At 46.5% G+C, this 139,915-nt stretch overlaps 14 protein-coding genes and 2 pseudogenes across 14 annotated transcripts; 3 read left to right on the top strand and 13 right to left on the bottom strand.

Annotated features, from left to right (window-relative positions):
• Window positions 1–363: 363 nt before the first annotated feature.
• Window positions 364–10,475, top strand: TDRD6 (tudor domain containing 6). The gene is made up of 5 exons (XM_054291805.1): window positions 364–6,976; window positions 7,421–7,539; window positions 8,439–8,528; window positions 8,947–9,004; window positions 10,414–10,475. Exons 1-5 carry the CDS (start codon window positions 364–366, stop codon window positions 10,473–10,475), a joined length of 6,942 nt encoding a protein of 2,313 aa, XP_054147780.1.
• A 1,412-nt stretch (window positions 10,476–11,887) lies between these two features.
• On the bottom strand, window positions 11,888–28,114 carry PLA2G7 (phospholipase A2 group VII). The gene is given in 13 exon segments (XM_054291722.1): window positions 11,888–12,916; window positions 13,262–13,410; window positions 14,396–14,569; window positions 14,978–15,069; window positions 15,345–15,458; window positions 16,861–17,008; window positions 17,497–17,565; window positions 18,199–18,292; window positions 18,901–19,051; window positions 21,074–21,201; window positions 27,774–27,794; window positions 27,797–28,069; window positions 28,072–28,114. Coding segments are annotated over 13 exon segments (1,560 nt in total). The 3' UTR covers window positions 11,888–12,812.
• IMP3 (IMP U3 small nucleolar ribonucleoprotein 3) lies at window positions 21,766–24,985 on the top strand. The gene has a single exon (XM_054291723.1). The coding sequence runs from the start codon at window positions 21,969–21,971 to the stop codon at window positions 22,524–22,526; it is 558 nt and encodes a 185-aa protein (XP_054147698.1). The 5' UTR covers window positions 21,766–21,968; the 3' UTR covers window positions 22,527–24,985.
• Window positions 28,115–29,340: 1,226 nt separating the features above from the next.
• ANKRD66 (ankyrin repeat domain 66) lies at window positions 29,341–36,578 on the top strand. Its single transcript, XM_054291763.1, has 4 exons — window positions 29,341–29,426; window positions 29,553–29,765; window positions 31,084–31,312; window positions 35,682–36,578. The coding sequence occupies exons 2-4, from the start codon at window positions 29,627–29,629 to the stop codon at window positions 35,860–35,862; spliced, it is 549 nt and encodes a 182-aa protein (XP_054147738.1). The 5' UTR covers window positions 29,341–29,426; window positions 29,553–29,626; the 3' UTR covers window positions 35,863–36,578.
• A 1,750-nt stretch (window positions 36,579–38,328) lies between these two features.
• On the bottom strand, window positions 38,329–39,288 carry LOC128947497 (taste receptor type 2 member 40-like). The gene has a single exon (XM_054291769.1). The coding sequence runs from the start codon at window positions 39,286–39,288 to the stop codon at window positions 38,329–38,331; it is 960 nt and encodes a 319-aa protein (XP_054147744.1).
• A 2,114-nt stretch (window positions 39,289–41,402) lies between these two features.
• On the bottom strand, window positions 41,403–42,334 carry LOC128947452 (taste receptor type 2 member 13-like). The gene is given in 2 exon segments (XM_054291712.1): window positions 41,403–41,837; window positions 41,840–42,334. Coding segments are annotated over 2 exon segments (930 nt in total).
• A 9,585-nt stretch (window positions 42,335–51,919) lies between these two features.
• On the bottom strand, window positions 51,920–52,873 carry LOC128947494 (taste receptor type 2 member 9-like). Its single transcript, XM_054291765.1, has one exon. It carries the CDS (start codon window positions 52,871–52,873, stop codon window positions 51,920–51,922), a length of 954 nt encoding a protein of 317 aa, XP_054147740.1.
• An 8,889-nt stretch (window positions 52,874–61,762) lies between these two features.
• On the bottom strand, window positions 61,763–62,716 carry LOC128947498 (taste receptor type 2 member 7-like). Its single transcript, XM_054291770.1, has one exon. The coding sequence runs from the start codon at window positions 62,714–62,716 to the stop codon at window positions 61,763–61,765; it is 954 nt and encodes a 317-aa protein (XP_054147745.1).
• Window positions 62,717–70,050: 7,334 nt separating this feature from the next.
• LOC128947473 (taste receptor type 2 member 9-like) lies at window positions 70,051–71,004 on the bottom strand. Its single transcript, XM_054291742.1, has one exon. The coding sequence runs from the start codon at window positions 71,002–71,004 to the stop codon at window positions 70,051–70,053; it is 954 nt and encodes a 317-aa protein (XP_054147717.1).
• An 8,811-nt stretch (window positions 71,005–79,815) lies between these two features.
• LOC128947472 (taste receptor type 2 member 9-like) lies at window positions 79,816–80,769 on the bottom strand. The gene has a single exon (XM_054291741.1). The coding sequence runs from the start codon at window positions 80,767–80,769 to the stop codon at window positions 79,816–79,818; it is 954 nt and encodes a 317-aa protein (XP_054147716.1).
• A 4,037-nt stretch (window positions 80,770–84,806) lies between these two features.
• On the bottom strand, window positions 84,807–85,768 carry LOC128947467 (taste receptor type 2 member 9-like; annotated as a pseudogene).
• Window positions 85,769–92,693: 6,925 nt separating this feature from the next.
• LOC128947468 (taste receptor type 2 member 9-like) lies at window positions 92,694–93,647 on the bottom strand. The gene has a single exon (XM_054291733.1). The coding sequence runs from the start codon at window positions 93,645–93,647 to the stop codon at window positions 92,694–92,696; it is 954 nt and encodes a 317-aa protein (XP_054147708.1).
• An 18,202-nt stretch (window positions 93,648–111,849) lies between these two features.
• LOC128947496 (taste receptor type 2 member 7-like) lies at window positions 111,850–112,803 on the bottom strand. Its single transcript, XM_054291768.1, has one exon. The coding sequence runs from the start codon at window positions 112,801–112,803 to the stop codon at window positions 111,850–111,852; it is 954 nt and encodes a 317-aa protein (XP_054147743.1).
• Window positions 112,804–117,667: 4,864 nt separating this feature from the next.
• Window positions 117,668–119,348, bottom strand: LOC128947453 (taste receptor type 2 member 7-like; annotated as a pseudogene).
• Window positions 119,349–127,363: 8,015 nt separating this feature from the next.
• On the bottom strand, window positions 127,364–128,317 carry LOC128947493 (taste receptor type 2 member 9-like). The gene has a single exon (XM_054291764.1). The coding sequence runs from the start codon at window positions 128,315–128,317 to the stop codon at window positions 127,364–127,366; it is 954 nt and encodes a 317-aa protein (XP_054147739.1).
• A 7,589-nt stretch (window positions 128,318–135,906) lies between these two features.
• On the bottom strand, window positions 135,907–136,860 carry LOC128947503 (taste receptor type 2 member 9-like). The gene has a single exon (XM_054291778.1). It carries the CDS (start codon window positions 136,858–136,860, stop codon window positions 135,907–135,909), a length of 954 nt encoding a protein of 317 aa, XP_054147753.1.
• Window positions 136,861–139,915: the final 3,055 nt, after the last annotated feature.

The following is a 139,915-nucleotide window of genomic DNA, read 5'->3' on the forward strand; positions in this document are numbered from 1 at the left end:
GCCACTCGTCCCTCGTGGAGCGCTCCACCGTGGGCGAGGGCAGCGCCGCCCGGCTCTGCCCTGAGTCCCGCGGCGCCCCGGACATAATTCCGTAACCCTCCTCTTAGCGGCGCCTCCGCGCACTCATAGCCTAGCAGGAGCGGCCCCACGTCTCAGCTGGCTTCACCTCTCCTTTTTCCCTTTCGCTTCGCGCCGCTCTCCACCCCACCGAGAGGATCGAAATGGACTCGGCCGCCGGGGCAGCCGCTAACGGCTCCCCGTGGGTCACGTGGGCGGCGCGTGCTCTATATGAGGCCGAGGGGCGGAGGGCGAGGCGTTCATTCGCCTCGTGGGGGGAGCAGAGGCGGGCGAGGTGGCTTCGCGATGAGCTCCGGGCCGGGGTCCCTCGGCCGCGGTGATACCGTCACTCTGCGGGTCCGCGCCGTGGGGCTGTACCCCGAGGTGCCCATCCTGCGGCTGTGGGGGCTTCTGGGGGAAAGCAACGCTGACTATGCCCTCCTGTACCGCGAGATCCAAGCGGCGGCCGGGCCGCGCCTGGCGGCCCGCCCAGAGCCCGGCGGGCCGGGGGCCAGCGAGACCAGGCTGTGCCCGGGAGACATGGCGCTGGTGGAAGTGTTGGGTGTGTGGTACCGCTGCTGTGTGGTGAGTTGTAGTGCCCAGGGGTACCGTGTTTTCCTGCTGGATGAGGGGTACGTGGTGACCACGTCTGCCTATTACCTGGCGCGGGGCTGCTCAGAGCTGTTCCAGCTGCCCCCGGAGGTGCTGGGCTGTGTCGTGGCCGAAGTCATGCCCTGCCACAGTAACGAGGGGACAGCAAGTGGGGATTCACCCGTGTCCAAGTGGACCGTGGAGGCGATGGAGTTCCTCAGCTTCCTGCAAGGCAAGGAGGTGTCTGGTGTGGTGCAGGAGGTGATAATGCCGCAGGTCATCGTGCTCGAGCTGCCCCAGCTCGTGGCTCAGATGCAGCAGCTGGGCCTGGCCAAACGAGTCTCTCCCAGCTGGTTCTGCCAGGTGCTCAGGCGCTGCCTGCCCTCTGGCCAGTTAAAGAAGCAGCTCTGTCAGCAGCCTCCAGCGTGTTCCCTCGGAGCTTTTGCAGTTCCACAGCTTGTCCATGTGTTGCTCTCATACCAGCCTCTGTCACCTTCCTTGGATTACTACTACCCTCAGCTTCAGTTGGATGTGACAGAGCCTGTTCTAGTGACCCATGTCTCGGACCCACACCACATTTACTGCCAGTTGCAGTGCCTGTCACAGGAGATCTGTTGCCTTTCTGAGACCATGTGCCATGCTTATGACCGGTGGGAGCAGGACTTACTGCCCAAAGTGGGCTCGCCCTGTGCTGCCCGTGGGATGGATGGCCAGTGGTACCGTGCCATTCTGCTGGAGCTCATTGCTGGGGAGCTGGACCAGCATGCAGCTGTCGTGATCTTTGTGGACTATGGCAAGAAGGAGACTGTGAGCAGAGCGAGCCTGCGCCATTTGCCTGCCGAGTGTTTCCGCATGCCTGTGGTCACTTACGCGTGCGCTCTTCAGGGTGTTTCGGATGGGGGCTGTGGCTGGTCCTCGCTGCAGGTTGATTTGTTGAAAGCGCTGGTGCTCGGCAGAGGAGTGAGTGCTCACATCAAAGCCTTTAACTCCTTTGAGCATCTCTATTATGTGACTCTCTATGGGGAAAATGGCGTTGATTTGAACCATCTTTTTGGGTCTCAGGCTTGCTGCCTGGCCAGCAGTCATGTGAGCCAAACTGAGGATCATGAGCAGTTGGAAGTAGAGGAATCCTTAGTTGAAGAGTTGGGATTGCCACCAGAAGCACCTCCTGTTTTAGCCCATGGAGATTTGGCTGCTGCTGCTGCTGGTGTGTATCTGAAGACCTGGACATTGTACAGTGCACAGGTCTCCCACCTCCAAGACCCATCTGAGTTCTGGCTGCAGCTCCATGAGTATTACCAGCTCTTCAGGCAGCTGAGGCAGAGCATGTGGAATTTTTATTCCCATTCCACAAAGCTGGATGGTGCTGGGTGGGACCCACAGCCTGGATCCCTTTGTTGTGCCAGTGGGAATGAGGGTGTCTTTTATCGAGCAGTGGTTACCAGGGTGCTGGACACTGGGGTGGAAATACACCTGGTGGACAGAGGCAGTACAGAAACTGTGGATCTGTGTGCTGTGAAGGAGCTGCTCCCTCGGTTCAGGGAACTGCCTGCTTTAGCTCTGAAGTGTTGTTTGGCAGGTGTCTCCCCTGCAAGAGGGAGTTGGAGTGAAGCTGCTGTGTCTGCATTCAGGGAGATGGTACTGAACAAGGAACTAAAGGTTTGGTTTTTGAATGTGCAGGGTGACAAATATATGGTTGAAATTTTTGACCAGTCCCAGTTAGGAGAGGGAAGAGTAAGTAAACTCATGGCCCAGGGGGGTTATGCTAAGTACCAGAGGTATGAAATACCCAAGACTTGCAAGAAATCAGATGAGTCTGTGACACAGGCCTCTCCCCTAGTGTGTGCTGCAGAGGAAAGCCAAGTAAACGCAGAGAAGAGGCTCAGAGAAGAATGCAATCTAAAGAGCAATGATAGAATATTTGATTCTCGCATGGGTGTGGTGGTCAGAGAGAGTCCTATTGCAGCCTTTCATAATTCTAAAAATAGTGAATCTCTTCTTTCTCGAGACTATGAGGGTAAGGAAAATCTGCACACCTCTTTGAGGCAGAACTATGTGGAAATTAAGCCAGGCTCCTCTTGTGGAGGCCACTTAGAAGTGGGAAGTACAGTTCATGTTATTTTGTCATATGTTGAGAGTCCCAGTTGTTTCTGGTGTCAATTAAGTAGAAATTGCCAGGACCTTGAGATACTAATGGATGAAATTCAAGAGCATTGCAAGAATTCATCCAAGCCACATGTTTGGCCAAATCTTGTCTGTTTAGCCCAGTACTCAGAGGACAAGAAATGGTACAGGGCTTTAATAGTTAGTGAAGGAGTTTGTGCAGAGAAAGTAGAAGTCATCTATGTTGACTATGGCAACAGAGAGCAGGTGTGTCTAACGAAGCTCCGTGCAATTAATGAACGCTTCCTTAGGTTAGAGGCTCAGGCATTCAGGTGCAGCCTTTACAACTTAATCCAACCCAATGGTCAGAATCCTTTTGCTTGGGATGAAGAAGCAATTCAGGCCTTTCGTCAGTTTGTTGTTGATTCGTCATCTGACCTTGACCTAAAGTGTACAATCTTTGCCTTGGCTTCAATAAATAGGGACCTGTTTAACATTGTAGATTTAATCACACCTTTTCAGAGTGCTTGCCAGTTTCTCACTGAGAGAGGTGTAGCCAGACCTTTGTTTCCTCAAAAGCGTCTGGAATCTTTGGTCCAGCTTCACTCTTTCTATTATTCTAGTCACGGCATCAAAATTGGGAGTGAGGAAGATGTTTATGTTACACATGTTGAGAATCCATGGACATTTTACTGCCAACTTGAAAGGTGTGGAGATACCTTGGCACAGCTGGCTGATAACATTGCTTCCCTGAGTGAGAGAGTGGCCAGCTCAGGATCCTTGGGGAAGTCTGGGACCTTGTGTCTGGCAAGGTACTCTGACAGTCAGTGGTATAGGGGAGTAATTATGGAAAGGCAGCCTAAAGCTAAAGTCTTCTTTGTGGATTTTGGGAACACAGAGACAATAGAGACAGATGATCTGCTTATTTTGCCCAATGATGCTTCTGATATCTTGCTTGTGCCAATGCAGGCCATAAAGTGTTCTGTGTCTGATGTATCATCTGTTTCCAAGGAAGCTGAAACATGGTTTAAGGGAGCTGTCCTGGAAAAGAGATTAAAAGCAATAGTGGTAGCAAAGGACTCTGATAATACACTGCTGGTTGAGTTGTTTGATAGAAATACTCAAATTAATACAAAACTGAAAGAGCTGAGCTTAAACAGTACAGGACTGCGTGGTCGTGTACACAATGAGACTTTGTGCACTGGAAATACAAATGTGCCTGAGAGGAATGAGACTGCAGGGTCCCCTTTCAGTGCAGGCAGGCCTCTTGAAAGAAGAAAATGTCGACCTGAAGCCCAGCAAGAGCAAGGGAGCAGAAGACACTTCAAAGAAGTTGTAAACCTTTTCCAGCACTCTGTGAAGGGTCATGTGGCAGCTGGATTGCTAGAACCTAATGAGGTGCTTAGCAGTAAGAACAATCCAGTTTTGTTGAATAAAGTAGGGGAGGAGTCTCTGCTCTTTTCCCAGATGGATACACTGTCAGATACTAAGTCTGATGCTGAAGGCAGGTGTATAATGCTTAAAAATGCATCTGATCTGCCTCCACAGAAGATAGTGCCAGCTCTTAAAACCTTAGTGTATGTGTCTTACGTCAGTGACCCCCAGGATTTTTATGTTCAACTGGGGAGTGATGAGGTTCAGCTTAACAACATTTTGGAAAGTTTAAACAATGGGAAATCAGTGAAAGACCCTTGTGGACAGCTTTTCCAAGCAGGAGATTTAATCAGTGCTGTTTATTCAGAAGACAGCCTGTGGTATCGAGCTGTAGTAAAAGAGAAGACTTCTGACAATTCAATAAGGGTACATTATATTGATTATGGTGACACTTCTGTGATCAGTGTTGATCAAGCACGCAGGCTCCCTAAGAACTTGTCATCTATTCCAGCAATGAGCATTCACTGCTTTCTGGGTGGACTCAAATGCAAAAAAAATGCTGGCTGGACAGAGAAAGCAGTGTTTTACTTCACCAAGAGAACAAGTGAAATCCTGCTGTCGTGTGAATTTGTAAAGAAGGTTGAGGATAAATGGGAAGTTATTCTCAGTGACCATCAAGGTATAATAACAGTGGATTTAGCTGATAAAGATCTTGCAAATAGAGAAAGACTTTTCTCAAGAAGGAAAATTGATAGAAGAGAGAATCATGACATGATCACTGGCTGTGAGTCTTTGCCTCCTCAGGTACAAAATGAGACTTCCTGTGTAAGTGATTGTAAATCGTTTATCTGGAAATTTCCAGAGGCAGGTCAGACTTTAAAAATTTACATCACAGTAGTAAATAGTCCAGGATACTTCTGGTGTCACCGTGCTGATACCAAAGACGTGAGCTACATCGAGAAAAAAATAGAGGAAGCTGAAAAGCTTGGACTAAGCTCTCTGAATGATGGCAAGTCTTGTATTAAAAGTGGAGATATTTGTCTAGCAAAGTACAGTCAGGATGGGTGGTTCTACAGAGCTCAGATCAGCAGTGTGAGTGATGGCAGTGTTGTTGTCAGACACGTGGATTACGGAAGCGAGGAAAACGTCAGGCTGGAGATGATCCGACAGATGCCATGTGAACTGCTCAGAGTACCTGGGCAAGCTTTTGCTTGCTGTCTCTCAGGTTTCAGTCCCCCAGATGGCTCATGGCTTAGTGAAGCAAATAAGAAGTTTTATGATATGACTGAAAACCTTGTATTAGAAGCTGAAGTTGTAGAAATTTGGGAAAATAAAGATTCTGAAGTCCCTCTGTGTGTTGTCAAGCTGGAAGCTTCTGGCAATAGTATTAATGAAGAGATGAAGCCATTTTGGAAGGCTAACAAAGAAACTGATGAGAGTGATTTCTCAAACCTTTGCAACCCCCTAAAGGAAAACAGAAGTTCAGACAGCAATTTGGGTCTTTGTCTCAACAAAGAAAGTACTGCTCCTTGTGGATTAGCTCAGGAAGAAAGTCAAAGTGCTTTATTTTGTTCTGATCCTTTCCTGGGTGTAACTTCTGAATGCTTAGAAACTGCAGAAGCAAATGTGTCAGTGGGAGCTGCCAGTGGGAAGGCTGATGGTGGATGTGAAATAGGAGAGCGTGAGAACAGTTTTGATAAAGAGAGACCTCTGTCTGAAGGTGACAGTGATAACACTGTGCTGCTAGAACCAATGAGAAACTGCAGCCCTCATATTGTGGGCAATGGAATGAAAGCTAAAGAGCAAGACCTGTCTGCAATACTGTTTGGAGAGGAGGCTGAGCTGAAAGCAGAAGTGGCAGGCAGTGCTCCAGCAGCCAGCCTTTTCCTAGGAGAGGAACAGGAACTGCAGAGATTGCCAGTGCTCCAGGCACAGCCATCTGCAAGCAATGGAACAGAGACATTAGGACAACTGGATCCATTAGAAATGCACTTACCATGTGCTGATCTAAATGAGCTCCTACAGGGGCTAGAGGGAGTTATGGAGAAGCCCTCCTGTGCTGAGGGAACAAAGGAAGCACTGGAAGCGAAGTCTCTGGAAATGCAGGCAGCGTCAGGCAGTGAAATAAGAGAGACAGTGTTGAAGCAGGAATTGCTGGTGCTGCCAGATGTGAGGGAGGAGACAGGGCAGTTGACAGCTCTGAACTCTCTTGAAATTTTGCCATTACTTAATGAGAAAGAAAATCTGGTGCCTCCAGTTAGTGACAGAGAGAAGTCAGTAGAGCTGATTCCATCTGATGTTCAGCCTTCTTTGGGAGAGGAGACCAAGAAACTGCAAGCAAATTTGTCTGGAATTCATGAAGCAGAAGCTATGCTAGATGATTGGATGGAAGCAGACCCTCCTTCCCTAAGGCTGTCATCGTCTGGTGGTAGACCTGAGAAAGAGCTGCCTCAGAAGATGCATGACAAGCAATTGATGCTAGGAGCCAAATTTGAGCCCTTTCTGGAACTGGTACTGCCTAATGTTCAGCCTCCTGAGGAAGACAGGGAGGAAGATTTGTTAGGGCTGGAACATGCTGTGCTACAGAGTTCTGCAAGTAGTGGAAGTCAGTTTTCATTTCTTTCAAAAGACTCAGCAAATCAAAGGCCTGTTTTCTCTGTGAAATCATGTGACTGTAAAGTTGAGAAACATAAGGGGTGGCAGAAGAAGAAAGACAACTCTGTGGAAGAATGGATGGAGCAAGACTTGACTGACTCATTTAAAGAGAGTGAAAATATGTGTGTTCAGTCTTTAGGCTGTAAGCCTGGGGAAGACAAAAAGCAAAATGAGAACTTGGCTGACTGCAGTGCAGGTAAAGTATCTGATTTTAAAGGGTTAAATAATCAAAATGTTGTGCCATTCAAAAATGAGAATAGCTTTCTTGTAAAAAACCCCAACTTTTATTCCCTAATAAGTTATTTTGTTAGTGTTCATGCTTTGATGAGTTAAGGACAGCAGACTGAGTTCAGTTTCTCATGGGTAATGTGACAGTCTCAGCAACTAGTCTTACTGGGGAAGATTAAGGATTTTGAGTGGAAATCCATTCTGAACATGAAGTGCATTTGCCAGATTTGTTTGGGATGACAAATCTTTAACTTTCAAATATCAAGTAGTTTGGAGGGAGTGGGGCAGCAGTGTTTGAGGTATCTGAGAGTTGATTTTTGAGGGGTTTTTATAGGGTTGATTTTTGTGGGGTTTTGTGAGTTTGGTTTTTTTTTTCCTTCCTCCTCCATTGCTAACTTACCATTTCTTGTAGCACACCATGACTATCCTTGTAATCTGAAGGGCTTTGCTGTTGGTTCCAAATGTGTGGTGTGGACTTCTCTCAAATGGTGTGATGCTCGCATTTTGGAGGTATCTGAAAAGGGTACCAAGGTAAGTGTGGTTTGAATACTGCTTCTGCAGTCTTAAGATCTCATCCTTCTTTAGTCCTTCTCTAAACTCTTAAGTAAATATTTTTCAAAAATTTTGTTACAGAATTTAAGTATTTCAAGGGCTGATTCTGAATTTATAGACTAGAGAGAAACACTGGTGTCTCAAATAGAGTTGGTGATAAATGTCAACACTTGATGTTTCTTTCACATCTTATTCTCTTGTATTGACTGGGAATACTGAAGGATCTCACTCCAGTTTGAGGCACACGTGTGTGATTCTGTCTGGCCTTAAGGTAGTGTTCTGCAGTGGAGCTGTGTTACCATTACATGCTCATTAAACTTGCCATTATTTTATTGGTATTTTGAGGAGTTAGTGCTAGATCAGTAGGAACTTGGGAAGAAACGCAAACTATACTGCAAGTAATAATGAATCCACAACTATTACTGCTTCAGTGAAATGTGTGTTGCAAATCCAAAAGGACATTACATAAAAGCATCCTTTTGAAAGATTAAATGTCTGAGATTGTGCAAGCCAGCTCTAGTGCTGGTAGATCCCTTGGGTGTCTAAAACTAAGCTCAGGTGCATTCAGGTGAGAGGCAGTGTCAGGGATTATCCTGTAATGATATCCCTATTCACCAGCTTCCTTCTGGTTCTGATCTAGTAGCTGTTTTGCAGCCCTTTTCTCACCATGCTTGGGTTAGGAGCCCAGAAGAGCCTTGAGCAGCCTCAGTCCCTACATTCAGTTTTATTGGAGATCAGCTTGTTCTTCTTTACAAGATCCAGACTTCTCAACACCTTCCCTGAGGCACAGACAGAGTCCTCAACTGTGTTTTCCTACTGCTGTGTCTTGCTTGTAAGTGTATTGCTGTGCTAGGTCTCCTTTGGCTCTGTCTGTACAGGTTTTGAACCTCTGCAGTGGCGATGAGGAGATTGTGCATCCTGAGAACGTCTGGAACGGGATTCCTGACGGGGCTCGCAGATCATCTGAGGTACGGCAGTGTGGTACTGGGCTGGGCAGGACAGGGCAGGTTTTTTAGAGAGGCTGCTGGCTAATTGCTAAGTCATGATAATACTTCTATTGTGGAGTAATTTGGAAGGAATAGTAAGGTTTTCACCAGTGTTCTTCATGAAGGACCTACCAGTGGATGAAAAACTTGTCCACTCATCCAGAGTTCAGGTCATGAGCCATGTTGCTGGTGATAACAGCATGAATTTCCAGTTTGTTCTTCACATGCAGCCTTTGTATCCAAGTGAAAAGTGGGCAGAAGACTAATGTAGTGAGTTATAAGGGAGGAAAACAATAGTAAATAGGAGTCCAGTAAGAAGTTAGTCTAGTATTAAAGGAAGCACCTCAATGGAAGTCATGGCAATAGTGCCAGCTTCCTAACAGGATCCCTTTTTGTGTAGGCATTAACCCCTGCAACAGAAAACTTGCAGTCCTTACCAGAGGAGTCCTTACTTCAAGGTAAGTCTGCCTTAAGGCCCCACATGGGTTGTGTACTCTGTGTTTGAATGGTTTCTAATTTTCTAGGAAATGCTTTATTTTAGAAAATACGTTTGAAACACTAATTTGAGCTTATGCAGTTGATACTGCTGGGGTTTTCTTGATGGCATTACCTTATGTATGTCAGTTAAAGGGTGGCTACAGGGAATGAAAGCTGCTACTGTGTCTGGATTACAAACCAATTTAGTATTTATTTGTTCATCTAATGAGTTGAGCCTCTTGGAACAGCTGGGGTGGTTGACCTAAGTTATAGATTGTGGCAGGGCTTTGAGTGTTGCCATCAGCATGCTGTTCTTGGTCATGTTTCTGAGGCAATGTGAGCAACTGCTAGGCAGACTCTATTAAGCATTTAGTTTACCATTTGGGTGCCCCAGTTCCACAATGTATAAATCTAAATCCATACTAATACCATTTTAGTTGTTGTAAGGATAGTTTGTAAATAGTACATCTTTATTGTTACTTAAAAATTTTGAACTGTTACTGGTAAACACCTCTTAAGTGTACCAAATAAATAGTACAGGCTCTTTTTGTTTATATGCTATTATGGAACTGTAAAGCAGTTCTGGTTGAAAGGGGCCTTTCCTGGTGGTGAAAGCAGGGCCAACTTAGATCAGGTTGTTAAAAAAAAACCTTACTGCCAGTTCTGGAATCTGTCCAAGAATGGAGACTCCAAAACCTGTCTGGGCAGTTTGTTTCTGTGGTTGCCTGATGAAGACTAAACTGAGTTGAAGTGGGGATAGCGTTTGTGCTTTCAGGTATTAATTGGTGATTGTATTTCAGTATAACTACTGCTTTATGGGTAACAGATTAGGAAGCTTGCAACAGAGATTGGGTTGCCTGTTGAGCAAGAAAAAGTTAGTTAAAGAATTTGATAAAATGTTAAAACAGTCAATCTACAAACTCTCTCCCAAAATTGCATCCCTCAAATGCAGGATTATTCTTGATTTTGTGGATTTTTTTCTGTTCTTGAACGCTTTGCATGGAGTTAGTGTGTGCACTCTCAGCACCAGCACAGGAAAGGTGAGTCAGGGTCATGCACCCACATGTCACAGAGCTGGAGCTGCTGCTCACACTGCCACTGCCTGGAAAGGCAGCTTGAGTAGGAGGAACTCAGGGTGCAAAAACTCCTGCAGTGGTTTATGCCAAGCCCACTGAGGGATGGAATAACTTGAACTCATAACTGAAATCTGAGAGCACTGCTGCTTCATCTTCTGCTGTTTCAGCTGTTTTATCTTTGTATAATAAGTGTAGTCTTTTAACATGGTCCAGTATGTCAGTAGTATTTAGTCTGAAGCCCTTTTCATCTTTATGCCCTTATACACATTTATAGAAACATCTTGATGGGTCTAATCTGTGTTTATTCCTTATAGAAAAGCAAACTGGCTGCAGTAGCAATTTAGCTGAAGATGCTCATGTCCTCCAGCAGTGCTGAAACCAAGTGGCACGTTGACCACATGAAACTGAATAAGTGCCTCTGTGTGAAATGTTCCCATGAAAATGTGTTTGTGGGAACAAAAATACCAGCAGAGCATTGAGTGGCTTATTTTTTCTACCTAGCTGACCAAATACTTGTCACTGCTGAACTTGCCTATAAAGGAATAGTGTTGGCAAACTGTTATTTTCAGCTTGTTTTCTTACAGCTCTTGTTGCTAGACTGTTATTGTTAGCTTGTTTCTTATAGCTGTAATTTCCTAAATAAGAATTTGCCTCTTGACTGGCTTTTTTTTTTTTTTTTTGACTGAGGGTGCACTGACTTCTATGGAGTTTTTGGTGGGTGGTTCTTCAATAGAAGTTTCTTGTGAGTTTCTGTATATGCTATTGTGTTGTACAGCACTGCTTTCTGATGTTTGCTTTTGGAAAAGTTGCATTGTTAAGTGTTTGTTTTTTCTCAAAAAAAAAAGTTGAGGAGGGTATTTTTGGGGGGTAGGGGTGGGGAGGTTTTTTCCTCCATAGGGGAGCATAGTTGTTTTGGGTTGAAGTCTTGCATTTGCTGCTGTTCTAAAGCAATGGAAGAAGCTGAAATAAAGCTTTGCCTGGCATATACTGGTTTGTTTGTGTGTTTTAATGACTTGTCTGTTCCTGTGCAGAAGCCCAAATGCTGTGTGAGGGCTGTTCTGCAGTCACTGGTTGTGTTTTGACCCTAACCAGCTCTCTAGAGCAGTGTGAGCTATGCTGAATGTTTTGAACTGTTAATTGTACTTAATTAATTGAACTTGTGGCAGTTGTGCTAATGAAAGATGAAGCTTTTCCTATAAATATGAAGAAGACCCAGTGAAATAGTTTTGCTGCCACATGTGTGCAACATGCTGAGCTGTTTTAAGGACCTGCTGCTGTTTTAAGGAGATCTCACCTTTTATTCTCCTTCTCAGTTGTTGAAAAGGGGGTCCTGTTTTATAATGGTATTCCATGCTGCATGTTCCATGTATAGCATAGCTGCTCCCTCCTCTTCAGAAGCTGTAGATTTTTCATGCTGAAACAAGGACTTAAAAACCCAAGGTGGCTGATAGTGAATCTCACAGTAGATCTCAAGTGTTAGTGCTGACTCAGTAAGACAAACACGTTTATTTGCTTAATAGAGACAATACAATTTAATTAAATTCTGAAAGACACATCTTAGGTGTTATTGCAATCTCATTTTAAGATCACAGATTATGTAAAATACTTAATTACACTGTTAATTTCTTAATCCGTTTGCTTCAGTGGTTTTGTTTATAACCTGATTTTGAAATGAACAGAATTTAGAAGACACCCTTCCATGGGGCAGCTTCAGGCAGTTCTGATCCAAAAAGGAGAGCCTAAAAGAAGGCCACCCAGGTGGGGGCTGACAATCTTTGTCCACTGTCTGTATATGTCAGTGGGAGCCAACTGGGTCACCTAGAGACCACTGTGAGTACGTAGAGAAAGCTGAGTGTCTGGGGAGTGATTACTACCTGGCCAGACCTCAGGAGCTGAAGCAGTGCTAACAAGGACCATGTAAAGGGAGCTGGAGAGGTGCCACATGTGTATTTCCCCTGCAGTCTGTGTGAGTGATAGTGGAAACAGACAAGGGAGGAGCTGCTGGAGCTTTGCCCACGGGCAATTACAGTTGCTACTAGTGTGACCCAGGGAAAAGCTTCTGAGATATAAACATCCTCTATGTATGGCACTAAACACCTCTTAGGTTTAAGTGGATTAAGCTCCTGTGAGGAGTCCTGTGTCTGGACTTCCTCTGCTGTCAGCTGAAATCCTTCCTGTAGCTTTTACTGTGACTTATTTTAACAAGACACAGTCTTAAAGACCCCCCTCCACAGGCATCTCTAACTCCCAGCTGTTGTCAGAGCACAGCTGAAATACTTAGAATCTAAACAGGAAAGTGGTGGTTTGGGGTTTTTTTTGTTTCTTTTCCCCTACCCTGCAGGAAAGGCTTGCTGGATGCAGACTGACATAAAGCTTGGTAAACAAACCTGTAGCTGAATTCCTTGGAGCTCAATCTGTCTTTCTGCAAACTTAATTCTAGTCAAAACCAGAAAGAGCATTTAAATGATACCAAGTGATTTCCCCAGGCTGCTTACAAAGCAGAAGTTACCCTATTACAGTATTTCAGAGCATCCTACTAACTCATTTGAACAGAAACCTCTGTTTTTATGATTATGTAACTTAGTGCCTTGCCTTTTTTTTTGTTCCGTACCCCAAAAGCTTTGTTGGTGTTGAATGCCACCACATGTCTCAGCAATGTCTGACCAATATTAGTGTCCTGATGTCCATGGCATACAATACTCCTTTGTATTCCTTACTCAGGTTCAGCTGGAGATGTGTCAATATTGGTTCCAGGAATAACATTGGGTCCTATGCCATCCACAAGTGAATCCCACTGATCGAAATCCTTCTTAAGACCTGTAGGGTGGGGGAAAGAAAACCAAGTGGTCATGAGTTAAGTGACCAGCTTTTTGTCAAACTACACTGAAAAATGAAATCAGTTCAGCAAAGTAGGGAAGGAAAAATGTTTTAAGGAGGGAAAAAATGATACTCCAGATTTTTTGTACCAGAACAAAATGTCAGTGATTTTCTCTGAGTTGCCAAGATTACAAAAGTAACTGACAAACCTCTAGAAGAAGTCTGACTTATTTTTTCCACTGACACACTTATTTTGATCTTGTTTTAAACTGAATGGTTATATAAAAAGCTTCACAGGAATGAAATATTAGTCAACTTCCTGCTTTGCTGTAAACAGATACATACTCAGATGTTTCTGTAGGAAGGCTAATGAAGCATGATTGCTGATATCAATAGCTTCATTTGGATCTATTTCTCCTTTTAATTTGAAAAATCTTGCAATGATTCCTCCGCTCACAAAGGTGAAATCAGGAAAACTCTGATGTACTGATCCCCTGCAAAGAAAAATGATCAACAGCTTTGTAAGACTACATTAAATTGCCTGATTAAAAAATGCAAGACTTCAGTCAAATGTCTTGTGCTGTCTTTAAGATAAAACAGGTTAATCTCACAAGCAAGATCAGCAGGAAATTCTGCTCTAACCACAGAAGGGAGGAAGGTTTGTACATGCTTGCTGTAAGTCACTGTAACTGCAACAGCAATAGAGAGCTGGTTTGGCAAAGCATCAAAATCAAGTTGTCTCCCTGCTCAGTGGTGCAGGGTAGAGCCATCCCTCCCCTGGCTGCAGAACTGCCCCCAGAAGGCTTTCAGCTGTTCAAATGCAGGTGATGCACAGGGCTCAGCACAAAGCTTGTGCCCCAGGGCAGGAATGCACACCTTGGAGTGTCTTAAACGTGGGGATCCTGGCTGCTTTGAGAGGTCTCTGTCCCTGCTGTGGGGGATGTATGGTTAATTTAAACATACAGTGAAAACCTGGGCCATGAGGACAGACATAATATCATTTAGGCTGGATATTAAATTCAACCATTAACCCAGCACTGCCATTCCAGCTCTAAACCATGTCCCTCAATGCCACATCTACATGTCTTTTAAACACCTTCAGGGATGGTGACTCCCCAGCTTCCCTAAACAGCCTGGTCCAATGCCTAACAACAGTTTAAATGAAGAAATATTTCCTAATATCCAATCTGAACTGCCCCTGGTATGACTTCAGGACATTTCTTCTTGTCCCCTGGGAGAAGAGCCTGACCCCCCACCTGGTTCCACCTTCCTGTTAGGGAGTTGTGAGTGAGGAGGTCCCCCTGAGCCTCCTTTTCTCCAGGCTAAACATCCCCAGCTCCCACAGCTCCTCTTCCTCCTCAGACTTGTGCTTAAGGGACTGTCTGTCTGTCTGCAGTCACCTGAAACTCCACAGAGTACCTGCACAGCTCCAACAAGAGCTTCAACCACAGATGGAAACGATGGCTCCTGAGCACTTACTTGATAGTGATCATCTTCTTGTTTGTGTCATTGGAGATGAGCTTCTTAATCTTTAAGATGTTCTCAGCCCACTGGAATTTTTCAGAGTTGATAAAAAGCAGTGGTTGCTGGACGCTGTTTTGGTAAATGTCATCACCTACAGGAAGCATCCATACATCGAGGGCAATGCCACACCTGCCAAACACATCTGGATATTGGCACAGAAGCAGAAAGCTTGGAAATTCTGAGCATGCTTTGAGTTGCAAGAGACATGGGAAAGAGAAAGTCTTTCTGATACTGAACAGGTAAATGAATCACTTTGTATCATAATTATCTCTACTCTGGGGGAAGAGAATTAGTCCATTCTTTCCATAGGTTGGTCTCCACTGACTGCAGGGTCCCACAGTATCATGATATAACAAGATGCAGCTGTTATGTTCCACCATATCCCCACACCTGGAAAAAGCATGGCTGGAGAAAGCAAGACATGCCAAACAACTCTCTTCTTCAGGAGTCAGTCAGTAGTTGGGGGGTCGTAGGTAAAGTGCCCTGCTCCAGACCTCTCAAGTGCCAAATGTCTCTGGCCTTGTTTCGCATACTTACCTAAATCTTATTTCTTTGCTGAGACTTTCAATAACTGTAGCACCACCAAAAGAGTGTCCCATCACAGCTATTCTGCTAGTATCAACAGAATCCTGTCAAAAAAATCCAGGTGCTGTAAGAGACTTTCTTTCCCAAACTTAGGTTTTTAAAGGAAATAATTTTTTTAGACATTAGACCCTACTGAAGTAGGAGGAGCATAATTTCAGCTCTCTTATTCTCTATCCAGCTTTGGATGACCTGAGAATATTTTCAGAGATCTACACATTGATCTTCAGAATACTTTACATGAACCAGTTTAGAAATGGAAGGGGGAAATCAGAAGCATTATTAGATGTTTAACAAAATGAAGGTGGCACCTTCTACTCACTTTTAGGCTGTTCCAGTCAAAGTCTGAATGTAATACATTTGTTACTTCCTCTCCTGAATTGATTTTAAGAATGAGATTGAGAGCTTTAATACACTCCTGTGCTCTTTGCTGCACCTGGGGAGAAAGAAAGGGTGGGGTAGAGCAGTGGAAGGAATCATCAGACAACTGCCAGGCCTGACAGCCTCTTGGACACAAGACTTACTCTGATAGCTTTCCCCCACTATTCTGAACTGCAGAATGGAGCCATCTGACAAACAACAAAATTGGTTTCTGGTGGTGTAAAGAGCTGAAGCTCTTGTGTAGAACCTCTGCACACAGAGGCATTTATCCCTGTAACATGCACCAAAGGCCATCAACTCCTTCATCCTGTCACTGCTTAAGAAAAGGAGTTGTTGGGATGTACAAAGGCTTAAGTTGTAAAACTCCAAGGAAGGCTGACTCACTGATGCTTCTCAGGCTGGATAAGCAAATGTCATTCTATCACTGCCCCATCACACAATAGCCTTGAAACTGTCTTTACACTGGATAAACCAAATGAAGAAAAAGTGAAGCCCATCCCATTTTTTATATATACTCATCCTTGAAAACTGTAGTGAAGCTGTTGCAAAAAAAGATTTTCATTGTTCCATAAGAACAGTTTTTAACTGGTGTGTCAGTAAAAGAAAAGCTTCAAGAAGAACCAAGGATTAATAGAACCAATGAATAGTAGTGATCTTGGGAACCAGCGTTTAGGCAGCCAACAAGATGTCTGTGCATCACTGAATTTCAAATAAATCCCAATCTCCCGACTTCTCTACTTGTGAAATTTGCAGACAACAGCTTCTGAAGGTTATTTCCAAGCTCAGACATTACACTCATAGTAGGACATTTTATTTATCCAGGAAATGACTCTTGTACTATTGTCTGTATGGCCCAGGGAGATAAAGAGAGGCACCTCCCTGGCTAAGTTTTCATTAGCTGGAAAAACCACTCACATATTTTAAAGGTCAAGTGTATGCTTGGAAGAGCTTGTCAGTATGGCCACATTTCATCCAGCTTGGATACTGCTTATAATAAATTGGAAGTCTGCACTGTTTACATTGCTAAAATACACCTTCAAGTGTGGTAAGGACTATAAAACAAACATCCCACTCAGAGCAGCCATGATCCATCATTCCATGGAACAGTAAATGAAAGCTAATGCAAGCCTAAGGCCACACAAACACTTGAGCTCAACTCTGTGTCACTTTTAGGCTGGGCTGGGCAACAAAAGTATAAAAGACAGAGAAGAAACAGAAAGTTGATTTGAACCAGAAGAGAAACGGATGACTCAGCTCAAGAGTGCAACTTCAAGAAAAAGCTTTGTCGAGGGAGCAACTTGTGCTCTGAAGAAAGCTATTGTTGGCTGTTCCACCTTCAGGGACACAGGACTGGATCAATTTTCATATCTCTGCTCCCCTGGGCAAAGGGAGACTCTGCTAGCCCTAAACACAGCCCTCCTGCCACGCTTCCCAGAGCACAGAGCCAGCCCAGGCACCTGCTTATGGCGCAAGCAACGCTCCTCCTCGCCAGTTTTCAGTTTCCTGTAGTAGATCCACTCCTTCTCCATGTTAGGTGGAGACTCTTCCTGTGACTCAGAAACAGACCTTCTTTTACAATAATATGTGGCTGAAGCAGATTCATCTCTGTAATACAAGAGGAGGTTATTTCTGAAAGTGCATTCCATTTGGATTGAGATGCAGTCAGCAAAAGTTTCCAATTTCAGTCATCTGAAGAGATTCAGCTATCAACCAGTGCTGTTGCAATTGCAACCCAAGTGTACGCAGACTTTCTAAATAATACAATAACCCCACCAAAACTCCCACATCCTCTGTATTCTTCACCTACTTTATATTCTAACAAAAAGAGTGAAAAAATAGCATATCTGAAATGCTATCTATGATAGCACAAATGATATCTACCCCAAGACTTTTCATTCTTGGGCTTATCTAAACAAAAGTCCCTTTGTTTGGAGAAGAGTTGAGCTATGGGCAGTGTGGGCAGGACTGAAAAAGAGATGTTAGTTTTTCTTTTTTAAAAAAATCCTGAAGCTCTTCTTTTAGAATAAATAACATTCTGTTCAATGTGAGAAAGTTGCTTTCCATCAGAACTCCCAAATGCACAGCACACTCACCTGTGCTCCACAGCAGCCACTATAAAGCCCTGAGAAGCCATCTCTATGCAAATAGCAGAATAGATTGTCCTGAAATAAAAACCACAGTCTGGTGAGATGTCATTCTTTCAATTCCATTGCTCTTTAAATGCTGACCACACTAGGTATGCACTAGTCTCCACTCAATATTTGTTCTCTTTGAATCTGCTACCCAGCAGAGCAAGATTTCATATGTCAGGCACTAAAGCCTGTTCACAAAACCTTGGTACTGTTTTACTGTCAGTTCAGAAAGGAAGATGCCACTGATTTTTAATAAGTAGCACACACAGCACTTTGCATCTTCAAAGAGCTGTCCAAAAACTAACCAGCTAATTTTCACAACATCCTTATGGGCTGGTAAATATCTTCTCCTCCATCATAACAAAGGTAAAACACAAATGGAGCTCTGAGCAACCTGCTCTAGGGGAAGCTGTCCCTGCCCACAGCAGTGATGATCTTTAAAGGCCCCTTCCAACCCAGGCTGTTCTATTATTCTGTGACCAACCATACACCAGCCCTGCTGTTGTTTCGGTGGGGGCATAATGACACACAGCAGCCTGTTCTTCAAATCTGTTTCAGCTCCACAAGGATCTCACCCCCTACTGAAATCTGTTCAGAACCACCCTTGGAGACTGCTGTCTCCATAGACAACAAAACCAGTTTATCAACAAACTGCAAAATTACCGAAAAGCTCCAAGTCCATGGGAAAAAACAAGAAGTGGGTATTTTTCTCCTGGCTTAAAAGCAGCATTTGACTTTGCAGGACAGGTCACTGAACCTAAATAAAAATGGAAGTGTACATCATTATAAATAAAAATGGAAGTGTACATCATTATTACTGGAATGAGAGAAAGCATTTGTTCCTATGTAAAAGATCCCAAGAATGTAGTGATCACTATTATCAGAGCAATCACCTAAAGATAAGGTGCCAAGACTCATCTTTAAAATAGAAAGCAAAAATGGATCTGCTTCTGAAAATACATTCTACTTGGCAGAAAATACTTGTCTTCTCCCATCCACAGCCTGGCACAAGGTCTACATATCTCTGAAATCTTCATAGTCAGGCATCCAGGTCTTGCTGATATTCAGACCTTAGGATCTCTCTGACTTTTGTATATTTGCACATTTGCTTGTGGGATTTAAATCGCAACACACAGGTGCAGCTGACCTAGAGCAAACTGCCCAGACACTTCACACTTCTATCCACAGCAGTCAGGGACTGCTGAGAGCTGGGGTCACATTCAGCACTCTCACTACACAAACCCATCCCACAAAACCACACTTTTTTACTAAAAACTCTTCTTCAGCCCTGCAGCAGTAACATCCTACTCATGGAGCATAGAGGCAGTGACAAGAATAAAGGAATAAAACCAGAAGGAGTCTTACCAACATAGTAATGGAAGAGCCTTTCTCCTACAACTCGGTACATATTAAGGAAGTCAGAGAGTCCCTGATAGTATTCTTTGTCTGGAATCCATCGTGCCTCTTCCATATCTGTGGCATCATATGCTGGATAGTACAGGCGCAAAAAGCTTCCCTGGGATTAGGAAAAAGTAAAATAAAAAATTTTATTGGTATTTATTTCTATATGGCAGAGAAATGGAAGACTAAAAACATTTATAGAATGCAGTTCAAGAGAATGATGAGAATCTCATGAAAAAATTATTATCATATACAGGCTTTGATGCCAATCCTATGTCAGAATCTTCCTGTGCCTACAAAGAATTTAAAGTAACATGAGATAGACATCATCACAGGTGGAGATACACATCACCTTCTCTAGGTTAGCTTAAGGCTTATTAGAAATGCTTCATTTAATTAAGCTAATTATTACAAACACTCACTACCTCTTTGCTCAATCCAGCATCTTGCTGGATCTTTTCTTCCATCTTCTTCAGAGGGAATGGTTTGATGATGTGTTTTGGTAAGTTTTATAGGGCTGACTGTTAAGGAGTGACTGAAGATGACCTGAGAGCCGGAGCACCTCTCCAAGCATGACAGGCTGAGAGAGCTGGGGCCATTCAGCCTGGAGAAAATAAGGCTCTCTAACGTGGCTGTAGTGTTCCTGCCTAAACTGAGCAGAGGCTGTCAGCAAAGCCCTTGGGCAGCTGCACAGCAAGGGAGAACAATACATTGCTCTTCCTCCTCATCAAGATGTTCAGAAGTGTCTTGTAGTCCATCCTTCTAAACACAACTTTGTTAGCCTGTGTTTCATCTGCCTCTGTTTCTTACCACTAGTTCAAATCTCTTATTGTCTGCACTCCAGGTACCCCAGGAAAGTTCCCAAGCTTTCCACACTCACAGGGACCTTCCATACCCCCTTGTCAGTCTTTTTCCTTCACAGACAGCAGCAATGTACCAATGCACAAAGCAGACTTCCCAGAAGATGAACTGTGTGCAGTTTGCATTCTTATTTCCTGGCTTGCAAGGGAATTTGCAACACCCCATTAAAATTCACTGTCTTGCTCCAGCTGTACTTTTGGTTTAGCAAGTTACAATCATGGCCAAAATAAACATGAGCTTTGAAATAAAGCCTGATTTCTTGAACATTAATTTATCAGTTTACCAAAAGTTTGTTTAATGAAGCTTGTTTTTATTCACTTATCGAACTTAAATCAACCTTTGACACAGAGACCATTGTGGAAGAACTTTCCTCCACATTGGTAGTGATATCAGCTTGATCTCAGAACAGTCCCAGTGAACCTCCCCAATGACTAACTGATTACCAGAAAGGGGAAGAGGTTCATTATTTATGCCTGAGAGAACTGCAGTTGTTCATAATGCTTATGTAAAAAAAACACATAGGCTGACTGCAAAGAGAAACTCATAACTTCTCTGTGCTGATACAGAGTAAGCTCAGTAAAGGAAAGCACATGAACCATTACAAACTGATCTCAAGTTCCACTCCATCTTGCTACTCTGTGGAGTAAAATCACAGTGTAAATGCAGGTGTATTCTCTCAAAGGCAAGAGGATTGGAAATGGAAACTCACAAGGAAGCTCACTACTTGTCTGGTTAACGCCCCTGTCTTATTATTGTGGCTTCTCACTGTGCTTACCTCTTGCAAAACTGACATCCTGTTCATCTCCAGTGAGATAAAATCTCAATAGACATCTCGTCTCTTACCCTGCAGCTGAAACACTAGATAGGCTCATCTCCCAACCCTGCCAAATACTGTTGTGATCTTGGTGATGAGAGCAGCCACAGTCACGGAGACTGCGTGTGGAGTCTCCTCAGGAGCCCAGCACAGGAGGCAACAGTGGAGTGGGTGGGAAGAACCCCGTGGGTCTCAGGAGGACACAGTTTCTTTGTAGTATCTTTTGTAGGAGAGTCAGAAAGGCAAGGACGTTAGAAGAGGGAGGAATTGGCCATGGGAAAGGCTTGCAGGTTACATCCATCTGGTAAATGCCCAGCACACATCCTACACCAGGATGGAGAGCATAGAAAGCTCAGCTGTGAGTGTCAGCATAGAGCACACAGGCAAGACCTTCTGTTTTAAAACTGCAGCCATTTGTTTCACTAACATTGTGGCTTAAATCCAAACAGTCGAGAGCTTTACCTCAACTGCATTTTCTGTCATCAGGTCTGTACATCCAACTGAGTGTGGTCCCTTTCCTTCGGGGATCCTGTAAAACTTCTCAGTGCTGTTGGTGCCCCACATTTCTATTGGTGCCTTCACCGACGAATCTGGGGGAATAAACAAAAGCAAATCAAGAGACCACCATGGCCTCTGTGACCAGACCACCCACACTGAAACAAATCCAGCACGCTGAAAATCCAGAATTAGGAAAATCAAGATTAAGCCAATACAGAAATCTGCTCGTAAGAAACAAAGAAATCCCGAATTGTCAACCTGACCTGTTCTACTGGGGATTTTCCTTGTTGTATCCTGAATCCCAAGAAGGAGACAGCACGGTGCACTTACAGAAAAGTGGGACGAAACCTTTGGCTGGCGAGGCCGCGGCGGCACTCGGGAGATGTGCGGTGCTACGAACCGCACAGAGGGAGGATTCTGCTGCTCCTCGAGGAAAACCGGCCTGTGCATCAGGGGGAGTGGGATGTCACAGAGAAACACAACGCCGCTGCCATTCTTCCAGAAGGAATGACGAATCCCAGGCTCGGCCCCAGGCGAGACAAGGTCGGGCTGCCCGTGCCGGAGCGGGTGTCGGGGCGCTGTGGCCGTACCTGGGGTGACCCCTCCGCGCCGGGCTGGCCCCGGCGATGCGCAGAGCGCGGGGGAAAGCAGCCGCATCCCGGGTTGGGCTCTATCTGCCGGTGATCCCTTGGGGAAGGAGACACGGAGCCATCCTTCTCCCGGTACCCCGCCGCCCGGGGCGGGGCTCCCAGTGCCATGTCACGGCTGCTCCTCCCCGGAAAAGCCGCGGGGCCGGCGGCCGCTCCGCCCCGGAACAGTCCCTCTGAGGCGCGGCGCGGCGGATCCCGGTCCCGCAAAGATGGTGCGGAAACTGAAGTACCACGAGCAGAAGCTGCTGCGGCGGCTGGACCTGGTGAACTGGGAGGCGTCGGGCGGGAACTTGGCGGAGGTGCGGGCGCTGCGGCGGTACCGGGTGGGCCGGCGGGAGGATTACGTGCAGTACAAGGCGCTGGCCCGCGCCGTGCGCGCCCTGGCGCGGCGACTCCGCGACCTGGGCCCGGCCAGCGCCGCCTTCCGCGCCCGCTGCGCCGCCGCGCTGCTGGAGAAGCTGTACGGGCTGGGGCTGGTGAACAGCCGGCAGTCGCTGGCCGTGTGCGAGAGCCTCTCGGCCTCCGCCTTCTGCCGCCGGCGCCTGCCGTGCCTGCTGGTGAAGCTGCGCATGGCGCAGAACCTGCGGCACGCCGTCACCTTCGTGGAGCAGGGGCACGTCCGCGTGGGGCCCGAGGTGGTGACAGACCCCGCGCTCCTCGTGCCCCGCGCCGTCGAGGACTTCATCACCTGGGTGGACGCGTCGCGCCTGCGGCAGAAGGTGCTCGACTACAACCAGGAGCGTGACGACTTCGACCTGGCCTCCTAAGCCTGCCCTGCCTCACAGGACACGCTCACCGATAACACCACCACGGGATATTCACACGCCTGCAAAGGGAGCCAGAAGGAAACTGTGCGCTTCCAGTGTCGTACTGACCTGCTCCTGGCTCCCTTTCACAGCTGATGCTTCCATTCATCCATTCAGAGGAGCAACCTTTACACATCCACTGCTTCAAGAATACATCCAGTGGCCCAGCTCCATCATCGTCCCTGGCAGCTGTCCTGGTTTAGGGCAGATTTTTCTTCTGCCTCACTTCACTCTCAGATCTAAAGGTGCAGAACTTATTTCTGGGCTCAAGAGACACATGGGGATACCAGCATCACCCCAGGACACATCTCAGCTTCATCATCGTGCCCAGCTCCCTCTTCCTTAAAAGTGCATCTCCATCATCCTTACATCCCATAAAGCAAAAGTGCTTGGAAAAGTCTCTGCCCAATTGCAGGAGAGGATTTAGGTCAGGCTTAAGTGCTTGGCAGCTTAACAGCAGCTGCTGGAAGGGGATTTAAGCCAAGCTGAGCGACTGTTTGAAGACTGAGTTCAGCTGCTTCACTGCTTTTTCCAAGAGGTTGTCCTGGTTCCTCCTTTGGCTGTTGAATGCACAGGAATCAGTTACTTCTGGAAGCGTTTTCTTTTGATATCAAGGAATAAGGAGGGGATTTCTCAGGGCCAGCAGTAAACAAGAAGGCCAAATACCCTGTTTCTGGAACTGTTAAAAGTTTTAGCCAAAAACGGAATTAAAAACAAAACAAAAAACTTTATTGTCATGTGAAGTTGTGAAGGGAAGTTTGATGCTTTGTGTTGTGTCTTTGCTGTGTGGGGTTCCTGATGACCATTATGCATCATTTATGGATGAGGATCTAAGGGGGAGGTGTTGGAGCAAAAGCTGGTGTAACCATAACTGCAGATTTGGAGGAACTTCTGCATTTAGTACATTAGCCAGGGGCTGTTGGGAACTTTGTTCATTTTTGATAAAAAAGCAGAAAAATAAAAATAAAACTGTTGGGTTTTTTAGTTGGTGAAGAAATGTGGGGACTGCTTTATGATATAGTTTCTCTGAGTTTATTCTGATTTTTAAATGGTCCAGTAAGCCCTGTTTGCCACCTTTCTGAACTTTTTTTAATTTAAGTTTTTATGTAACTTATGTAAGTCTGGTTTTATTTTAATAGCTAGAAGGCTATTACTGAGTTGTAACATGTTTATCCTAGGAATGCTCTCTTTCCCTTACCTGGGGCTATGAAAGGATTTGGCAGTAGGTTTAGGAGCAGAGCTGTGACTGTCCATCCCAAATCCAAAGAGCTGGAGTGCAGCTACTCTCAAAGCTCTGGATGTGGATGCCTTAGTGTGGCTTTTTTGAACATAAAAAGTATTTAGCTGAGGTATGTTTTGGAGGTACTGTATGACCACAGTCTGTCACCAAATATTATGTCAGCCTTTTATAAGGCAAACAGAATGTTTACATTTCTTTCCAAGCTCATAAGCCACCTGTATTAAGCAGAACAATTAATAAAGCAATAGTAGATATTAAGAAAAGGACACTAAATGGGTGGATAAACCACTTGCCTACTACTGCTGTTTGTACCTGAATTTATTTCAGTAACCATAACCTCAACAACATCTTAACCTTTTTCTTAGAGCATGCATCTTGCTCTAAGAAATGCAACCTGAAAAAAAGTTTCACACATGAATCCTGACTTAAACACGCTCCCAGCTTCCCTTTTCTCTAGAACAGTGCCATCATTTCTTGGGGAAATTTGGAAGGTGTCTTATTCAGGTGCAGGTTAAAACAGTGCTTCTGCTGTGCTTTACTCTTTTGGGAGGAATTTAAGTAACAGCACAGTTACTGTGCAGGGCATTTTACTACTGAGATGCTGAACTGCTCTGTCCCATGTGTCCAGCCCTTGGAGGAACTGTAGAAAAGGAAATGTCAAACCTCCAGCCTGTCAGCATCTGCAGTTTATATCATCAGCCCATTCCTTTTGTATGAAACCTACTTTTTATCATCAGCATCTGTAGCAGAAGAGAAATAACCCTGTAGACTGTTAAGCAGTGGGAATTGATTTCCCTAGAAATATGTGGGATAACAGCATCCATCACCCCTGCTCTCCTCCTATGGTACTGGAAATCAAATTCTTATGCTCTCTAAGAAATCAGGCTGTGTGTTTATATGTCTGTGTGCTTTAGGTCTGGAATTTCTTAACTGTGCTGGTTGTACAGTAGCTGAGACCTGAGATGAGTGTCCTGCTCCTCAGTTTGTAGCAGCTGGCATCCTCACACATCCCTGACCAGAGCTGGGTCCGCTTCAAGTACAATAAACAGATAAAATGGAAGTTCCAGCAGCACAGCCACATTCCTGCTGATGATGACAACCAGGGAAATAATGGCTTCTTTCCTTCCTTGTGTTCCACGGTGGTTTTGCCTTTAGTTCCAGGGTTTGGGTTTGTTTTCCAGAGCTGACATGCTGTGGCCACTGCTGGGTGGTTCCCACTGCAGTTCTGGAGCTGAGGATTGAAAGGGCACAGGAAGCAGCTCCTCCAGCCTTTCCCAACACTTAGATAAACATGCAGGCTTTTGTTAAATTCCAAGGCTGATCCAATGTCAGTAAATTTGGCACAGTTTCCATGGTCTTGTGAAAACTGGCATGAGGATATGATCCAACATTGCCCTTTTTTGGGCCAGGTCCTTCAAACTCCCCCCTCCAGTGCTCTGGGGACTTGCAGCAGGAGAACTTATGCATGTGAGAGTAACAGGATGGGCTCCTGGGTGTCACTGTGCTTCTTCCCTGTACCTTCTCAAGTGGGCTTGATGTTCCTCAGGTGCCTCAACATCTCCATGTGTCTTGTGGGAAGTTGTTGCTGCAGGACAGAGGATGGTGGTGCTGGTGAGGGGGCAAACTCACTCCATGCCTGACAAAACTTGGCAAATGCCACCTCCATATGTGCCTGTCCCAGGAGCTGGGGGGTGCAGGGGTACCAGCTTCTCCAGAAAGGGAGAATGGGGCTGCAGGGGGGTCTGGGAGGTGCAAAAGCCATTGGAAAATAGCGAGCAGTTTCCAGGCAGGAGCTCTCACTTGGATAGTGGGCAGCAGGAAAGGAGGTTTTACCAGGGCCTTTGGTTTTAGGTTCGAGGGGGTTATTTTTTTTCTCTGTTTTTTTTTTCCCTTTTTGTTTTTTCTCTTCTCTTTTTTTCCCTTTTTTTTTTTTTTTTTTTTTTTTTTTTTTTTAACTGACCTTGGCTTTCCCTCTATTTGAAGGCTGCCAAAGCAGAGAAGCTGAGGCTGAGGAATGTGGGGGAGCTGGAGGAAGGAGTCCTTCACACTGAGGCCTTTTGTGCTGCAGTGTGTAAAAAGCTGAGGCTGTCACTGAAATGCAAATGTGTGGCTTTTCACTGATCTAAGCTCCATTTTTTTCCCAGTAAACAAGAATGCTGCATGTTTTAAAGGCTGCTTCCATCGACATTTTGGTGTGGCTTAGTGGTGACCTCAGTCAATCACTGACAGCACATCACCATGAGCCTTGGGGCTGAGGAAGGATGGTACATCCCCCCTCTCAAGACGGGAAATGGAAACTGAGAAACAAAGGTGGAACTGGGCAATTCCCAAGTTTTTGGGTGATGGTCCTATATCCTGGACTAGGCCAGGGCCTCCCAGCCCTGCTGAAGGGCACTTCCCCATGCTTATGTCTGCAGCACTCCCCAGTAAGAAACCCCATAGCAGATGGAAGCATCATTGTCCCCTTTCTGAGCTCTGAATAAGGTTTTAAATACATCCCCTGACAGATCTGACCCTGAAGACTGCCATTTCTCATCACCAGGGCATGGGATCACCTTAGTCCCTATCCCAGAAGCCAAAACATTTCAATATTCACTGAATCTGGGGGATTATTATCTTAAGAGTTATGTCAACATTTACATGACAGCCCCAGTTCTTGTCCCTGCTTTTAAATACACCATTTTAGGCAGTGAAGCATCTTTTCTGACCCACTGTTTGCTGTTTTAGGCCTGCAGCAGGACTTTGTAGCAGGAAACTTGCCTGCTGGGAACTACCCCCTCTCACTTCTCTGCAAGCACAGCAGTCTCTTCCTCCCTCGTATCAGCTGATTTTGAAGACAAAAACTGTTTTGTTCCCAGCAGGCAGAGAAAGGGGAGGGTACTTATTAATGAGAGATGGAGATCTGAGCATGTCCCATTCCTTCTGGAGCTGCTATTAGGGGATCCCATGTGTCCCCAGCAGGGTGTCACCACGGTTTGATCCCACATGTCCCCAGCAGTAAATCACCACAGTTTCTGGGCTGCTGTGAACCCGTCAGCAGGGTTGGTGAGTGCAAGCCCAGGCAGCACCACCACCCCAATCCCTACCCAGAGGAGCCACCAGCTCCTGAGAGGTTGGAATGGCTGTGTCACAGGGTAAAGTGCAGCCAGGCTGACCCAGCAGGTCCGTGTGGCTGACATGGCAGTCCTGAACTTGTCCCTTGTACCTGAGCTTGGACTTGAAACACACGAGGGGAGCCACGTCCTAAAACCACCTTCTTTCCACACCATCTCCAAGAGCAGCTGGGGCACAGGGTCCCATGCATGTATGGGGATGCTGGGCTTGGAGAAGGTAAATGCTGTGCCCTCAAACCTCCTACACCTTGGAATGCTGTGCCCTCAAACCTCAAACCTGGAAGAGCCCTCAAACCTCCTACACCTTGGCCCTCTCAGCTTCCCCGAAGAATGTTGGTGGGGAAGGAACGCTGGAAGTCACCTAATCCAAACCCCTGCTCAAAGCAGGGCGCACATGGGGCTGCCTCAGGTCTGCATGTCTCAGTGCGGGACACCTGAAGCACACTTTAATTACCCTCGCTGTAAATTATATTTTCCTCTTCCATCTAGTCGGAGTTTCCCCTGCTGCAGCCTGGGACTGCTGCGTCCCATCCCCACGCTGGACACAGCCGTGTTTGAGGCGGGTTATATTTCCCTGAATGCTGTCCACACACGGATAGGCAAAGCGACATGTCCTCTGTCACCCCGTTACCCGGGTGTCATTCCCACCCTTCCACAGGGATTTGGGGCTGGATAAGGGGCTGGAAGGAAGCAGAGGAGCGCCATCCCTTGAGGGCTGGGCACAGGGAGTGCGAGCAATGAAGCTGCGTGAGGTGCTGCGCAGAAATTAACTCCTTAAAATTCCCCTCACGTCACCATTGCTCCTCCCGTGCTCCCCCTAGATCCTCTTTTTGGTCTTTGCGGGGCTTCACGTACCTGCTGTGCGGTGTCCCGGCCGCCCCCGCTCCCGTCCCGCCGTCCCAAGGAGCGAGATGTCCCCTCTGGCCACCCACGGCCCTCCGGAGCCGGGCGAGCAGCGGCTGCTCCCTCAGGACGCCGCCTCTGTCGCAGGCACAGCGACTGCCGGGCTCTCCCCGAAGGGGAGGGACCAAACTTTGCCTTAGTTTCCAGCTGAGACGATCTTTCTGAGAGAAATCCTCCCTGGGCCTGGAAAACAAAGTTCTGCCATGGAGGCATGCCCAGCACTGCCTGCGCGTCCCAGTGGAGCCCGGGGCGAGGTGCTGGGCCGTGCCCCGGTAGGGCAGCGACAGAGTCATGTGCGGGCTCCTTGTGTGTGAGCTCTGGATCTCCCGGCTGGGGCTGGCTCAAGCAGCAGGAACCCCGAGGGAAAATTCCCCCGGATGGGTTGCAACACCCCGTGGAGGAGCTGCAATGCCTGTGGCCGGGTGAGCAGCGGGGGACGGCGCTTTGGCTCAAGGTTGTGCTGTAAAAATACAAATCTTTTCCTGTGTCCACAGTCTAGGGAGGCAGATCCCACTTTGGGTGTGACATCTGGGATGGCTGCAGAGGAGTTTAGCACAGGTTCCTACCTATGGGGCAGATCTGTACTCACCCTGCTTTGCATAGTCCTGGCGTTTGCCCCCTCAGTAATGCTGAATGCAGGGAGTTCACCTGAAGTAATAAAAGATTAATTTAGCACCAGCAATAAAAGATTAATTTTGTGAGAGATCAGCAGCTGTGAAATGCCCCTATGAGCTGCAAGGCTAGCAAAGGGAGGCAGCAGGGGAGGAGGGAAGGTAGAATTGGACTTGGCTTAAATTGCTCGTGAAGTTGCCCCTCTAGACTGTCCCCTTGGAGAGCTGCTGAGCTCCTGCCTTGGGATCAGCAGCTTCCCTTCCCTCTGGGTGTGGGTATGAGCTGAGGCTGGAAAAGAATACAAAAGCTGTATGAAAAGGTCCAAGATTTTTTTTTCCTGTACTCTTGTCCAGACTTCAGTGATGGGCTGGATAGATTTGATGCTGTTGAAAGGTGTTGGAGAACAAGTCAGAAGATCTTTTTTTAATCTAAAGGAACAGGTTCTTCAAGGTAAGTGAGAGACAATGAGGACGAGGAAGCAGTACACAGGTAGTTAGAGTAACAGTGATCCCATGATACTTCTTTGGCCCACTAGGGGCTCCAAAATTTAATTTTCTTCTTTATATATTCAGATTTCCTAGATGTGCAGGAGTCAAACTCAGTAGAAGACAAATATGGGTCTTTCTTTTGGATCTTATCTACACAGTCCAACCACCCAGGTGTGAAACAGGCTATGAATCTTAGTTTAAGACCATTCATCTTTGCCCTATCATCTCTTTTTATATGCTTAATTATTATTATCCCTTTTTATCATTTGCACCAAACAACATCAGAGGATGCTTGCATAGATGTTTCTGTTTCTGATTTTCTCTGCAATAAAATGCTACCAGTAATGCTGCAGCACTGGCAAGGGAGGAGCCAGTTCCCATGGTTAGTGAGCACAACAAACCTGTGGCAAATGTTCAATGTGGCTTTAGCTACAAGTCCTTTATATAAAGGACTGCACTTTGCTGCAGATTTCTGTCTCTACAGACCAAAAGTCACCATCAGTCTGTGATCACTTGTTTGAAGATAATTGTTTTTTCCCCTATCATTCCTTTTTCCTTACTTTTTGACAAATGTTCGTTTCTCACGGTGCCTGTCTCATTTTTAATCCAGGTGCTGCTCAACCTACTGAAGCTGCTGAGAGGAGCTGACCATCAGTGCACACCACTGAATGAGCATCTCTCTGTCACCACGTGCCTTCCTGCAGCATGACAGAGCTCCATGAAGCCGTGGCTGTGGGTGACTATGACCTGGTGAAGAAGATTTTGAAGGCAGGGCGCTGTGACCCAAACCAGAAGGATGTTGACTGGCATGGCAGGACCCCCCTGCACTGGGCTGCTGCCAAAGGTAAGGGCACCCCCAGCTCTGCTGCCTCTGTGAATGGACACCATAAAAGGTGATGCTGATCACCTGTGATTGTATCTAGGCTGGCAAAATCTCAGCTTGTGTTTGGTAATTTTGTCCCTAATGTGCAAAAAAAAAAAGTTAAATATGCATTTAAATGGGAACTTTACCTACAAAATAGTTTATGAGACTGCTGTTAAACTGATTTTTAGCTTTTTTGCTTCCATCACACAACAATTTGCAATTTACATGATGTACACATAGGGAATGGCTGCTTTTTCCTTTTCTAAGAGATGACTCCCTGAGTTTATTTCTCATGTACACCTGTGGGAAAGAGCAGGAGGTCAAACCCACTGTATTTACACCAGGTATTTATCAAACCAATTAGGACAAAATAATAACTGCATTTTTACATTGCTCTTTATATCCCCACCTTTTGAATGAACAATGCAGGACCAGAGCTGCTTGCAGCTCCCATTTGGTCCTTCACCTTCAGAAGTATCTGGTAAACTCAAATATCCCTTTGCAGCCCAAAAAATAGATGATGCAACAATAAATAATGTCTAATTCCACACAGTGTAAAATGGGAAACTGGACCTCTACTTCTCTGTGCTACAGTATTTGTTGGGATCCCATGTCATCACATCTGTCTTTGCTCAGAAATCAAGTGTGTGATTTCCTGTTTTACATTTAAGACCATGTATCCAGCATCAAATGGATTATTAGGCATTTGAACATTAGCAAAGGGGACTGAGCTACCTAACAAAAATGATGGTGAGAAGCTGACAGAGCCTGGATGTGATTTGGAGTAGTCTAGCTCAGTCAAGGCAGTGTGAAGTGGTGTAGAAATAACTTTTTTTTTTGCTTCTTTAAGCAATTCCACTAGTTAGAAAAATGTGAAAGTGAATGAAAAAGCAGTAGTTTCTCCACCTGCTATCCAAAAATCTTTGTTTTAGTAAAGCTGTTCACAGATTTTCCCATTCTCAATGTTTAAATTTTATTTTGCAATTGAACTAAAAACAAAAATGAAGCAATGAAATAGCCAATCGGTCAATGACTAATTGAGATGTGCTGTTCAGAAATTAGAAAGCTTTTTGATTTGGTTGTTGTTTTTGTTGTAAGTTTATCCTGGAAACTGTCGAGTTTGAGAGAAAATAACCAGCATTTTCAGTTCAGTATCCCTGATATGATAAACCAGATAGTCAGGTGGGTGAAATCCGTGTCTGAGGGAATTATGACCAGCTGTGTGTGACCCCCTTGCGCATCCCGAAGGTATAAATTGTAAAGCATCTTCTCTGCTGGCTTTGCTGCGCGTTGCCAGGGCGGTCGGACCTGGTCAGGCTCCTGGTGGGTCACGGTGCCCGGCCCTGCCTGCGGAGCGATGTGGGCTGGACCGCGGCGCACTTCGCTGCCGAGGCGGGCAAGCTGCGGGTGCTCCGCGCCCTTCACTCTCTGCACGCTGCTATGGACGCCGCCGACCTCTTCGGAGACACTCCCCGGAGGCTCGCGGAGATCTACGGACACCAGGAGTGCTGCAGATTCTTGGAAAAGTGAGTAGTGGTGGCAGGTCTCGCTGCGGCTGCAGTGAAAATTAACTTCACTGCTCCACAGAGGACCAGAACACACAAAGTGTGTTACTTATCTTCCCACCCAAAGCCTGCTAAAGCCCTGACACACAAGCTGTAGTGGACGAGCAAACACGGCCCTGTCAGGGGGAAGCCGTGAGAAGACATTCTTTTATTCCCCTGCCTCCTGCGGTTTCCCTTGGTATGTTTTCAAAATCGTTACCACTTCATGACATCATTGTTTTTGTAAGGATGTTGCAGAGCCGTTATTAAGCAACTGAAATAAAAGCAACAACTGACAAGTGTTAACCCCTTACAGTGGTGAATAGCAAATACACGGGTTGAGTTCTTTAGGAACAGCCCTCAGCAGCTGTGTGTGTGTCTGTGTGTGTATATATATTTATATGTATATCATTTGGCTTTCTTATAGTAAAGATAAAAAGCCACCCTAGTTTTTACATAATGACTGTAAATTAGACCACTTAATAGGATGGTCATATAGTACTTCCAAATTTTGGGAAAATCTTTGTTGTCTTAATTGCTTACAGTTAGCACTGTGGCAGCACATGCCATAATATATATGTTTCTTAATGGTTCCCAATTACCATTCCTGTTTTTCAGCTGTTGGCTTGGCTCACAGGTATTTTCATCCTTGCAAAGGTGTTTCCCTGGATCAGGATGCTTTACTGCAGAGGTTTGAGTTGTGTCCCATCCTTCATCTCTGTAAAGGAGTGGGACAGATCACCAGAGGCCAACCAACTTGTTCAGTGCAAGCCAAGTCCCAACACTACTTTACTTCAACACATTGCCCACAAAAGATACATGTGCCAGACCCTGGAATGCTGAGAGCTCCCAGAAGTGTTTTCTCCCTGGGTTTTTCTGTGACATTACAGTCCCATCATCATCCTTCACTGGCACCACTTCCACATTCTCAAGACTGCTTTGATACCATATATATCCTGTTTGTTGTTTTTTTAATAGGCATTTGTCCAACTCAAAGTCCCCAGCTTGCCAGTGCAGCACATAAGCTGCCAAGTTTGAAATCAGGCATGGTGACAGGCAGATATCTGAGGAGGCCAGTGCCTTACAAATGCCACTTTTCATTAATCCATATAAACTTTTCTGTAGGTACTCCTGTCCTTCTGCTGTACTTCTTCAGCTTGGTTCCTGCTGAAATGCCCCATGCCCACCTTTTATCTTGACACATCAGAGTCCTTCCAGAAGAAAAGACAGCCAAACTGGGCAAAATTTCCCTGTACAGAGCCCAGAAAACTTTGTAGTGGAGGCACAAGCTCTGGTTTCCAAGCTCTGGTTTCCAAACTCTGGCTGTTGGAAGCTGCTAATAGCTTTGCATTTTACCTGCCCACCCAACACAGAATCATAGAATGGTGGGAAGGGGCCTTAAAGCTCATCTCATTCCAACCCCTTACCATGGACAGGGACCCCTTCCACTAAATCAGATTGCTCAAAGCCTTTTCCAGTGTGATAGAGCTGAACACTGCCAGAAAAGCGCATCCAGACCATCTTAGAGCTAAAGTCTTTTTGGGTTTGGAACTGACACGCCGTAATCTCCCACTATTCACCACTTTCCTTCTACACAGATGTATCAGCTCTTCTTACTTTCAGACCCCCAGTTTAAAGGCATTTAGGCAGCCAGCAGCTGATAATGAAGCTTTGCAAATTAGATTTTTTTACTACCTATCCAGTGTCTAGGTAGTAAAGCTCAGGTCTGCCAGACCTCTGAGAATGGGGCATTGTCTTCCAGTGGAGATTCTCTTTATACTCTTCTCAGCTCTTGGCATACTTAGTTTCTACACCAGAACAGGTAAATATTATCTAACCCAGAAGGTGAAAGTCTGCAGACTTCTGTCCCTTGGATGAAAAATTTATAGCAATTACTTGCCTATTCAATGCTGTCTGTTTTGCACTAATCTCACCAGTAATTCCTGCCAAGTCTGTAGAATTTCCTGTGCCCTGGATGTGCTCCAGAGCCATAGGAGCAGGGGGCAGGGGAATTGGCTGGATGATGCCAAAGGGCAATGCCTGTGGCAGGCAGAGGTGCCTGGGAGAATGATTGACAGGTTGATTGCCAGAATGATTGACATCATCATCTGAGACACCTTAGCAACAGCCCATGGTGACTCAGGTCAGCTGATGAAGGGCTTTCTGAGGTGAATGACTCAGATTTAAAGTGGAAAACTCATGATTTAAGGTGGAAAACTTGTCTTTCAGAATCACATGCTGGCCTGACTCATCCCAGAGCTGCATGGCTCAGCATGGCTGGGATATCTAATGACTGGAAGATGCTTCAAATGCCCAGTCTAGAACACACACAGAACCTGTGCAATCACCTCATGGCCATAACCCAGCCTGTGGGCAGCCACGAGTTTATCACTGAGGCTCAGGAATACTTTTTAAAACCAGCCACTATCATTTATGACCACAGTGGATGCTTTCACCCTCACACTGGCATCACATCAGCCAACTTGGAGTAAACTAGGAGGAACGGTTGTCACTTGTAGTGTAATTTCGATTACCATCTGCTCCTTCAGATGTGCAGAAGGTCCCAGAGATGATGTCCAGGGTCAGGCAGTGCCAAAGAGTACAGGGCAGCACTGTGTATGTCTGAGACAGAGAATTAAGAGTGTGATTGCACAAAATACTGTGCAGCACAGAGCATCTCTGCTTTCCACACAGTGGTGTGTGTGGGATATAAATATGAGGAACATTTTGTTACACACTATCCCTGTCATATTTGGATATTTGCCTGTCATGCAAAAAGAGAAAAAAGGAAATTTTTAAAACCATCTGAGGGTCTACACCAACTGTAGGGCTGATGTACATATCTACATAGGCCTATGAGCATCCAAATCCTTCATTAATCCAAATTCAGCCCCCTCTAGCACCATGTGACCCTTGCATGCTGTTTGTTGGTCCCCAGGTGTTGCCAGCTGCCTTCCTGGGCCGGGCCACTGAATTATGCTGAGGACTGCACCCACATGGAAATATGACATGTATCAACATGTAAATATTATTAACTTGCAAATATTAGGTATATTCCACTGCTGAGTATCAGTACCACTCACTGAGGTTTGCATGAACATGAAAAAGTTAGGAAACAGCTGCTTTCAAAACAGCTGCTTCTGAATAGCAAATGCGTATTTTACATTAGATTTGGTTTACATGAAAAAGTCTTTACTCTTGATGCTATGAGACCTGCCAAAAAGGGCACAGAGACCCTCAGCCCGTGTCTGCTGCCCAGGCTCTCTGCAAAGTGCCAGCTGTTGAAATTGTACCCAAGGGTCCTGCTGTCTAAGAGCAGGGCATATATATACTCATGTGTAAATAAATAAAGGAATCTTTATATTTAAAAGTTTTATAGAAAAAGGTTTCTTGCCCTTGGGAGCAGATACTGAATAGAAGACAATAGGGTAGTTCAGTTGGAAGGGACCTACTGCTAGTCCTATCTCCTGACCACTTCAGGACTGACCAGAATTTAAAGCATCTTAAGAAGGCCCAAATGCCTCTTAAACACCAGCAGCCATGGGGCATCAACCACCACTGTCAAACATAGGCTCTGTGGAGACCTTAGAGCACCTTTCAGTACCTGAAGGGAGCCTACAAGAGAGCTGGAGAGGAACTTTGGACAAGGGCATGGACAAGGGGGAATGGCCTGAGTAGGTAGGATTAGATATATTAGGAATCAATTCTTGATTGTGAGGGTGGTGAGGCCCTGGCACAGGTTGCCCAGAGAAGCTGCAGCTGCCCCATCCCTGGAAGTGTCCAAGGCCAAGCTGGGTGGGGCTTTGAGCAGCCTGGTCTAGGGGAAGGTGTCCCTGTCCATGGCAGAAGGTATGGAATGAGATAATGTCCCTTCGAGCTGAAACCATTCTGTGATTTTATGACATGGAAAGCCCACGTGATGAGATCCATCAATATGGAGCTGCTGACTTTGCTCTGTGCTGGCAGCTAGAGCAGCATTGCTCTCATGTGACAGAAATGCTCTCTTACAGAAAAGAAGGATTTTTCCTGATATTGGATGGTTTTTCTGACAGAGATTCCTGAATCCTGAGTGCCTACAAAATCAGAGCCCTGCAGGAGGAGGAAAGGGTTTGTCTTCTCCTTGGCAAGATTTACACTTGGAATGTCCATGTCTGGATGCAGGCTGTGCTGGGGCCCAGGGGCTCCCTGTGAGGGGAGGTTGGGGCTGCACCATGCTGGACACACTGTGGTCTTTCTCAAGTGTTGGTGGCATCAGGGTTTTGACCAGACTGAGACACAACCCCTGACCTCCCAGATGGGCACCTGTGAAGAGAGATGTGTGTGCTGTGCTCACTCTTGGTTTCTCTCCCAGAGCAGAGGTGGAGAGCAGGAACTACCGCAGGAAAGCTGCACTGAGAAAAATCCCCTTAGACCAGAGAGATGAAGACTGGGAACTCAAGAAAGAAGAGCTTAAGAAAAATCCACCATGTTTTTGGGAGAAGGGTACGGCCTCTATTCTAAAGAAAAATGGGGGGAAAAGGGGGAAGCAATAGTGTTTGGTGCCTGTTTAGTGCCTCTGAGCACTTGCAATGCAGAGCAAAGGCACTGGCAGACTTGAGGTGGATCTGTAGTGTGATATTTGTGTGAACAGAATAAGCAGAAGGCTACAAGAGTGCATCCTTAGAGACACACTGTAAATAATCTCCTTAAGAGCTAGAAGAGCTTCAGCTTCTCTGTGTGTTTCTATGTATCTGATCTCTAAAATAAAAACAATTGAAGGATATGTTTAAATATACCAATACTGTAAATCACTGCAATGTTTAGAGTTCCTGCAATGGCAGTTACACATATTGCCAGGGAAAAAATAGTCTTCATCCTACCTGATTCACAAAAGCATCTTGGATTGTGGTTCTGCTTGCTCTGCTGATGTCTGTGGCCTTTGCATCTTTACTTCTGCCACTGAGTCAACCAGGAGGCTCTACATGGACTTGCAGCCTCTGGTGATGCCTGTCTCATTTCTTGGAAGTGAGATGTACTTGCTTCTTCTGGATAAAGCTGAGATATTAATGCTAAGCTTTCACTTGACACATGGGTCCAACAGCCTGAATCTTCCATTCCTGGCCCAGCAAAAGGGAAAATATGCTCCTTCCTTGCTGCTTTCAGACAGCTGTGACTACCAAGGGTACTGGAGCACTGCCTTTTTTTAGCATTGTCCCCAGCCATATTCATGTTTCTGCAAATAGAAATGGTGTGCAAGTGTTATTGAGTTCTGCTTCTGCTCATCAATGCTTTCCATGGCAAAAGCACTTTTAACACTTTCACTTCTCAGTCATAAAGACTTGGAATGTGACTCAGAGCGGTTTTCCATACTGTGCCAGCATGGGGCAGCCCTTCCCATTGACTTCTGACACCTTTCATGTGTCAGCTTCTCCACGCTGGGCACATCCTGCATCTGTCCCCATGGGCTGTGCAGGGTGACTGTGCTGATGGACACCCTGTCCCCTGCAGTGCCAGCTGAGTGGGGCTGGTGCACAGGAGTGGGATTCTGTGCTGGCTGTCACATTTTCATGGGGATGGAAGGAGGGATCTGCAGTGTGATTCACTGGGACTGTGGTGTTTTATGTGGTGATTTTTGCAAGGTGCTGGATTTTGCCTGCTGAGCCTTGTGGGATGTGAGACTGGGAGGGATGGATGTTGCACTAGATGTAGGGAATGAGATGGATCTTCCAGGGCTTTCCTGCGAAAGTGGTTGGGATTGTCATGTTAAAGGATGAAGATCATGAAGAGCAGCAGGGAAAGAAGGGATGTGTGGCTTTTTGTCCTTTCAAGGTCTATCCCAGGGGGGATGTGTCCAGAAGAGATGCTTACAATCTGCCTTTGGACCTCAGCTGCTGGTAGAAGTGACCAGTTCAGGTTCTGCTCCATTCTGCATGTTTCACCTGCTGTGGTGGGTTGACCTCAGGAGCAGCTAGATGCCCACCCAGCTGTTCCTTCACTGTCACCCATAAATGGGGTGGAAAATAGGATGGAAAGCTGATGGATCGAGAAAAATACAGTGAAATCACTAACCAGTTACTGTCACAGATGAAACAGACTTGATGTGCACAAAATGAATTTATTTACCTACTAAAAGTACAATAGGATGATGAGAAATAAACACAAACTAGAACCCGCCGCCTCCACGCTTTCATCTGAAGCTCAACTTCCCTCCTTCATCTCCAGCTCCTCCACCTCCTCCTCCACAGCAGCACAGGGGGAAGGAAAATGAAATTGCAGTCAGTTCACAGTGAGTTGTCTCCTCCACTCCCTTTTCATGCTGTTTCCCTGATCCAGAACAAAACTTGGGTGTTTCACTGAGCCAGAGTGCAGTGGGAAAAGCCAAGCTCATCTCCAGGTGAGAGCAGGCCAGGAGAGCAGTCCCACAGAGCAGGCAATCCTGTCCTTGCAGGCAGTGGGGCACAGAGGACACGCAGGGCTGCAGTGGGCAGGGGGCTCTGCAGCCCCTGAGCTCCCCGGGGCCGTTCCTGCCTCGCTCTTTGTGGCTCAGTGACCACCTCTGGGGAGTGACAGGGCTCAGCGTGTTCACACTCAGCTATCAGCCACTGCCAGGCACTCATACAGCCCATAATATATCACACAGAAGGAAAGGTAAACCAAAATACAGAGAAACCCTGCAGTTGATTTCAGTTGTTTCCATCAGAAAATGCCAGAGCATTTGGTGGCCAGTTTGCAGTATTTTAACTACCCTTTTACGGCCAGCCCCTGTACCAGATATAAATAACTTTGTTACTGACAATAATTAAACTCAAATAATTATCTACATGAAATTATAATTGAAAAAATATGGTGTAAGTCACATTAATTTAGTTCATAGTATTTGAATTATATATTTTTAATATCAGTGATGAGAACATTTGTATCATGTACAATGCTTGGAAAGTTGCACTAGAGATTAAACTACTTGTTTTCTATAATGTAGTATTACCATTTTGCATGAGCTCCAGATTTTATTATAGTTCCTAACTCATGCGAACCTTGCGTTTTACACTTATTTCTAAGGGAAGAATCTTTAGCAGTGCCTTTTCTAATTTGGGGTTGCTGAAAACCAGAATAAGGGAGTGAAGACCCGGAAAAATGTACTGAAATACTAAAATGAGAAATGTCATATGATTTAACTTCTTTGTGACATAAACCATATTTAAGACCAAACATACAAAGTTGATGCTGTACACCACTAAGAAGGAGAAAATAGATTTCATGGCTCTGATGTGGGCATCCATGCTGAGGTCCTTCATGGAGTTGGTCTGCATCGTGCGCTTGTGTCTCCAGAGAGAAAAGAGAAGGAAAACAGCAGAAAAGATGACTGCCAGGAATGAAGCAGCATATTCAAAGCCAGCGAGAAAAAAAGAAGGGAAAAAATGTTTATCCATTTTGATATTTGCTGTCCCAAAGTTTCCTTGTCTTGTGGAATTGCTGTTGCAGTGCGGTGTATCAGCGACATCATAGGCAACAATGCCGACAGCCAAAGCTAAAATCCCTGATCCGAACAAGAGCCAGGGCACCATCCTGTCAATTTTTAATTTCAGGTAGATGAAGAACCTGTTCCTGAAAGTGGCAATTTTTATACAATAAAAACCACAAAGAGAGGCTGAAAACCACAAGTTGCAATGATTAAAAAAGGCTTGAAAAAATACAGCTAGTTGAAGTATGGTTTGAACATAAAGGTAATTGGGATAAATAAAGGAAAGAAATTTATATATCCAGGCAATGCACAAATACCAAAACCTGGAGCATCCCAGCAGCAGCAAGATCTTCTCATTAGAGTTCAAAGTTTTCTTTTTGACACAGGCAATGCAAAGCACACAAACGATGAAAGCATTTATCCACATGCCAGCAAATGCCTCCAAGGTGATGATGGACACATTCAAGACCCCATATGAAGTGACATTGGATTGCTGTCGAGGGTGACAAGATTCCATGGTGTGAGCCGGGGAGCAGAGCTGTGCTGGCCAAGGGGGCTGTGGCAGCAGAGCCTGAGGCAGGTCAGTGGCTGCTCTTGGTGGAGTGTCAGGGATGGCAACAGGAGCTTTATAGAGCTGCTGCTGCAGCTGCTGCTGGGGGGGATTTTGGTGCGGCTGCTGTGGGCACAGGGCAGGTGCAGGGATGTAAATGTGCTGGGTATCCCCTTACCCGGAGCCACTCTTGACTATTTGAATGTTGGTTTGGGGGGGCTGTGCTGGGTGGCACAAAGAGCAGAGATGTTTTTCTGCGGTGTTTTCATTTTGAGACTGATCCCTGTTTGATCAGTGTCAGGCTTGAGGATCTGAGTTCTTCTATTCCTTTGTCACCTACTATGTCCAATTTTATTTTTGATTGCATTCATTTGAAAATGTTATTTATTTTGTATTTTTTTTTACATTTATGATGGGCAGACTATATGCCTTGAGGGAATTTTTGATTTCCTGATAATGCCTGTTCTCTGCTTAAGGCTTTGATGTGAGTTTCCTCCTCTTTTTCTGAATTAATAGAAAACACTCTGTGGGGTTGTTGGGGTTTTTTTCCTTGTTTATTTGCTTGCTTGATTGCTTCTTTCTTCTCCTCTCCATGTCTTTGTAAATAGAAGTTATTTCTATTACAACTTGTATATAGTTGAACTGTCTGTGCTGGGACTGTGCAGGACCACGCATGGCTGAATTTTGGGCTCAGCTCTGCATGGGTAATCTGGCCTTTTGAAAACAAAACAATATAAAATCAGTATCTCAAATACCAGATTTTCAATGCATGGAATGTGTGGATTTGGTCTTTAAAACCCAGGGTCTGCTTTTAGTTCAAAGCCATCCCCTCCAGTGTCATTGGAGAAGGGGAGAGATTCACCAAGACTTTGTATCTGCCACCCTCTGTGGAGACTGTGAGGTCTTGGGAAAAGGAAATATTGTTGTGATTAAGATGTTACTGTGGTTTAAAATGTTGTTTCTCTCATTTCATGAACAGGAGCCAAATCTTTTTGAAGGTGATAATATGAAAAATACACACCTGGCACTGAGTATGCAGTAAATTGTCCCTCTGAGCCAGAGCTGGTGAAAGAAATTAACAGTTAGATTCTGTTCTGTTGATGTTGGAATTATTTAATTTTACATGACCTGCTGTGGATTGTTAAACTTGGACACCCACCAGACCCTCCATCTGGCCTCTTTTTCACTCTTGCTCTGCAACAGTTCAAGAGGGAAAATAGAAGATGAAAAGCTCATGGGTTGAGATAAAGATGGGGAGATCACTCACCAGTTACTGTCATGGAGAAAACAGACTCAAATTTCAAAATATTAACATAATTTATTGCTGTTTGAATATAGAGTAGGATGGTGAGGAGTAAGCACAAAACTAGAGAACTGTCCTTCCACCCTTCTTCATCACAGCTCAAAATTCACTCTTTCATTCCCAGCTTCTCCACCTCCTCCCCGACATGGTGCAGGGTGACATTGAATAGGCGTTGCAGTCAGTCCATAAAAAGGTTTCTCTTCCACCCCTTCCTCTTCACTCTGTCTTCCCTGCTAGAGTGGGGACCCCATCTGAGGTCTGCAGTCCTTCAGGATCAGATGTCTCCAATATGGGCGCTCCTCAGACTGCAAGTTCTTCAAGATACAGCCACCCCACCCAGTGTTACAAGTCATAATATTGCAAAAAACAGAGACACAGCAGAAAGAAATATAAACCCAAACACAAATAAACCTGATGCTGAGTACAGACATTTTTCAATCAGCAATTGCCAAAGTGGTTGAGGAAGATTTGCAATACAATTATTGCCCCTTTGTAACCAGCCCACATACCAGATCTAAATGAATTTGTTATTGACAAGAATTGAACTCAAAGAATTACCAAAATGAAGTACTAGCAATAATCTAATTCATACTTATTTGACTCAAAGAATTTGAAATATTTATTCTTAACTTCAGTGCTAAAGAAAGAACATCTGTATCACCTCCACTGCCCAGAGAGCTGCCCTAGAGATAAATTGACTTCTGTCTTATAATGAAATATCAAGATTTTGTGTGGGCTCAAGCTTTTATTACACTTCCTACTTCATGCAATCCTGGCACTAGACACAGGATATAATCCTTATCAGTGTCTTTTCCAGTTTGGGATTGCTGAAAATCACAATAAGGGAATGAACACCTGGAAAAGCGTACAGAAATATTAAACTAAGAAGTGCTACATATTTTTCTTCCTTTGTTGAAGGAATTAGTGACAGAATCAAAAATATAAAGTTAATACTATACATTATAAAAAAGGAGAGAATAGATTTCATGGCTTTGATGTGGGCATCCATGCTGAGGCTGTTCATGGAGTTTTTCTGCATCTTGCATTTGTGTCTCCAGAGAGAAAAGAGAAGGAGAAGGGCAGAAGAGATGACTACAGTGAAAGATGTGACAAATCCCAAGCCATAGATAAAATATATCTGGAAAAAATTTTCACCCATTTTGTCACTAACTTTTGAAAAATTTCCTTGCCCAGAGGAATTGTGGTTGATACTGAGTCTGTAACAGCGATGTCATAGGCAATTATGCCGATAGCCAAGGCTGAAAGCAAAGATGCCAACAAAAGCCAAGGCACAATCCTGTCTGTTTTTACTTTCAGGTAGATGAAGAAGCTGTTCCTGAAAGTGGAAATTTTTATACAATAAAAAACACAAAGACAGGCAGAAACCCACAAGTTGGAACAATTAGAAAAGCTTTGAAAAAGTACAATTAGTTGAAATGTGGGTTGAACAAAAATGTAATTGGGATAAGTTATTGAAAGGGAGCCATATACCCATGAGAAGCACAAATACCAAAACCTGGAGCATCCCAGCAGCAGCAAGATCTTCTCATTAGAGTTCAGGGTTTTCTTTTTGACCCAGGCAATACAAAGCACACAAACGAGGAAGGCATTTATCCACATGCCAGGAAATGCCTCCAGGGTGGTGATGGCCAAAGCCATGGCCCCATATGAAGTAACCTTGGGTTGCCGTGAAGGGTGACAAGCTTCCATGGTGTGAGCCGGGGAGCAGAGCTGTGCTGGCCAAGGGGGCTGTGGCAGCAGAGCCTGAGGCAGGTCAGTGGCTGCTCTTGGTGGAGTGTCAGGGATGGCAACAGGAGCTTTATGGAGCTGCTGCTGCAGCTGCTGCTGGGGGGGATTTTGGTGTGGCTGCTGTGGGCACAGGGCAGGTGCAGGGATGTAAATGTGCTGGGTATCCTCTTACCTGGGGCCAGTGTCACTCTTGACTATTTGAATGTTGGTTTGTGGGGGCTGTGCTGTGTGTCACAAAGAGCAGAGATGTTTTTCTGTGGTGGAGATGTTTTTCTGTGGTGGAGATGTTTTTCTGTGGTGTTTTGATTTTGATACTGATCCCTGTTTGATCAGTGTCAGGCTTCAGGATCTGGGTTTTTCTGTCTCTTGGTAACCTCCAATAAAGAATTCTGTTTTGGATGTATTCATTCAAAACTATTCTTTATTTTGTTATTTTTTTTTTATATTGATGGAGGGCAAAGCATTGGCTTGAGGGAATTTTAATTTCCTGATATTCCTATTGTCTGAGTTATGCTTTGGTGTGGGTTTCCTCTACGGTTTTGATGATAGAAGAAAAACATGGTATAGGAGAGGAAATTTCCTTCCTTCCTTCCTTCCTTCCTTCCTTCCTTCCTTCCTTCCTTCCTTCCTTCCTTCCTTCCTCCCTCCCTCCCTTCCCTCCCTCCCTTCCCTCCCTTCCCTTCCCTCCCCCTTCCCTCCCCTCCTCTCCCCTTCCCTCCCCTTCCCTCCCCTTCCCTCCCCTCCCCTTCCCTTCCCTTCCCTTCCCTTTTCCCATATGTTCGGGAGGTGTATGGAAGTTATTTCTATGAAAACAGTAATGTGAATATGAACTGTCTGTGCTGGGAATGATCTTGTACAGGGATATTAAATGAACATTTTAATTAAGGAAATTAAATTGCAACACAATATCATGGCTGGGACCTGGCCTCAACTCTGTGTGGGGAATATTTCACCTTAGAAAAATAATGCCATAAAATCAGTGTCTCCAATGCTGAATTTTCAAGCATGAAGATACGGATCAGGTGCTTGACATGCAGGTGTTTCCTGCTGGTTCAAATCCACTCCCTCCAGTATATTTTGAGAAGAGGAAGGGTTATCCAACACTTTGTATCTCCCACCCATGAGCATATTTTGGATGTCCTTGTGCATCTCAAATGGCACAAGACTCCTGTTTTTGTGCGTCTGGATAGACACACAGCTGTATTGGCATCTGAGTCACGTCATACAAATAATGAATTGGTACCATCTGTGCTTGTTCAGGCAGAGCTGCTTTCCTCTCCAGAATCTGTTTCTTTCTCCCTTTATGACATGGGGAATCCCAGATGATTAGCTTTAGTTAGCTAGCTAGTTAGGTGAATGGTTGCCTAAATTCTGGCGCATTCCATTACTGCTGTGTATCAACTCTAATGCACAATGTTATGTTTATGTCCTTACCAACTGGAGAAGAATGCTCTGAGAAACAGTTGCCACAGAGGAAAATTTCCCATTGCCCCTGTCCCAGGTGACAGCCTGGGAAATAAGATTTTTTTTGTTGTAGAATCCCTGTATGACTTGCCTTAGATAAAGCCTGCTTTTTCCAGATCTCCAGGCTGCTTATGTACCATTTTCAATTGAGTTATGGCTGTGTTACTGCTGACCAGCCCGAACAGTGCAGCTCTGCCCCAGCTGATGTTCCCAATGTGCCCTGGTGATAACCCAGATGCTGAGGAGTGGCAGACTGAACTGATATCAGTGAATCTGGCTGAGATCTCCATCCAGATAATGAGGTCAGGAAATCCTAATCTCAAGAACCTGCATGCTGATCTCCTGCACCCTTCCTGCCTTAGCTCTTCTTAACAGTCCCAGCTCACTACAAGCTGGGAGGAAATGCAGAAATTTTGCAAGTAAAATAATTCAGAGCATCCTCCCTTCTTGTTTTCACCTAATTTTGGCACTGTTTTAAATTCTCCAAAAAAAAATTATATAAACCTGACATGGTGCACCAGTGCATCTGTGTCAAACCTGTGACTTTGCTCCATGCTCTCCACCAGCACAGCATTGCACTGATGGGACAGAGCTGCTGTATTAAAGAAAAAGGATTTTTCCTGATATTCGATGGTCTTGTGGAGAGAGCTCCATAAACCCTGAGTGCCTACAAAATCAGAGCCCTGCAGGAGGAGGAAAGGGTTGGTCTTCTCTTGTGCAAGATTTACACTTGGAATGTCCATGTCTGGATGCAGGCAGTGCTGGGGCCCGGCAGCTCCCTTTGAGAGGAGGTTGGGGCTGCACCATGCTGGACACACTGTGGTCTTCCTCAAGTGTTGGTGGCATCAGGGTTTTGGCCAGACTGAGACACAACCCCTGACCCCCCAGATGGGCCCCTGTGTGTGCAGCTGTGTCTGTGCTGTACAGGTGGAAGGCAGGAACTGCTACAGAGGAATCCCCCTTACACCAGAGAGATGAAGACTGGGAATTCCAAAAAGAAGAGCGTGAGAGAAACCTGCCATGTTTTCTGGAGAACTGCACAACCTCTGCTCCAAAGAATAATGGAACTAAAAGAGGGAAGCAGTAGTGTGTTGTGTCTCTTTGGTAGCCTCTGGTGGTGCCTCTCTCTTTGTTTGGTAGTGGGGTTGAGGTGGTGCTTCCCCCTCCCTTTTCCAGGCTGTGAGCTGAGAAATGCTCCTTAGGCCTCGGCCTTGATGAGCAGCACCTGGGCCCAGCTCCTCTTGAGCTTATCAGAGCTACTGTCTGCTCTCAGGAACTGCTGCTGCCTAATGAGATCCTGGGCTTTTTGTATGAACAGCCTAAGAAATCACTTCTTTTGCCTGAATGGCAGAACATCCTGGTTCTCACACTTTCAAAGGAGGAGTGTGGAACTGAAGTGCAGCCAGGGTGAAACATTGTTATGACTAAAGCCCACATTCTTGCAGCCCTATAAACAAAAACGAAGGTCCAAAATGAGACCCTTTGAGCTCTCCTAGTGTGCCGTGACCAGTGAGGCCTCACATAGCTGGGAACTCTCAAGTTTGCTGTGCTCAGAGAATCCCTGACCAAAAACTCGATCCTGGGCAGATCCCCCACTCCTCGAGGCTAAACTCTTGGCCTGGTGATGAGATGAAAGACATCCAAAGCAAATATTTCACTGTCTTTGAGGGGAATTTTTCAGAGGTACCTTGCAATGACTCTGTCTGCGTGTATACACATGTTGATATGCTTTGACAAATATGGGAGAAATTCTCCTCTTAGATGTTGAAGTATCTTAGATATTTATGTAAGTTAGGCCTGTAAGTAACTTTAATATAAGCTAAAAGCTAAGTTAAATGCTGTTAAGTGTTATTCCTTTGCTAAATTGTTAAATTTAAGAAGAAAGTTAAGTACCTTTGAGTGTTGTTAACCTTTAGGCCTCTCTTATCCTTTTTTATCCTTGCCCTTTCTACCATTTTGTCGCACACACCTAAACACACACACACGCACTCACACACACTCACACACACACAAACACACAGAGATAGTCCTTGGTTCATTTCTGTTTTGATTGATGGCGGTTTTTTTCCTGTTTTTCTCCCTTGGTGTGCTTTAACTATCTAGTAAAGTAGTAGAGTGAATCTTGCCAGCAAACTTCATCATGCTCTTGCTTATTATTAAATCTGTTTTTTACTGATGCCCCTGCCAGTGATTTTTGAAGTGATCTCAAGCACTCATTTTGTAACAGGGCTGTAGTTGCTCCTTCAGGCGGAAGGGGAGATGTTGATGTTCGGCTTTCTTTGGACACATGGGTTGAACAGGCTGTAACTCCCATTCCTGGCCCAGCAAAAGGGAACAGGTGCTCATCACTTCTTTCATTTCTCTTCATTCTCACTCTTTCCAAGAGTGTTGGAGCACTGCTTTGTTTTTAGCAGTGCCCCCAGCTCCTTTTATGACTCTGCTCAGGGGAATGCTGTGTCCAAAACATCTTGGGCTTTAGCTCCTCCCTTGTCTGAGGGAGGTCCCAGATATTTGGTCTCCACCTCTGGCAGATACTTTCCTCTTGGGAGAACAGGAGGCCAAACAGACCCTGACAAGAATGGGTGGAAAATGCACCACTAGCACCAGGCACAGGAAAAACTGTCCCTCTGTGCCCAAGCTAGTGACAGAAATGAACAAAGCAGATTCAGCTCTGTTCATGCAGGAATTATTTTGTGTTCAGAGAATGTGCTGGGGTTTGTTGAGCTTGGGTGGGTGCCATGCCCCCACCTAGCTGCTCCTTTATTCTTGTTCTCCAATAGGCCAAGGGGAGAATAGAAGGTGCTACTGTCATGGAGAAAACAGACTTGAGTTGAGAAAAATGAATTTATTTTATTGCCTACTGATAATAGAATAGCATACTGAGCAACAAACATAAAACTAGAACCCTTTCCCTTCTCCTCTTCATCTTCACAAATCAAAATTCTCTCTTCCTTTCCTGGCTTCTCCACCTCCTCTGCCACAATATTGTGCGGGGACAGGGAATGAGGGCTGCAGTCAGTCCATAAAAAGTTTTCCATTCCTTCCTCCTCACTTTCCTCCATGCTCAAGTGGGACTCCCATCCGTGGGCTGCAGTCCTTCAGGATCAGGCAGCTCTGACATGGAGTCACTATAGGCTGCAGTCTTTCAAGTTGCACCCATCCTACCCAGTGTTACAAGTGATAATATTGCAAAAAAACAGAGACACAGCAGAAAGAAATATAAACCCAAACACAAATAAACCTGATGCTGAGTTAAGTCCTTTTTTAATCACTAAATACCAAAGGGTTTGAGAAAAGTTTGCAGTGCCCTTACTGCCCCTTTGCATCCAGGCCATGTACCAGATCTAAATAAATTTGTTATTGACAAGAATTGAACTCAGAGATGCTCCAACCAGGGGGAGGAGCCAAGCATTCCTACCTGGATATAATCTGACATTTGGGACACCAGAGGCAGCCTTTTCCCACTGGATTCCCAGTGGAAGACAAGGCCCATCTACATCATCACTGCACCTTCAGAAGAAAACTACACCCTTCTACAGCACCACTGCTTCAACAGAACCACACCTGTCACTGCAGGAGGGCTGCAGCCACTATTCCACCAGTCTGCTACCAACACCCTGCCCCACAAGATGTCAGGTCATGTTCTGACTCTGTGAGTAGGTTTTTTTGTACCTTCCATTTGTATTTTTAATTTTCCTAGTAAAGAACTGGTATTCCTATTCCCCTATCTTTTCCTGAGAGCCTCTTAATTTCAAAATGATAATAAGTGTGAGAGAGAGGGTTTACATTTTCCATTTCAAGAGAGGCTCCTGACTTCCTTAGCTGATACCTGTCTTTTCAAACCAAGATAGTGATGATGGCCACAGTTGTGGCTCCATATGCAGTGACATTAAATTGCTGTGGAGGGTGAGAAGCTTCCATGGTGTGAGCCGGGGAGCAGAGCTGTGCTGGCCAAGGGGGCTGTGGCAGCAGAGCCTGAGGCAGGTCAGTGGCTGCTCTTGGTGGAGTGTCAGGGATGGCAAGAGGAGCTTTATAGAGCTGCTGCTGCTGCTGCTGCTGGGAGAACTTGGTGTGGCTGCTGTGGGCACAGGGCAGGTGCAGGGATGTAAATGTGCTGGGTATCCCCTTACCCGGGGCCAGTGTCACTCTTGACTGTTTGAATGTTGGTTTGTGGGGGCTGTGCTGGGTGTCACAAAGAGTGGAGATGTTTTCTGCGGTGGAGAGTGTTTTGATTTTGAGACTGATCCCTGTTTGATCTGAAAGACAGAGCTTTTCTCTTGCCCCCTGTCATTGAGGTGGCATAGAATAACCCCTGAGTCCTGGCCCTGCCGTGACCTGACTGCTGTATCATCTGAACTGAACCCTCTCCTGAAAATCTGTATCATCTACCTGGAGATGATAAAAAAATTAACAAAAAAAATTACCCTGGCAAGAATTAACCCTGTCCTGGTCAGAACCAGGATAAAATATTACAATAGGATCACACTGTGACTGTGGCATGGAATGAGCTCAGTGTGAGGAATATGGTGCCTTAAAAAACATAGAGGTGTATAAAAATCAGAATCTCCAGTGCTGGCTTTTCAGATCAAGAAACTTTGGATCAGGTGCTTGAAAGACAGGAGTCTGCTTTTTGTTCAAATCCATGCCCTCTGGCACCACTGAAGAATGGGAAGGATTCTGCAGGGCATTGTATCTACCAGCTTATGTGCATTTTTTGGACGTCCTTGTGCACATCAAAATGCATCAGACTGCTGATTTTATGCATATGGAGGGACACACAGCTGTACTAAGATCTGAGAGACATGACACACAGACCAAATTGCTTCCATTTGAGTTTGGTGTAGGCTGAAAATCTTCCCCCTCCAGAATATTCTTTATTACAGGAAATGCAAGAGGATTAGCCTTGGTTAGCTAACTGGTTAGGCTATTAGTTTTTCAGTTTCTTCTGAGAAAATCTATTCCATCTATAACTGGCCTTCAATGTGCAGAAGGCCATAATTGTTTCAGAATCCTGAAAGGAAAGTGAAATCTCCTCAGGGCAGGTGTCATGAACTTGTTATGGAAATATAAATTCAAATCCAAATGATTCCTAGCCCCAGAAGATGGATTGGCATGTTATCAAGTACCTTTAATTATTTGTTTGCTTGTTTCTGGGCAGTTGCTGTCTAAGGAGAGTTGGGTAGTTTGGTGAGGCAGCCTGCTAGTATGTATGGCCTTTGGAAAAAGTCATACTGCAGTGCTTGAGAGGTTGCTCTGGCCTAAATGGTTGCATCTCTCAGTTCAGACACAGGGAGGAAGCTTTTTGCAGGTGAGATGAGAAATGCACACCTGGCTCTGGGTGTCAGGTAAAATGACCCTCTGAGCGTGAGCTGGTAAAAGAAATGACCAGTTCAGGTTCTGCTCTATTCATGCTGGTGTCAAGGAAAGTTTCCTGTCTCACCACCCAGGAGGCCTCTGACAGTCACGCCCCAGCACCAGAGACTGTCACTGCAGGCACCAAAGCCCCTTCACCGTGGGCAGCTGCCCCACTCCACTCCCTACACACACTATGCTCACAGCCAGACCAGGTTTCCTCTCCAGCTTGGCACTGGCTTTCCCATAGCGGAGGCTCAGGCCTCTGGATCTTTCAAGCACTTTAGTCATGGCACAGTAGCACAGAGGCAGCTCAAGCTGGGTGCCTCTGAGGAGGTAAGCCAAACTATTGGATCCCTGGGATTTTGTGTCCTTCCTGTCTGTGCACATGATGACTGGGGTGTCTTGAGTGTCCAGTCAGCTGGCTGGTGCCACAGGTCCCTGTGCCCTTTGCAGTGCAAGGCCTGGCACCATGCTTGGGACTCCCAGCACTTCCCCACAGCCTGCAGCTCCCTCCCATTGCAGCTGCTCCCTGAGCGGTCTGTACTGATTGTGTTCCTCCCCACTGGAACTATTTCACATTTCACTCTCATGGGGAGCTGTCCTTGGGCAGCTCTCAGAGCCCCACTCAGTCCTTCCATGACTCTCAGTCTGGAATAGGACAGGGGTGGCAAATAAGGTGGAACTGTTCATGAGTCAAGACAAAGACAGGGGAATAACTCCGCAGTTATTCTCACAGACAAAACAGACTTGAGACAGGGAAAATCAGTTTAATTTATTGCCTATTGGAAACAGAGTAGGATGATGTAGAACATGCACAAAACTAGAATATTTGATCTTCACCACCCAATAATCTCAGACTCGATTTAATTCATTCAGACATTCTCTAGCACCTCCTCTCCTCAGGAGCATAGGAGGACAGGGAATGTAGTTGGCAGTTCATAAAACGTCTCCTTCATTTTTCTCCTGCTCCAGCATGGCTCCCTCTCATGGCCTGCAGTCCTTCAGGACTTCTCTTTTACCAGAGGAGCCACAGTGGTTGCTGATGAGATGGGCGATGTCTGGTTTTGGGACCATTGGAGTGCCTGGAATTGGCTTTTCCCAGCATGGGACAGCCTTGACCTCACCTGGTTGAGACCCCACAGGCCCCCAGCTGCAGCTCCTGGCCCAGGCACCCTGTACATCTGCCTGTGGGTCACTGTGAGATGAAGCTGTGGCTTCATTCCACACTGCACCTTGCACAAAACCCACCTTCCTGGGGCTGTAAGTGAGCCAGAGTGCAGTGGGAAAAGCCAAGCTCATCTCCAGGTGAGAGCAGGCCAGGAGAGCAGTCCCACAGAGCAGGCAATCCTGTCCTTGCAGGCAGTGGGGCACAGAGGACACGCAGGGCTGCAGTGGGCAGGGGGCTCTGCAGCCCCTGAGCTCCCCGGGGCCGTTCCTGCCTCGCTCTTTGTGGCTCAGTGACCACCTCTGGGGAGTGACAGGGCTCAGCGTGTTCACACTCAGCTATCAGCCACTGCCAGGCACTCATACAGCCCATAATATGTGCCACAGCACAGGGCCATGCAGAAGGAAAGCTAAACCAAAATAGAGAGAAACCTCTTCATTGCAGCCATTTCATTCTGTGAATACCAAAACATTTGTGGCTGCTTGGCAGCATTGTTATTGCATTTTTTACATCCAGTTTTTTTTCCAGTCTTGCACATTTTTCTGTTCCATATAGAGTGTAGAAATTTGGCACAAAATAAAGCCCTTGCTGGTCCTCAGTGATCAAACGGCATAGGTGCATCTGAGTTGCATTTCTGATTCTGGCAAATTCAACATGTAAGTCCTGTCATGTTCAATAAGAACTTTCAGAGTCATAGAATCACAACTCATGCATTTTATTGTAGAAATACAAATTGGGAATTGCCACTAGAAATGTACTCACTGGACTAGCTCTAAATATATTTAGGAAAAAAGAAGCAAATGAGGAAGAATAGTTCGTAATTCATTATGCTCAACTTCACCATCAGGTGAGCCTATGAACAGAATTTCACCAGGATTCAATCTGACACAGTCAAAAGAGCAAATCTTAACCAAGGGGTGTTCCCTGCTTTGGGGAGGATAGCAAAGCAGTCCTGCTGTCCTGTCTGCAGAGTGGGGTCATATTCCCATCCTCTGCCAGGCAGGATTTGAAATGCCAAATGGATCCTTTTGGGAGAAATGCAGGTGAGGCTGCAGTCAAAATACCTCCTTGCTGCCATGGTGAATGTGGGGGGGCAGCCAGCTGCTGTGGAGATGAGGGATAGCCAGGGTTGGGATTGCAAAGGCTGTGAGTCTTGGGCAGGGGCTGAACACTCAATTAGCATCACTCCCTCTCCCACTGGGCCCAGGCAGAGGGAAAGGGGCTCTGCCTGATGATCCATCACCCCACCAGCAGACTCTCATGTCCACATTAATCCCTTGACCACACAATGGCATAGGCATTATTGCTACCATCAGGGCTAAATTACTTTGTTAAAAAATACATGTCTCAAACATTTAGCTAAATCTACATACGAGAATAATGTATTTAACTCACAATATTTTAGCTCAAAAGATACAAATTAAGTTTTCTTAACTTGGGTGTTGAAGCATGAACATCTGTATCATCTACACTGCCTGTAGTGTTGCATCAGAAATTAAATTACTTCTTTTCTACAGTAAAAGATGAACATTTTGCATGGGCTCTAGCTATTATCACAGTTCCTACTTGATGAAAAACTCACACTTCACACAGGAGAGAGTCTTCAGCATTGTTTTTTCCAGCTTGGGATTGCTGAAAATTAGAAGAAGGGAATGAACACCTGGAAAAGCACACAGATATATGGATATAAGAAGTGTCATGGTAGTTTCATCCTTCATGGTATAAATTATTGTCAAGATCAAACATACAAAATTGATGCTGTACATTACTAAGAAGGAGAGGACAGATTTCATGGCTCTGATGTGGGCAACCATGCTGAGGTCCTTCATGGAGCTTGTCTGCATGGTGCGCTTGTGTCTCCAGAGAGAAAAGAGAAGGAAAACAGCAGAAAAGATGACTGCCAGGAATGAGGCAGCATATCCAAAGCCAGTGAGAAAAAAAGAGGAGAAAAAATGTTTATCCATTTTGATTCTTGCTTCCCAAAAGTTTTCTTGGCAGGTGAAAGTGAGGTTGCTACTCTGCGCAGTTTCCATGTGATCATAGACAACAATGCCCATAGCCAAGGCTACAGTCTCTGAGCCCAACAAGAGCCAGGGCACCATCCTGTCAACTTTTACTTTCAGGTGGATGAAAAAGCTGTTCCTGAAATTGGCAATTTTTATGCAGTAGAAACCACAAAGACAGGCTGAGACCCACAAGTTGGAATAACTAGAAAAGGTTTGAAAAATTGCAAGTAGTTGAACTATAGTGTGAGCATAAAGATAGTTGGGATAAATTTTTGAAAGGAAGTGGGATACCCATGAGAAGCACAAGTAGGAAATCCTGGAGCATCCCAGCAGCAGCAAGATCTTCTCATTAGAGTTCAGGGTTTTCTTTTTGACCCAGGCAATGCAAAGCACACAAACGATGAAAGCATTTATCCACATGCCAGCAAATGCCTCCAGGGTGATGATGGCCACAGCTGTGGCTCCATATGCAGTGACATTGGATTGCTCTGGAGGTTGAGAAGCTTCCATGGTGCGAACTGGGGAGCTGAACTGTGCTGGCCAAGGGGGCTGTGGCAGCAGAGCCTGAGGCAGGTCAGTGGCTGCTCTTGGTGGAGTGTCAGGGATGGCAAGAGGAGCTTTATGGAGCTGCTGCTGCTGCTGCTGCTGGGGGGGATTTTGGTGCGGCTGCTGTGGGCACAGGGCAGGTGCAGGGATGTAAATGTGCTGGGTATCCCCTTACCCGGGGCCACTCTTGACTATTTGAATGTTGCATTGTGGGGGCTGTGCCGGGTGTCACAAAGAGCGGAGATGTTTTTCTGCGATGGGGAGTGTTGTGATGTTTTTGCTTTTTCCTGTTTGATCAGTGTCAGGCTTCAGGATCTGGGTTCTTCTGTCCCTTTTTCACCAATGTTGATCTCTCAGAGTGGGGTTTGCACTGAGCAAAGCACATCCAGGGCAGTGAGATGAGTAATTAACTCATGGAATCATATTCTGAAAAACATTCATGTTGTTCTACTCTACCCTTTGTGTCTTTTCTCTTCCTACTAGTCTGACCTCAGTACAGGCCAAGGGAATCTGTAGATATTTTCTACGTAAAGTAGTTCAGGGCATAATCTTTGCTGCCATCTGATTTTAGACACTATTTTAAGTTTTGAATTATACAGGACTAAAAATAAATAGTAAATTCCTTTTTAAATCAAATGTATCTGTCCTGTTTTACTGGCCCTGAGCTCCAAGTTGACAACATTTCAGATTACATTATAACACACAATAAAATTTTCCAGTGGTACCTGAACAATGCCCTGAATGTCCAAAAGCCTGCTTCTTTGTCTCAGCATTATCAGTTTATCTAATGAAATATTATCTTTATGTGACCTTTGCCAAAATTACTCCAGTCAGGGAATTTCGCTAACCATCTTCTGCTCTTTCGTTCACAAAGATATGTTTATATATGCTTCTATTTTTAATGTACACTTATTATTTTTTTCTATCTAGAGTTACAAGTATTTATAATACTTTTAAAGCAGAGCAACTGCTTTCGTTTTTCTCTGCTGTGTATTTCAGATCTGAAAGCTGGATTTGTGAACCTGTAGGTATTTGACAAGTTGAGTCTTGTGTTGATTTCAAGCCCTGCAAAAGTAAATAGACACCTAAAATTTAGGAAGCTTCATGGGTATTTTTTGTATAAATATGTGCTTGGTGCCAGTTTGATATGACAGTTTTTCCAGCTCAAGAGACATTTGTTTTTGTAGGACATACATTGCAGTACATTTCTTTGTCTGAGTTTCTCTGTGTTACAGTGGAGTTAAAACCAATGGAAGCAGATTAAGAAAAGGTATTATCTGCATTTAGTGACACCAGGTAGTGCCTGTGTCTAGGAATCCAGGGTGGATCTGCCCTTGGGTGTGGGAATACTGATGCACAGCAATTTTGGGCACTTCATACAATGTGGAGTAAGAGACCAAAAGGCACCTGCCGTACTTCCCAGAGTGGAAGAGCAGCAGCTTTTCCCATCACCAAGTTTTTCCCAGAACTGCAGCCAATGGAATAATGTGCCTCCACTGCCCTCCAGAGAGGACAAAATGCAACTGGTGCTGGAGTCCCTCTGCTGTGGAGACAGGCTGAGAGCTGGGGCTGTTCAGCCTGGAGAAGAGAGAGCTCCAGGGAGACCTTAGAGCCTAGAACAGTGCCTAAAAGGCATCCTAGAGACCCCCTATATATATATCTAGGAAAGCAAACATATGTTCTCAGAATAACTTATCTTTAGACACCTGCTTTAGGTTCTTGAGTTATTTGAAAGTTAAGGGTACTAAAAACCAAGTGTTTCTCAGACAGCTCTGCATTTGCTTCACTTTTTTTGCTTCCTTTCTCACATCCACTGCCTAACATGTAGAAATATTGTCTTTGTCCTGTGTTTTGACTCTCTTTGCTTGCCCGTGAAAACAGCCTTGACATGCTGTATCTTGAGACATGCTTATTTTGCTAGCAGTATGTCCTGTTCAGCTTAGGTGTCAGAAACAATCCTTCCTAAAGGAAAGTGTTAAAGAACATTCATTTATGTTAGGTGAAGGATTAGTGCTCTGGGGCCCTTCTTCTCTAAACAGGAAAAGATCTCTGTACTTTTTCCTCTGCAATGTTGTCTCTTATGAATAGATTCCTACTTTGATTTGTTTAGAGAAAAGTATGTTGCTGAGCTTAAAGGGCTGACTACTTTCTAGGACAGGCCCATTTCCTACTCAAAACCAACTTACTCAAGCTCTCTGCCTTGTGCTGTGGGTAGGGGTGTCATGGCACAAGCCCTTTTCTACCTGAATGCTGAACATAGCAGTGAACATCCTCACATCCATGACTTGTAATTTCAGATGTGAAATGGAGGAGCAGGATTCCATGCCTAAGCTAAAGGCACTCCAGGGATTTTGGTGCCGCTGCTGTGGGCACAGGGCAGGTGCAGGGATGTAAATGTGCTGGGTATCCCCTTACCCGGGGCCAGTGTCATTCTTGACTATTTGAATGTTGGTTTGGGGGGGCTGTGCTGGGTGACACAAACAGCAGAGATGTTTTTCTGCAGTGGAAAGGGTTGTGATTTTGATACTGATCCCTGTTTGATCAGTGTCAGGCTTCAGGATATGGGTTCTTCTGTCCCTATTTTGACTATGATCATCATGCAGAGCCCTGGCTGTGCTCAGCAGGTCAGGGCACTCAGTGTCCTTTTCAGTCTGAGAGTCTGGGTGCTGCAACGTTCACCCCAGATTCTGGAGAAGTGGAGTTTGTTTTGATGCTTCACAGGCATTGAAATCCATGTTGGTTTTTCCAATGGCATTGCCTTAAGTGTAAACTGATGAGCCCCAGAGTGGGCCAGGTGATGGGAGCAAGAAATCAAAGCTGGATTTCTTTACAAGTTTAATTTGGGGCATATGATGTAAAAGGGTAAAAATCGAGACAAGTCCCTTTGCCATCATTCCCATCTCATCTGCTTGGGAAAGTGAAGGCTTTCAAAGATGGCTCCATGCTGAGTTTCCCCCACACTGCAGTGCCCTAAAGCTTCCAAATTAATTTAGACCCTGGAAGCTGTGAGGTTTTTCCCAGGCAAGTTGTGTTAAGCTCTGCAGGGCATGGACTGACCGTGCACTTTTGGTTAGCACAGGACCTGTCCCATTTGGCCTTGCACATTTCCTTTGGAAATAACATTTCCTTTTGGGAAGGGAAACGGAATCTTGCCAACCCGAAAAGAAAAGCTTACAAACACTCCAGAAAGGAGATATGATCAAATGAAATGCAACTGAAAAAAACCCCAAAAACCCTGAAAATTGGGAGATTTAGTGTCTTCAAAAAATGGTCTGTGAGGAAGTCAACTGCAGTGCAAAGGACCAAAACATGCCAAAACTAAGCTCATGGATGTTGCAAAAGCTGGGGAAAAAGTCAAGGAGGAAGACACAACTTGGAGGGGAAGATATGAGGGACATGGCATGGATACTGAAAACCAAAAAAACTATCAAAAATCAATCTTTGCAACAGTGAAAGCCATCAAAAGGCCTGGCTTGCCCTTCAGTGCAGGGACATGGACCAAAGCTTTCTAAAATTGATTCATAAAGCTCCCAGGAAGAGAAAAGGACTTACAAATACTCTGAAATGGATGCATGATGCAAAAAAATGCAATTGATGGAAAATCAAAAAGAAAATTAGGAGTTTTAGTGACTACAAGAAAGTGGTCTGGGAGAAAATGAGGTGCAGTGCAAAGGACCAAAACATGTCAAAACTAACCTCTCAGATGTTGCAAAAGCAGGTGAAAAAATCAATGAGGTAGGGATTTTTTTTATCATATTTCAGAAGTTTCAGAATTTCTTGGTGCATTCTCATGGGCAACTCCTCACAGCACTGACTCCTTCCTCACAGCACAGCCAACAAAAAACAGATCTCTTATCAACCACCTAACCCACTCTTCTATAGCACTCATCCTTACTAGTCACAGCTGCTGCCTATCGAGGGCAGGCCTGTTCCTAAGCTTTGGTAGTTAGTACAGCTGCAACTCCTCAGGGGCAAGATTACCTTCTGCAGCACTATCTTCATTTTCTTACATTCTATCCCCCCCACAATTCCCCCTTTCCTTTTAATTACAAAGTTGTAGCATCTCTAGAAAGATATGTTTGAGTAAATTTTTATTATAAAGTATTCATATATCTCACTTAGGACTAACAGTGTACAGATGTTCAGGCAACATGCCACAGTAAGATCATACCTTTCTAAGTTCTGATTTAGTTTTGCTTTTCACAGCCCAAACATCACCCTAAGGCTTTTCATAGATTAATGTTGTGCTTACTGTGTTTTGCAGGGCCCTTTGCAAAAGATAGTAAACCCAGTACAATCATCTTCTGTGCAATTTCCATTTATCTTTGGAATGTGTCTGTGCGCTGATCTCAATTCATTACCCAAACTTACATTACGTACCATCAGAAACCCGTACACATACACTTCTAGAATATAGACAATATCAATAGCTGTACAACCTTATAAGACAACCCACAAGAATAAGTTAAAGGCTATATATTAGGGTAGTAACAAATCAACAGTTACCTCATTTCAGCAATAGCTATACAACTGGAACAACATCAATCCAATACCTGTCGTGTACTTATGCTTACAGAATATAAACTTTTACACTTATGCCTAATCAAAGATCAAGAGTTGTAATTCACACACTAAATGCATGTGTTTTACCAGCAAAAACATACACCATATTGAATGGTAGAGCTACTCTGTCCCCAGCTTCCACTGCTGCTTTAATAATTTGCTTCTTCCTTTTAGTTTTTTGTTGTATAAGTTGGTTACTGTAAGCCTCTCAGTTTTCCATGTAGATAAAACAATCTGTTCTTCACTTGATATATTATTTCCCATTGTGTCCCCAGCGGCTCACTGTACCCCAGATGTCAGAATCTGCCAGGTCAGGACCAGGCAGCATCCCCTGCTGCTCTCAGTGCTACGCAGGGCTCCATCTCTGGCTGCGCCTCTCCCTACAGCCCAATCCCGAATCACATTGAGTTACTGCGGAAATGGCCACTATACAGTTTTAGAGAGCTTCTCTTACATGTTGTCTGTGCAGCTCTGACTCTGCCTCTCAGAGCTCCATTTTGCTTTTGTTCCAGTGCTCATGTAGCAGTGACTTAGCAAACCTCCCCCTGTACTCCTCAGGGGCCATGCCATTGCTGAGGCACTGGCTGCTGCTGTGGCCATGCCATTTGCCACTCCTGTGTCCTGCTGCACACACTCTGCCATTCAGAGGGAACCCAGCACCGCCCTGGGTCCCCTCTGGACTGCAGCCATACCTTGGAAGGGGGTGTGGGTCTCACTCCAACACACAAAATAAGTAAAGTGTGTAGTGTCCGCTCCTCATATCCAGCACTCTTCTTCTTAGGGGTGGTATTTCATACATTGTCCAGACTTCTAGGCTCCCAGGTCTGCTTGGCTATGACTCATCTAGGTTTTTAGGCTCTTTGTCTGCTTAGCTCCAAGGCTCCTGGTCTGCCTAGCTCCACCATCTTAGTGCTCTTAGGTCTGCAGTCATTTTCCTAAAACCCCTCAAGATGATGTCACTTAATATTTAATTCCTTTTTTCACAACCACCATGGGATAATGTCGTTACAGTTCTCTCTGCAGTCCTCTACCCGAATCACCACAGGATCACCAACTATTTTTATATTACTGCAGAAGTTCCATACTTTCTAGGCTAATTCTCATGGGCAGCTCCCCACAGCATAGATTCTTTCTCCCTCACAGAACAGCCAACAAAAAACAGATCCCCTCACAATCAGCTAAGCCACTCTGTTATAGCACTCATCCTTGCTAGTCGCAGCTGCAGCCTGAGCAGGCCTGTTAAGGGCAGGCCTGTTCCTAATCTTTGGTAGTTAGTGCAGCTGCAAATCCTCTGGGGTGAGATTACCTTCTGCACTATCTTTATTTTCTAACATTCTATCCCCCCACATGACACAACTTTGAGGGGAAGATATGAGGGACATGGCATGGATACTTGAAAAAAAAAAAATCTTCATCAAACTGACAGCCATCAAAAGGCATCAGATGCCATTGGATGCAGGGTTGTGGAGCAAAGCTTGCCCAATTGATCCCCCTTGAAATAGCAAGATTTCGTTTCCCTTCTTAAAATGAAATAACATTTCAGGACCACAGTAACCCAGGAGATTTCATCTGATGCTATGGTGGAAGCAAGAAAAATGAAACCCCAAGCAAGAGCTCTATGGCTACAGGAAATGAGCCCCCAGCATTTTCTCTCTTCCAAATGATGACAGCCATGTTTTCTGTGGGATAGAACAGCCAGCAGGATGTTACATGAATATTCATATCACATGCTCCTAATTGCATTCATTGGCCACCATACAGACTTGAAATGTGACCCAGAGCAGTTTTCCATACTGCTCCAGCACTGGGCTGCCATTCCAATTGAGTTCAGACACCTCTCATGTGTCAGCTTCTCCAGGCTGGGCACATCCTGCATCTGTGCCCATGGGCTGTGCAGGGTGGCTGTGCTGATGGACACCCTGTCCCCTGCACTGCCAGCTGAGTGGGGCTGGTGCACAGGAGCGGGATTCTGTGCTGGCTGTCACATTCTCAGGGGTTTCATGGGGAGGGAAGAATGGATCTGCAGTGTTGTTTTCTGGGACTGTGTGTGGTGTTTTTTGTGGTAACATGTGCAATGTGCTGGGTTTTGCCTGCTGAGTCTTGTGGGATGTGAGGTTGGGAGGGATGGATGTTGCACTGGATGTAGGGAATTAGATCGACCCTCCAGGGTTTTCCTGTGAAACTAGACAGGATTATCAGATAAAATGATGAAGTGCGTGAGCAGCAGCCACAGGGGAAGAGGGGTTTTGTGGCTGTTTCTGTCCTTTCAAGGCCTTTTCCCGGTGAGATGTGTCCAGCAGAGATGCTTACAATCTGCCTCTGGACCTGAGCTGCTGATAGAAGTGACCAATTCAGGTTCTGTTTTGTATTTCCTGGCACTATTTCATGTTTCACCTGCTGTGATGGGTCGCTCTCAGGGAGCAGCCAGAACTCCACTGAGCTCTTCCTTCTCTCTCACCCACAGGAAGGGCAGGGATGAAAAACACGGTGGGAACACTCAGGGTTCGTAATAACAGCAGGGAGATCACTCACCAGTTACTGTCAGGGACACAATGCATTTGATATCAGGAAAATGAATTTCATTCATTTAAATATAAAAAATAGAGCAAGATAATGAGGAAGAAATGGAAAACTTGATCACACTCCCTCCATACCCCTATCATCTGAGGCTCAGCCTCCCTCCTTCATCCCCAGCTCCTCCCTAACAGCAGCACAGGGGCAAGTCAAATAGGGGCTGCAGTCAGCTCTTCACAAGTTGTCTTCTCCACTCCTGACTCCTCAAGGTGTTTCCCCAATTGAGAGCAAAGCCTGTTGTCTGGATGTTTCACTGAGCCAGAGTGCAGTGGGAAAAGCCAAGCTCATCTCCAGGTGAGAGCAGGCCAGGAGAGCAGTCCCACAGAGCAGGCAATCCTGTCCTTGCAGGCAGTGGAGCACAGAGGACACGCAGGGCTGCAGTGGGCAGGGGGCTCTGCAGCCCCTGAGCTCCCCGGGGCCGTTCCTGCCTCGCTCTTTGTGGCTCAGTGACCACCTCTGGGGAGTGACAGGGCTCAGCGTGTTCACACTCAGCTATCAGCCACTGCCAGGCACTCATACAGCCCATAATATGTGCCACAGCACAGGGCCACAGCAGAAGGAAAGCTAAACCAAAATAGAGAGAAATCTCTTCATTGCAGCCATTTCATTCTGTGAATACCAAAACATTTGTGGCAGGTTTGCAGTGTTGTTATTCCATTTTTTGCATCCAATTAGTGTTCCAGTCTTGCACATTTTTCTCTTCCATTTAGAGTGTAGACATTTAGCAGAAAATAAAGCCCTTGCTGGTCCTCAGTGATCAAAAGGCATGAGTGCATCTTAGTTGAATTTCTGATTCTGGCATATTTAACATGTAAGTCCTGTCATGTTCAATAAGAACTTTCAGAGTCACAGAATCACAACTCATGCATTTTATTGTAGAAATACAAATTGGGAATTGCCACTAGGAAATACACTCTAAACTAGCTCTAAATATATTAAGGAAAAGAGAAGCAAATAAGAAAGAGCAATGGGTAATTCTTAAGCTCAACTTAACCACCACGTAGGCCTATGAACAGAATTTCACCAGGGTACAATCTGACACAATCAAAAGAGCAAATCTTAACCAAGGGGTGTTCCCTGCTTTGGGGAGGATAGCAAAGCAATCCTGTTGTCCTGTCTGCAGAGTGGGGTCATATTCCCATCCTCTGCCAGGGAGGATTTGAAATGCCAAATGGATCCTTTTGGGAGAAATGCAGGTGAGGCTGCAGTCAAAATACCTCCTTGCTGCCATGGTGAATGGGGGTGGGCAGCCAGCTGCTGTGGAGATGAGGGATAGCCAGGGTTGGGATTGCAAAGGCTGTGAGTCTTGGGCAGGGGCTGAACACTCAATTAGCATCACTCCCTCTTCCACTGGGCCCAGGCAGAGGGAAAGGGGCTCTGCCTGATGATCCATCACCTCACCAGCAGACTCTCATGCCCACATTAATCCCTTGACCACACAATGGCATAGGCAACATTCCTACCATCAGGGATAAATGACTATGTTGATATAAAAATATTTTTCAAAGATTTAGCTAAATCTACATATGATAATAACATATTTAGCTCACAATAATTTAGCTCAAAAGATACAAATAAGTTTTAATAATTTGCATGTTGAAGAGTGAACACCTGTATCATCTACACTGCCTGAAGACCTGCATCAGAAATTAAATTACTTGTTTTCTCCTATAACAGATCAACGATTTGAATGGACTCCAGCTAATATTAAAAATGCTATTTGATAAAACCCTCACACTTCACACAGGAGAGAGTCTTCAGCAGTGCCTTTTCATGCTTGGGATTGCTGAAAATCAGAATAAGTGAATGAACACCTGGAAAAGAAAACAGATGCATGTGTATAAGGAGTTTCATTATACATTCTTTCTTTGTGGCATAAATTATTGTCAAGAGCAAACATACAAAGTTGATGCTGTGCATCACTAAGAAGGAGAGGACAGATTTCATGGCTCTGATGTGGGCAACCATGCTGAGGTCCTTCATGGAGCTTGTCTGCATCGTGCGCTTGTGTCTCCAGAGAGAAAAGAGAAGGAAAACAGCAGAAGAGATGGCCACCAGGAATGAGGCAGCAAACAGAAGGCCAGCAAGAAAATGAGAAGAGAAAAGATGTTTATTCTTTCTGATAGTTACTTCCCAAAAATTTCCTTTACTGGTGGAAGTGATGCTGTTCATCTGCAGAGATTCACTGAGGACATATGTAAAGATACTAATAGCCAAGGCTAAAATCTCTGAGCCCAACAAGAGCCAGGGCACCATCCTGTCCACTTTTACTTTCAGGTGGATGAAAAAGCTGTTCCTGAAATTGGCAATTTTTATGCAGTAGAAACCACAAAGACAGGCTGAGACCCACAAGTTGGAATAATTAAAAAAGGTTGCCAAAGATCTAATTAGTTGACGTGTGATTGGAACATGAAGGATATGGGGATAAATCATTGAAAGGAAGCGATATATCCATGTGAAGCACAAATACCAAATCCTGGAGCATCCCAGCAGCAGCAAGATCTTCTCATTAGGGTTCAGGGTTTTCTTTTGGACCCAGGCAGTGCAAAGCACACAAATGATGAACGCATTGATGCACATGCCCACAAACACCTCCAGGGTGATGATGGCCACAGTTGTGGCCCCGTATGAAGTGACATTGGATTGCTGTGGAAAGGGAGAAGCTTCCATGGTGTGAGCCGGGGAGCAGAGCTGTGCTGGCCAAGGGGGCTGTGGCAGCAGAGCCTGAGGCAGGTCAGTGGCTGCTCTTGGTGGAGTGTCAGGGATGGCAACAGGAGCTTTATAGAGCTGCTGCTGCTGCTGCTGGGGGGGCATTTTGGTGCCACTGCTGTGGGCACAGGGCAGGTGCAAGGATGTAAATGTGCTGGGTATCCCCTTACCCGGGGCCACTCTTGACTATTTGAATGTTGGTTTGGGGGGGGCTGTGCTTGGTGTCAAAAAGAGCGGAGATGTTTTTCTGCGGTGGAGAGTGTTTTGATTTTGATACTGATCCCTGTTTGATCAGTGTCAGGCTTCAGGATCTGGGTTCTTCTGCCCCTATTTTGCCTATAAAGATCATGCAGAGCCCTGGCTGTGCTCAGCATGTCAGGGGACTTGTTGTTCTTTTCAGTCTGAGAGTCTGGATGCTGGTACATTGAGTCCAGAAGTTGTAATACTGGAGTTTATTTTGGTGTTTCACAGGCATTGAAATCCATGTTTGTTTTTCCAATGGCATTGCCTTAAGTGTAAGTAAAGGACCCTATATTGGGGCAGTTGATGGGAGCCGAGAAAATAAATGGGGTAATTTTTACAAATGTATTTTGGAGTGTGTGGAGGGAAAGGGGAAAAAACTGGGACGATTCCTTGTGCCAGGGTTCCCATCTCATCTGCTTGGGAAAGTGAAGGCTTTCAAAGATGGCACCATGCTGACTTTCCCCCACACTGCAGTGCCCTAAAACTTCCAAATGAATTTAGACCCTGAAAGCTGTGAGGTTTTTCCCCGGAAAACTGTGTTAAGCTCTGTGGGACATGGACTGCCTGTGCCTTTTGGGGTAATGCAGGACCTGTCCCATTTGGACTTGCACATCAGGACCACAGCAACCAAGGAGATCTCATCTGATGCTGTGGTGGAGGCAGGAAAAATGAAACCCCAAGCAAGAGCTCTGTGGCTACAGGAAATGAACCCCCAGCATTTTCTCTCTTCCAAATGATGACAGCCATGTTTTCTGTGGGATAGAACAGCCAGCAGGATGTTACATGAATATTCATATCACATGCTCCTAATTGCATTCATTGGCCACCATACAGACTTGGAAAGTGACCCAGAGCAGTTTTCCATACTGTGCCAGCACTGGGCAGCCATTTCCATAGAGTTCTCACACCTGTCATGTGTCAGCTTCTCCAGGCTGGGCACATCCTGCATCTGTCCCCATGGGCTGTGCAGGGTGGATGTGCTGATGGACACCCTGTCCCCTGCAGTGCCAGCTGAGTGGGGCTGGTGCACAGGAGCGGGATTCTGTGCTGGCTGTCACATTCTCAGGGGTTTCATGGGGATGGTAGAATTGATCTGCAGCGTGGTTCGCTGGAGCTCTGGTGTTTTGTGTGGTAAATGTGCAAGGTGCTGGATTTTGCCTGCTGAGTCTTGTGGCATGTGAGGTTGTGAGGGGTTGATGTTGCACTGGATATAGGGAATTAGATGGATCTTCCAGGGCTTTTTTGTGCAATCAACTGTGGCTTTCAGGTTAAAGCATGAAGTGCATGTGCAGCAGTAGCAGGGGAAGTAGGGATGTGTGACTGTTTCTGTCCTTTCAAGGCCTTTCACAGGAGAGATTTGTCCAGCACAACTACTTACAATCTGTCTCTGGACCTGAGCTGCTGGTACAAGTGACCAAATCAGGTTCTGTTTTGTATTTGCTGGCACTATTTCATGTTTCACTTACTGTGATGTGTTGCGCTCAGGGAGCAGCCAGAACTCCATTGAGTGTGGAGGAATGGCTATATGACAAAGGCCACGTCAGCTCTGGATAGCTGACCAAGAATTGGGAAAGTACCAGACCCAGCTAATCTGAATCCCTGAGGGCTGCAAGGACACTGTGTCCTTGAGCATAGCTGTGGTGCGATAACAAGGTGCTGTAGTTGAGAGAGAGACATGAGAAAAAGAAGATGTAAGTCGTAAGAAGTGAGGAAGTAAGAGAGGAGCTGATATCTATAGTATAAGCAATTGAATACTTGGCTTACAGATTATGTATGAGCTTATTACTTATTGTGCATAAATATCTTATGCTCCCATCAATAAATGAAGCTTGCTGATCACGCATATTGAACGTCCAAGTTCTCCCTCACCGCGACATAATGGTGCCGTGAACAGGGACTCTAATAAGGGGCTTGGACCTGCAAGCCACGGTCTGTGCAGTATCTGTGTCGGTCCCGATGCAGCACAGGAACTGATAGAGTGGGCTCCGCGCCCCGAGCGATCCCAGTGAGGGGTCTCAGCCGACTAGGCGCCGGCGACGTCTTGCAAGGTCTGCAACAGCGCTGACGACTAGATTAGAAGGTATGGAGGGGCAAGTGGTGTATGATCTTTTTACATGCGTTTTAGAAAAGCAGGGATTACAGGGTATCGACCTGGGAAAAGATCTCCTGGGATTGCTTGCATTTGGGGTTGCAAAAGGGTGATTTGTAGATCCCAACCAGTTCTTTGAGGATTTAGAGTGGCGTAGGTTTGGGGATAAGTTATGGGAAGCTGTGCTAGATGATCGCAAGACTGCAAAAAAGTTGTCTAAATCTTGGCGGATAGTCTCTAATGCACTAAAACAACACCAGGCAGAGCAGAAGGCTGCTCAGGCAGCCTCCGCTTGACTGGGAATGCCTATTACTTGTGAGAATAGCAGGGCCTTTATGTCTACGTCCTCTTATCCCCTGCCCCCAGCAACTAACACAGTGTATTTGCCAGCGGGGACAGCCTCGGCAGCAACCGCCCGAGCCGCTCCTTCTGCGCCTCTGCTGGCAGTGGGGGATTGGCCCCATGCTCCGGCTGGAGGGTACGGCGGGGAAGGAACACAAGAAATGCTTGACCCAGAGGCGATGTGAATTGCTAGTGAAAGACGTAAGGCATGGCGAAAAAAACAGGAAAGGTGATAGCCGCAGGCAATCCAGCAGCTGCTGATGCCTTACTTGAGGTAGCTTGTCCGGTGGTTTACGCCCCAAATCCTGCTGGAGGCTTGCAAGCAACGATTACTGCCTTAGATTAGAGGTGGCTAGCACAGCTCCGTGCCACTGTAAGTGAGTGTGGTATACAAGGAGGACCCACTTGCCAGATGTTGAATTATTTGTGGGGAGGAAACATACTGTTGCCATCGGATATTAAAAGCCTCATGAGGCTAGTGCTTACCCAGCATCAACAATTGTTGTTTAATGCTCACTGGCAGGCTGCGTGCCAAGAGTCTGTAGCTACCCTGAGACAGCCAAGAGATCCATTAAATGGAGTTACTGTAGAGGAGCTTATGGGGCTAGGGGCATACCTAAGGACAGAGGCGCAAGCACTAATCGGGCCCAAGAAGCTGAGGGAGGCTATGAGGTTAGCCTGGGTAGGGCTAGATAGGGTGAAATCCCCAGGAGGTATTCCCTCATATATGGGAATTAAACAAGGAAGAGAAGAGAATTTGGGTTGTTTATTGAGAAAGTGGCAAATGCTATCCAGACAGCAGGGGTCCCTGAATATATGCATAGAGCACTACTAAAGCAATGTGCCCTACAAAATTGCAATCCTACCACTTGGAGTATACTTGTCACACTCCCTGGTACCTGGACTGTTGAGGAGGCTTTGGAATTAATGGCTCAGGTACCGGTGGGGCCGCAGGCTATGTTAGTGGAAGCAGTGAGAGAACTGGGAAGTAGTTTAAGGGAACAGGCACAGGCAATGCAGAGTCAGGTGTTGGCGGCCCTTGCCCCCTTGCAAACGTCAGTAAATTGGCCACAAGGAAAAGGACTATCACGACTCCGATGGTTCCGCTGTGGAATTGCTGGCCATATGCAACGGGATTGTACAATGAGAGCTGTGTGGTGCTGGCACTGCAAGTCCAACACACACAATGAGTCAGCCTGCCGGCGCGTCTCGGGAAATGGGAAGCCCAGCGGGAGGGGTCGCCCCAGTCCGACACAAATGGCGGCCCAGAACCCGAGCGCCTTCCCAGCACAAGCGCCTCCTCCCTCCGCCCCGCAACAAGAGGGAGCCTCGGTTTGGACCTGGCAACCTCAGTAGACTGTATCTTAATAGACTGCCAGCCGCAACGTATCCAAATGGGCGTCAAAGGGCCTGTTACAGCAGGCGGACAACCAGTGGGAGCTTTATTGATTGGACGCTCATCTGCCAGCATGTTGGGACTTACTATTGTTGTTACACTAATTGATGCCGATTATACAGGTGAAATACAAACAATGGTGCAAACGCTATTCCCGCCATTGTTCATTCCGGCCGGATCGCGAATTGCTCAATTGATCCCCTTGCCTCAATTAACCAGAAAAACTTTACCACTTGGCGAGCAGCAACGTGGTGAAGGTAGTTTTGCTTCCACAGGAACAATGGCATTCTTAACAGTGGACTTCAAGCATCGTCCTAAAAAACATATTGATGTCCAGTACAGGATCAACAATCACCCTGGTTGCACTCTTAGATACCGGCGCAGATGTCAGCATCACAGGGACGCAGAAATGGCCACCCCAGGGGCCACCCATGAAGCGAACTCTACATTCACAGGAGTTGGAGGACTCATGCTTGCATGGAAATCCCCTCTGCTGAAAATTATTATGGAGGGAAAGACTGTCACCTGTACAGTTTCTGTAATACTGCTCCCTGAGGGTGTCCACGCCTTGCTTGGCCACGATGTGTTGGCACAGTTGGAATGGTCCTTACCACAGATCTCCCTTTAAAGGGATGGCCATAGCAAGGACTTTCCTGATCCCACTCCGATGGAAAACAGAGGACCCGGTCTGGGTTGAGCAATGGCCTTTAAAAGGGGAAAGTCTCATTCAGGCACACAAGCTGGTAGAGGAGCAGTTTGACCAAGGACATCTATGGCTATCTGTTAGTCCTTGGAATACTCCTATTTTTGTCATCAAAAAGAAATCTGGCAAATATCAGCTCCTGCATGATCTACGTGCCGTCAATGATCAGATGCATAGTATGAGAGCCCTGAAGCCCGGACTGCCTAAACCTGCAATGCTCCCTGAAGGATGATATCTGCTGCATTTAATCAAACATTTCCTGTGCAAAAAGCAAACAGGGGAATTGTGAAGGAATGGCTACGTGACAAAGGCCACGTAGACATGCTCTGGATAGCTGACCAAGAATTGGGAAAGTACCAGACCCAGCTAATCTGAGTCCCTGAGGGCTGCAAGGACACTGTGTCCTTGAGCATAGCTGTGGTGCGATAACAAGGTGCTGTAGTTGAGAGAGAGACATGAGAAAAAGAAGATGTAAGTCGTAAGGAGTGAGGAAGTAAGAGAGGAGCTGATATCTATAGTATAAGCAATAGAATACTTGGCTTACAGAATATGTATGAGCTTATTACTTATTGTGCGTAACTATCTCTCATCAATAAACGAAGCTTGCTGAACACTCATATTAAGCATATGGGTTCACCCTCACCATGACAATTGAACTGTTCCTTCTCTCTCACCAACAGGAAGCACAGGGGTGAAAAAGAGGATGGAAAAACTCATGTTTCCATATAATGGCAGGGAGATCACTCACCAGTTACTGTCAGGGACACAATGCATTTGACATCAGGAAAATGAATTTCATTCATTTTAATATGGAAAATATAGCAGGATAAGGAGGAAGAAATGGAAAACTTTATTGCACTCCCTCCACACCCCTTTCATCTGAGGCTCAATTTCCCTCCTTCATCCCCACCTCCTCCCTAAAAGCAGCACAGGGGCAAGTCAAATAGTGGCTGCAGTCAGCTCTTCGCAAGTTGTCTTCTCCCCTCCTGACTCCTCAAGGTGTTTCCCTGACTGAGAGCAAAGCCTGTTGTCTGGGTGCTTCACTGAGCCAGAGTGCAGTGGGAAAAGCCAAGCTCATCTCCAGGTGAGAGCAGGCCAGGAGAGCAGTCCCACAGAGCAGGCAATCCTGTCCTTGCAGGCAGTGGAGCACAGAGGACACGCAGGGCTGCAGTGGGCAGGGGGCTCTGCAGCCCCTGAGCTCCCCGTGGCCGTTCCTGCCTCGCTCTTTGTGGCTCAGTGACCACCTCTGGGGAGTGACAGGGCTCAGCGTGTTCACACTCAGCTATCAGCCACTGCCAGGCACTCATACAGACCATAATATGTGCCACAGCACAGGGCCATGCAGAAAGAAAGGTAAACCAAAATAGAGAGAAATCTCTTCATTACAGGCATTTCATTCTGTCAATACCAAAACGTTTGTGGCAGGTTTGCAGTATTGTTATTCCAGTTTTTGCATCCAATTAGTGTTCCAGTCTTGCACATTTTTCTCTTCCATTAAAAGTGTGGAAATTTGAAAGGAAATAAAGCCCTTGCTGGTCCTCAGAGATGAAAAGGCCTCAGTTTAATTTCAGATTCTGGGAAATTCAACATGTAAGTCTTGTCATGTTCAATAAGAACTTTCAGAGTCACAGAATCACAACTCATGCATTTTATTGTAGAAATACAAATTGGGAATTGCCACTAGGAAATACACTCATTGCACTAACTCTAAATATATAAAGGAAAAGAGAAACAAATAAGGAAGAGCAATGGGTAATTTATTAAGCTTAATTTGACCACCATGTAGGCCTATGAAGACAATTTCACCAGGGTACAATCTGACACAGTTGAAAGAGCAAATCTTAACCAAGAGGTGTTCCCTGCTTGGGGGGGAAAGGAAAGAGGAAAGCAATCCTGTTGTCCTGTCTGCACAGTGGGGGTCATATTCCCATCCTCTGCCAGGCAGGATTTCGGATTGCCATAGCGATACTTTTGGGGGAAATGCAGGTGAGGCTGCAGTCAAAATACCTCCTTGCTGCCATGGTGAATGGTGGTTGGCAGCCAGCTGCTGTGGAGATGAGGGATAGCCAGGGTTGGGATTGCAAAGGCTGTGAGTCTTGGGCAGGGGCTGAACACTCAATTAGCATCACTCCCTCTTCCACTGGGCCCAGGCAGAGGGAAAGGGGCTCTGCCTGATGATCCATCACCCCACCAGCAGACTCTCATGCCCACATTAATCCCTTCACCACACAGGGGCTGAGGCATTATTCCTACCAACAGGGCTAAATTACTTTGTTAATATAAAAATAAATAAAATAAAATAAAAATAAATTTCAAAGATTTAGCTAAATCTAAATATGATAATAACATATTTAGCTGATAATAATTTTGCTCAAATGATAGAAATGACGTTTTAATAATTTACATGTTGAAGAGTGAACATCAGTATCATCTACACTGCCTGGAGAGTTGCATCAGAAATTCAATTACTTGTTTTTTACACTTTTCAAGATTTGCATGCACTCCAACTGTTATCACACCTCCTACTTCATGAAAAACTCTAACTTCACACAGGAGAGCATCTTCAGCAGTGCCTTTTCCAGCTTGGGATTACAGAAAATCAGAATAAGTGAATGAACACCTGGAAAAGCACAAAGGTACATGTATAAAAGGAGTTTCATGATATTTTCTTTCTTCGTGGCATAAATTATTGTCAAGACCAAACATACAAAGTTGATGCTGTACATCACTAAGAAGGAGAGGACAGATTTCATGGCTCTGATGTGGGCATCCAGGCTGAGGTCCTTCATGGAGCTTGTCTGCATGGTGCGCTTGTGTCTCCAGAGAGAAAAGAGAAGGAAAACAGCAGAAAAGATGACCACCAGGAATGAGGCAGCAAATACAAAACCAGACAGTAAAAAAGTAGAGAAAAGATGTTTATCCTTTCTGATAGTTACTTCCCAAAAATTTCCTTGACTGGTGGAAGTGATGTTGTTCCTCTGTAGAGTTTCAGAGAGGTCAGAGATAAAGATGCTCATAGCCAAGGCTACAGTCTCTGAGCCCAACAAGAGCCAGGGCACCATCCTGTCCACTTTTACTTTCAGGTGGATGAAAAAGCTGTTCCTGAAATTGGCAATTTTTATGCAGTAGAAACCACAAAGACAGGCTGAGACCCACAAGTTGGAATAATTAAAAAAGGTTGCCAAAGATCTAATTAGTTGACGTATGATTGGAACATGAAGGATATGTGGATAAATCATTGAAAGGAAGCGATATATCCATGTGAAGCACAAATACCAAATCCTGGAGCATCCCAGCAGCAGCAAGATCTTCTCATTAGAGTTCAGGGTTTTCTTTTGGACCCAGGCAATGCAAAGCCCACAAACAAGGAAGGCATTGATCCACATGCCCACAAAAACCTCCAGGGTAATGATGGCCACAGTTGTGCCTCTGTATGATGTAACATTGGATTGCTGTGGAAAGGGAGAAGCTTCCATGGTGTGAGCCGGGGAGCAGAGCTGTGCTGGCCAAGGGGGCTGTGGCAGCAGAGCCTGAGGCAGGTCAGTGGCTGCTCTTGGTGGAGTGTCAGGGATGGCAAGAGGAGCTTTATAGAGCTGCTGCTGCTGCTGCTGGGGGGGCATTTTGGTTCCGCTGCTGTGGGCACAGGGCAGGTGCAGGGATGTAAATGTGCTGGGTATCCCCTTACCCGGAGCCACTCTTGACTATTTGAATGTTGGTTTGGGGGGGCTGTTCTGGGTGTCACAAAGAGCAGAGATGTTTTTCTGTGGTGGAGAGTGTTTTGATTTTGATACTGATCCCTGTTTGATCAGTGTCAGGCTTCAGGATCTGGGTTCCTCTGTCCCCATTTTGCCTATGATCATCATGCAGAGCCCTGGCTGTGCTCAGCAGGTCAGGGCACTCAGTGTCCTTTTCAATCTGAGAGTCTGGATGCTACAACATTGAGCCCTGATGTTGGAGAAGTGGAGTTTATTTTGATGCTTCACAGGCATTGAAATCCATGTTTGTTTTTCCAATGGCGTTACCTTAAGTGTTAGTGATGAGACACGTATTGGGGCAGGTGATGGGGGCCAAGAAAACAATGCTGGTACTTCTTACAAGTTTAATTTGGAGCACATGATGTAAAAGGGTAAAAATCAGACAAGTCCCTGTGCCATCATTCCCATCTCATCTGCTTGGGAAAGTGAAGGCTTTCAAAGATGGCTCCATGCTGAGTTTCTCGAACACTGCAGTGCCCTAAAGCTTCCAAATGAATTTAGACCCTGAAAGCTGTGAGGTTTTTCCCAGGCAAGTTGTGTTAAGCTCTGTGGGGCATGGACTGCCTGTGCCCTTTGGGGTAGTACAGAACCTGTCCCATTTGGCCTTGCACATCAGGACCACAACAACCAAGGAGATCTCATCTCATGCTGTGGTGGAAGCAAGAAAAATAAACCCCAAGCAAGAGCTCTATGGCTACAGGAAACGAGCCCCCAGCATTTTCTCTCTTCCAAATGATGATAGCCATGTTTTCTGTGTGATAGAACAGCCAGCAGGATGTTACATGAATATTCATTTCACATGCTCCTAATTGCATTCATTGGCCACCATAAAGACTTGGAATGTGTCCCAGACAACATTTTGCATATTAAGCCAACACTGGGCAGCCATTCCCATTGAGTTCTGGCACCTCTCCTGTGTCAGCTTCTCCAGGCTGGGCACATCCTGCATCTGTGCCCATGGGCTGTGCAGGGTGGCTGTGCTGATGGACACCCTGTCCCCTGCACTGCCAGCTGAGTGGGGCTGGTGCACCAGAGAGACGGGGATTCTGTGCTGGCTGTCACATTCTCTGGGTTTTCATGGGGAGGGAAGAATGGATCTGCAGTGTAGTTTTATGGGACTTTGTGTGGTGTTTTTTGTGGTAACATGTGCAATGTGCTGGGTTTTGCCTGCTGAATCTTGTGGGATGTGAGGTTGGGAGGGATGGATGTTGCACTGGATGTAAGGAATTAGATCGACCCTCCAGGGTTTTCCTGTGAAACTAGACAGGATTATCAGATAAAATGATGAAGTGCGTGAGCAGCAGCCACAGGGGAAGAGGGGTTTTGTGGCTGTTTCTGTCCTTTCAAGGCCTTTTCCCCGGTGAGATGTGTCCAGCAGAGATGCTTACAATCTGCCTCTGGACCTGAGCTGCTGGTAGAAGTGACCAATTCAGGTTCTGTTTTGTATTTGCTGCCACTATTTCATGTTTCACCTGCTGTGATGGGTTGCTCACAGGGAGAAGCCAGAACTCCACTGAGCTCTTCCTTCTCTCTCACCCACAGGAAGGGCAGGGGTGAAAAACACAGTTGGGAATACTCAGGGTTCGAAATAATGACAGGGAGATCACTCACCAGTTACTGTCATGGCCACAATGCATTTGACAACAGGAAAATTAACTTAATTAATTAAAAAAAAAGAAAATAGAGCATGATAATGAGGAAGAAATGGAAAACTTGATCCCACTCTCCCCACACCCCTTTCATCTGAGTCTCAACTTGCCTCCTTCATCCCCAGAACCTACACTTCCTCCCTAACAGCAGCTCAGGGGCAAGTCGAATAGGGGCTGCAGTCAGCTCTTAACAAGTTGTCTCCTCCACTCCTGACTCCTCAAGCTCTTTCCTCAACTGAGATCAATGTCACACGCATCTTTTCATTAAAATCCTTTCGATGGGATTTTTCCTGCTGAAGCTGAGAAGTTTCAGCAACAAAGCGTAAACAATGGTTATCTGCTGCTGTGGAATGTAACAGGTGGATCCATGATTGGTCTCCTGTGGATGTTTGGATTTACTGATCACTCACGGCAGACCTGGGTCTCGTTCTCTGATGAGAGACAGACCTTTGTTATTCATTCCTTTTCCATTCTTAGCTTAGCTAGCCTTCTGAGAACTTTCCTTGAATTACGTTTTAGTATAGTAATAATGTAATATATATAATAAAATTATAAATCAAGCCTTCTGAACATGAGGTCAGCATTCTCGTCGCTCTCTCACCCTGAAGCTTCTTGTGACCACTCTCACAAAACAAAGCCTGTTGTCTGGGTGTTTCACTGAGCCAGAGTGCAGTGGGAAAAGCCAAGCTCATCTCCAACTCTGCCAGGCCAGGAGAGCAGTCCCACAGAGCAGGCAATCCTTCCTTGCAGGCAGTGGGGCACAGAGGACACGCAGGGCTGCAGTGGGCAGGGGGCTCTGCAGCCCCTGAGCTCCCCGGGGCCGTTCCTGCCTGGCTCTTTGTGGCTCAGTGACCACCTCTGGGGAGTGACAGGGCTCAGCGTGTTCACACTCAGCTATCAGCCACTGCCAGGCACTCATACAGCCCATAATATGTGCCACAGCACAGGGCCATGCAGAAGGAAAGCTAAACCAAAATTGAGAGAAACCTCTTCATTGCAGCCATTTCATTCTGTGAATAGCAAAACATTTGTGGCTGCTTGGCAGCATTGTTATTCCATTTTTTTTAGCCAGTTTGTGTTCCAGACTTGCACATTTTTCTGTTCCATTTAGAGTGTAGAAAGTTGGCAGAAAATAAAGCCCTTGTTGGTCCACAGAGATGAAAGCTCCTCATTTGAATTTCTGATTCTGGCAAATTCAACATGTAAGTCCTGTCATAATCTATAAGAACTTTCAGAGTCACAGAATCACAACTCATGCATGTTATTGTAGAAATACAAATTGGGAACTGCAACTATTAAATACACGCACTGGAATAGCTGTAAAAATATTTCTGAAAAAAGAAGCAAATAAGGAATAGCAATGGGTAATTCATTAAGCTAAAATTTACTACCAGGTAGGCCTATAAACAGAATTTCACCAGGGTACAATCTGACACAGTCAAAAGAGCAAATCTTAACCAAGAAGTGTTCCCTGCTTTGGGGAGGAGAGCAAAGCAATCCTGCTGTCCTGTCTGCACTGTGGTGTCATATTCCCATCCTCTGCCAGGGAGGATTTGAAATGCCAAATGGATCCTTTTGGGAGAAATGCAGGTGAGGCTGCAGTCAAAATACCTCCTTGCTGCCATGGTGAATGGGGGTGGGCAGCCAGCTGCTGTGGAGATGAGGGATAGCCAGAGTTGGGATTGCAAAGGCTGTGAGTCTTGGGCAGGGGCTGAACACTCAATTAGCATCACTCCCTCTCCCACTGGGCCCAGGCAGAGGGAAAGGGGCTCTGCCTGATGATCCATCACCCCACCAGCAGACTCTCATGCCCACATTAATCCCTTCACCACACAGGGGCTGAGGCATTATTCCTACCAACAGGGCTAAATTACTTTGTTAATGACACAAATATGACTGGCATGAAAGGCAAATCCTGGAGCATCCCAGCAGCAGCAAGATCTTCTCATTAGAGTTCAAGGTTTTCTTTTGGACCCAGGCAATGCAAAGCACACAAATGATGAAAGCATTTATCCACATGCCAGCAAATGCCTCCATGCTGATGATGGCCAGAATTGTGGCTCCATATGAAGTGACATTGGATTGCTGTGTGGGATGACAAGCTTCCATGGTGTGAGCCGGGGAGCAGAGCTGTGCTGGCCAAGGGGGCTGTGGCAGCAGAGCCTGAGGCAGGTCAGTGGCTGCTCTTGGTGGAGTGTCAGGGATGGCAAGAGGAGCTTTATAGAGCTGCTGCTGCTGCTGCTGATGGGAGAACTTGGTGTGGCTGCTGTGGGCACAGGGCAGGTGCAGGGATGTAAATGTGCTGGGTATCCCCTTACCCGGAGCCACTCTTGACTATTTGAATGTTGGTTTGGGGGGGCTGTTCTGGGTGTCACAAAGAGCAGAGATGTTTTTCTGTGGTGGAGAGTGTTTTGATTTTGATACTGATCCCTGTTTGATCAGTGTCAGGCTTCAGGATCTGGGTTCCTCTGTCCCTATTTTGCCTATGGTGATCATGCAGAGCCCTGGCTGTGCTCAGCAGGTCAGGGCACTCAGTGTCCTTTTCAGTCTGAGAGTCTGGATGCTGCAACATTGAGCCCTGATGTTGGAGAAGTGGCGTTCATTTTGATGCTTGACAGGCATTGAAATCCATGTTGGTTTTTCCAATGGGATTACCTTAAGAGTAAGTGAAGAGACATATAGTGGGTCAAGTGATGGGAGACAGAAGAAGGAAAGTAGGATTTTTTTACATGTTTAATTTGAGGCATATGATGTAAAAGATTAATAGCTGGGAGAAGTGTCTGTTCCAGGATTCCCATCTCATCTGCTTGGGAAAGTGAACGCTTTCAAAGATGGCACCATGCTGACTTTCCCCCACACTGCAGTGCCCTAGAGCTTCCAAATGAGTTTAGACCCTGAAAGCTGTGAGATTTTTCCCAGGCAAAATTGTGATAAGCTCCGTAGGGCATGGACTGCCTGTGCCCTTTGGGGTAGTACAGGACCTGTCCCATTTGGCCTTGCACATCAGGACCACAGCAACCAAGGAGATTTCATCTCATGCTGTGGTGGAAGCAGGAAAAATGAAACCCCAAGCAAGAGCTCTATGGCTACAGGAAACGAACCCCCAGCATTTTCTCTCTTCCAAATGATGACAGCCATGTTTTCTGTGGGATAGAACAGCCAGCAGGATGTTACATGAATATTCATATCACATGCTCCTAATTGCATTCATTGGCCACCATACAGACTTGGAAAGTGACCCAGAGCAGTTTTCCATTCTCTTCCAGCACTGGGCAGCCATTCCCATTGAGTTCTGGCACCTCTCCTGTGTCAGCTTCTCCAGGCTGGGCACATCCTGCATCTGTGCCCATGGGCTGTGCAGGGTGGCTGTGCTGATGGACACCCTGTCCCCTGCAGTGCCAGCTGAGTGGGGCTGGTGCACAGGAGAGACGGGGATTCTGTGATGGCTGTCACATTCTCAGGGGTTTCATGGGGAAATGGAAGAAATGAAGCCAGCATGGTTCACTGGGACTGTGGTGTTTTGTGTGGTAACATGTGCAAGGTAGTCCATTTTCTCTGCTGAATCTTGTGGGATGTGAGGTTGGAAGGGATGGATGTTGCACTGCATGTAGGGAATGAGATGGATCTTCCAGGGCTTTTTTTGTGTAATCAACTGTGGCTTTCAGGTTAAAGCATGAAGTGCAAGAGCAGCAGCAGTGAAAAAGGGGATATGTGGCTGTTTCTGTTTTTTCAAGGCCTTTCATAGGGCCAGCACAGCTGCTTACAATCTGCCTTTGGACATGAGCTGCTGGTGACAGAAATGATCAGTTCAAAGTGGTTTTGCTGTGTTCTTACTGGAGATATTTCATGTCTCACCTGCTGTGATGGGTGGACCTTGTGCAGCTGTCACTTTCCCACCCAGCTGCTCCTTGACTCTCACCTACAGTTGGGGCCGGGGTGGAAAATAAGATGGAAAACCTCATGGACTGAGATAAAGACAGGGAGATCAATCACCAGGTAATGTCATGAACAGAAGAGTCTTGAGAAGAACAAAATCAAATTCTTTATTGACTATGGGATATATTGTAGGCTGATAAGAAACAAGGAGAGGATTTGAACCTGCTGCCTCCACCTTCCCCTTCTTCCTCAGAGCAGTTTGATGCCTCTTTCCCAGGTTCTCTACATCTTTCCCCTACATCAGGGATGGGGAATGGGGGTTGCAGTCAGTTCATAACAAGTTGTCTCCTCCACTCTGTCCTTGCACTCTTCCCCTGCTCTAGCAATGGTCCCTCCATTGGGCTGCAGTCCTTCAGCATGAGCTGATTCCAGCGTGGCCTCTGCAGGGGCTGCCATCCCTCAGGATACACCCAGCCCATTGACTGTGCTGTGGGGTTCTCCTGGGGCTGCAGGTGCCTCACCTTTCCACCACAGACCTCCATGGGCTGCAGGGCACGCTTGCCTCACCGTGGTGCTTTTCACAGGCTGCAGGGGAATTCTTTCTCCAGCACATGGAGCAACCTATCCCCTCCATTCCTTGGCCCTGTCCTTCAGGTATGTTTCTCACAATATTCCTTGCTCCTCACTGCTGGGATATGTTCCATCCATAACTGGACTTCAATGAGCAGAAGGCCCCAGGTATTTCAGGATTTAATCCTGGAAAACAAAATGAAATCGCCTCAGGGCAGGTGCCATGAACTTGTTAAGGAAATATAAATTCAACTCCAAATGCTTCCTAGCTCCAGAAGGTGGATTGGCATGTTGTCAAGTGGCTTTAATTCTTTGTTTGCTTGTTTCTGGGCAGTTGCTGTCTAAGGAGAGTTGGGTAGTTTGGTGAGGCAGCCTGCTAGAATCAGTGGTTGAGATGTTGCTCTGGCCTAAATGTTTGCATCTCTCAGTTCAGACACAGGGAGGAAGCTTTTTGCAGGTGAGATGAGAAATGCACACCTGGCTCTGGGTGTCAGGTAAAACGACCCTCTGAGCGTGAGCTGGTAAAAGAAATGACCAGTTCAGGTTCTGCTCTGTTCATGCTGGTGTCAAGGAAAGTTTCCTGTCTCACCACCCAGGAGGCCTCTGACAGTCACACCCCAGCACCAGAGACTGTCACTGCAGGCACCAAAGCCCCTTCACCGTGGGCAGCTGCCCCACTCCACTCCCTGCACACACCACGCTCACAGCCAGACCAGGTTTCCTCTCCAGCTTGGCACTGGCTTTCCCATAGTGGAGTCTCAGGCCTCTGGATCTTTCAAGCACTTTAGTCATGGCACAGTAGCACAGAGGCAGCTCAAGCTGGGTGCCTCTGAGGAGGTAAGCCAAACTATTGGATCCCTGGGATTTTGTGTCCTTCCTGTCTGTGCACATGATGACTGGGGTGTCTTGAGTGTCCAGTCAGCTGGCTGGTGCCACAGGTCCCTGTGCCCTTTGCTGTGCAAGGCCTGGCACCATGCTTGGGACTCCCAGCACTTCCCCACAGCCTGCAGCTCCCTCCCATTGCAGCTGCTCCCTGAGCTGTCTGCACTGATTGTGTTCCTCCCCACTGGAACTATTTCACATTTCACTCTCATGGGGAGCTGTCCTTGGGCAGCTCTCAGAGCCCCACTCAGTCCCTCCTTGACTCTCACTGTGGAGTAGCACAGGGGTGGCAAAAAGATGGAACTGCTCATGAGTCAAGACAAAGACAGGGGAATCACTCCGCAGTTATTCTCCCAGACAAAACAGGCTTGAGACAGGGAAAATCAGTTTAATTTATTGCCTATTGAAAACAGAGTAGGATGATGTAGAACATGCACACAACTAGAATATTTGATTTTCACCACCCAATAATCTCAGACTCGACTTAATTCATTCAGGGATTCTCTAGCACCTCCTCTCCTCAGGAGCACAGGAGGACAAGGAATGTAGTTGGCAGTTCATAAAAAGTTGTCTCCTTCATTTTTCTCCTGCTCCAGCATGGCTGCCTCCCATGTCCTGCAGTCCTTCAGGACTTCTCTTTTACCAGAGGAGCCACAGTGGTCGCTGATGAGAAGAGCAGTGTCCGGTGTTGGGACCATTGGAGTGCCTGGAATTGGCTTTTCCCAGCATGGGACAGCCTTGACCTCACCTGGTTGAGACCCCACAGGCCCCCAGCTGCAGCTCCTGGCCCAGGCACCCTGTACATCTGCCTGTGGATCACTGTGAGATGAAGCTGTGGCTTTATTCCATGCCATACCTTGCACAAAACCCACCTTCCTGGGGCTGTAAGTGAGCCAGAGTGCAGTGGGAAAAGTCAAGCTCATCTCCAGGTGAGAGCAGGCCAGGAGAGCAGTCCCACAGAGCAGGCAATCCTGTCCTTGCAGGCAGTGGGGCACAGAGGACACGCAGGGCTGCAGTGGGCAGGGGGCTCTGCAGCCCCTGAGCTCCCCGGGGCCGTTCCTGCCTCGCTCTTTGTGGCTCAGTGACCACCTCTGGGGAGTGACAGGGCTCAGCGTGTTCACACTCAGCTATCAGCCACTGCCAGGCACTCATACAGCCCATAATATGTGCCACAGCACAGGGCCACAGCAGAAGGAAACATATACCAAAATAGAGATAGAGCTGTCGTTTTATTCAGTCAGTTCAGTCAGTAAAAATCAAATTGTTTGAGGCAGGCTTGTAGCATGATGATTGTCCTTTGGCATCCAGCGACTGTACACAGTCTAAATGACTTTGCTACGTAAAATAATTTAATTCCAAGAGCTGTTTTAATGAAATGCAAATATTAATTCATTTGTGTTGTACTTATATTAGTTTAAAGAGTTTGAATTGTATATTTTTAACATCTAGGCTGAACTTTTCTACAATCTATTCTGCCTGGGAGATGCAATGAACATTAATTCAAATTGTTTTCTCTAAAGATGTTTTGCATGAGTTTCAGCATTGGTTACAGTTTCTACCTCAAGCAAAGCTTGCACTTCACACAGGAGAGAAGCCTAAGCAGTGTCTTTTTCAGCTTGGGATTGCTGAAAATCAAAATAAGGGAATGAACACCTGGAAAAGCATGTTGAATTGAATAAGCAAGAAATAGCACATGACTTTGGTACGCCATTGTATAAACTAGAGTCAAGATCAGAAATATAAAGTTGATGGTGTACATTATGAAGAAAGAGAGGACAGATTTTATGGCTCTGATGTGGGCATCCATGCTGAGGCTGTTCATGGAGTTTGTCTGCATTTTGCACTTGTGTCTCCAGAGAGAAAAGAGAAGGAAAAGAGCAGAAAAGATGACTACCATGAAGGAAGTGATATATAAAAAAAGAGTGAGAACATGAAGAAGGGAAAAATGTTTCTTCATTCCAATAGCTGATTTCCAAAGTTTTCCTTGGCAGGTGAAATTGAGGTTTTTCCAGACAGCTTTATCAATAGTCTTGTGGGAAAGAATTCCAGTAATCAGGGAGAACATCATTGACCCCAACAGAAGCCATGGCACCATCCTGTCAATTTTTACTTTCATGTAGCTGAGGAACATGTTCCTGAAATTGGCAATTTTTATACAATAAAAACCACAAAGACAGGACGAAACCCACAAGTTGGAACAATTAAAAAAGCTGTAAGAACCGTGAAGTAGTTGAAATATGCGATGGACAAGAAGGTAATAGGGAAAAATATCCGAGACAAAGACATATGTCCACGAGGAACACAAACACCAAAACCTGGAGAATCCCAGCAGCAGCAAGATCTTCTCATTAGAGTTCAGGGTTTTCCTTTGGACCCAGGTAATGCAAAGCACACAAACGATGAAAGCATTTATCCACATGCCAGGAAATGCCTCCAGGGTGGTGATGGCCAAAGCCATGGGCCAGTATGAAGTGACATTGAATTGCTGTGGAGAGAGAGAACCTTCCATGGTGTGAGCCGGGGAGCAGAGCTGTGCTGGCCAAGGGCGCTGTGGCAGCAGAGCCTGAGGCAGGTCAGTGGCTGCTCTTGGTGGAGTGTCAGGGATGGCAACAGGAGCTTTATAGAGCTGCTGCTGCAGCTGCTGGGGGGGATTTTGGTGCCGCTGCTGTGGGCACAGGGCAGGTGCAGGGATGTAAATGTGCTGGGTATCCCCTTACCCGGAGCCACTCTTGACTATTTGAATGTTGGTTTGGGGGGGCTGTGCTGGGTGTCACAAAGAGCAGAGATGTTTTTCTGCGGTGGAGAGTGTTTTGATTTTGATACTGATCCCTGTTTGATCAGTGTCAGGCTTCAGGATCTGGGTTCCTCTGTCCCTATTTTGCCTGTGGTGATCATGCAGAGCCCTGGCTGTGCTCAGCAGGTCAGGGCACTCATTGTCCTTTTCAATCTGAGAGTCTGGATGCTACAACATTGAGCCCTGATGTTGGAGAAGTGGAGTTTATTTTGATGCTTCACAGGCATTGAAATCCATGTTTGTTTTTCCAATGGCGTTACCTTAAGTGTTAGTGACGAGACACATATTGGGGCAGGTGATGGGTGCCAAGAAAATAATGCTGGTACTTCTTACAAGTTTAATTTGGAGCACATGATGTAAAAGGGTAAAAATCAGACAAGTCCCTGTGCCATCATTCCCATCTCATCTGCTTGGGAAAGTGAAGGCTTTCAAAGATGGCTCCATGCTGAGTTTCTCGAACACTGCAGTGCCCTAGAGCTTCCAAATGAATGTAGACCCTGAAAGCTGTGAGGTTTTTCCCAGCCAAGTTGTGTTAAGCTCTGTGGGGCATGGACTGCCCGTGCCCTTTGGGGTAGTACAGGACCTGTCCCATTTGGCCTTGCACATCAGGACCACAGCAACCAAGGAGATCTCATCTCATGCTGTGGTGGAATGAGGAAAACTAAACCCCAAGCAAGGGCTCTATGGCTACAGGAAATGAACCCCCAGCATTTTCTCTCTTCCAAATGATTTGGAAGCCATGTTTTCTGTGTGATAGAACAGCCAGCAGGATGTTACATGAATATTCATTTCACATGCTCCTAATTGCATTCATTGGCCACCATAAAGACTTGGAATGTGTCCCAGACAACATTTTGCATATTAAGCCAACACTGGGCAGCCATTCCCATTGAGTTCTGACACCTCTCCTGTGTCAGCTTCTCCAGGCTGGGCACATCCTGCATCTGTGCCCATGGGCTGTGCAGGGTGGCTGTGCTGATGGATACCCTGTCCCCTGCACTGCCAGCTGAGTGGGGCTGGTGCACAGGAGAGACAGGGATTCTGTGCTGGCTGTCACATTCTCTGGGTTTTCATGGGGATGGAAGAATGGATCTGCAGTGTAGTTTTCTGGGACTGTGTGTGGTGATTTTGTGGTAACATGTGCAATGTGCTGGGTTTTGCCTGCTGAATCTTGTGGGATGTGAGGTTGGGAGGGATGGATGTTGCACTGGATGTAAGGAATTAGATCGACCCTCCAGGGTTTTCCTGTGAAACTAGACAGGATTATCAGATAAAATGATGAAGTGCGTGAGCAGCAGCCACAGGGGAAGAGGGGTTTTGTGGCTGTTTCTGTCCTTTCAAGGCCTTTTCCCCGTGAGATGTGTCCAGCAGAGATGCTTACAATCCGCCTCTGGACCTGGGCTTCTGGTAGGAGTGACCAATTCAGGTTCTGTTTTGTATTTGCTGCCACTATTTCATGTTTCACCTGCTGTGATGGGTTGCTCACAGGGAGAAGCCAGAACTCCACTGAGCTCTTCCTTCTCTCTCACCCACAGGAAGGGCAGGGATGAAAAACACGGTCGGGAATACTCAGGGTTCGAAATAATGACAGGGAGATCACTCACCAGTTACTGTCATGGCCACAATGCATTTGACAACAGGAAAATTAACTTAATTAATTAAAAAAAAAGAAAATAGAGCATGATAATGAGGAAGAAATGGAAAACTTGATCCCACTCTCCCCACACCCCTTTCATCTGAGTCTCAACTTGCCTCCTTCATCCCCAGAACCTACACTTCCTCCCTAACAGCAGCTCAGGGGCAAGTCGAATAGGGGCTGCAGTCAGCTCTTAACAAGTTGTCTCCTCCACTCCTGACTCCTCAAGCTCTTTCCTCAACTGAGATCAATGTCACACGCATCTTTTCATTAAAATCCTTTCGATGGGATTTTTCCTGCTGAAGCTGAGAAGTTTCAGCAACAAAGCGTAAACAATGGTTATCTGCTGCTGTGGAATGTAACAGGTGGATCCATGATTGGTCTCCTGTGGATGTTTGGATTTACTGACCACTCACGGCAGACCTGGGTCTCGTTCTCTGATGAGAGACAGACCTTTGTTATTCATTCCTTTTCTATTCTTAGCTTCGCTAGCCTTCTGAGAACTTTCCTTGAATTACGTTTTAGTATAGTAATAATGTAATATATATAATAAAATTATAAATCAAGCCTTCTGAACATGAGGTCAGCATTCTCGTCGCTCTCTCACCCTGAAGCTCCTTGTGACCACTCTCACAAAACAAAGCCTGTTGTCTGGGTGTTTCACTGAGCCAGAGTGCAGTGGGAAAAGCCAAGCTCATCTCCAACTCTGCCAGGCCAGGAGAGCAGTCCCACAGAGCAGGCAATCCTTCCTTGCAGGCAGTGGGGCACAGAGGACACGCAGGGCTGCAGTGGGCAGGGGGCTCTGCAGCCCCTGAGCTCCCCGGGGCCGTTCCTGCCTCGCTCTTTGTGGCTCAGTGACCACCTCTGGGGAGTGACAGGGCTCAGCGTGTTCACACTCAGCTATCAGCCACTGCCAGGCACTCATACAGCCCATAATATGTGCCACAGCACAGGGCCACAGCAGAAGGAAAGGTAAACCAAAATAGAGAGAAACCTCTTCATTGCAGCCATTTCATTCTGTCAATACCAAAACATTTGTGGCAGGTTTGCAGTATTGTTATTCCAGTTTTTGCATCCAGTTTGTGTTCCAGTCTTGCACATTTTTCTCTTCCATTAAAAGTGTGGAAATTTGAAAGGAAATAAAGCCCTTGCTGGTCCTCAGAGATGAAAGGGCCTCAATTGAATTTCAGATTCTGGGAAATTCAACATGTAAGTCTTGTCATGTTCAATAAGAACTTTCAGAGTCACAGAATCACAACTCATGCATTTTATTGTAGAAATACAAATTGGGAATCGCCACTAAGAAATACACTCACTGGACTACCTCTAAATATATTTGGGAAAAAAGAAGCAAAGAAGGAAGAGCAAAGGGTAATTCATTAAGCTCAAATTTACTACCAGGTAGGCCTATGAACAGAATTTCACCAGGGTACAATCTGACAAAATCAAAAGAGCAAATCTTAACCAAGAGGTGTTCCCTGCTTTGGGGAGGAGAGCAAAGCAATCCTGCTGTCCTGTCTGCACAGTGGAGTCATATTCCCATCATCTGCCAGGGAGGATTTGAAATGCAAAATGGATCCTTTTGGGAGAAATGCAGGTGAGGCTGCAGTCAAAATACCTCCTTGCTGCCATGGTGAATGTGGGGGGGCAGCCAGCTGCTGTGGAGATGAGGGATAGCCAGGGTTGGGATTGCAAAGGCTGTGAGTCTTGGGCAGGGGTTGAACACTCAATTAGCATCATTCCCTCTTCCACTGGGCCCAGGCAGAGGGAAAGGGGCTCTGCCTGATGCTCCCTCACCCCACCAGCAGACTCTCATGCCCACATTAATCCCTTGACCACACAATGGCATAGGCATTATTCCTACCATCAGGGCTTGTTGGCTTTGTTAATAAAAAATGTATATCTCAAAGATATAACTAAGCCTAAAAATGATATAATGTATGTATCTCAAAATAATTTAGCTCAAAGGATCTGAATGAACTCTTCCACTCTGATGATTATGAGTGAACATCAGTATCATCTACACTGCCTGGAGAGTTGCATCAGAAATTCAATTACTTATTTTCCACAGTAAAAGGTCAACATTTTACGTGGGCTCCAGCTTTAATTACTGATCCTACTTGAAGAAAACCTCCCACTTCACACAGGAGCGAATTTTCAGCAGTGCCTTTTCCCGCTTGGGATTGCTGAAAATCAGAGTAAGAGAATGAACACCTGGAAAAGCATACCAACATATGTATATAAGGAGTGTCATGATATTTTCTTTCTTCATGGCATAAATTATTGTCAAGACCAAACTTTGTTTGTTTGGTAAACTTAGCTGTACATCACTAAGAAGGAGAGGACAGATTTCATGGCTCTGATGTGGACATCCATGCTGAGGTCCTTCATGGAGCTTGTCTGCATCGTGCGCTTGTGTCTCCAGAGAGAAAAGAGAAGGAAAACAGCAGAAAAGATGACTGCCAGGAATGAGACAGCATATCCAAAGCCAATGAGAAAAAAAGATGAGAAAAGATGTTTATCCTTTCTGATAGTTTCTTCCCAAAAATTTCCTTGGCTGGTGGCAGTGATGTTGTTCTTCTGCAGAATTTCATTGAGATCATAGAAAACGATGGCCACAGCCAAGGCTAAAAGCTCTGACCCCAACAAGAGCCAGGGCACCATCCTGTCAATTTTTACTTTCAGGTAGTTGAAGAATCTGTTCCTGAAATTGGCAATTTTTATGCAGTAGAAACCACAAAGACAGGCTGAGACCCACAAGTTGCAATGATTAAAAAAGGTTGCATATAATGGAAGGAGTTGAAGTATGGGGTAAACATAAAAGTAGCTAGGATAAATTCTTGCGATGCAGTAGTATAAGTATGAGAAGCACAAAGAGGAAATCCTGGAGCATCCCAGCAGCAGCAAGATCTTCTCATTAGAGTTCAGGGTTTTCTTTTTGATCCAGGCAATGCAAAGCACACAAACGATGAAAGCATTTATCCACATGCCTGCAAATTCCTCCAGGGTGCTGATGGCCACAATTATAGCCCAATAAGAAGTGACATTGAATTGCTGTGGAGAGGGAGAAGCTTCCATGGTGTGAGCTGGGGAGCAGAGCTGTGCTGACCACGGGGGCTGTGGCAGCAGAGCCTGAGGCAGGTCAGTGGCTGCTCTTGGTGGAGTGTCAGGGATGGCAACAGGAGCTTTATAGAGCTGCTGCTGCTGCTGCTGCTGGGGGGGATTTTGGTGCTGCTGCTGTGGGCACAGGGCAGGTGCAGGGATGTAAATGTGCTGGGTATCCCCTTACCCGGGGCCACTCTTGACTATTTGAATGTTGGTTTCGGGGGGCAGTGCCGGGTGTCACAAACAGCGGAGATGTTTTTCTGTTGGAGAATTTTGCTCAGAAATGGCTTAAAAGGCAGCTGTGAGGAGCAAATTCTCACAGCCTGTTTCTGTAAACAGCTAAGTTCTCAAGTCTGTCCTCAATAACATGGAGGCCTTGAGAACTTTCATAACAAGGTGAGAAAATAAATCTTGGATCCAATAACAAACCACAGGTATTGAAAACAAAAGGAGGAGTTAGTGTTTGCTCTTTAGCCTGTCGTGAGCTCGAGTTTTGCAATATGTATGATCTTAATTAACACAGTTATAAAAACGTGCCTTTTGGATCAATAAACCTGGAGTCGATGCTCATCAATCGGATGGTCGTCTCCCTTCGCTTTCAACATAATGGTGACACCCGATCGTGATACGGCAATGCTCCACGAAGAAGCGAAGAAACGGGTCAGGTCCTAAGCAGCGGGACGGCAGAAACGCGATAAAGGGATAAAAAAGAAGCTGCCTTGGGTGATCGTAAAGGCGAGCCTGACTGAGACCTGCTGCACGGACCTTGAAGAGGCTGCATTCAGCGCTGACAAATTAGGTATGAAAAGACAAGCAGCATATTTACAAAAACGGCATGTTAAGGGGATGAATTTGCAAAAGGATTTACAGGGACTTTGGACTCACGGCTACGGTAGGGGTGCTTTTATTGGCCCCCATACGATTTACGAGTTAACGGAGTGGCGTAAATTCGGTGATTTATTATGGGAGGCTACTTTAGAGAGTGATAAAACTGCCAAGAAGCTAAGCAAGCCATGGCAGGTGATGTACGGTGCACTGTTTCAGCATGTCTCTGAGTGCAAGATGGCAGCCGCAGCTCGTGGCGCTTGCGGGGCTGTGCTACTCCGAACTCGGCATGGGCGCTCCGCCATGGGGAGCAGCCGCAGCGAGCGACGGCCTGAAATGCTGCGCTGTAGTGGTGGTAGCGGAGGCAGCGGCGGGGAGAGCGGAGCCGAGCCGCCGCGGGGGGAGCCACTCAGCCTGCCGGCGAGTCTTGCGAAACGAAGAGCCCAGCGCAGGGGGGGGTTTCGCCCGCTCCGACACAAGCATCGCGGGACCGGAGCGCTTTTTCCAGCGAGAGCGCTTCTCCCTCCGCCCCGCAGCCGGCAATGTGACTTTTGTCAACAAAAGGAAAAGATCCCTGCTGCAATTGAGAAACCAGTGATGGTAAACAAGCGACATCAAGGACTATTGCTGTCGGGACGTTTCTCACCTAAGTTAAAGGGACTTTTGTTCTTCCTAACAGAGACTTTAAACATCAGAAGCCCAAATAACTCAGTCGATAGAACATCAGACTCCAAAATTGTATTTTGAAAAATTTAAAAATGTTAAGATGTGTTGGAATGATTGTATGAGTGTGCTTTTTGTTATAAATGCTGCTGCAAAAACGTGAAAAAAGTTGTTTTAGCTTAGTATTTTAGAATCAGGCCTGTAAGTAAGTTATAGTAAATGCTATATTTTATTTTTATAGTAATTTGTATTTGTTATTAAGTAGTTTAAGTTAAATTATCTATTAAGTGTTATTAGGTTTAAGTTAAGTTAGATTCTGTTGAGTTTGAATTATATTAGGTTTAAGTTATGTAGAATTTAAAGTCAGTTAAGTTCTGTTAAAGTAATTTTACATGTAAGTTCTGTAAGTTTAAGTGATGTTAAGTTCTATTAAGTTTCAATATTTTAAGTGCTTTAAGTTTAAATGCTTTTGCTTATTTTGCTTTGTATTTTTGGTTGTGTTCAAGATATGGTCAGTAGAATCATAGAAAAACCTAGCATACTAACATCCTTGTCCAAAAAAAAAGAAAAAAGCGGGAATTTGTTGGAGAATTTTGCTCAGAAATGGCTTAAAAGGCAGCTGTGAGGAGCAAATTCTCACAGCCTGTTTCTGTAAACAGCTAAGTTCTCAAGTCTGTCTTCAATAACATGGAGGCCTTGAGAACTTTCATAACAAGGTGAGAAAATAAATCTTGGATCCAATAACAAACCACAGGTATTGAAAACAAAAGGAGGAGTTGGTGTTTGCTCTTTAGCCTATGGTGAGCTCGAGTTTTACAATATGTATGATCTTAATTAACACAGTTATAAAAACGTGCCTTTTGGATCAATAAACCTGGAGTCAATGCTCATCAATCAGATGGTCGTCTCCCTTCGCTTTCGACATTTTTCTGCGGTGGAGAGTATTTTGATTTTGAGACTGATCCCTGTTTGATCAGTGTCAGGCTTCAGGATCTGGGTTCCTCTGTCCCTATTTTGCCTATGATCATCATGCAGAGCCCTGGCTGTGCTCAGCAGGTCAGGGCACTCAGTGTCCTTTTCAGTCTGAGAGTCTGGATGCTGCAACATTGAGTCCAGATGCTGGAGAAGTGGAGTTTATTTTGATGCTTCACAGGCATTGAAATCCATGTTTGATTTTCCAATACATTGCCTTACGGATATGTGAAGGGGCACATATTGAGGCAGGTGATGGGAGCCGAGAAAATAAAGCTGGTACTTCTAACAAGTTTAATTTTGAGCATATGATGTAAAAGAGTAATAGCTGGGAAAAATGTCTGTTCCTGGATTCCAATCTCATCTGCTTGGGAAAGTGAACGCTTTCAAAGATGGCACCATGCTGACTTTCCCCCACACTGCAGTGCCCTAAAACTTCCAAATGAATTTAGACCCTGAAAGCTGTGAGGTTTTTCCCAGGAAAACTGTGTTAAGCTCTGTGGGGCATGGACTGCCTGTGCCTTTTGGGGTAATGCAGTACCTGTCCCATTTGACCTTGCACATCAGGACCACAGCAACCAAGGAGGTCTCATCTGATGCTGTGGTGGAAGCAGGAAAAATGAAAGCCCGAGCAAGAGCTCTATGGCTACAGGAAATGAACCCCCAGCATTTTCTCTCTTCCAAATGATGACAGCCATGTTTTCTGTGGGATAGAACAGCCAGCAGGATGTTACATGAATATTCATATCACATGCTCCTAATTGCATTGATTGACCACCATACAGACTTAGAATGTGACCCAGAGCAGTTTTCCATTCTGTTCCAGCACTGGGCTGCCATTCTCATTGAGTTCTCACACCTGTCATGTGTCAGCTTCTCCAGGCTGGGCACATCCTGCATCTGTGCCCATGGGCTGTGCAGGGTGGTTGTGCTGATGGACACCCTGTCCCCTGCAGTGCCAGCTGAGTGGGGCTGGTGCACAGGACAGACAGGGATTCTGTGCTGGCTGTCACATTCCCAGGGGTTTCATGGGAATGGAAGAATTGATCTGCAGTGTTGTTTTCTGGGACTTTGTGTGGTGATTTGTGTGGTAACATGTGCAAGGTGCTGGGTTTTGTCTGCTGAGTCTTGTGGCATGTGAGGTTGGAAGGGATGGACGTTGCACTGGATGTAGGGAATGAGATGGATCTTCCAGGACTATTTTTCTGAAATCAACTGTGGCTTTCAGGTTAAAGTATGAAGTGCAAGAGCAGCAGCAGTGAAAAAGGGGATGTGTGGCTGTTTCTGTCCTTTCAAGGCCTTTGACAGGCCTGATGTGTCGAGCACAGCTGCTTACGATCTGCATTTGGACCTGAGCTGCTGGTGACAGAAATGAGCAGTTCACAGTGGTTTTGCTGTGTTCTTGCTGGAGGTATTTCGTGTTGCAACTGCTTTGATGGGTGGACCTTGTCCAGCCGTCACATTCCCACCTAGCTGGTCCTTCACTCACATCTATAGTTGGGGCCAAGGTTGAAAATTAGATGGAAATCCTCATGGATTGAGATAGGGACAGGGAGATCAATCACCAGGGAATGCCATCAACATAAGACTCTTGAGAAGAACAAAATCAAGTTATTTATTGACTACTGGAAATATTTTAGGTTTATAAGAAACAAAGAGAAAACTTGAACCTGCTACCTTCCACCCTCCCCTTCTTCCTCAGAGCAGTTTGACGTCTCTTTCCCAGGTTCTCTACATCTTTCCCCTACATCAGGGATGGGGAATGGGAGTTGCAGTCAGTTCATAACAAGGTGTCTCCTCCACTCTGTCCTTGCATTCTTCCCCTGCTCTAGCAATGGCCCCTCCATTGGGCTGCAGTCCTTCAGCATGAGCTGATTCCAGCGTGGCCTCTGCAGTGGCTGCCATCCCTCAGGATACACCCAGCCCACCGATTGTGCTGTGGGGTTCTCCTGGGGCTGCAGGTGCCTCTCCTTTCCACCACAGACCTCCATGGGCTGCAGGGCACGCTTGCCTCACCATGGTGCTTTTCACAGCCTGCAGGGGAATTCTTTCTCCAGCACATGGAGCAACCTATCCCCTCCCTTCCTTGGCCCTGTCCTTCAGGAATATTTCTCACAATATTCCTTGGTCCTCACTGCTGGGATATTTTCAATCCATAACTGGACTTCAATGAGCAGAAGGCCCCAGGTATTTCAGGATTTAATCCTGGAAAACAAAATGAAATCTCCTCAGGGTAGGTGCCATGAACTTGTTAAGGAAATATAAATTCAACTCCAAATGCTTCCTAGCTCCAGAAGGTGGATTGGCATGTTGTCAAGTGGCTTTAATTATTTGTTTGCTTGTTTCTGGGCAGTTGCTGTCTAAGGAGATTTGGGTAGTTTGGTGAGGCAGCCTGCTACAATCAGTGGTTGAGATGTTGCTCTGGCCTAAATGTTTGCATCTCTCAGTTCAGACACAGGGAGGAAGCTTTTTGCAGGTGAGATGAGAAATGCACACCTGGCTCTGGGTGTCAGGTAAAATGACCCTCTGAGCGTGAGCTGGTAAAAGAAATGACCAGTTCAGGTTCTGCTCTGTTCATGCTGGTGTCAAGGAAACTTTCCTGTCTCACCACCCAGGAGGCCTCTGACAGTCACACCCCAGCACCAGAGACTGTCACTGCAGGCACCAAAGCCCCTTCACCGTGGGCAGCTGCCCCACTCCACTCCCTGCACACACCACGCTCACAGCCAGACCAGGTTTCCTCTCCAGCTTGGCACTGGCTTTCCCATAGTGGAGTCTCAGGCCTCTGGATCTTTCAAGCACTTTAGTCATGGCACAGTAGCACAGAGGCAGCTCAAGCTGGGTGCCTCTGAGGAGGTAAGCCAAACTATTGGATCCCTGGGATTTTGTGTCCTTCCTGTCTGTGCACATGATGACTGGGGTGTCTTGAGTGTCCAGTCAGCTGGCTGGTGCCACAGGTCCCTGTGCCCTTTGCAGTGCAAGGCCTGGCACCATGCTTGGGACTCCCAGCACTTCCCCACAGCCTGCAGCTCCCTCCCATTGCAGCTGCTCCCTGAGCTGTCTGCACTGATTGTGTTCCTCCCCACTGGAACTATTTCACATTTCACTCTCATGGGGACTTGTCCTTGGGCAGCTCTCAGAGCCCCACTCAGTCCCTCCTTGACTCTCACTCTGGAATAAGACGGGGGTGGCAAACAAGGTGGAACTGCTCATGAGTCAAGACAAAGACAGGGGAATCACTCCCCAGTTATTCTCACAGACAAAACAGACTTGAGGCAGAGAAAATCAGTTTGATTTATTGCCTATTGGAAACAGAGTAGGATGATGTAGAACATGCACACAAATAGAATATTTGATCTTCACCCCCCAATAATATCAGGGTTATTTTAACTCATTCAGAGATTCTCTAGCATCTCCTCTCTTCAGGAGCACAGGAGGACAGGGAATGTAGTTGGCAGTTCATAAAAAGTTGTCTCCTTCATTTTTCTCCTGCTCCAGCATGGCAGCCTCCCATGTCCTGCAGTCCTTCAGGACTTCTCTTTTACCAGGGGAGCCACAGTGGTCGCTGATGAGAAGAGCAGTGTCCGGTGTTTGGACCATTGGAGTGCCTGGAATTGGCTTTTCCCAGCATGGGACAGCCTTGACCTCACCTGGTTGAGACCCCACAGGCCCCCAGCTGCAGCTCCTGGCCCAGGCACCCTGTACATCTGCCTGTGGGTCACTGTGAGATGAAGCTGTGGCTTCATTCCACGCTGCACCTTGCACAAAACCCACTTTACTGGGGCTGTAAGTGAGCCAGAGTGCAGTGGGAAAGGCCAAGCTCATCTCCAGGTGAGAGCAGGCCAGGAGAGCAGTCCCACAGAGCAGGCAATCCTGTCCTTGCAGGCAGTGGGGCACAGAGGACACGCAGGGCTGCAGTGGGCAGGGGGCTCTGCAGCCCCTGAGCTCCCCGGGGCCGTTCCTGCCTCGCTCTTTGTGGCTCAGTGACAACCTCTGGGGAGTGACAGGGCTCAGCGTGTTCACACTCAGCTATCAGCCACTGCCAGGCACTCATACAGCCCATAATATGTGCCACAGCAGAAGGAAACCTATACCAAAATTGAGATTAAGCTGTTGTTTCATTCAGTCAGTTCAATCAGTGAAAATCAAAATTTTTCAGGCGGGTTTGTAGCATGATTATTGTCCTTTTGCATCCAGTGACTGTACATGGTCTAAATTACTTTGCTACTGATGTTTTCCAAGAGCTGTTTTAATGAAATGCAAATATTAATTCATTTATCTCCTACTCATATTAGTTTAAAGGGTTTGAAATGTATATTTTTAACATCTAGGCTGAACTTCTCTACAATCTATTCTGCCTGGAGAGTTGCAATTAACATTAATTGAAATTGTTTTCTCCAAAGATATTTTGCATGAACTCCAGCATTTGTTACAGTTTCTACCTCATGGAAAGCTTGCACTTCACACAAGAGGGACGCCTAAGCAGTGTCTTTTCCAGTTTGGGATTGCTGAGAATGAGAATAAGGGAATGAACACCTGGATAAGCATATTGAATTAAATAAGCAAGAAATAGCACATGACTTTGGTATGCCATTGAATAAACTAGAGTCAAGATCAGAAACATAAAGTTGATGGTGTACATTATGAAGAAGGAGAGAATAGATTTCATGGCTTTGTTGTGGGCATCCATGCTCAGGCTGTTCAGGGAGTTTGTCTGCATTTTGCACTTGTGTCTCCAGAGAGAAAAGAGAAGGAAAACCGCAGAAAAAATGACTACCATGAAGAAAGTGGTATATAAAAATCCAATGAGAAAATAAAGAGGGAATAAATGTTGCTCTCTTCCAATAGCTGCTTTCCAAAGTGTATCTGGGCTGGTGAAATTGAGGTTTTTACAGACAGTTTCATCAATAGTGTTGTAGACAAAAATTCCAATAATCAGGGAGAGCATCACTGACCCCAACAGAAGCCATGGCACCATCCTGTCAATTTTTACTTTCAGGTAGCTGAAGAACCTGTTCCTGAAATTGGCAATTTTTATACAATAAAAACCACAAAGACAGGCAGAAACCCACAAGTTGGAACAATTAAAAAAGCTGTAAGAACCTTGAAGTAGTTGAAATATGGGATGGACCAGAAGGTAATAGGGAAAAATCTCCAAGACAAAGACATATATCCATGAGAAACACAAACACCAAAACCTGGAGAATCCCAGCAGCAGCAAGATCTTCTCATTAGAGTTCAGGGTTTTCTTTTTGACCCAGGCAATGCAAAGCACCCAAACGATGAAAGCATTTATCCACATGCCAGGAAATGCCTCCAGGGTGGTGATAGCCAAAGCCATGGGCCAGTATGAAGTGACATTGAATTGCTGTGGAGAGAGAGAAGCTTCCATGGTGTGAGCTGGGGAGCAGAGCTGTGCTGGCCAAGGGCGCTGTGGCAGCAGAGCCTGAGGCAGGTCAGTGGCTGCTCTTGGTGGAGTGTCAGGGATGGCAAGAGGAGCTTTATAGAGCTGCTGCTGCTGCTGCTGGGGGGGATTTTGGTGCCGCTGCTGTGGGCACAGGGCAGGTGCAGGGATGTAAATGTGCTGGGTATCCCCTTACCCGGGGCCACTCTTGACTATTTGAATGTTGGTTTGGGGGGGGGTTGTGCCGGGTGTCACAAAGAGCGGAGATGTTTTTCTGTGGTGGAGAGTGTTTTGATTTTGATACTGATCCCTGTTTGATCAGTGTCAGGCTTCAGGATCTGGGTTTTTCTGTCCCTTTATAACCTCCAATAAAGAATTCATTTTTAAATGTGTTCATTCAAAACTATTTTGTTATTTTTTGATACTGATGGTGGGAAGAGCATTGCCTTGAGGGGATTTTATTTCCTAATGTTCCTGTTGTCTGCCTTATGCTATCATGTGTGTTTCCTCTATGGTTTTGCTGATAGAAGAAAAACATAGTATAGGATAGGGTATTTCCTTCCCTTCATTCCCTTCCTTCCCTTCCTTCCCGTCTTTCCTTCCTTCTTTCTTCTTCCCCTGTGTTTGGGAGGTGTGTGGAAGGTATTTCTATTAAAACAGGAATGTGAATATGAACTGTCTGTACTGGGAATGATCTTGTACAGGGATATTAAATGAAAATTTAAATTAGGTAAATTTAATTGCAACACACTACCATGGCTGGGACCTGGCCTCAACTCTGTGTGGGGAATATTTCACCTTAGAAAAATAATGCCATAAAATCAGTGTCTCCAATGCTGAATTTTCAAGCATGAAGATACGGATCAGGTGCTTGACACGCAGGTGTTTTCTGCTGGTTCAAATCCACCCCCTCCATTATATTTTGAGAAGAGGAAGGGTTATCCAACACTTTGTATCTCCCACCCATGTGCGTATTTTGGATGTCCTTGTGCATCTCAAATGGCACAAGACTCCTGTTTTTGTGCGTCTGGATGGCCACACAGCTGTATTGGCATCTGAGTCACGTCATACAAATAATGAATTGGTACCATCTGTGCTTGTTCAGGCAGAGCTGCTTTCCTCTCCAGAATCTGTTTCTTTCTCCCTTTATGACATGGGGAATCCCAGATGATTAGCCTTAGTTAGCTAGCTAGTTAGGTGAATGGTTGCCTAAATTCTGGCGCATTCCATTACTGCAGTGTATCAACTCTAATGCACAATGTTATGTTTATGTCCTTACCAACTGGAGAAGAATGCTCTGAGAAACAGTTGCCACAGAGGAATATTTCCCATTGCCCCTATCCCAGGTGACAGCCTGGGAAATAAGATTTTTTTTTGTTGTGGAATCCCTGTATGACTTGCCTTAGATAAAGCCTGCTTTTTCCAGATCTCCAGGCTGCTTATGTATTGAAGTGAAGGGAGAAAGACCATCCGATTGATGCATCGAACTCCAATTTTATTGATCAATCAATCACCTTAAATAGCAGTGTTAACGAACCTCATGCATATTCTGTAATCCAATTTCATGATAGGCTAACAGAGAAAATTCTAACCACTCCTCTTGTTTTAGAATACCTACAATTGTTTATTAAAAACAGAACCAGTGTTCCCAAAACTTCTTCATCTGTTCCCAGGCTGCCAGCTTTTCCCAGAGACGGTGTTCTGCTTGTTATGGGAAGACAGTCTGAGAACTTTATTGTTTATAAAAAGAGTCTAATTGTTTATAGAAATCAGAAGGCTGAGAACTGTTAGAAACTGCTTTACTTTTCCCTTTTACTTTTCTCTCAATTGTATGTCTCATGGCCTTTTTCTTTAAGTCATTCTCCGACATTTCCCCCGTCTTTTCCTTTTTGAGAAAGGAGGTTAGTTTGCAGGTTTTCCCTATTATCCTACCGACCATTTTTTGGATACAACAAGGTAAGATAATAGTGAAATTTTTCCTCACAGAAACTCTTGTGGAGGAGACATTACCAAATGTCAAGAGAAGTGCCTTGGATTACTTCCTGTTCACTGTCAGGAGCAAAGAAAAGAGAAGGGAACTCATCCACTACGCTTGGCAACACTTTAAACCTTAGAGCAGCTTCGTGTGGGGGCCTCGTAACAAACTCCAAAAGTACAGACCCCGCTCTGCCAGGGCTCAGCTGCACCAAAGGCCTGAGGACAAATAGGACACTCAGTGTCAGAAATGTGATCCTGTGGAGAAGGATCAGAACCAGTGCTCAGAGGTGGAATAATGATAACTTGCTTAAATAACAAGGTCCACCCTGCGGTTGGGCTGGTATTCCATTCCAGGCTCTATCTCTACAAATTAAAAATATCCCCGTGGGTAATTTCTTAGGTGTCATAATAGTAGAGCCTTTACACTGGTTATAAAGCTGTTTGGACACTGTTTCCAGGTTTAGAGATGAATCCAAAGAAGCCCATGTCTGTTTATGCTGACTCATCCTTTGAAATTTAGAGTAATCAAAGCTGAACCACCCACTGTTGAAAGATGCAATTATCTAATGCTTGACTGGGATCTCCTCTTATAGGACCTACAACAGAATGTTATGTTAAAGGCACCAGTTTCCTACACCTTATTGAGGCTATATATGAAGCACTTTGAGCTTTAACCCTTTTCAAAATACACTGTACCTCCCACCGATAATAAGCCAAGATTTTTTGCTCATGAGATTCATAAAGGTCTAAAGCTGAAGCAGTGTTTAGCCCTGTCTCATCCCGTAGTGCCTACTCCCAATTATGTTCCCAGGTATGTCTATAACTACAGGTGTGGTACCATAAATGGAAAAGTGACAATTGATCCACCTTTTTTCATGGGTTTCTCAGAAATGTTCAAAGTCAGTTTTCAGTCTGTAATCCTTTAGTCATTTGGCTCAAATGGCATCAGCTGGGCGATTCTCAGTCCTTTGTTAATTTGGAGTGGTGAAAAAATAGCATGCATCCAAAGCACTTAAAATATTTAACTTAGCAAACTTATTTGCAAATCATGTAAAATCACTTAAATCTAATTCAAACTTAACAGAATCTAACTTAACTTAAACTTAATAACAGATAAAACCTACCATAGAAATAATATATGGCATTCACTATAACTCACCCACGGGCCCGATTCCAAAACACTCAACCAAAACAACCCTTCTCACCTCTTTGCTGCAGCATCTACACCAAAAGCACACTCACAACATCCCACTCATACAATCAATCCAACACATCTCAACATTTTTAAACTTTTCAAAACACAGCTTTAGAGTCTAATGTTCCACCGGCCCAGCCATCCAGGCTTCTCATGTTCAAAGTCTCTGGTAATACAGGTGTTTCCAAGACAGCATAATCAATGCCGAGCCAAGTCGGCCGAAATTTGACTCTCGCATTCATTTACACTGATTTCTGTTTTACAGTCTGTGCTGGGCTTTTGTTTCACAGCGTGCGCCAGGGAGAACAAAAGATCTTTCCAACCTAGGCGAAAAACATCCCGACAGCAACAGTTCCTGGTGTCGCCCGTTTAGTTTCACCATCTTTTAATTGCAATAGAAATCTTTTCTTTTGTTGACAAAAGTCACAATTATTACGGCTGCTAGGTCTCAAACTGTAGCTCCTGCCGGCTGCGAGGCGGAGGGAGAAGTGCTCCCGCTTGAAAAAGCGCTCTGAAGTCGGAATCCGCTAAGGAGTGTGTAACAACTCACTTGCCGAATCAACTAGCCCTGAAAATGGATGGCGCTGGACGCTCATCAGAGCCCAGAAAAGGTGTTGGTTGATCTAGACAACAGGACGAAAACTATCAATGCACAGCATGATTGCTCCTCCATCACCTGCTCTCTGATGTCCAGTCACTGTTCCCAAGCAGCAACTGGCCGCCCGTGGACATCTGGCCCCCAGTTCACACATGAGGGTGACGCGGCTCCGGTCGCTCCCCCCGCGGCGCTCTTTGATCACTTCCGGCGCGGCTCTAAGGGTGGCGCGGCTTGGTTTCTGCTGCGGCGGCTCCGCTCTCAGGGCGGCATGGCTGCTCCCGCGCGGCGGCTTTGATCTTCCCGCCGCTGCCTCCTGTTGGCCATGGCGGCGCGCCCGTGCCGAGTTCGGAGTAGCACAGCACCGCAATTCCACCATAAATCACCGAATTTACACATTTCTGTTAATCCATAAACCATATGGAAAATCCCTTTACCGTAGTCATAAGTCCAAAGTCCTGTTAAATCCTTCTGCTAATTCATCTCTGCTCTGTGCTGCGGGTCACTCCCTTCGCGGCGGTTCTGCTTCTCCCGCGGTGGCTCCCTGTGGTGTCGGGTCGAAGGCTCCCTGTTGCGGAGGATTAGAGACTCCCTGCTGCGGAGGGTTAGAGGCAGGAGAGAGTACCGATGCTGCAGCGATGACTTCTGTTGGTGCCTGGCATTCCCGGCACAAGTGGCCCATGCCTTCGCATCGGTAACATTTCGTGCGGCCCTCTTTATTTGATGCTGCAAACGCAGCTGACACTTGGAGAGGTGCAAGAGCGGCTAACACCTGATTCTGAGAGGACTTTGCCTGTTCTCGCAAACCTATTCCTATCTGTTTGAGTGCATCTACCACAAAAGCCTGCTGCCCGGTAGGAATAAGAGCCATCCTCTCTAATGCCTCCTCGATAGTCCAATTCGCACCTAAGGTATTAAGTATGTTTCTAGTAGTGGAATTACAATTTTGAATACAACACTGTTTAAGGAGGGCTCCGCGCATAAATTCCGCTACTCCAGCTCTCTCAATTGCAGCCGCAGCTCTATCAACAAAAGCGCCAAATGACTCATCTCTGCCTTGCTTAATTCCCATATACACTGGTATCCTTCCTGGTTCTTTCACCATGTCTATTGCGAGTCTGACTAACCTCATTGCCTCCCGGCACTGTTCCGGACCTATTAAAGCTTGTGCATCAGTACGATGGAAAGGTCCCAGACCCATAAGCTCATTTATAGTGATACCATGCAGGGGGTCACCTGGCTGTCTCTGAACTGCTACGCACTCATTTACGAGCCCTTGACAATGGGCATTAAACAGCAATTGTTGATGTTGGGTAAAGATTAATTTCACTATGCGACGACAATCATTAACAAGAAGAATGCTAGTGTCAAAAATATAGTCGAGCATTTGCTTGGCTGGTTCGCTTTTAAATCCAAACTGACTAACAGTAGCTCGCAATTGAGATAACATTTTCCAGTCAAGAGCACTGATCGTCGCCTGAATTCCCCCCCCCGCCTGAGGGGTAAAAACAACTGGACAAGCCAGCTCGTTAGCCATGCTCATCAGCTCCTGATCTCCCTTTTCCATGGCATCTTTGGCCAGGGCAGCCCACGCATCTCTTCTATCCCTGGCAATCGTTACCGCCAAATCGTTTTCCGACCCAGGGACCGACTGATTGCTTTTTGGGAACGGAGTATACGTTTGTGGCCCCAGCTGCTGTGAGATAGCAGATACGGGAGAGTCAGAGGCGCTCAATGTAGCCTGCGGCAAAGCGGGCAATAAAGCACCCTGCGGAGCTCGGCTCGTTAAGGGCAATAAACCGCCCTGTGGAGCTTGACTCATTAGGGGGGGCTGGCTTGTTAAAGGAGGCGGCGAAACGGGTAATATAGTGCTCTGCGAAGCTTGGCTCACTGGAGCCTGGCCCGAAACCTGGCTCGGAGCCTGGCCCGGAGCCTGGCTCGCAGCCTGGCTTGAAGCCTGGCTTGCAGCCGGGCTTGCTAAAGGAGGCAGGGAAGCTGGTAATAAAACCGTCCTCGATGCAGGGCCAAGAGGAGTGCCCGAATCCTTATCAAATTCCCTGTCTCGATCATATTCTTTATTACGATCATGGGCGGCAGTAGCCTGGTGCGCAGCCCTTTTTTTAGCTTGAAATTGTAAGAGCTCGGTGTTAACGACCCGCCATAATTTACCCAACTTCCTGGCAGTTTTATCATCATCTAAAGTAGCCTGCCACAATAAATCACCAAATTTACGCCACTCAGACAACTCGTGAACTGTGTGAGGATTTACAAAGATTCCCCTTTCTAAACCATAAGCTAAAAGACCCGGTAATTCTTTCTGTAAGTCTATTCCCTTAATTTGCCTTTTTTGCAAAAAGGTAATAAAAAGTTCATAGGCGGCTTGCCTTTCCATACCTATATAAGTGCGCGCGCTTTGCAGCTCTTCAAGGCTGCGGCCACATGTATCGGACGAGCCCGTCTATACGGTCGCTCGCAGCACGGCACAGATCGGCGGGTTGCCCTCCGCTTTTTCTTCCGTGCTTCTTTTGCCGTTCCGGCTGCAGTTTCGATCTTCGGAACCCGAACCTGGCTTCACTTCCCCGTGGCGTTCGCTTCCCCGTGGTGTTCGCTATCACGGTCGGAGGTCAGCATATATTGAAGTGAAGGGAGGAAGACCATCCGATTGATGCATCGAACTCCAATTTTATTGATCAATCAATCACCTTAAATAGCAGTGTTAACGAACCTCATGCATATTCTGTAATCCAATTTCATGATAGGCTAACAGAGAAAATTCTAACCACTCCTCTTGTTTTAGAATACCTACAATTGTTTATTAAAAACAGAACCAGTGTTCCCAAAACTTCTTCATCTGTTCCCAGGCTGCCAGCTTTTCCCAGAGACGGTGTTCTGCTTGTTATGGGAAGACAGTCTGAGAACTTTATTGTTTATAAAAAGAGTCTAATTGTTTATAGAAATCAGAAGGCTGAGAACTGTTAGAAACTGCTTTACTTTTCCCTTTTACTTTTCTCTCAATTGTATGTCTCATGGCCTTTTTCTTTAAGTCATTCTCCAACACTTATGTACCATTTTCAATGGAGTTATGGCTGTGTTACTGCTGGCCAGCCCGAGCAGTGCAGCTCTGCCCCAGCTGATGTTCCCAATGTGCCCTGGTGATAACCCAGATGCTGAGGAGTGGCAGACTGAACTGGTATCACTGAATCTGGCTGAGATCTCCATCCAGATAATGAGGTCAGGAAATCCTAATCTCAAGAACCTGCATGCTTATCTCCTGCACCCTTCTTGCCTTAGCTCTTCTTAACAGTCCCAGCTCACTACAAGCTGGGAGGAAATGCAGATATTTTGCAAGTAAAATAATTCAGAGCATCCTTCTTTCTTGTTTTCACCTAATTTTGGCACTGTTTTAAATTCTCCAAAAAAAAAAGTATATAAACTTGATGTGGTGGAACAGTGCATCTGTGTCAAACGTCTGACTTTGCTCATGCTCTCCACCCGCACAACATTGCACTGATGGGACAGAGCTGCTGTATTAAAGAAAAAGGATTTTTCCTGATATTGGATGGTCTTGTGGAGAGAGCTCCATAAACCCTGAGTGCCTACAAAATCAGAGCCCTGCAGGAGGAGGAAAGGGTTGGTCTTCTCTTGTGCAAGATTTACACTTGGAATGTCCATGTCTGGATGCAGGCAGTGCTGGGGCCCAGGCGCTCCCTATGAGAGGAGGTTGGGGCTGCACCATGCTGGACACACTGTGGTCTTCCTCAAGTGTTGGTGGCATCAGGGTTTTGACCAGACTGAGACATAACCCCTGACCCCCCAGAAGGGCCCCTGTGTGTGCAGCTGTGTCTGTGCTGTACAGGTGGAGAGCAGGAACTGCTACAGAGGAATCCCCCTTACACCAGAGAGATGAAGACTGGGAATTCCAAAAAGAAGAGCGTGAGAGAAACCTGCCATGTTTTCTGGAGAACTGCACAACCTCTGCTCAAAAGAATAATGGAACTAAAAGAGGGAAGCAGTAGTGTGTTGTGTCTCTTTGGTAGCCTCTGGTGGTGCCTCTCTCTTTTTTTGGTAGTGGGGTTGAGGTGGTGCTTCCCCCTCCCTTTTCCAGGCTGTGAGCTGAGAAATGCTCCTTAGGCCTCGGCCTTGATGAGCAGCACCTGGGCCCAGCTCCTCTTGAGCTTATCAGAGCTACTGTCTGCTCCCAGGAACTGCTGCTGCCTTATGAGATCCTGGGCTTTTTGTATGAACAGCCTAAGAAATCACTTCTTTTGCCTGAATGGCAGAACATCCTGGTTCTCACACTTTCAAAGGAGGAGTGTGGAACTGAAGTGCAGCCAGAGTGAAACATTGTTATGACTAAAGCCCACATTCTTGCAGCCCTATAAACAAAAACGAAGGTCCAAAATGAGACCCTTTGAGCTCTCCTAGCGTGCCGTGACCAATGAGGCCTCACATAGCTGGGAACTCTCAAGTTTGCTGCACTCAGAGGATCCCTGAACAAAAACTCGATCCTGGACAAATCCCCCACTCCTCGAGGCTAAACTCTTGGCCTGGTGATGAGATGTAAAGACATTCAAAGCAAATATTTCACTGCCTTTGAGGGCAATTTTTCACAGGTACCTTGCAATGACTCTGTCTGCATGCATACATGTGTGAATGTGCTTTGACAAATATGGGAGAAATTCTCCTCTTAGATGTTGAAGTATCTTAGATATTTATGTAAGTTAGGCCTGTAAGTAACTTTAATATAAGCTAAAAGCTAAGTTAAATGCTGTTAAGTGTTATTCCTTTGCTAAATTGTTAAATTTAAGAAGAAAGTTAAGTACCTTTGAGTGTTGTTAACCTTTAGGCCTCTCTTATCCTTTTTTATCCTTGCCCTTTCTACCATTTTGTTGCACACACCTAAACACTCACACACACTCAGACACACACAAACACACAGAGATAGTCCTTGGTTCATTTCTGTTTTGATTGATGGCATTTTTTTTCCTGTTTTTTTCCCTTGAAAAGCCTTAACTATCTAGTTAAGTAGTAGAGTGAATCTTGCCAGCAAACTTCATCATGCTCTTGCTTATTATTAAATCTGGTTTTTACTGATGCCCCTGCCAGTGATTCTTGAAGCGATCTCAAGCACTCATTTTGTAACAGGGCTGTAGTTGCTCCTTCAGGCTGAAGGGGAGATGTTGATGTTCGGCTTTCTTTGGACACATGGGTTGAACAGGCTGTAACTCCCATTCCTGGCCCAGCAAAAGGGAACAGGTGCTCATCACTTCTTTCATTTCTCTGTGACTTCCAAGAGTGTTGGAGCACTGCCTTGCTTTACGCAGTGCCCGCAGCCCCTTTTATGACTCTGCTCAGGGGAATGCTGTGTCCAAAACATCTTGGGCTTTAGCTCCTCCCTTGTCTGAGGGAGGCCCCACATATTTGGTCTCCACCTCTGGCAGATACTTTCCTCTTGGGAGAACAGGAGGCCAAACAGACCCTGACAAGAATGGGTGGAAAATGCACCACTAGCACCAGGCACAGGAAAAACTGTCCCTCTGTGCCCAAGCTAGTGACAGAAATGAAGAATGCAGATTCGGCTCTGTTCAGGCAGGAATTATTTTGTGTTCAGAGAATGTGCTGGGGTTTGTTGAGCTTGGGTGGGTGCCATGCCCCCACCTAGCTGCTCCTTTATTCTTGTTCTCCAATAGGCCAAGGGGAGAATAGAAGGTGCTACTGTCATGGAGAAAACAGACTTGAGTTAAGAAAAATGATTTTATTTTATTGGCTATTGATAATAGAGTAGCATAATACGCAACAAACATAAAACTAGAACCCTTTCCCTTCTCCTCTTCATCTTCACAAATCAAAATTCTCTCTTCCTTTCCTGGCTTCTCCACCTCCTCTGCCACAATATTGTGCGGGGACAGGGAATGAGGGCTGCAGTCAGTCCATAGAAAGTTTTCCATTCCTTCCTCCTCACTTTCTTCCATGCTCAAGTGTGACTCCCATCCGTGGGCTGCAGTCCTTCAGGATCAGGCAGCTCTGACATGGAGTCACCATAGGCTGCAGTCTTTCAAATTGCACCCGCCCTACCCAGTGTTACAAGTGATAATATTGCAAAAAACAGAGACACAGCAGAAAGAAATATAAACCCAAACACAAATAAACCTGATGCTGAGTTAAGTCCTTTTTTAATCACTAAACACCAAAGGGTTTGAGGAAAGTTTGCAGTGCCCTTACTGCCCCTTTGCATCCAGGCCATGTACCAGATCTAAATAAATTTGTTATTGACAAGAATTGAACTCAGAGATGCTCCAACCAGGGGGAGGAGCCAAGCATTCCTACCTGGATATAATCTGACATTTGGGACACCAGAGGCAGCCTTTTCCCACTGGATTCCCAGAGGAAGACAAGGCCCATCTAAATCATCACTGCACATTCAGAAGAAAACTACACCCTTCTACAGCACCACTCCTTCAACAGAACCACACCTGTCACTGCAGGAGGGCTGCAGCCACCATTCCTCCAGGCTGCTACCAACACCCTGCCCCACAAGGTGTCAGGTCATGTTCTGACTCTGTGAGTAGCTTTTTTTTTTATTTGTATTTTTAATTTCCCTTCTAAAGGACTGCTATTCCTATTGCCTATCTTTTCCTGAGAGCCCCTTAATTTCAAAATTATAATAAGTTGGAGACAGAGGGTTTACATTTTCCATTTCAAGAGACGCTTCTGCCTTCCTTAGCTGATACCAGTCTTTTCAAACCAAAGTAGTGATTATGGCCACAGTTGTGGCCCCGTATGAAGTGACATTGGATTGCTGTGGAGGGTGAGAAGCTTCCATGGTGTGAGCTGGGGAGCAGAGCTGTGCTGGCCAAGGGGGCTGTGGCAGCAGAGCCTGAGGCAGGTCAGTGGCTGCTCTTGGTGGAGTGTCAGGGATGGCAAGAGGAGCTTTATAGAGCTGCTGCTGCTGGGGGGGATTTTGGTGCCGCTGCTGTGGGCACAGGGCAGGTGCTAGGATGTAAATGTTCTGGGTATCCCCTTACCTGGGGCCACTCTTGACTATTTGAATGTTGGTTTGTGGGGGCTGTGCCAGGTGTCACAAAGAGCGGAGATGTTTTTCTGCGGTGGAGAGTATTTTGATTTTGATACTGATCCCTGTTTGATCAGTGTCAGGCTTCAGGATCTGGGTTCTTCTGTCCTTTTTTGCCTATGATCATCATGCAGAGCCCTGGCTGTGCTCAGCAGGTCAGGGGACTTGTTGTCTTTTCAGGCTGAGAGTCTGGATGCTGCAACATTGAGTCCTGATGCTGGAGAAGTGGAGTTCATTTTGATGCCTCATAGGCATTGAAATCCAGGTTGGTTTTTCCAATGGCATAGCCATACGAGTAAGTGAAAAGCCCCATAGGGCAGGTGATGGGAGACACAGAAAGTAATGCTGGATTTTTTCGCATGTTTAATTTCGGCCACATGGTAGGAAAGTGAAAAAATCAGATAAGTCCCTGTGCCAAGGTTCCCATCTCATCTGCTTGGGAAAGTGAAGGCTTTCAAAGATGGCACCATGCTGACTTTCCCCCACACTGCAGTGCCCTAAAGCTTCCAAATGAATTTAGACCCTGAAAGCTGTGAGGTTTTTCCCAGGCAAGTTGTGTTAAGCTCCGTAGGGCATGGACTGCCTGTGCCCTTAGGGGTAGTACAGGACCTGTCCCATTTGGCCTTGCACATCAGGACCACAGCAACCAAGGAGGTCTCATCTCATGCTGTGGTGGAAGCAGGAAAAATGAAAGCCCAAGCAAGAGCTCTATGGCTACAAGAAATGAACCCCCAGCATTTTCTCTCTTCCAAATGATAATAGCCATGTTTTCTGTGGGATAGAACAGCCAGCAGGATGTTACATGAATATTCATATCACATGCTCCTAATTGCATTCATTGGCCACCATACAGACTTGGAAAGTGACCCAGAGCAGTTTTCCATTCTCTTCCAGCACTGGGCAGCCATTCCCATTGAGTTCTCACACTTGTCATGTGTCAGCTTCTCCAGGCTGGGCACATCCTGCATCTGTGCCCATGGGCTGTGTAGGGTGGCTCTGCTGATGGACACCCTGTCCCCTGCAGTGCCAGCTGAGTGGGGCTGGTGCACCGGAGAGACAGGGATTCTGTGCTGGCTGTCACATTCTCAGGGGTTTCATGGGGAAATCGAAGAACGGAAGCCAGCATGGTTCACTGGGACTGTGCTGTTTTCTGTGGTAACGTGTGCAAAGTGCTGGATTTTGCCTGCTGAGTCTTGTGGCATGTGAGGTTGGGAGGGATGGATGTTGCACTGGATGTAGGGAATGAGATGGATCTTCCAGGACTTTTTTTGTATAATCAACTGTGGCTTTCAGGTTAAAGCATGAAGTGCAAGAGCAGCAGCAGTGAAAAAGGGGATGTGTGGCTGTTTCTGTTTTTTCAAGTACTTTCATAGGGCAGATGTGTCCAGCACAGCTGCTTTTAGTCTACCTTTGGACCTGAGCTGCTGGTGACAGAAATGATCAGTTCACAGTGGTTTTGCTGTGTTCTTACTGGAGATATTTCATGTTTCACCTGCTGTGATGGGTGACCCTTGTGCAGCTGTTACATTCCCACCCAGCTCGTTGACTCTCACCTACAGTTGGGGCCGGGGTGGAAAATTACATGGAAAACCTCATGGATTGAGATAGGGACAGGGAGGTAAATCACCAGGTAATATCAACAACAGAAGAGTCTTGAGGAGAACAAAATCAAATTCTTTATTGACTATGGGAAATATTGTAGGCTGATAAGAAACAAAGAGAAAATTTGAACCTGCTACCTTCCACCCTCCCCTTCTTCCTCAGAGCAGTTTGACATCTCTTTCCCAGGTTCTCTATATCTTTCCCCTACATCAGGGATGGGGAATGGGGGTTGCAGTCAGTTCATAACAAGTTGTCTCCTCCACTCTGTCCTTGCACTCTTCCCCTGCTCTAGCAATGGCCCCTCCATTGGGCTGCAGTCCTTCAGCATGAGCTGATTCCAGCGTGGCCTCTGCAGTGGCTGCCATCCCTCAGGATACACCCAGCCCATTGATTGTGCTGTGGGGTTCTCCTGGGGCTGCAGGTGCCTCACCTTTCCACCACAGACCTCCATGGGCTGCAGGGCACGCTTGCCTCACCGTGGTGCTTTTCACAGCCTGCAGGGGAATTCTTTCTCCAGCACATGGAGCAACCTATCCCCTCCATTCCTTGGCCCTGTCCTTCAGGAATGTTTCTCACAATATTCCTCGGTCCTCCCTGCTGGGATATGTTCCATCCATAACTGGACTTCAATGAGGAGAAGGTCACTGTTCTTTCAGGATTTAATCCTGGAAAACAAAATGAAATCTCCTCAGGGCATGTTTCCTGACCTTTTTATGGAAACATAAATTCAAATCCAAAGGCCTCCTAGCTCCAGAAGGTGGATTAGCATGTTATCAAGTGCCTTTAATTATTTGTTTCCTTGTTTCTGGGCAGTTGCTGTCTAAGGAGATTTGGGTAGTTTGGTGAGGCAGCCTGCTAGAATCAGTGGTTGAGAGGTTGCTCTGGCCTAAATGTTTGCATCTCTCAGTTCAGAAGCAGGGAGGAAGGTTTTGCAGGTGAGATGAGAAATGCACACCTGGCACTGGGTGTCAGGTAAAACGACCCTCTGAGCGTGAGCTGGTAAAAGAAATGACCAGTTCAGGTTCTGCTCTATTCATGCTGGTGTCAAGGAAAGTTTCCTGTCTCACCACCCAGGAGGCCTCTGACAGTCACGCCCCAGCACCAGAGGCTGTCACTGCAGGCACCAAAGCCCCTTCACCGTGGGCAGCTGCCCCACTCCACTCCCTGCACACACCATGCTCACAGCCAGACCAGGTTTCCTCTCCAGCTTGGCACTGGCTTTCCCATAGTGGAGTCTCAGGCCTCTGGATCTTTCAAGCACTTTAGTCATGGCACAGTAGCACAGAGGCAGCTCAAGCTGGGTGCCTCTGAGGAGGTAAGCCAAACTATTGGATCCCTGGGATTTTGTGTCCTTCCTGTCTGTGCACATGATGACTGGGGTGTCTTGAGTGTCCAGTCAGCTGGCTGGTGCCACAGGTCCCTGTGCCCTTTGCAGTGCAAGGCCTGGCACCATGCTTGGGACTCCCAGCACTTCCCCACAGCCTGCAGCTCCCTCCCATTGCAGCTGCTGCCTGAGCTGTCTGTACTGATTGTGTTCCTCCCCACTGGAACTATTTCACGTTTCACTCTCATGGGGAGCTGTCCTTGGGCAGCTCTCAGAGCCCCACTCAGTCCCTCCTGGACTCTCACTCTGGAATAGGCCAGGGGTGGAAAATAAGGTGGAACTGCTCATGAGTCAAGACAAAGACAGGGGAATCACTCCTCAGTTATTCTCACAGACAAAACAGACTTGAGGTAGAGAAAATTAGTTTAATTTATTGCTGATTGAAAACAGAGTAGGATGATGCAGAACATGCACACAACTAGAATATTTGATCTTCACCCCCAGTAATCTCAGCCTTAATTTCACACATTTAGGGATCATCTAGCACCTCCTCTCCTAAGGAGTCGAAGAAACAGGGAATGTTGTTGTCAGTTCATTAAAAGTTGTCTCCTTCATTTTTCTCCTGCTCCAGCATGGCAGCCTCCCATGTCCTTCAGGACTTCTCTTTTACCAGAGAAGACACATTGGTCGCTGATGAGAAGAGCAGTGTCTAGTGTTGGGACCATTGGAGTGCCTGGAATTGGCTTTTCCCAGCATGGGACAGCCTTGACCTCACCTGGTTGAGACCCCACAGGCTCCCAGCTGCAGCTCCTGGCCCAGGCACCCTGTACATTTGCCTGTGGGTCATTGTGAGATGAAGCTGTGGCTTCATTCCACACTGCACCTTGCACAAAACCCACCTTCCTGGGGCTGTAAGTGAGCCAGAGTGCAGTGGGAAAAGCCAAGCTCATCTCCAGGTGAGACCAGGCCAGGAGAGCAGTCTGTGACCCGGGGCCACTCTCGACTATTTGAATGTTGGTTTGGGGGGGCTGTGCTCCACAAACAGCGGAGATGTTTTTCTGTGATGGAGAATGTTTTGATTTTGATACTGATCCCTGTTTGATCAGTGTCAGGCTTCAGGATCTGGGTTCTTCTGTCCCTATTTTGCCTATGGTGATCATGCAGAGCCCTGGCTGTGCTCAGCAGGTCAGGGGACTTGTTGTTCTTTCAGTCTGAGAGTCTGGGTGCTGTAACCTTCAGCCCACATGCTGGAGAAGTGGAGTTCATTTTGATGCCTCATAGGCATTGAAATCCAGGTTGGTTTTTCCAATGGCATTGCCTTAAGAGAAAATGATGAGACACATATTGGGGCAGGTGATGGGAGACACAGGAAGTAAACGTGGTATTTATAATAAGTTTTATTTGGTGCATATGACGTAAAAGGGTAAAAATCAGACAAGTCACTGTGCCAGGCTTCCCATCTCATCTGCTTGGGAAAGTGAAGGCTTTCAAAGATGGCTCCATGCTGAGTTTCCTCGACACTGCTGTGCCCTAAAGTTTCCAAATGAATTTAGACCCTGAAAGCTGTGAGGTTTTTCCCAGGCAAGTTGTGTTAAGCTCTGTGGGGCATGGACTGCCCGTGCCCTTTGGGGTAGTACAGGACCTGTCCCATTTGGCCTTGCACATCAGGACCACAGCAACCAAGGAGATCTCATCTCATGCTGTGGTGGAAGCAGGAAAAATAAACCCCAAGCAAGAGCTCTATGGCTACAGGAAACGAACCCCCAGCATTTTCTCTCTTCCAAATGATGATAGCCATGTTTTCTGTGGGATAGAACAGCCAGCAGGATGTTACATGAATATTCATATCACATGCTCCTAATTGCATTCATTGGCCACCATACAGACTTGGAATGTGACCCAGAGCGGTTTTCCATTCTGTTCCAGCACTGGGCAGCCATTCCCATTGAGTTCTGGCACCTGTCATGTGTCAGCTTCTCCAGGCTGGGCACATCCTGCATCTGTGCCCATGGGCTGTGCAGGGTGGCTGTGCTGCTGGACACCCTGTCCCCTGCAGTGCCAGCTGAGTGGGGCTGGTGCACAGGAGCGGGATTCTGTGCTGGCTGTCACATTCTCAGGGGTTTCATGGGGAAATGGACGGAGGGATCCATCTGTGGTTCTGTGGGGCTGTGGTGTTTTGTGTGGTGACATCTGCAGGGTGCTGGATGTTGCCTGCTGAGTCTTGTGGCATGTGAGGTTTGGACGGGTAAATGTTGCAATGGAATGTAGGGAATGAGATGGATCTTCCAGAGTTTTCCTGTGTAAGTGATCAGGTTTATCATGTTAAAGGTTGAAGTGCATGAGCAGCAGACACAGGGGAAGAGGGGTTTTGTGGCTGTTTCTGTCCTTTCAAGGCCTTTCCCTGGTGAGATGTGTCCAGCAGAGATGCTTACAATCTGCCTCTGGACCTGAGCTGCTGATAGAAGTGACCAATTCAGGTTCTGTTTTGTATTTGCTGCCACTATTTCATGTTTCACCTGCTGTGATGGGTTGCTCACAGGGAGAAGCCAGAACTCCACTGAGCTCTTCCTTCTCTCTCACCCACAGGAAGGGCAGGGGTGAAAAACACGGTCGGGAATAGTCAGGGTTCGAAATAATGGCAGGGAGATCACTCACCAGTTACTATCATGGACACAATGCATTTGACACCAGGAAAATGAACTTAATTTATTTAAAAAAAGAAAATATAGCAGGATAATGAGGAGGAAATGGAAAACTTGATCACACTCCCCCCATACCCCTATCATCTGAGGCTCAGCCTCCCTCCTTCATCCTCAGCTCCTCCCTAAGAGCAGCGCAGGGGCAAGTCAAATAGGGGCTGCAGTCAGCTCTTAACAAGTTGTCTCCTCCCCTCCTGCCTCCTCAAGCTGTTTCCCCAATTGAGAGCAAAGACTGTTGTCTGGGTGTTTCACTGAGCCAGAGTGCAGTGGGAAAAGCCAAGCTCATCTCCAGGTGAGAGCAGGCCAGGAGAGCAGTCCCACAGAGCAGGCAATCCTGTCCTTGCAGGCAGTGGGGCACAGAGGACACGCAGGGCTGCAGTGGGCAGGGGGCTCTGCAGCCCCTGAGCTCCCCGGGGCCGTTCCTGCCTCACTCTTTGTGGCTCAGTGACCACCTCTGGAGAGTGACAGGGCTCAGCGTGTTCACACTCAGCTATCAGCCACTGCCAGGCACTCATACAGACCATAATATGTGCCACAGCACAGGGCCATGCAGAAGGAAAGCTAAACCAAAATAGAGAGAAATCTCTTCATTGCAGCCATTTCATTCTGTGAATACGAAAACATTTGTGGCTGCTTGGCCCGATTGTTATTCCATTTTTTTAGCCAGTTTGTGTTCCAGACTTGCACATTTTTCTGTTCCATTTAGAGTGTAGAAATTTGGCACAAAATAAAGCCCTTGCTGGTCCTCAGAGATGAAAGGGCCAGAGTGCTGCTGAGTTTCATTTCTGATTCTGGGAAATTCAACATGTAAGTCTTGTCATGTTCAATAAGAACTTTCAGAGTCACAGAATCACAACTCATGCATTTTATTGTAGAAATACAAATTGGGAATTGCCACTATTAAATACACGCACTGGAATAGCTGTAAAAATATTTCTGAAAAAAGAAGTAAATAAGGAATAGCAATGGGTAATTCATTATGCTCAACTTCACCACCATGTAGGCCTATGAACAGAATTTCACCAGGGTACAATCTGACACAGTTGGAAGAGCAAATCTTAACCAAGAGGTGTTCTCTGCTTTGGGGAAGATAGCAAAGCAATCCTGCTGTCCTGTCTGCACTGTGGTGTCATATTCCCATCCTCTGCCAGGGAGGATTTGAAATGCCAAATGGATCCTTTTGGGAGAAATGCAGGTGAGGCTGCAGTCAAAATACCTCCTTGCTGCCATGGTGAATGGGGGGGGGCAGCCAGCTGCTGTGGAGATGAGGGATAGCCAGGGTTGGGATTGCAAAGGCTGTGAGTCTTGGGCAGGGGCTGAACACTCAATTAGCATCACTCCCTCTTCCACTGGGCCCAGGCAGAGGGAAAGGGGCTCTGCCTGATGATCCATCACCCCACCTGCAGACTCTCATGCCCACATTAATCCCTTCACCACATGGGCTGAGAAATTATTCCTACCAACAGGGCTAAATTACTTTATTAATCACAAAAATGTATCTCAAAGTGTGCCTAAATCTAAATATGATAATAATGCAATATGATACTAATATATTTAGCTTAAAATAATTAAGCTCAAAAGATACAAATTAAGTTTTCTTAACTTGGTTGTTGAAGAGTGATCAGTATCATCTACACTGCCTGGAGAGCTGCATCAGAAATAAAATTACTTGTTTACTGCAGTAAAAATCAACATTTTGCATGGGCTCTAGCTGTTATCACAGTTCCTATTTCGTGAAAAACTCACACTTCACACAGGAGAGGATTTTCAGCTTTGGTTTTTCCAGCTTGGGATTACTGAAAATCAGAATAAGGGAATGAATACCTGGAAAAGCAAACTGATATATGTAAATAAGGAGTGTGATGATATTTTCTTTCTTCATGGCATAAATTATTGTCAAGACCAAACATACAAAGTTGATGCTGTACATCACTAAGAAGGAAAGGACAGATTTCATGGCTCTGATGTGGGCATCCATGCTGAGGTCCTTCATGGAGCTTGTCTGCATCGTGCGCTTGTGTCTCCAGAGGGAAAAGAGAAGGAAAACAGCAGAACAGATGACTACCAGGAATGGAAGAGCAAACACAAGGCCAGAAAGAAAACAGGAAAACAAAATATGTATATCCTTTGTGATAGTTACTTCCCAAAAATTTCCTTGGCTGGTGGCAGTGATGTTGTTCCTCTTCAGAGTTTCATGGAAGTCATAAACAACAATGCCCATAGCCAAGGCCACAGTCTCTGACCCCAACAAGAGCCAGGGCACCATCCTGTCAACTTTTCCTTTCAGGTAGATGAAGAAGCTGTTCCTGAAATTGGCAATTTTTATGCAGTAGAAAGCACAAAGACAGGCTGAGACCCACAAGTTGGAATAATTAAAAACAGCTGCAAAGGATGCAAGTAGTTGAAGTATGGTTTGAACATGAAGGATGTTGGGATAAATTATGGAAATGAACTGGTATACCCATGAGAAGTATAAAAGGGAAATCCTGGAGCATCCCAGCAGCAGCAAGATCTTCTCATTAGAGTTCAGGGATTTCTTTTTGACCCATGCAATGCAAAGCACACAAACGATGAAAGCATTGATCCACATGCCAGCAAGTGCCTCCATGGTGCTGATGGCCAGAATTGTGGCTCCATATGAAGTGACATTGGATTGCTGTGCGGGATGACACGCTTCCATGGTGTGAGCTGGGGAGCAGAGCTGTGCTGGCCAAGGGGGCTGTGGCAGCAGAGCCTGAGGCAGGTCAGTGGCTGCTCTTGGTGGAGTGTCAGGGATGGCAAGAGGAGCTTTATAGAGCTGCTGCTGCTGCTGCTGCTGCTGGGGGGGATTTTGGTGCCGCTGCTGTGGGCACAGGGCAGGTGCAGGGATGTAAATGTGCTGGGTATCCCCTTACCCGGGGCCACTCTTGACTATTTGAATGTTGGTTTGGGGGGGGGCTGTGCTGGGTGTCACAAAGAGCAGAGATGTTTTTCTGTGGTGGAGAGTGTTTTGATTTTGATACTGATCCCTGTTTGATCAGTGTCAGGCTTCAGGATCTGGGTTCCTCTGTCCCTATTTTGCCTATGATCATCATTCAGAGCCCTGGCTGTGCTCAGCAGGTCAGGGCACTCAGTGTCCTTTTCAGTCTGAGAGTCTGGATGCTGCAACATTGAGCCCTGATGTTGGTGAAGTGGCCATCACTTTGATGCTTCACAGGCATTGAAATCAATGTTTGTTTTTCCAATGGCATTACCTTAAGAGTAAGTGAAGAGACATATAGTGGCTCAGGTAATGGGAGACAGAAGAAGGAAAGTAGGATTTTTTTACACGTTTAGTTTGAGGCATATAATGTGAAAGATTAATAGCTGGGACAAGTGCCTGTTCCAGGATTCCAATCACATCTGCTTGGGAAAGTGAAGGCTTTCAAAGATGGCACCATGCTGACTTTCCCCCACACTACAGTGCCCTAAAGCTTCCAAATGAATTTAGACCATGAAAGCTGTGAGGTTTTTCCCAGGCAAAATTGTGATAAGCTCCATAGGCCATGGACTGCCTGCGCCCTTTGGGGTAGTACAGGACCTGTCCCATTTGGCCTTGCACACCAGGACCACAGCAACCAAGGAGATTTCATCTCGTGCTGTGGTGGAAGCAGGAAACATGAAAGCCCAAGCAAGAGCTCTATGGCTACAGGAAATGAGCCCCCAGCATATTTCTCTCTTCCAAATGATGACAGCCATGTTTTCTGTGGGATAGAACAGCCAGCAGGATGTTACATGAATATTCATATCACATGCTCCTAATTGCATTCATTGGCCACCATACAGACTTGGAATGTGACCCAGAGCAGTTTTCCATTCTCTTCCAGCACTGGGCAGCCATTCCCATTGAGTTATGGCACCTCTCCTGTGCCAGCTTCTCCAGGCTGGGCACATCCTGCATCTGTGCCCATGGGCTGTGCAGGGTGGCTGTGCTGATGGACACCCTGTCCCCTGCAGTGCCAGCTGAGTGGGTCTGGTGCACAGGAGCGGGATTCTGTGATGGCTGTCACATTCTCAGGGGTTTCATGGGGAAATGGAAGAAATGAAGCCAGCATGGTTCACTGGGACTGTGGTGTTTTGTGTGGTAACATGTGCAAGGTAGTCCATTTTCCCTGCTGAATCTTGTGGGATGTGCGGTTGGAAGGGATGGATGCTGCACTGCATGTAGGGAATGAGATGGATCTTCCAGGGCTTTTTTTGTGTAATCAACTGTGGCTTTCAGGTTAAAGCATGAAGTGCAAGAGCAGCAGCAGTGAAAAAGGGGATGTGTGGCTGTTTCTGTTTTTTCAAGGCCTTTCATAGGGCCAGCACAGCTGCTTACAATCTGCCTTTGGACATGAGCTGCTGGTGACAGAAATGATCAGTTCAAAGTGGTTTTGCTGTGTTCTTACTGGAGATATTTCATGTCTCACCTGCTGTGATGGGTGGACCTTGTGCAGCTGTCACTTTCCCACCCAGCTGCTCCTTGACTCTCACCTACAGTTGGGGCCGGGGTGGAAAATAAGATGGAAAACCTCATGGACTGAGATAAAGACAGGGAGATCAATCACCAGGTAATGTCATGAACAGAAGAGTCTTGAGGAGAACAAAATCAAATTCTTTATTGACTATGGGAAATATTGTAGGCTGATAAGAAACAAGGAGAGGATTTGAACCTGCTGCCTCCACCTTCCCCTTCTTCCTCAGATCAGTTTGACGCCTCTTTCCCAGGTTCTCTACATCTTTCCCCTACATCAGGGATGGGGAATGGGGGTTGCAGTCAGCTCATAACAAGGTGTCTCCTCCACTCTGTCCTTGCACTCTTCCCCTGCTCTAGCAATGGTCCCACCCTTGGCCTGCAGTCCTTCAGCATGAGCTGATTCCAGCGTGGCCTCTGCAGGGGCTGCCATCCCTCAGGATACACCCAGCCCATTGATTGTGCTGTGGGGTTCTCCTGGGGCTGCAGGTGCCTCACCTTTCCACCACAGACCTCCATGGGCTGCAGGGCACGCTTGCCTCACCATGGTGCTTTTCAAAGGCTGCAGGGGAATTCTTTCTCCAGCCCACGGCGCAACCTATCCCCTCCCTTCCTTGCCCTGTCCTTCAGGAATGTTTCTCACAATATTCCTTGCTCCTCACTGCTGGGATATGTTCCATCCATAACTGGACTTCAATGAGCAGAAGGCCCAGGTGTTTCAGGATGGCAATCCTGGAAAGCAAAATGAAACCTCCTCAGGGCAGGTGTTATAAACTTGTTATGAAAATATAAATTCAACTCCAAATGCTTCCATGCTCCCGAAGATGGATTGACATTTTATCGAGTACCTTTAATTATTTGTTTGCTTGTTTCTGGGCAGTTGCTGTCTAAGGAGATTTGGGTAGTTTGGTGAGGCAGCCTGCTAGAATCAGTGGTTGAGAGGTTGCTCTGGCCTAAATGTTTGCATCTCTCAGTTCAGAAGCAGGGAGGAAGCTTTTTGCAGGTGAGATGAGAAATGCACACCTGGCTCTGGGTGTCAGGTAAAATGACCCTCTGAGCGTGAGCTGGTAAAAGAAATGACCAGTTCAGGTTCTGCTCTGTTCATGCTGGTGTCAAGGAAACTTTCCTGTCTCACCACCCAGGAGGCCTCTGACAGTCACGCCCCAGCACCAGAGACTGTCACTGCAGGCACCAAAGCCCCTTCACCGTGGGCAGCTGCCCCACTCCACTCCCTACACACACTATGCTCACAGCCAGACCAGGTTTCCTCTCCAGCTTGGCACTGGCTTTCCCATAGTGGAGTCTCAGGCCTCTGGATCTTTCAAGCACTTTAGTCATGGCACAGTAGCACAGAGGCAGCTCAAGCTGGGTGCCTCTGAGGAGGTAAGCCAAACTATTGGATCCCTGGGATTTTGTGTCCTTCCTGTCTGTGCACATGATGACTGGGGTGTCTTGAGTGTCCAGTCAGCTGGCTGGTGCCACAGGTCCCTGTGCCCTTTGCAGTGCAAGGCCTGGCACCATGCTTGGGACTCCCAGCACTTCCCCACAGCCTGCAGCTCCCTCCCATTGCAGCTGCTGCCTGAGCTGTCTGCACTGATTGTGTTCCTCCCCACTGGAACTATTTCAAATTTCACTCTCATGGGGAGTTGTCCTTGGGCAGCTCTCAGAGCCCCCCTCAGTCATTCCTGGACTCTCAGTCTGGAGTAGCACAGGGGTGGGAAAAAAGATGGAACTGCTCATGAGTCAAGATGAAGAGAGGGGAATCACTCCCCAGTTATTCTCCCAGACAAAACAGACTTGAGACAGGGAAAATCAGTTTAATTTATTGCCGATTGAAAACAGAGTAGGATGATGTAGAACATGCACACAACTAGAATATTTGATCTTCAACCCCAATATTCTCAGGCTTGATTTAACTCATTCAGACATTCTCTAGCAGCTCCTCTCCTCAGGAGCACAGGAGGACAGGGAATGTAGTTGGCAGTTCATAAAAAGTTGTCTCCTTCATTTTTCTCCTGCTCCAGCATGGCTGCCTCCCATGTCCTGCAGTCCTTCAGGACTTCTCTTTTACCAGAGAAGACACAATGGTCGCTGATGAGAAGAGCAGTTTCCAGTGTTTGGACCATTGGAGTGCCTGGAATTGGCTTTTCCCAGCATGGGACAGCCTTGACCTCACCTGGTTGAGACCCCACAGGCCCCCAGCTGCAGCTCCTGGACCAGGCACCATGTACATCTGCCTGTGGGTCACTGTGAGATGAAGCTGTGGCTTCATTCCACACTGCACCTTGCACAAAACCCAATTTCCTGGGGCTGTAAGTGAGCCAGAGTGCAGTGGGAAAAGCCAAGCTCATCTCCAGGTGAGAGCAGGCCAGGAGAGCAGTCCCACAGAGCAGGCAATCCTGTCCTTGCAGGCAGTGGGGCACAGAGGACACGCAGGGCTGCAGTGGGCAGGGGGCTCTGCAGCCCCTGAGCGCCGTGGGGCCGTTCCTGCCTCGCTCTTTGTGGCTCAGTGACAACCTCTGGGGAGTGACAGGGCTCAGCGTGTTCACACTCAGCTATCAGCCACTGCCAGGCACTCATACAGCCCATAATATGTGCCACAGCACAGGGCCATGCAGAAGGAAAGGTAAACCAAAATAGAGAGAAACCTCTTCATTGCAGCCAATTCATTCTGTGAATACCAAAACATTTGTGACTGCTTGGCACGACTGTTATTCCATTTTTTACAGCCAGTTTGTGTTCCTGTCTTGCACTGTTTTCTATTCCATTTAGAGTGTAGAAATTTGACAGAAAATAAAGCCTTTGCTTGTCCTGAGTGATCAAAAGGCATGGGTGCATCTCAGTTGAATTTCTGATTATGGCAAATTCAACATGTAAGTCCTGTCATAATCTATAAGAACTTTCAGAGTCACAGAATCACAGCTCTGCATTTTATTGAAGAAATACAAATTGGGAATTGCCACTATTAAATATACGCACTGGACTACCTCTAAAAATATTTATGACAAAGGAAGCAAATAAGGAAGGGCAATGGGTAATTTATTAAGCTCAAATTTACTACCAGGTAGGCCTATGAACAGAATTTCACCAGGGTACAATCTGACAAAATCAAAAGAGCAAATCTTAACCAAGAGGTGTTCCCGGCTTTGGGGAGGAGAGGAAAGCAATCCTGCTGTCCTGTCTGCACAGTGCAGTCATATTCCCATCCTCTGCCAGGGAGGATTTGAAATGCCAAATGGATCCTTTTGGGAGAAATGCAGGTGAGGCTGCAGTCAAAATACCTCCTTGCTGCCATGGTGAATGGGGGTGGGCAGCCAGCTGCTGTGGAGATGAGGGATAGCCAGGGTTGGGATTGCAAAGGCTGTGAGTCTTGGGCAGGGGCTGAACACTCAATTAGCATCACTCCCTCTTCCACTGGGCCCAGGCAGAGGGAAAGGGGCTCTGCCTGATGATCCATCACCTCACCAGCAGACTCTCATGCCCACATTAATCCCTTCACCACACAGGGGCTGAGGCATTATTCCTACCAACAGGGCTAAATTACTTTGTTAATGACACAAATATGACTCAAAGTTTACTTAAATCCAAATATCATAATAATGCTGCATTAAAATGATATATTTAGCTCAAACTAATAAAGCTCAAAAGATACAAATTAAGTTTTCTCTAGCTTGCATGTTGAAGAGTGAACATCAGTATCATCTACACTGCCTGGGGTCCTGCATCAGAAATAAAATTAGTTTTTTACTACAGTAAAAGATCAACATTTTACATGGGCTCTGGCTGTTATCACAGTTCCTACTTGGTGAAAAACTCACACTTCACATAGGAGAGGATTTTCAGCGTTGCTTTTTCCAGCTTGGGATTACTGAAAATCAGAATAAGGGAATGAATACCTGGAAAAGCAAAAGATATATGTAAATAAGGAGTGTGATGATATTTTCTTTCTTCATGGCATAAATTATTATCAAGATCAAACATACAAAGTTGATGCTGTACATCACTAAGAAGGAGAGGACAGATTTCATGGCTCTGATGTGGGCATCCATGCTGAGGTCCTTCATGGAGCTTGTCTGCATTGTGCGCTTGTGTCTCCAGAGAGAAAAGAGAAGGAAAACAGCAGAACAGATGACTACCAGGAATGGAAGAGCAAACACAAGGCCAGAAAGAAAACAGGAAAACAAAAGATTTTTATCCTTTCTGATAGTTACTTCCCAAAAGTTTTCTTGGCAGGTGGATGTGATGTTGTTCCTCTTCAGAGTTTCATGGATGTCATAGAGAACAATGCCCATAGCCAAGGCTACAATCTCTGACCCCAACAAGAGCCAGGGCACCATCCTGTCAACTTTTCCTTTCAGGTAGATGAAGAAGCTGTTCCTGAAATTGGCAATTTTTATGCAGTAGAAAGCACAAAGACAGGCTGAGACCCACAAGTTGGAATAATTAAAAACAGCTGCAAAAGAAGCAAGTAGTTGAAGTATGATTTGAACATGAAGGATGTTGGGATAAATTATGGATATGAACTGGTATACCCATGCGAAGCATGAAAGGCAAATCCTGGAGCATCCCAGCAGCAGCAAGATCTTCTCATTAGAATTCCAGGTTTTCTTTTTGACCCATGCAATGCAAAGCACACAAACGATGAAAGCATTGATCCCCATGCCAGCAAGTGCCTCCAGGGTGATGATGGCCATAGTTGTGGCCCCGTATGCAGTGACATTGGATTGCTGTGCGGGATGACAAGCTTCCATGGTGTGAGCTGGGGAGCAGAGCTGTGCTGGCTAAGGGGGCTGTGGCAGCAGAGCCTGAGGCAGGTCAGTGGCTGCTCTTGGTGGAGTGTCAGGGATGGCAAGAGGAGCTTTATGGAGCTGCTGCTGCAGCTGCTGCTGGGGGGGATTTTGGTGCCGCTGCTGTGGGCACAGGGCAGGTGCAGGGATGTAAATGTGCTGGGTATCCCCTTACCTGGGGCCACTCTTGACTATTTGAATGTTGGTTTGGGGGGGCTGTGCTGGGTGTCACAAAGAGCGGAGATGTTTTTCTGTGGTGGAGAGTGTTTTGATTTTGATACTGATCCCTGTTTGATCAGTGTCAGGCTTCAGGATCTGGGTTCCTCTGTCCCTATTTTGCCTATGATCATCATGCAGAGCCCTGGCTGCGCTCAGCAGGTCAGGGGACTTATTGTCCTTTTCAGTCTGGGAGTCTGGATGCTGCTACATTGAGTCCAGATGCTGGAGAAGTGGAGTTCATTTTGATGCTTCACAGGCATTGAAATCCATGTTGGTTTTTCCAATGGCATTGCCTTTAGGAAAGTGAAGGGAGACTTGCACGTGTCATCGATGATCATCGGTCTCAGATTTATTGATCCAGCTTACATACTTTTATAGTAGTGTTAATTAAGCTCATACATATTGTAAAAACTGAGCTCATCATTGGTTACAGATTACATCCCAACCCCTCCTTTGTTGCTAATACCTGTTCGTTTCTTGTTGAGGGTAATACTTGTTTTCTTCATCCTGCTGTTGACTGTTATTGACCAGCCTCAAGGACTCCATGTTTTCTACCGTGTTTTTCTCATCATTTAACCAACGACACAGTGTTATTGTTCTTCTCGTAAGGAAAAAGGCTGAGAACTTACTACTTACAGTTGCTTTTTACTGCTTAACCAGCTGTATATGATCATGGCCTTTTTTCCTTCAAGCCAAGTCTGAAAATTCTCCAACAATGCCCTAAGAGTAAGTGAAGAGACATACAGTGGATCAAGTGATGGGAGACAGAAGAAGGAAAGTAGGATTTTTTTACATGTTTAATTAAACGATTTTATTAAAAGAGTAATAGCTGGGAGAAGTGTCTGTTCCAGGATTCCCATCTCATCTGCTTGGGAAAGTGAAGGCTTTCAAAGATGGCACCATGCTGACTTTCCGCCACACTGCAATGCCCTAAAGCTTCCAAATGAATTTAGACCCTGAAAGCTGTGAGGTTTTTCCCAGGCAAGTTGTGTTAAGCTCTGTGGGGCATGGACTGCCTGTGCCCTTTGGGGTACTACAGGACCTGTCCCATTTGGCCTTGCACATCAGGACCACAGTAACCAAAGGGGATCTGATCTGATGCTGTGGTGGAAGCAGGAAAAATGAAAGCCCAAGCAAGAGCTCTATGGCTACAGGAAATGAACCCCCAGCATTTTCTCTCTTCCAAATGATGATAGCCATGTTTTCTGTGGGATAGAACAACCAGCAGGATGTTACATGAATATTCATATCACATGCTCCTACTTGCATTGATTGGCCACCATAAAGACTTGGAATTGTGACCCAGAGCAGTTTTCCATACTGTGCCAGCACTGGGCAGCCATTCCAATTGAGTTGTGTCACGTGTCATGTGTCAGCTTCTCCAGGCTGGGCACATCCTGCATCTGTGCCCATGGGCTGTGCAGGGTGGCTCTGCTGATGGACACCCTGTCCCCTGCAGTGCCAGCTGAGTGGGGCTGGTGCACAGGAGAGACAGGGATTCTGTGCTTCTGTCACATTCTCAGGGGTTTCATGGGGAAATCGAAGAACGGAAGCCAGCATGGTTCACTGGGACTGTGCTGTTTTCTGTGGTAACGTGTGCAAAGTGCTGGATTTTGCCTGCTGAGTCTTGTGGCATGTGAGGTTGGGAGGGATGGATGTTGCACTGGATGTAGGGAATGAGATGGATCTTCCAGGACTTTTTTTGTATAATCAACTGTGGCTTTCAGGTTAAAGCATGAAGTGCAAGAGCAGCAGCAGTGAAAAAGGGGATGTGTGGCTGTTTCTGTTTTTTCAAGTACTTTCATAGGGCAGATGTGTCCAGCACAGCTGCTTTTAGTCTACCTTTGGACCTGAGCTGCTGGTGACAGAAATGATCAGTTCACAGTGGTTTTGCTGTGTTCTTACTGGAGATATTTCATGTTTCACCTGCTGTGATGGGTGACCCTTGTGCAGCTGTTACATTCCCACCCAGCTGCTCCTTGACTCTCACCTACAGTTGGGGCCGGGGTGGAAAATTACATGGAAAACCTCATGGATTGAGATAGGGACAGGGAGGTAAATCACCAGGTAATATCATCAACAGAAGAGTCTTGAGAAGAACAAAATCAAATTCTTTATTGACTATGGGAAATATTGTAGGCTGATAAGAAACAAAGAGAAAATTTGAACCTGCTACCTTCCACCCTCCCCTTCTTCCTCAGAGCAGTTTGACGTCTCTTTCCCAGGTTCTCTATATCTTTCCCCTACATCAGGGATGGGGAATGGGGTTGCAGTCAGTTCATAACAAGGTGTCTCCTCCACTCTGTCCTTGCACTCTTCCCCTGCTCTAGCAATGGCCCCTCCATTGGGCTGCAGTCCTTCAGCATGAGCTGATTCCAGCGTGGCCTCTGCAGGGGCTGCCATCCCTCAGGATACACCCACCCCACCGATTGTGCTGTGGGGTTCTCCTGGGGCTGCAGGTGCCTCACCTTTCCACCACAGACCTCCATGGGCTGCAGGGCACGCTTGCCTCACCGTGGTGCTTTTCACAGCCTGCAGGGGAATTCTTTCTCCAGCACATGGAGCAACCTATCCCCTCCATTCCTTGGCCCTGTCCTTCAGGAATGTTTCTCACAATATTCCTCAGTCCTCCCTGCTGGGATATGTTCCATCCATAACTGGACTTCAATGAGGAGAAGGTCACTGTTCTTTCAGGATTTAATCCTGGAAAACAAAATGAAATCTCCTCAGGGCATGTTTCCTGACCTTTTTATGGAAATATAAATTCAAATCCAAAGGCCTCCTAGCTCCAGAAGGTGGATTAGCATGTTATCAAGTGCCTTTAATTATTTGTTTCCTTGTTTCTGGGCAGTTGCTGTCTAAGGAGATTTGGGTAGTTTGGTGAGGCAGCCTGCTAGAATCAGTGGTTGAGAGGTTGCTCTGGCCTAAATGTTTGCATCTCTCAGTTCAGAAGCAGGGAGGAAGGTTTTGCAGGTGAGATGAGAAATGCACACCTGGCACTGGGTGTCAGGTAAAACGACCCTCTGAGCGTGAGCTGGTAAAAGAAATGACCAGTTCAGGTTCTGCTCTATTCATGCTGGTGTCAAGGAAAGTTTCCTGTCTCACCACCCAGGAGGCCTCTGACAGTCACGCCCCAGCACCAGAGACTGTCACTGCAGGCACCAAAGCCCCTTCACCGTGGGCAGCTGCCCCACTCCACTCCCTGCACACACCACGCTCACAGCCAGACCAGGTTTCCTCTCCAGCTTGGCACTGGCTTTCCCATAGTGGAGTCTCAGGCCTCTGGATCTTTCAAGCACTTTAGTCATGGCACAGTAGCACAGAGGCAGCTCAAGCTGGGTGCCTCTGAGGAGGTAAGCCAAACTATTGGATCCCTGGGATTTTGTGTCCTTCCTGTCTGTGCACATGATGACTGGGGTGTCTTGAGTGTCCAGTCAGCTGGCTGGTGCCACAGGTCCCTGTGCCCTTTGCAGTGCAAGGCCTGGCACCATGCTTGGGACTCCCAGCACTTCCCCACAGCCTGCAGCTCCCTCCCATTGCAGCTGCTGCCTGAGCTGTCTGTACTGATTGTGTTCCTCCCCACTGGAACTATTTCACGTTTCACTCTCATGGGGAGCTGTCCTTGGGCAGCTCTCAGAGCCCCACTCAGTCCCTCCTGGACTCTCACTCTGGAATAGGCCAGGGGTGGAAAATAAGGTGGAACTGCTCATGAGTCATGACAAAGACAGGGGAATCACTCCCCAGTTATTCTCACAGACAAAACAGACTTGAGACAGAGAAAATTAGTTTAATTTATTGCCGATTGAAAACAGAGTAGGATGATGTAGAACATGCACACAACTAGAATATTTGATCTTCACCCCCCAGTAATCTCAGCCTTAATTTCACACATTTAGGGATCATCTAGCAGCTCCTCTCCTAAGGAGTCGAAGAAACAGGGAATGTTGTTGTCAGTTCATTAAAAGTTGTCTCCTTCATTTTTCTCCTGCTCCAGCATGGCAGCCTCCCATGTCCTTCAGGACTTCTCTTTTACCAGAGAAGACACAATGGTCGCTGATGAGAAGAGCAGTGTCTAGTGTTGGGACCATTGGAGTGCCTGGAATTGGCTTTTCCCAGCATGGGACAGCCTTGACCTCACCTGGTTGAGACCCCACAGGCTCCCAGCTGCAGCTCCTGGCCCAGGCACCCTGTACATTTGCCTGTGGGTCATTGTGAGATGAAGCTGTGGCTTCATTCCACACTGCACCTTGCACAAAACCCACCTTCCTGGGGCTGTAAGTGAGCCAGAGTGCAGTGGGAAAAGCCAAGCTCATCTCCAGGTGAGACCAGGCCAGGAGAGTAGTCTGTGACCCGGGGCCACTCTCAACTATTTGAATGTTGGTTTGGGGGGGCTGTGCTCCACAAACATCGTAGATGTTTTTCTGTGATGGAGAATGTTTTGATTTTAATACTGATCCCTGTTTGATCAGTGTCAGGCTTCAGGATCTGGGTTCTTCTGTCCCTATTTTGCCTATGATCATCATGCAGAGCCCTGGCTGTGCTCAGCAGGTCAGGGGACTTGTTGTTCTTTTCAGTCTGAACCTTCAGCCCACATGCTGGAGAAGTGGAGTTCATTTTGATGCCTCATAGGCATCGAAATCCAGGTTGGTTTTTCCAATGGCATTGCCTTAAGAGAAAATGATGAGACACATATTGGGGCAGGTGATGGGAGACACAGGAAGCAAACGTGGTATTTATAATAAGTTTTATTTGGTGCATATGACGTAAAAGGGTAAAAATCAGACAAGTCACTGTGCCAGGCTTCCCATCTCATCTGCTTGGGAAAGTGAAGGCTTTCAAAGATGGCACCATGCTGAGTTTCCTCGACACTACTGTGCCCTAAAGTTTCCAAATGAATTTAGACCCTGAAAGCTGTGAGGTTTTTCCCAGGCAAGTTGTGTTAAGCTCTGTGGGGCATGGACTGCCCGTGCCCTTTGGGGTAGTACAGGACCTGTCCCATTTGGCCTTGCACATCAGGACCACAGCAACCAAGGAGATCTCATCTCATGCTGTGGTAGAAGCAGGAAAAATGAAAGCCCAAGCAAGAGCTCTATGGCTACAGGAAACGAACCCCCAGCATTTTCTCTCTTCCAAATGATGACAGCCATGTTTTCTGTGGGATAGAACAGCCAGCAGGATGTTACATGAATATTCATATCACATGCTCCTACTTGCATTCATTGGCCACCATACAGACTTGGAATGTGACCCAGAGCGGTTTTCCATTCTCTTCCAGCACTGGGCAGCCATTCCCATTGAGTTCTGGCACCTGTCATGTGTCAGCTTCTCCAGGCTGGGCACATCCTGCATCTGTGCCCATGGGCTGTGCAGGGTGGCTGTGCTGCTGGACACCCTGTCCCCTGCAGTGCCAGCTGAGTGGGGCTGGTGCACAGGAGCGGGATTCTGTGCTGGCTGTCACATTCTCAGGGGTTTCATGGGGAAATGGAAGGAGGGATTCATCTGTGGTTCTGTGGGGCTGTGGTGTTTTGTGTGGTGACATCTGCAGGGTGCTGGATTTTGCCTGCTGAGTCTTGTGGCATATGAGGTTGGGACGGGTAAATGTTGCAATAGATGTAGGGAATGAGATGGATCTTCCAGAGTTTTCCTGTGTAAGTGATCAGGTTTATCAGGTTAAAGGTTGAAGTGCATGAGCAGCAGCCAGAGGGGAAGAAGGGATGTGTGGCTGCTTCTATTTTTTGAAGGCCTTTCATAGGGAGGTATGTTCAGGAGAGGTGCTTACAATCTGCCTCTGGACCTGAGCTGCTGGTAGAAGTGACCAATTCAGGTTCTGCTTTGTATTTGTGGGCACTATTTCATGTTTCACCTGCTGTGATGGGTTGCCCTCAGGGAGAAGCCAGAACTCCAGTGAGCTCTTCCTTCTCTCGAACCCACAGGAAGGGCAGGAGTGAAAAACACGGTGAGAATCCTCAGGGTTCGAAATAATGGCAGGGAGATCACTCACCAGTTACTATCATGGACACAATGCATTTGACACCAGGAAAATGAACTTAATTTATTTAAAAAAAGAAAATATAGCAGGATAATGAGGAGGAAATGGAAAACTTGATCACACTCCCCCCATACCCCTTTCATCTGAGGCTCAACCTCCTTCCTCCATCCCCAGCTCCTCCCTAACAGCAGCAGAGGAGCAAGTCAAATAGGGGCTGCAGTCAGCTCTTAACAAGTTGTCTTCTCCCCTCCTGACTCCTCAAGCTGTTTCCCCAATTGAGAGCAAAGCCTGTTGTCTGGATGTTTCACTGAGCCAGAGTGCAGTGGGAAAAGCCAAGCTCATCTCCAGGTGAGAGCAGGCCAGGAGAGCAGTCCCACAGAGCAGGCAATCCTTCCTTGCAGGCAGTGGGGCACAGAGGACACGCAGGGCTGCAGTGGGCAGGGGGCTCTGCAGCCCCTGAGCTCCCCGGGGCCGTTCCTGCCTCGCTCTTTGTGACTCAGTGACCACCTCTGGGGAGTGACAGGGCTCAGCGTGTTCACACTCAGCTATCAGCCACTGCCAGGCACTCATACAGACCATAATATGTGCCACAGCACAGGGCCATGCAGAAGGAAAGCTAAACCAAAATAGAGAGAAACCTCTTCATTGCAGCCAATTCATTCTCTGAATACCAAAACGTTTGTGGCCGGTTTGCAGTAATGTTATTCCATTTTTTGCATCCAGTTTGTGTTCCAGTCTTGCACATTTTTCTGTTCCATTTAGAGTGTAGATATTTGACAGGAAATAAAGCCCTATCTGGTCCTCAGAGAGGAAAAGGCCCAGGTGCAGTTCAGTTTAATTTCTGATTCTGGGAAATTCAACATGTAAGTCTTGTCATGTTCAATAAGAACTTTCAGAGTCACAGAATCACAACTCATGCATTTTATTGTAGAAATACAAATTGGGAATCGCCACTATTAAATACACGCACTGGACTAGGTCTAAATATATTTATGAAAAGAGAAGCAAATAAGGAAGCACAATGGGTAATTCATTAAGCTCAATTTCACCACCAGGTGAGCCTATGGACAGAATTTCACCATTGTTCACTCTGAGAAAATCAAAAGAGCAAATCTTAACCAAGAGGTGTTCCCTGCCTTGGGGAGGAGAGCAAAGCAATCCTGTTGTCCTGTCTGCACAGTGGGGTCATATTCCCATCCTCTGCCAGGGAGGATTTGAAATGCAAAATGGATCCTTTTGGGAGAAATGCAGGTGAGGCTGCAGTCAAAATACCTCCTTGCTGCCATGGTGAATGGGGGTGGGCAGCCAGCTGCTGTGGAGATGAGGGATAGCCAGGGTTGGGATTGCAAAGGCTGTGAGTCTTGGGCAGGGGCTGAACACTCAATTAGCATCACTCCCTCTTCCACTGGGCCCAGGCAGAGGGAAAGGGGCTCTGCCTGATGATCCATCACCTCACCAGCAGACTCTCATGCCCACATTAATCCCTTCACCACACAGGGGCTTAGGCATCATTCCTACCATCAGGGCCAAATTATTTTGTTAATAACAAAAATATATCTCAAAGATTTAACTAAATCTAGAAATTATTATAATGTATTTAGCTCATAATAATTTATCTCAAAAGATATGAATGAACTCTTCAACTTGGATGTTGAAGAGTGAACATCAGAATCCTCTACCCTCCCTGGAGAGTTGCATCAGAAATTCAATTACTTGTTCTCTGCAGTAAAAGATCAACATTTTACATGGACTGCAGCTTTAATTAAGGATCCTACTTGATGAAAAACTCACACTTCACACAGGGGAGAATTTTCAGCAGTGCCTTTTCCAGCTTGGGATTACTGAAAATCAGAATAAGAGAATGAACACCTGGAAAAGCATACAAATATATGGTAATAAGGAGTGTCATCATATTTTCATTTTTCAAGGCATAAATTATTGTGAACAGCAAACATACAAAGTTGATGCTGTACATCACTAAGAAGGAGAGGACAGATTTCATGGCTCTGATGTAGGCATCCATGCTGAGGTCCTTCATGGAGCTTGTCTGCATCGTGCGCTTGTGTCTCCAGAGAGAAAACAGAAGGAAAACAGCAGAAAAGATGACTGCAAGGAATGAGACAGCATATCCAAAGCCAATGAGAAAAAAAGATGAGAAGAGATTTTTATCCTTTCTGATAGTTACTTCCCAAAAGTTTTCTTGGCAGGTGGATGTGATGTTGTTCTTCAGCAGGGTTTCATTGATGTCATAGAAAAGGATGCCCATAGCCAGGGCTACAATCTCTGACCCCAACAAGAGCCAGGGCACCATCCGGTCAATTTTTCCTTTCAGGTAGATGAAGAAGCTGTTCCTGAAATTGGCAATTTTTATGCAGTAGAAACCACAAAGACAGGCTGAGACCCACAAGTTGGAATAATAAAAATAGTTTGCAAGTAATGCAAGGAGTTGAAGTATGGGGTAAACATAAAAGTAGTTGGGATAAATTACTGTGATGCAGTTGTATACACAAGAGAAGCATAATAGGCAAATCCTGGAGCATCCCAGCAGCAGCAAGATCTTCTCATTAGAGTTCAGGGTTTTCTTTTGGACCCAGGCAATGCAAAGCACACAAACAATGAAAGCATTTATCCACATGCCAGCAAATGCCTCCAGGGTGATGATGGCCACAGCTGTGGCTCCATATGCAGTGACATTGGATTGCTGTGGAGGTTGAGAAGCTTCCATGGTGTGAGCTGGGGAGCTGAACTGTGCTGGCCAAGGGCGCTGTGGCAGCAGAGCCTGAGGCAGGTCAGTGGCTGCTCTTGGTGGAGTGTCAGGGATGGCAACAGGAGCTTTATAGAGCTGCTGCTGCTGCTGCTGCTGGGGGGGATTTTGGTGCTGCTGCTGTGGGCACAGGGCAGGTGCAGGGATGTAAATGTGCTGGGTATCCCCTTACCTGGGGCCACTCTTGACTATTTGAATGTTGGTTTGGGGGGGCTGTGCGGGATGTCACAAACAGCGGAGATGTTTTTCTGTGATGCAGAGTACTGTGATTTTGATACTGATCCCTTTTGATCAGTGTCAGGCTTCAGGATCTGGGTTCTTCTGTCCCTATTTTGCCTATGGTGATCATGCAGAGCCCTGGCTGTGCTCAGCAGGTCAGGGGACTTGTTGTTCTTTTCAGTCTGAGAGTCTGGGTGCTGCAACCTTCAGCCCACATGCTGGAGAAGTGGAGTTCATTTTGATGCCTCATAGGCATCGAAATCCAGGTTGGTTTTTCCAATGGCATTGCCTTAAGAGAAAATGATGAGACACATATTGGGGCAGGTGATGGGAGACACAGGAAGTAAATGTGGTATTTATAATAAGTTTTATTTGGTGCATATGACGTAAAAGGGTAAAAATCAGACAAGTCACTGTGCCAGGCTTCCCATCTCATCTGCTTGGGAAAGTGAAGGCTTTCAAAGATGGCACCATGCTGAGTTTCCCCCACACTGCAGTGCCCTAAAACTTCCAAATGAATTTAGACCCTGAAAGCTGTGAGGTTTTTCCCAGGCAAGTTGTGTTAAGCTCTGTGGGGCATGGACTGCCCGTGCCCTTTGGGGTACTACAGGACCTGTCCCATTTGGCCTTGCACATCAGGACCACAGTAACCAAAGGGGATCTGATCTGATGCTGTGGTGGAAGCAGGAAAAATGAAAGCCCAAGCAAGAGCTCTATGGCTACAGGAAATGAACCCCCAGCATTTTCTCTCTTCCAAATGATGATAGCCATGTTTTCTGTGGGATAGAACAACCAGCAGGATGTTACATGAATATTCATATCACATGCTCCTACTTGCATTGATTGGCCACCATAAAGACTTGGAATTGTGACCCAGAGCAGTTTTCCATACTGTGCCAGCACTGGGCAGCCATTCCAATTGAGTTGTGTCACGTGTCATGTGTCAGCTTCTCCAGGCTGGGCACATCCTGCATCTGTGCCCATGGGCTGTGCAGGGTGGCTCTGCTGATGGACACCCTGTCCCCTGCAGTGCCAGCTGAGTGGGGCTGGTGCACAGGAGAGACAGGGATTCTGTGCTTCTGTCACATTCTCAGGGGTTTCATGGGGAAATCGAAGAACGGAAGCCAGCATGGTTCACTGGGACTGTGCTGTTTTCTGTGGTAACGTGTGCAAAGTGCTGGATTTTGCCTGCTGAGTCTTGTGGCATGTGAGGTTGGGAGGGATGGATGTTGCACTGGATGTAGGGAATGAGATGGATCTTCCAGGACTTTTTTTGTATAATCAACTGTGGCTTTCAGGTTAAAGCATGAAGTGCAAGAGCAGCAGCAGTGAAAAAGGGGATGTGTGGCTGTTTCTGTTTTTTCAAGTACTTTCATAGGGCAGATGTGTCCAGCACAGCTGCTTTTAGTCTACCTTTGGACCTGAGCTGCTGGTGACAGAAATGATCAGTTCACAGTGGTTTTGCTGTGTTCTTACTGGAGATATTTCATGTTTCACCTGCTGTGATGGGTGACCCTTGTGCAGCTGTTACATTCCCACCCAGCTGCTCCTTGACTCTCACCTACAGTTGGGGCCGGGGTGGAAAATTACATGGAAAACCTCATGGATTGAGATAGGGACAGGGAGGTAAATCACCAGGTAATATCATCAACAGAAGAGTCTTGAGAAGAACAAAATCAAATTCTTTATTGACTATGGGAAATATTGTAGGCTGATAAGAAACAAAGAGAAAATTTGAACCTGCTACCTTCCACCCTCCCCTTCTTCCTCAGAGCAGTTTGACGTCTCTTTCCCAGGTTCTCTATATCTTTCCCCTACATCAGGGATGGGGAATGGGGTTGCAGTCAGTTCATAACAAGGTGTCTCCTCCACTCTGTCCTTGCACTCTTCCCCTGCTCTAGCAATGGCCCCTCCATTGGGCTGCAGTCCTTCAGCATGAGCTGATTCCAGCGTGGCCTCTGCAGGGGCTGCCATCCCTCAGGATACACCCACCCCACCGATTGTGCTGTGGGGTTCTCCTGGGGCTGCAGGTGCCTCACCTTTCCACCACAGACCTCCATGGGCTGCAGGGCACGCTTGCCTCACCGTGGTGCTTTTCACAGCCTGCAGGGGAATTCTTTCTCCAGCACATGGAGCAACCTATCCCCTCCATTCCTTGGCCCTGTCCTTCAGGAATGTTTCTCACAATATTCCTCAGTCCTCCCTGCTGGGATATGTTCCATCCATAACTGGACTTCAATGAGGAGAAGGTCACTGTTCTTTCAGGATTTAATCCTGGAAAACAAAATGAAATCTCCTCAGGGCATGTTTCCTGACCTTTTTATGGAAATATAAATTCAAATCCAAAGGCCTCCTAGCTCCAGAAGGTGGATTAGCATGTTATCAAGTGCCTTTAATTATTTGTTTCCTTGTTTCTGGGCAGTTGCTGTCTAAGGAGATTTGGGTAGTTTGGTGAGGCAGCCTGCTAGAATCAGTGGTTGAGAGGTTGCTCTGGCCTAAATGTTTGCATCTCTCAGTTCAGAAGCAGGGAGGAAGGTTTTGCAGGTGAGATGAGAAATGCACACCTGGCACTGGGTGTCAGGTAAAACGACCCTCTGAGCGTGAGCTGGTAAAAGAAATGACCAGTTCAGGTTCTGCTCTATTCATGCTGGTGTCAAGGAAAGTTTCCTGTCTCACCACCCAGGAGGCCTCTGACAGTCACGCCCCAGCACCAGAGACTGTCACTGCAGGCACCAAAGCCCCTTCACCGTGGGCAGCTGCCCCACTCCACTCCCTGCACACACCATGCTCACAGCCAGACCAGGTTTCCTCTCCAGCTTGGCACTGGCTTTCCCATAGTGGAGTCTCAGGCCTCTGGATCTTTCAAGCACTTTAGTCATGGCACAGTAGCACAGAGGCAGCTCAAGCTGGGTGCCTCTGAGGAGGTAAGCCAAACTATTGGATCCCTGGGATTTTGTGTCCTTCCTGTCTGTGCACATGATGACTGGGGTGTCTTGAGTGTCCAGTCAGCTGGCTGGTGCCACAGGTCCCTGTGCCCTTTGCAGTGCAAGGCCTGGCACCATGCTTGGGACTCCCAGCACTTCCCCACAGCCTGCAGCTCCCTCCCATTGCAGCTGCTGCCTGAGCTGTCTGTACTGATTGTGTTCCTCCCCACTGGAACTATTTCACGTTTCACTCTCATGGGGAGCTGTCCTTGGGCAGCTCTCAGAGCCCCACTCAGTCCCTCCTGGACTCTCACTCTGGAATAGGCCAGGGGTGGAAAATAAGGTGGAACTGCTCATGAGTCAAGACAAAGACAGGGGAATCACTCCCCAGTTATTCTCACAGACAAAACAGACTTGAGACAGAGAAAATTAGTTTAATTTATTGCCGATTGAAAACAGAGTAGGATGATGTAGAACATGCACACAACTAGAATATTTGATCTTCACCCCCCAGTAATCTCAGCCTTAATTTCACACATTTAGGGATCATCTAGCAGCTCCTCTCCTAAGGAGTCGAAGAAACAGGGAATGTTGTTGTCAGTTCATTAAAAGTTGTCTCCTTCATTTTTCTCCTGCTCCAGCATGGCAGCCTCCCATGTCCTTCAGGACTTCTCTTTTACCAGAGAAGACACAATGGTCGCTGATGAGAAGAGCAGTGTCTAGTGTTGGGACCATTGGAGTGCCTGGAATTGGCTTTTCCCAGCATGGGACAGCCTTGACCTCACCTGGTTGAGACCCCACAGGCTCCCAGCTGCAGCTCCTGGCCCAGGCACCCTGTACATTTGCCTGTGGGTCATTGTGAGATGAAGCTGTGGCTTCATTCCACACTGCACCTTGCACAAAACCCACCTTCCTGGGGCTGTAAGTGAGCCAGAGTGCAGTGGGAAAAGCCAAGCTCATCTCCAGGTGAGACCAGGCCAGGAGAGTAGTCTGTGACCCGGGGCCACTCTCAACTATTTGAATGTTGGTTTGGGGGGGCTGTGCTCCACAAACATCGTAGATGTTTTTCTGTGATGGAGAATGTTTTGATTTTAATACTGATCCCTGTTTGATCAGTGTCAGGCTTCAGGATCTGGGTTCTTCTGTCCCTATTTTGCCTATGATCATCATGCAGAGCCCTGGCTGTGCTCAGCAGGTCAGGGGACTTGTTGTTCTTTTCAGTCTGAACCTTCAGCCCACATGCTGGAGAAGTGGAGTTCATTTTGATGCCTCATAGGCATCGAAATCCAGGTTGGTTTTTCCAATGGCATTGCCTTAAGAGAAAATGATGAGACACATATTGGGGCAGGTGATGGGAGACACAGGAAGCAAACGTGGTATTTATAATAAGTTTTATTTGGTGCATATGACGTAAAAGGGTAAAAATCAGACAAGTCACTGTGCCAGGCTTCCCATCTCATCTGCTTGGGAAAGTGAAGGCTTTCAAAGATGGCACCATGCTGAGTTTCCTCGACACTACTGTGCCCTAAAGTTTCCAAATGAATTTAGACCCTGAAAGCTGTGAGGTTTTTCCCAGGCAAGTTGTGTTAAGCTCTGTGGGGCATGGACTGCCCGTGCCCTTTGGGGTAGTACAGGACCTGTCCCATTTGGCCTTGCACATCAGGACCACAGCAACCAAGGAGATCTCATCTCATGCTGTGGTAGAAGCAGGAAAAATGAAAGCCCAAGCAAGAGCTCTATGGCTACAGGAAACGAACCCCCAGCATTTTCTCTCTTCCAAATGATGACAGCCATGTTTTCTGTGGGATAGAACAGCCAGCAGGATGTTACATGAATATTCATATCACATGCTCCTACTTGCATTCATTGGCCACCATACAGACTTGGAATGTGACCCAGAGCGGTTTTCCATTCTCTTCCAGCACTGGGCAGCCATTCCCATTGAGTTCTGGCACCTGTCATGTGTCAGCTTCTCCAGGCTGGGCACATCCTGCATCTGTGCCCATGGGCTGTGCAGGGTGGCTGTGCTGCTGGACACCCTGTCCCCTGCAGTGCCAGCTGAGTGGGGCTGGTGCACAGGAGCGGGATTCTGTGCTGGCTGTCACATTCTCAGGGGTTTCATGGGGAAATGGAAGGAGGGATTCATCTGTGGTTCTGTGGGGCTGTGGTGTTTTGTGTGGTGACATCTGCAGGGTGCTGGATTTTGCCTGCTGAGTCTTGTGGCATATGAGGTTGGGACGGGTAAATGTTGCAATAGATGTAGGGAATGAGATGGATCTTCCAGAGTTTTCCTGTGTAAGTGATCAGGTTTATCAGGTTAAAGGTTGAAGTGCATGAGCAGCAGCCAGAGGGGAAGAAGGGATGTGTGGCTGCTTCTATTTTTTGAAGGCCTTTCATAGGGAGGTATGTTCAGGAGAGGTGCTTACAATCTGCCTCTGGACCTGAGCTGCTGGTAGAAGTGACCAATTCAGGTTCTGCTTTGTATTTGTGGGCACTATTTCATGTTTCACCTGCTGTGATGGGTTGCCCTCAGGGAGAAGCCAGAACTCCAGTGAGCTCTTCCTTCTCTCGAACCCACAGGAAGGGCAGGAGTGAAAAACACGGTGAGAATCCTCAGGGTTCGAAATAATGGCAGGGAGATCACTCACCAGTTACTATCATGGACACAATGCATTTGACACCAGGAAAATGAACTTAATTTATTTAAAAAAAGAAAATATAGCAGGATAATGAGGAGGAAATGGAAAACTTGATCACACTCCCCCCATACCCCTTTCATCTGAGGCTCAACCTCCTTCCTCCATCCCCAGCTCCTCCCTAACAGCAGCAGAGGAGCAAGTCAAATAGGGGCTGCAGTCAGCTCTTAACAAGTTGTCTTCTCCCCTCCTGACTCCTCAAGCTGTTTCCCCAATTGAGAGCAAAGCCTGTTGTCTGGATGTTTCACTGAGCCAGAGTGCAGTGGGAAAAGCCAAGCTCATCTCCAGGTGAGAGCAGGCCAGGAGAGCAGTCCCACAGAGCAGGCAATCCTTCCTTGCAGGCAGTGGGGCACAGAGGACACGCAGGGCTGCAGTGGGCAGGGGGCTCTGCAGCCCCTGAGCTCCCCGGGGCCGTTCCTGCCTCGCTCTTTGTGGCTCAGTGACCACCTCTGGGGAGTGACAGGGCTCAGCGTGTTCACACTCAGCTATCAGCCACTGCCAGGCACTCATACAGACCATAATATGTGCCACAGCACAGGGCCATGCAGAAGGAAAGCTAAACCAAAATAGAGAGAAACCTCTTCATTGCAGCCAATTCATTCTCTGAATACCAAAACGTTTGTGGCCGGTTTGCAGTAATGTTATTCCATTTTTTGCATCCAGTTTGTGTTCCAGTCTTGCACATTTTTCTGTTCCATTTAGAGTGTAGATATTTGACAGGAAATAAAGCCCTATCTGGTCCTCAGAGAGGAAAAGGCCCAGGTGCAGTTCAGTTTAATTTCTGATTCTGGGAAATTCAACATGTAAGTCTTGTCATGTTCAATAAGAACTTTCAGAGTCACAGAATCACAACTCATGCATTTTATTGTAGAAATACAAATTGGGAATCGCCACTATTAAATACACGCACTGGACTAGGTCTAAATATATTTATGAAAAGAGAAGCAAATAAGGAAGCACAATGGGTAATTCATTAAGCTCAATTTCACCACCAGGTGAGCCTATGGACAGAATTTCACCATTGTTCACTCTGAGAAAATCAAAAGAGCAAATCTTAACCAAGAGGTGTTCCCTGCCTTGGGGAGGAGAGCAAAGCAATCCTGTTGTCCTGTCTGCACAGTGGGGTCATATTCCCATCCTCTGCCAGGGAGGATTTGAAATGCAAAATGGATCCTTTTGGGAGAAATGCAGGTGAGGCTGCAGTCAAAATACCTCCTTGCTGCCATGGTGAATGGGGGTGGGCAGCCAGCTGCTGTGGAGATGAGGGATAGCCAGGGTTGGGATTGCAAAGGCTGTGAGTCTTGGGCAGGGGCTGAACACTCAATTAGCATCACTCCCTCTTCCACTGGGCCCAGGCAGAGGGAAAGGGGCTCTGCCTGATGATCCATCACCTCACCAGCAGACTCTCATGCCCACATTAATCCCTTCACCACACAGGGGCTTAGGCATCATTCCTACCATCAGGGCCAAATTATTTTGTTAATAACAAAAATATATCTCAAAGATTTAACTAAATCTAGAAATTATTATAATGTATTTAGCTCATAATAATTTATCTCAAAAGATATGAATGAACTCTTCAACTTGGATGTTGAAGAGTGAACATCAGAATCCTCTACCCTCCCTGGAGAGTTGCATCAGAAATTCAATTACTTGTTCTCTGCAGTAAAAGATCAACATTTTACATGGACTGCAGCTTTAATTAAGGATCCTACTTGATGAAAAACTCACACTTCACACAGGGGAGAATTTTCAGCAGTGCCTTTTCCAGCTTGGGATTACTGAAAATCAGAATAAGAGAATGAACACCTGGAAAAGCATACAAATATATGGTAATAAGGAGTGTCATCATATTTTCATTTTTCAAGGCATAAATTATTGTGAACAGCAAACATACAAAGTTGATGCTGTACATCACTAAGAAGGAGAGGACAGATTTCATGGCTCTGATGTAGGCATCCATGCTGAGGTCCTTCATGGAGCTTGTCTGCATCGTGCGCTTGTGTCTCCAGAGAGAAAACAGAAGGAAAACAGCAGAAAAGATGACTGCAAGGAATGAGACAGCATATCCAAAGCCAATGAGAAAAAAAGATGAGAAGAGATTTTTATCCTTTCTGATAGTTACTTCCCAAAAGTTTTCTTGGCAGGTGGATGTGATGTTGTTCTTCAGCAGGGTTTCATTGATGTCATAGAAAAGGATGCCCATAGCCAGGGCTACAATCTCTGACCCCAACAAGAGCCAGGGCACCATCCGGTCAATTTTTCCTTTCAGGTAGATGAAGAAGCTGTTCCTGAAATTGGCAATTTTTATGCAGTAGAAACCACAAAGACAGGCTGAGACCCACAAGTTGGAATAATAAAAATAGTTTGCAAGTAATGCAAGGAGTTGAAGTATGGGGTAAACATAAAAGTAGTTGGGATAAATTACTGTGATGCAGTTGTATACACAAGAGAAGCATAATAGGCAAATCCTGGAGCATCCCAGCAGCAGCAAGATCTTCTCATTAGAGTTCAGGGTTTTCTTTTGGACCCAGGCAATGCAAAGCACACAAACAATGAAAGCATTTATCCACATGCCAGCAAATGCCTCCAGGGTGATGATGGCCACAGCTGTGGCTCCATATGCAGTGACATTGGATTGCTGTGGAGGTTGAGAAGCTTCCATGGTGTGAGCTGGGGAGCTGAACTGTGCTGGCCAAGGGCGCTGTGGCAGCAGAGCCTGAGGCAGGTCAGTGGCTGCTCTTGGTGGAGTGTCAGGGATGGCAAGAGGAGCTTTATAGAGCTGCTGCTGCTGCTGCTGCTGGGGGGGATTTTGGTGCTGCTGCTGTGGGCACAGGGCAGGTGCAGGGATGTAAATGTGCTGGGTATCCCCTTACCTGGGGCCACTCTTGACTATTTGAATGTTGGTTTGGGGGGGCTGTGCGGGATGTCACAAACAGCGGAGATGTTTTTCTGTGATGCAGAGTACTGTGATTTTGATACTGATCCCTTTTGATCAGTGTCAGGCTTCAGGATCTGGGTTCTTCTGTCCCTATTTTGCCTATGGTGATCATGCAGAGCCCTGGCTGTGCTCAGCAGGTCAGGGGACTTGTTGTTCTTTTCAGTCTGAGAGTCTGGGTGCTGCAACCTTCAGCCCACATGCTGGAGAAGTGGAGTTCATTTTGATGCCTCATAGGCATCGAAATCCAGGTTGGTTTTTCCAATGGCATTGCCTTAAGAGAAAATGATGAGACACATATTGGGGCAGGTGATGGGAGACACAGGAAGTAAATGTGGTATTTATAATAAGTTTTATTTGGTGCATATGACGTAAAAGGGTAAAAATCAGACAAGTCACTGTGCCAGGCTTCCCATCTCATCTGCTTGGGAAAGTGAAGGCTTTCAAAGATGGCACCATGCTGAGTTTCCCCCACACTGCAGTGCCCTAAAACTTCCAAATGAATTTAGACCCTGAAAGCTGTGAGGTTTTTCCCAGGCAAGTTGTGTTAAGCTCTGTGGGGCATGGACTGCCCGTGCCCTTTGGGGTAGTACAGGACCTGTCCCATTTGGCCTTGCACATCAGGACCACAGCAACCAAGGAGATCTCATCTCATGCTGTGGTAGAAGCAGGAAAAATGAAAGCCCAAGCAAGAGCTCTATGGCTACAGGAAACGAACCCCCAGCATTTTCTCTCTTCCAAATGATGACAGCCATGTTTTCTGTGGGATAGAACAGCCAGCAGGATGTTACATGAATATTCATATCACATGCTCCTACTTGCATTCATTGGCCACCATACAGACTTGGAATGTGACCCAGAGCGGTTTTCCATTCTCTTCCAGCACTGGGCAGCCATTCCCATTAAGTTATGGCACCTCTCCTGTGCCAGCTTCTCCAGGCTGGGCACATCCTGCATCTGTGCCCATGGGCTGTGCAGGGTGGCTGTGCTGCTGGACACCCTGTCCCCTGCAGTGCCAGCTGAGTGGGTCTGGTGCACAGGAGCGGGATTCTGTGATGGCTGTCACATTCTCAGGGGTTTCATGGGGAAATGGAAGAAATGAAGCCAGCATGGTTCACTGGGATTTTGGTGTTTTGTGTGGTAACATGTGCAAGGTAGTCCATTTTCCCTGCTGAATCTTGTGGGATGTGCGGTTGGAAGGGATGGATGCTGCACTGCATGTAGGGAATGAGATGGATCTTCCAGGGCTTTTTTTGTGTAATCAACTGTGGCTTTCAGGTTAAAGCATGAAGTGCAAGAGCAGCAGCAGTGAAAAAGGGGATGTGTGGCTGTTTCTGTTTTTTCAAGGCCTTTCATAGGGCCAGCACAGCTGCTTACAATCTGCCTTTGGACATGAGCTGCTGGTGACAGAAATGATCAGTTCAAAGTGGTTTTGCTGTGTTCTTACTGGAGATATTTCATGTCTCACCTGCTGTGATGGGTGGACCTTGTGCAGCTGTCACTTTCCCACCCAGCTGCTCCTTGACTCTCACCTACAGTTGGGGCCGGGGTGGAAAATAAGATGGAAAACCTCATGGACTGAGATAAAGACAGGGAGATCAATCACCAGGTAATGTCATGAACAGAAGAGTCTTGAGGAGAACAAAATCAAATTCTTTATTGACTATGGGAAATATTGTAGGCTGATAAGAAACAAGGAGAGGATTTGAACCTGCTGCCTCCACCTTCCCCTTCTTCCTCAGATCAGTTTGACGCCTCTTTCCCAGGTTCTCTACATCTTTCCCCTACATCAGGGATGGGGAATGGGGGTTGCAGTCAGCTCATAACAAGGTGTCTCCTCCACTCTGTCCTTGCACTCTTCCCCTGCTCTAGCAATGGTCCCACCCTTGGCCTGCAGTCCTTCAGCATGAGCTGATTCCAGCGTGGCCTCTGCAGGGGCTGCCATCCCTCAGGATACACCCAGCCCATTGATTGTGCTGTGGGGTTCTCCTGGGGCTGCAGGTGCCTCACCTTTCCACCACAGACCTCCATGGGCTGCAGGGCACGCTTGCCTCACCATGGTGCTTTTCAAAGGCTGCAGGGGAATTCTTTCTCCAGCCCACGGCGCAACCTATCCCCTCCCTTCCTTGCCCTGTCCTTCAGGAATGTTTCTCACAATATTCCTTGCTCCTCACTGCTGGGATATGTTCCATCCATAACTGGACTTCAATGAGCAGAAGGCCCAGGTGTTTCAGGATGGCAATCCTGGAAAGCAAAATGAAACCTCCTCAGGGCAGGTGTTATAAACTTGTTATGAAAATATAAATTCAACTCCAAATGCTTCCATGCTCCCGAAGATGGATTGACATTTTATCGAGTACCTTTAATTATTTGTTTGCTTGTTTCTGGGCAGTTGCTGTCTAAGGAGATTTGGGTAGTTTGGTGAGGCAGCCTGCTAGAATCAGTGGTTGAGAGGTTGCTCTGGCCTAAATGTTTGCATCTCTCAGTTCAGAAGCAGGGAGGAAGCTTTTTGCAGGTGAGATGAGAAATGCACACCTGGCTCTGGGTGTCAGGTAAAATGACCCTCTGAGCGTGAGCTGGTAAAAGAAATGACCAGTTCAGGTTCTGCTCTGTTCATGCTGGTGTCAAGGAAACTTTCCTGTCTCACCACCCAGGAGGCCTCTGACAGTCACGCCCCAGCACCAGAGACTGTCACTGCAGGCACCAAAGCCCCTTCACCGTGGGCAGTTGCCCCACTCCACTCCCTGCACACACCACGCTCACAGCCAGACCAGGTTTCCTC

The sequence above is a fragment of the Melozone crissalis genome, unplaced genomic scaffold (assembly GCF_028551555.1).
Source record: "Melozone crissalis strain CALT ecotype California unplaced genomic scaffold, PUWL_Pcris_2 ptg000106l_1, whole genome shotgun sequence".
NCBI classification, from domain to species: domain Eukaryota; kingdom Metazoa; phylum Chordata; class Aves; order Passeriformes; family Passerellidae; genus Melozone; species Melozone crissalis.

Bases quoted from the DNA above. Each gene is read 5' to 3' on its own strand.
- TDRD6 (XM_054291805.1), top strand. From the start codon at position 364: ATGAGCTCCGGGCCGGGGTCCCTCGGCCGCGGTGATACCGTCACTCTG. The intron at 7,540-8,438 runs GTAAGTGTGGTT...CTGTCTGTACAG, and splicing joins TATCTGAAAAGGGTACCAAG to GTTTTGAACCTCTGCAGTGG. The intron at 9,005-10,413 runs GTAAGTCTGCCT...TATTCCTTATAG, and splicing joins AGAGGAGTCCTTACTTCAAG to AAAAGCAAACTGGCTGCAGT.
- IMP3 (XM_054291723.1), top strand. From the start codon at position 21,969: ATGGTGCGGAAACTGAAGTACCACGAGCAGAAGCTGCTGCGGCGGCTG.
- ANKRD66 (XM_054291763.1), top strand. From the start codon at position 29,627: ATGACAGAGCTCCATGAAGCCGTGGCTGTGGGTGACTATGACCTGGTG. The intron at 29,766-31,083 runs GTAAGGGCACCC...GCGCGTTGCCAG, and splicing joins GCACTGGGCTGCTGCCAAAG to GGCGGTCGGACCTGGTCAGG. The intron at 31,313-35,681 runs GTGAGTAGTGGT...TTTCTCTCCCAG, and splicing joins TGCTGCAGATTCTTGGAAAA to AGCAGAGGTGGAGAGCAGGA.
- LOC128947497 (XM_054291769.1), bottom strand. From the start codon at position 39,288: ATGGAATCTTGTCACCCTCGACAGCAATCCAATGTCACTTCATATGGG.
- LOC128947494 (XM_054291765.1), bottom strand. From the start codon at position 52,873: ATGGAAGCTTCTCAACCTCCAGAGCAATCCAATGTCACTGCATATGGA.
- LOC128947498 (XM_054291770.1), bottom strand. From the start codon at position 62,716: ATGGAAGCTTCTCCCTTTCCACAGCAATCCAATGTCACTTCATACGGG.
- LOC128947473 (XM_054291742.1), bottom strand. From the start codon at position 71,004: ATGGAAGCTTCTCCCTTTCCACAGCAATCCAATGTTACATCATACAGA.
- LOC128947472 (XM_054291741.1), bottom strand. From the start codon at position 80,769: ATGGAAGGTTCTCTCTCTCCACAGCAATTCAATGTCACTTCATACTGG.
- LOC128947468 (XM_054291733.1), bottom strand. From the start codon at position 93,647: ATGGAAGCTTCTCTCTCTCCACAGCAATTCAATGTCACTTCATACTGG.
- LOC128947496 (XM_054291768.1), bottom strand. From the start codon at position 112,803: ATGGAAGCGTGTCATCCCGCACAGCAATCCAATGTCACTTCATATGGA.
- LOC128947493 (XM_054291764.1), bottom strand. From the start codon at position 128,317: ATGGAAGCTTCTCAACCTCCACAGCAATCCAATGTCACTGCATATGGA.
- LOC128947503 (XM_054291778.1), bottom strand. From the start codon at position 136,860: ATGGAAGCTTCTCAACCTCCACAGCAATCCAATGTCACTGCATATGGA.